General features: G+C 51.5%; 4 protein-coding genes across 6 annotated transcripts; 1 reads left to right on the plus strand and 3 right to left on the minus strand.

Moving 5' to 3' along the window:
• Positions 1 to 32,911: 32,911 nt before the first annotated feature.
• On the plus strand, positions 32,912 to 50,151 carry LOC119102876 (serine/threonine-protein kinase LATS1). The gene is made up of 9 exons (XM_037226326.1): positions 32,912 to 32,939; positions 33,316 to 33,482; positions 41,060 to 41,139; positions 42,744 to 44,460; positions 45,262 to 45,359; positions 45,647 to 45,819; positions 46,362 to 46,537; positions 48,206 to 48,328; positions 49,014 to 50,151. The coding sequence occupies exons 1-9, from the start codon at positions 32,912 to 32,914 to the stop codon at positions 49,437 to 49,439; spliced, it is 2,988 nt and encodes a 995-aa protein (XP_037082221.1). The 3' UTR covers positions 49,440 to 50,151.
• A 1,874-nt stretch (positions 50,152 to 52,025) lies between these two features.
• mora (cysteine and histidine rich domain containing protein) lies at positions 52,026 to 61,679 on the minus strand. Its single transcript, XM_037226953.1, has 8 exons — positions 61,548 to 61,679; positions 59,693 to 59,818; positions 57,952 to 58,058; positions 57,522 to 57,683; positions 55,756 to 55,893; positions 53,724 to 53,888; positions 53,027 to 53,215; positions 52,026 to 52,590 (listed from the first exon to the last, which is right to left on the minus strand). The coding sequence occupies exons 2-8, from the start codon at positions 59,766 to 59,768 to the stop codon at positions 52,387 to 52,389; spliced, it is 1,041 nt and encodes a 346-aa protein (XP_037082848.1). The 5' UTR covers positions 59,769 to 59,818; positions 61,548 to 61,679; the 3' UTR covers positions 52,026 to 52,386.
• Positions 61,680 to 68,926: 7,247 nt separating this feature from the next.
• Positions 68,927 to 101,004, minus strand: LOC119102584 (SCO-spondin). Of its 3 annotated transcripts, XM_037226006.1 has the most exons (15): positions 100,915 to 101,004; positions 91,117 to 91,329; positions 89,883 to 90,089; positions 88,182 to 88,293; positions 85,594 to 85,806; positions 84,181 to 84,291; positions 82,640 to 82,891; positions 78,689 to 78,901; positions 78,274 to 78,384; positions 76,384 to 76,590; positions 76,053 to 76,163; positions 72,082 to 72,132; positions 70,687 to 70,893; positions 69,872 to 69,982; positions 68,927 to 69,368 (listed from the first exon to the last, which is right to left on the minus strand). In XM_037226006.1, exons 5-14 carry the CDS (start codon positions 85,706 to 85,708, stop codon positions 69,882 to 69,884), a joined length of 1,479 nt encoding a protein of 492 aa, XP_037081901.1. In that variant the 5' UTR covers positions 85,709 to 85,806; positions 88,182 to 88,293; positions 89,883 to 90,089; positions 91,117 to 91,329; positions 100,915 to 101,004; the 3' UTR covers positions 68,927 to 69,368; positions 69,872 to 69,881. The 3 variants fall into 3 exon arrangements, with proteins under 3 accessions (XP_037081901.1, XP_037081903.1, XP_037081902.1); XM_037226008.1 differs by lacking the exon at positions 82,640 to 82,891; XM_037226007.1 differs by lacking the exon at positions 72,082 to 72,132.
• Positions 101,005 to 119,151: 18,147 nt separating this feature from the next.
• Positions 119,152 to 142,519, minus strand: LOC119102583 (kielin/chordin-like protein). Its single transcript, XM_037226005.1, has 15 exons — positions 142,408 to 142,519; positions 135,490 to 135,720; positions 134,946 to 135,050; positions 134,477 to 134,686; positions 133,786 to 134,007; positions 132,992 to 133,090; positions 131,118 to 131,321; positions 129,289 to 129,507; positions 128,370 to 128,477; positions 125,086 to 125,304; positions 124,164 to 124,271; positions 120,884 to 121,102; positions 119,990 to 120,097; positions 119,604 to 119,684; positions 119,152 to 119,319 (listed from the first exon to the last, which is right to left on the minus strand). The coding sequence occupies exons 1-14, from the start codon at positions 142,478 to 142,480 to the stop codon at positions 119,662 to 119,664; spliced, it is 2,148 nt and encodes a 715-aa protein (XP_037081900.1). The 5' UTR covers positions 142,481 to 142,519; the 3' UTR covers positions 119,152 to 119,319; positions 119,604 to 119,661.
• Between the last annotated feature and the right edge of the window lie 657 nt (positions 142,520 to 143,176).

The raw sequence follows: 143,176 nt of genomic DNA on the forward strand, positions 1-143,176 counted from the left end.
CTTCAATGCCACAAACTTTTATAGTTTTTTTTGCGAACAAATATGTTCCATTCTTGACGTTCGGAAGGCAAATTTAAGTAGCCGAAATCTGGGGAAATATCAGGTTTTTTGGGGTTGGGTGGGGCAGCATCAGCGGCTGAGACCCTCCGCGACCGATTATAAAAAGGCGCTCTTAAAGCAAATGACAGGCATGCTTCGAATATAGTCCGTCATCGCTAATCAATGCTGAATGGGACTGATAACACTAGCGGACAACGGAGTCCAAAGTAATTGTGCTTTCTTTTCTGTTTTAATTGTGTACTATAAGCGCAAGGTTAACATCATACATACTCCAGCAAACAAGGTAATCAAAGTGAGCAGCGTGTAAATGCCTCCCATCACTAGTGATGTGCCGGATATTTGCCGCACATATTATTCATTAACGTGAGCAGCTACATCAACGGACAACGGAGTCCAAAGTAATTATGCTTTCCTTTCTGTTTTAATTGTGTACTATATGCGCAGTGTTAACATCATATATACTCCAGCAAACAAGGTAATCAAAGTGAGCAGCGTGTTAATCCCTCCCATCACTAGTGATGTGCCGGATATTTGCCACGCATATTATTCATTAACGTGAGCAGCTACATCTTACTAAGAAGGCCCAAGGTCAAACTTGCGCCAGCTTCAAGGCCCCTGATCTTAATCTGGGTCGTTTGTCACGGCGAATGTGACGTGGTTCTCGAAGATAACCGTAAGGGGTGACATTTTCTTCGGAGAGCTCAAACATGTACGGACTGAACTTGGGTCACGCCCAGCCCCGAAGACATTTATTAATACGCGCCTGGGTGGCCTGTTGAATGCGACGCTCTAAGGTGGGAAGGGTCTATTTGAGCCCAGAGCTCTTAGAAATAAGAGAGCTAGAAAAAACAAATTCACAGACCTAGTAGTTCTGTAAATGAACTCGTTTATGTCATATTTTGAAGTATTGAACTCATGTCCCTTACGTAAAATAAGGTTCAACAAGGTAAAGCTTCGTATCGGTGACCAAAGCGTGCTCAGAGCTCCTTTTGCAGTGACCTTTAACTTAGATGCCTGTTCTAAACAACAAAAAAGTGGTGCTCATTTTCGGGCAGTGGCCTTCTTTGACTTCCAGAAGGTCACAGTGATAAAACATCTACGGGATTGATAAAATTGTTTTAGTTGAAATAAGTGTCAAAGTTACGCAAGGTGATGTATTCCTGAAAACGAGATGTGAATCGGGGTCACTTCAGGACAGTGACCTCCTTTGACCTTCAAAAAGTCTAAGTATGATGTCTGTTAACGTTTATGCGATGAAGCTTAAATGAACGCCAAAAACTACCTCATAAATTACATTCTCCAGTAAAAAGCGGTTCGATTTCCACCTCGGTCTGACCCTCATACCTTTCCAAATTTCAATGGTTTTCGTCGTAATCCTAAATCAAATTGTATGATCGTACAAGGAATTATCTCAAATATGTGTGTCCTCGTCCAATACTCCATTGTTACATCAGATGTTACGATTTATTAGGCAATGCCTTTGCTGACAGTTATGGCCTAACTTTGACCTACCATAGGACCAAGGACCCTACACGACGCATCTAATTTGTTAACCCAAAAAGATCAATAACTAAATTTCCTACAGCCGATCGAACCTCGGCATGGCCACGCCTCGTCGTTTGGAGATAATTCTGCAAAACACCTTTGTGGGATTAACTTGATCCCCCGCCTGAGCGCGTGGATACAGGAAGGGTTGTCATGGAAACTTGAATTCCATCCCGGTCGCCATGGCAACTTAATCAGCCCAAAGCTGTGCCAGGGCTTCGATGCATAGAAAATAGCGATGAATTGAGGAAAAACAGTAATACAATTTCGCAAAACTCCGATAGATTCGGTTGCGAACCTTCAACTGCACAGCACTAACGGTCCCATCCCGCGATTGGGAGCTTTTGTAGCTCATTGGTGAAAGGTATTTGAGAGATTTTGAACCATCGTCCTTTTAAATTCATTCATTCCCAAACAACGGCTTAAGCTGAAACAAGTATGAGATCAGGATCGTGTTTTAAGGATCCTCATCATTGCGTGCAGCACCATGACTTCGCTGGCCGTGATAAAGGGTTTCCCTGCTTGTGGAGGAAATGCAATCTCCTCTAATCGGCTCTAAATCTCGGCGATTATCACTGCTTGCGATTGCAGCGTTCTTGTACCATAGCAACTAAAATTAAGGCAGTCACGGTGCTTAATCCGCCGGTTTGACTACAGAAAGCGCGTTCTGACCCTGCCAGATTACAGAGCCTCGGTTTGACTCATCAACGCTGCGTTCAAAAACCGCAGTTCTTTGCGCAGCTTGGACTGTCTCCTCAATGCAAGGCATCGTTACAATGCAGAGGGTTTGAGCGACTGGCAGACCATCTCTTCTTACGTCTCAAAGATGCTCCTAACAGCGGCGAGTGTTTGGAGCCGAACTGGGTACAGCTAGCGCGAGAGGTTCCATTGCACTCCGTTCCCAATGGCGGCGAATAATTACCATCTGCTGTGAGTAATGACACTTGAAGATGTCGCAATGGTTGCGTCTTGTAAACAGCCACTAATGAGATGCTTTCAAAAGGGTGTGGGAACTGGCTGCCAGCGTTGCAGACTCATGCTGGCCACGTCTTTGCGCCGCTCTTTGTATGGCACGTCTCTATGTTCCTTAAAGTAACGGTTTTGGAAAGGGTGGGTTGTGTCGGGACGATTGGTTGGTCGAGCTGAACCTCCGGGCACAGGTCCGCCGACGCAGGGCATCCGCGAATAGAGCTCACAGCAAACAAATGCCGGGGAAGGATGTACTCACTTGTCTCCAAATGAGAATGTCATGGCTTAAACTGCGCATTTGAAGCGCGATAAATGAATGAAAAGCTTTTGTAGTATTGGCCGAAGTCGCCAACATTTTATGTTATGCGAGAGCCACTGTTATAGTAAATGGTATAGGTGCAGATTGATCGAATGAACCAACTCAAAATCTAACCCCCATCCGCTGTTTTAATCGAATTCTAAGTGTGATTTGAATCTGGAGCGACAATAGTTTCTATTATGCTCCGCGTTAGCACATCTGTTATCGGACGACCTGAACCCAAAATGGCGAATGTCAACATGTGTAGGAAGATTTTCTTCTTGCACTGAGTTATGTCGTTTTTGCGTTGGCCTGAGGCTCTTCATTCCGCTTCGGTGCATTCCTTTTGGCCTCGTTATGTGCCAAATCCATTTCTGGTCCGTCTTGTTTGCAAGTTTGCAGGCCCAGCCTAGGCCAAGTGCAGAAACAGTATTAAATAGATACATTGATTAAATCCTTGGGGAGCCTTGCCCACCGCCAATGCCTAGTCGATGCCACAGACCACTGCGCCACTGCCACGAAAGTTGTGCGTAGTCGAGATCGAGGCGCAGTTTGCTTATCTCGCATGTGGTCCTTGAGATGGCGAGCACGCGGCATCCACCGGCCGCCGGGCGGTCGAGACCGGGCGTCGGCGCCTGCTGACGAGCCGCGCTCGGAGGCAGGCCCCATAAAACGTGTTCGGTCGCAGCGGAAGCGGCCCCTCCCGCGACGTCCGAGACGTCACCCGACGGCCCTGAGAGGTCAGAGGGCAGCCGGTGCCGGCGGCGGCGAGTCCAACCGGAGAGAGGGCCGCCTGGCCTCGGATCGACCGGCCGCGGCCGCCCGTCTATGAATACACAGCAGCTAGACGACCTTGGTGGCAATAGCGGCGCAGGGCCCGATTTATTTCCAACGTCGGCGGTACACAGGCGCAGTGGGTCTCGGTGAAAGTTTGCGCCGCCTGCTGCCCATCACTGACCTCGCTAGGGTGGGGCAGGCTGCTGACGGTGGGGACAGTGACACCTAGCGGCCGGAATGAGATACTCAGTTTTAATGATTATGCTAGATGTCGGTAGGAGCGGCTTTGAAGCGTTGGCTGCTGAAAGCCCGTAACATTTAAGATTCTTATCCACTCAGGCGTCTGTGCTCCTATGTTCTGTTTTTTCTTCGTTGAGTGGGATTACAGAAGCAACGCAAACCAAGGGGTTTCTGATAGCCCTTCACGGTTGATGCTTTTCTTACCCAGCGTGCACGGTTTCAGGCAAGAAGTCAAAAGACAAAAGTCAAGAAAAAACAAAAAGGTACAGATTCAAAAGCTCCGCAAAATCCAACCAGCTTGAAGAAAGCAAATCAAAATGCTTAAAGCTACAAAGGCGAAAAGCCGCGAGTGGCAACAGTTAAAAAGATAAAAGTAAAACAAACGCTAATACAAGATACAATCAAGGCAAATGAATAGGATTTAAGAAGATAACAGCAAATTGCAAAATGACCAAAAGAATAACATTCAAATGAATGAATAAAACAGGTTCTCAGTAAATAGGAGCAAACTCCAGGAGAAAGGGTTATTATGTGGGTACCAAATCATAGTTTCTTTGTCGAAGTCGTTGACGAATCAGAAGCCGCTGAGTGTGTCAGGGTCCAAGGCCCTAGAACAGAGTCATGGTCACAACAACTCCTCCGCTAAGGGCGGTGCTTGACTGTGAAGTAAGGGAGCAGGACTTTGCAGGGGCCTGGTAGACAAAATGGGTGTGCTCGCAGGTGTCCCCGGAGCAGGAATTTCAGATGGCCCCTGAATATTGGTCGAGAAGATATATCAGTATTGTTAAGTGTTGTCTTGTTAGATAAACGTTAAAGACCAGTTGATGTCGCGAAATTCAGCAGAGTTGTTGAAAGACGTTTCCGGGTTGTTACTTTTTACTTCAAGTAGCCAGACGTTTGACGACCACAGACAGAGATTGACTGCAAGTTAGTGGCATGTGTATTCATGTGTCCCGAAAGTAGACACATTGCAGCCCTATTCTTTTCTACCTAAGGACCTCGGGATGAACTATCTCATCTACACCGGACTTGTCCCTTGTCCCAAAGAGCCCATTGATGTGCTGGATCATGAGCGTAGAAACGTTTCAAAAAGTGACAGGACCAAGCTCAGGGAGCGCTTCAGGAACTTTTTTTCTGGAAAGCAAGCCCGATGACGGGGGGGGGGGGGGTAGAGATGAAGGTTGTTATCGTTCTGTATTCAAATGTCATTTGCTAGACATGCACCTAGAGCTGTTTCCTCACTGGTGCACAATCTTGGCTGTTCGACTCGTCTATGTCATTCGGCAAATAAGTCTGTCCAACTTCTCAGAATTATTCGTCCATTTCCGCATTGTCTTTCCTGGGGAGGCGAAATTCCACGCGCGGGTAGTTTACATTTTGGGTAATTGAGGAGGCATCTGTCCCCATAGGGCAAATGCCAGAATACGGCCTGAACATAGGTTGGTGAGAATGCTGAAAGCGAATCGATGGCTCACAGTGCGACAAATTTTGTGCGCCTTCATTTTGCTGGCTGATTTTCAAGAGATAAGACTTGTCGCAGCATTTTAGACGGAAACAGCTTCGAAATCTGGGAGCTGTCAAAAGCAGTGTGACAAAAGTCATACAACTGGAAATTCTTATTTAAAAATCAACCCACAGAATGAAGACCCTTCTGTCATATATTCCTTACCTGGGCCCTGCTACCGTCCGCAGTCGGCAGCCACTGCCCTGGGCCGGATGTCTCCCGCATGACTGACCGCGAACTGATGGTATGGGTGCTTTGTTTCATATTTCTGGATAAGCATTCCTACTAATTGGCTTGTAAAACATAAGTAAAACACCTGCAACTGTATCTTCTTCCGAATTATCCTCCCTTACACCACACCATATCCGAAAAACCTCCGGGAAGCTGCTTGTCTTAGGTATCGATTGGCCCAACGGAAATTGTATTGCCCATCATTCACTGAACGCGACTTGATCTGCTTATGTGTGTAGGCAGTGGCGTAGCCAGAGCCTTGCCAAAGAGGAACACGGTGTTGAAAAACGCCATTCTTATGTTAACCTCACCCGTCTAAAAAATCCCCGGATGTAGCAACTTGTTAACAAGGAACACGGTTTTCTTAATATATAATATAATATAAGTCAATAAACAACAAAAATCAGGCGTTGAACGACCGCATGAAATAAATCACCGGCACCTTTAATTTACAATGACTTTGTGGACTCTTTCTGAAGCGATAGAACTCAGAAGCTTTGTCAGAATGTTTTATCTGGGTTCTACAGACATTAAGGACATCGCGAAGGTACATTGTAGATCGAAATGTCTGACCAAAATTTGAATATGAGAATTTTATTGTAGATTGAGCGGTCAGCCATGTGTATTAGCATGACCAAGCCATGTTTGGCTGGAAATATTTAGCATCCAGCCAGAATAGATTAGTGATACAATTTACGTAATGTGTTGCTTTAACATACGCGCTTGCAAATCTTAACAACAAAAACCTCCACTCCAGGCGTTGCAGTTTCCGTAGTCTGCCGAGCGTTAGCCCACTGGTAAATTTTTAGTCGCGGCCCATCGGTGGACGAAAATGACATTTCCGAAATAATTACCTTTAGACACTTGCATCGATCAGTGATGCCAGTTATGTGACATAATTTTGAGCTTGCGCACGAGCAAATCTTAGCAACAAAAACCTCGACGCCAGGCGTTGCAGTCTCTCGAGGCCGCGCAGCGTCGGCCCAGTAGCAAATACTAAGTCGTGGCTCACACGTGTTTGAAAATGGTGACGCTTCTAAAATAAGTATCTTGGAACGTTTCAGGACATCAAATCTTACATTTAGAAGACAGTCTGGGCGCATATTTCCCGTGCACGACTTTAAGACTGATGGTAGGAACGGACTGGCACTTAAAGCACCACAAAGTGATGCTGGAATCTGGCGGGTAAATTGGAAGAGTAAATGTAGAATCTCCATTTTTCGTGTTTCTGTAACTATTAGTCTGTCCAGAAGACAGCTTTCCATAGCGCCCGCCGTCTGGTGACACTTGCAGTGGCCGATGCCGTTCGGTTTTACAGAAGCTGCAACCCAGGCCATTACTGTACTTGCACTCGAGGTTGTAGGCGGGCATGTCCGAACATGTCGATGTAGTTTCTTTTACTAATCCGTCCTGAAAAAATATGAGTTCTCAGGCAAGCATGGGATGGTCTTATTCGTTTTTTTTTCTTTTCAACTCGTTTTTTTAATTCATCTCAATCCACTTTATTCAACAGTAATGAGGCCGCCACTCTACTCAACAATATTGAGACCCCTTATTCCCTTCCAGGCAAGGACCCTTGAGTAGAACACCCGGGACACGTTAATGTTTCAAGGTCAAGGGCTGAAGGACCATTCTGTCCTATCGCAAACCGCCTTCTGGTTGTCATTATGGTGGCACGGGGCGGGGTATCATGATCGAACCGGAGGCCATTAGAATGATATATCATACAAAATTGTTCCCCTCCCTGACACGGTAGGCCTTCTGACGCGCGCAGCTGGCCCGGGATCAGCACAGAAACCCTCACTGACGCAACAATATCCCTGATCGCCGCAGGGGGCCCAATAATTGTCACATAGACCGTGGTTTCATGTTTGTTTGGTGTTCTTCAGGGATATGGATGACTCCCTGGACGTAGATTGTAGATGAAATGGGGGTCTCGTATTTGTATTAGCATAGCTAATCCATGTTCGTCTTGAAATTTTCCAGATTCAGTCAGAATTGATCACTGATAAAACCATGTAACCTAGTTTGAACATGCGCGCTCGCAAATCACAGCAACAAGTCTCGATACCCGGCGTTGCAGTCCCCGCAGGCCGAGCGGCGTTGGCCCTGCAGCTGTAATAGTAAGTGGTAGCCAATGTGCAACCGAAAAAGATGACGCATCTTGCGGAAAATTGCTGGTGAAATGGGTAAATCGGCATGTGTGTTTAATGCAGTGAAAAAGTAAGCCAAACAACCTTAATCTGAAAAGCGGGGGTCAGTTAACACTGCTGGCCCGCCCGCCTTGAAAAGTGGGGGGCCTTACCCCCCCCCCCCCCCTGCCCCCTCCCCCCCCCCGTGTCCCTACGCCCATGTGCTGGATCATGTCCGACTGACGCTCATTACGTAAAACTAAAAAGACAATTAGCGATAAAAGTACGCACGGCTACTACTGACAGAACATACAAGGAAAGGTTATTTAGATAACACTCCCCAGTTTCAACCAAAACGCCTCACTGTTAGCCGGGCAATTATCCTTCCAGGGCTCAAGCCTACGCCTTTACATTTCAAGAACACTGAGAGAAAAACGCTTCCTAGGGAGTTTTCCAGACCGCACATTCTCTAAAAGGCGTCAGAATGATTCTGGAAACAGCATATTTAGGAAGTTTTTCGGTTGTTTTTTATCCTTAATCGGCGTTACCTCTGAAAAGGAAGTCGTGTAATCGCTTTGATTCCGGAGTTCTTGGAGTCACTTTTTGACCGTTAAAATGACGCCTATCGGATTATACTCATGACACCCTTAAAGCTCCTGTGCTTGAGCCCTACGACACCGCACAAGGTTCACAGTGGTGTCATCGAAAACGTGACACTATACAAGAGTCAGCATACCCCTGGCGGCACTTATAGAAGTGTCACTCCGAATCCCCCTTAAAGGGAATGTTCCACATTTCATTTGAAGATGCCCACCCAAGCCTGTCGTATTCAACCGGCCACCTGGGTGCGTGTCCAAAGTCAACGGTGATGTGAATCTAGTGTCTGCAGCTGGCAAGTGGATCCATGCGACTGCAGCACGGTACCGAAGGCTTGCTGAGAAGACGTCAGCCTACATTTTGGCAGCCAATGTGTCCTGTGTCCAAGCCACGAGCGGCTCGGCTGGAGGCCGCCGGCCCTGGCCACAGCCTTGTCGCGCATGGCCTGCGATCCCTATCCATCGCTCACGATCTTAAATTCTTTCGTGAGGTTACGCTCGTCGAACGCGCTCAGCTCGGTTCCACCCCAGAGTACCGAGCGCAACGCCGATTTCCTCACGCCGCCGAGTGCCTTCTACAGCTCTGGGTACAGCATAACTGAGTTTTGGCTGCGCTTACCCAGACCGAAAGACGATACAAAGCAAGGGCGAGGACGGGAGTTTCCATATGCTGCTTCAGTAGATTTTTGGAGAAATGGCGCCTTAAACGCCAAAGAAAGGTAAAAGGTAGTTCTTGACGACCTGACTAACGTGAGATTCCAGGACAGGGCTGGGTCGACGACGACGCCCAGCTGCCGGCCGAACGAAACGGTAACGGAGTCGGGTGAGAAACAGCTAAATAGAATTGTTTGATTCTTGCGATGTTTTGGTCGCTTCCAATGACGATGACGTCCGTCTTCTGGGCGGCTCATATTGAGACACTGATTGAAGCCAGCTCTCCAGTCCAGCCAACGGGTTCTAAATTCGAGAGCGAAGTGCGGCAAGGTCATCTGTTCTCGCTCAGACCGGTAGCTGGCTAAGAAATCGCTCGACGGTTGCTGAAGTGGCACAGTTTTCTGACAGTTTCCTGGTTGCAGTTCAGGTGGTCAAGTACAAATATGCTGTACCCTATTCGGGCAATGGAGTCCATCTTCTTCCTCGATTTTTCGCTGATTTCTCTGGGAGGATTTCAACAGGTTATTGAAATTTGCTACATTCTTTACCATCCTGTGTTATTTATGATGTCATTTATGCCACAATGTTGTTTATTATGTCACAATTTCCAATACATGGCACGCGTGAGGGCGGTGCCAGGGCTCGCTATATTGAAGGGTCTCTAGTAAAACCAGCTTATCATGCCAAGATGGTCAGAATTATCAGATACCCACTCAGTAACAGACGGAAATAATTTATCAGCACCATGCGGCAAGACCGTGCGACCACACCACTAGATTAAAAACCTTATTAAGTAAGCACTTTAAGGTAAGTAACCACGCCCCATAACCTTTTAGAAGAACACTTACTTTATTGGTCTGCAGAGATAAAATCGGGGCACAAATAACAGATCGTGCTTAAAAGCTTAAAATGGCGTACATTCAAAGATTTCAGCGTCAAAGGTCATTGATTGACATCAGGTTGATAAGAATCTCAGAAGTCAGTATCCATGGTGCTAAAATGGGCCGATATTGGACCCAACGATTTCAAGATTAGACCAATATGTGTGATGAAAACCACGATGAAGCAGACCCGAAAGACTATGGACGATACACACACTGAGCAGTTTTCTGGTTGGCTGTTACTGTTTCACGTCAGATCATTGTCAATTTGGTAAAACTTCAGAGTTAGCGGACGTAAAACAAGAAAACGATTAAACCTGAATTAACATTGAAAACTTCGGGTGAAATTTTCATGAAACATTTCAATTTGTCAACAGCATTTTCATACCATTCACAGTTCATGGCCGTATCAGAATTATCAGATGCGTATTGAAAAAGTAACAAAAAACTTTAGTGTTCTGCGATTAGCATAAGTATTTGACGGGATAATCACCATGATGTAATTAACCATGCAGCGCAACATTCTCGCAGCAAATTTAATTGATTGACCTACAGATACAGAAACAGGTCACCGGGGTCAAACCATGCGCACCCCATACTTCTGTCGGAAAAGAGATGGTACAGCGATTTGAACTACAATATTTTAGATTGCATCTGAAATGGTACACATTCAAAGTTTTGAGCGTCAGAAACCACTTAAAGACCTCAGATCAAAATGGATCTTAGAACATGGTGCACATTCTGTAAACACTTGGTGTACCCTATAGTTTCTGTATACCACCTACGAACATGGCGTGATGAAAGTAACAATAAAAAGGCCAACTGACCGCCGGTGATACAAATTCAGCAATTGTCCGGTTGACTGTTACCGGTTAAGTTCGGGTGTCAGATGACCACCGAAATTGGGAAAACAATGAAAAAAGAATCCAAATTAGGACAGGAAGGTTATAAAGCCTTCAAGTTTTGACATTTTGAAGGGGAATAGATTATATATATATATATATATATATATGCGTATACACATATATGCATATATATGCACATTTATGTATACAGGCATATATGCATATATGCATATATATATATATATATATATATATATATGTATATGTATATAAATATGTATATATATATATATATATATATATCAATCCTAACTCAAGGATAATATCTTGAGAAAGACCATACCAATTTTCGTGATGAAAGCAACGAGGAAAGGAACCCGAGCGTTAACGAGCGGGTGGTGCACACTGAACAATTTGGTTGATTATTACTGTTTGGTGTCCGGTTCCTGCTAGGAGCGCAGCCAGTGCCGTGGAAGGGAGGGGCGGGCTGTGGTGTTGACAGAGGGTTCTGATGGTGAAAAATCCCTTCCTGACAAAAAAGATCGCCAGATGTATCGCCCTTGATTTGGAGGGGCAAGATGCAGAGACATTGAGGACCCAGTGAACGTAGATTGCAAGTCGACATGGGTCAAAACATTTGTATTATTATGGCTAACCCATAGTCATCTGAAAATGTTCAATCTTCAGTCATAATCGTGTGGCGAAAAAGAATATGTAACATCATTTCGAACATGAACACTCGCATGTCTTTGCCACAAAATCCCGACGGTCGGCGTTGAAGTCTCCGTGGGCCGAGCGTCGTTTTAATGCCAGGCGGTTGCCGACGGGCGGACGAAATGATGACGTATCTGAAAGAAGTGTCATTGATCGCGCTAGGACTTCAATCCTCACGTTGAGAAGTCAATCGCAGTGTATAATTCAGATTTTTGCGATTGATATTGGAAACGGATTGATATTTACATCACCGTTACCTTGTACTTAAATGTGTTGGTGAAGCTGAACAAGCAATGGTTTCTCTTCGTGTTGCTGGAACTGTTAATGCCTTCCGAGGACATCTTTGAGCTGTAAAGGCGAAATACGCAACCCAGCCTGATCTTTGAACACTATGAATTGGTTTGGAAATATTTTCGGAAGCATTATTTCACGACGGCCGTTATCGCGCGCCCGGCTGACGCCGCCTGGTGTTATGTGTGGCAATGGCTGTTATCCTTTTCTGAAGTTATTCCACGGTCAGTGTTTCATTCTCTTGTTTGGATGGGAACGATGTATGGAATAAATCTTCAAATTCGATCCAGTTCGCCTTCTGAAGTCCCAGCGCCGTGAGCGGGGACCGAGAGCCGCACTATCCGTGCTTTGTATATATGTGGGGAGATGGTCGCTGCCGAAAAGGTCATCTGATACAGACCAAGTGCAGTAAGTGGCCAGCTGTGAACTTGGTAAGGCCAGATCGGTGGCCGATGTTCTCAAGCTGAAGGCACTGTGAGGCTCCCACGGCGCCTTCAGCGTTTGTTGGTTGTTTCGCAACCCCACACCGAGATAAAGGCGTTAGAACTGCTTAAAACCAGCAGAGGCGGAGGGAGCTGTGAAATATTCTGTCTGAGCTCAGACAATATAAGCGCTTCCCTGGAAGAAAATAAAGGAAGCAGATCGTTAAAAGACGACGATCAGACCTCAACTGCGCCGAAGCAGCCTGTAGGTTTCAGCACAAAACGGTCCGCCTGTCGGGTATGCTATGGTGGACCGCTTATAGGACACCACCGTGAGCCACCGTTTCAGCTCAGATATCCTTACGACAACTCTGATTTCCTACTAACAACTTTTGTCCTTCAGACAAACAGGTACAGGACAGTGCCTGCTCACAACCACCAGCAGAATCTGCGTGCCGCTCTTAACACCTCTACAGTTTCATGGAAGTAACTTACGTAGCTCCATCGTAGTTACGCCTCATCGCTCCATGTTAGCTTAAAAGACCTGCGTTGCGCTGGCGATCGGGCTCAGGGTCTCAGTCGTATCTCTCGAATCTGCCACGACTAAAACCTGGCGACCGATCCGGACTTTGGTCGGACCCGCCGGCTACCGCCATCTGTCGGTGATGTCGGCCAGGGCGGGCCGCGCTTCTCCTTGCGTTCCTCTCTCAGCGGGGACGACGCAGGCGATGCTGCGGCCCGGACAGCTCACGGCGGCGGATGGTTCCTTGGGTGGTGCCTACGCAGCCTGGAGGGAGCTGAGGGGGTCTCCACCCGCCTCCTGGGCGGTGAGTGACCTCCCCGCTGGAGCAGGCTGCTGTTCGTCCCGACGTCCGCTCAGCTGCCCACCCTCACCCGCTCCTGCTGCGCCAGGTGCGCTCGGTTCGCATCGCGAGCACGCCTTTCAGACACGAGGCGTTCCATTATGTCTATGGCCTATCCCATGGCACTGCTGAGCGCTTTCGGCGGTGATGGCGCCGATGAAGGCGGCGGAAGAGTGGGCCCCAGAGAGGCCAACCTAGGAAACAGTGCTTCGACACTCGGGCAAGCTTGGGCTCCCGGCCACGACGGACCAGGGTCCACCCTCGTCCTTTTCCGTCACGATGTACGCTCCTCCCAGATTGAGGAAGCCTTCCCAGTTTGAACTGGAGGAGGTTCACCTGGCACAACCGACGCATTCTGCGGTACCTCAGACGCCCCACAGGATACATCCAGACCGGATCGCCATGGCGTTGTAGGCGAGGTAGTGGATGGGACACGCGTCATCAGCCGGCTGACTTAACACAAAGTAGCATATTGTGTCAAGGTAAGCTGGTCTGCCGTGTCCTCTGATTGTCGGGTCCACTGTTGCGTGCGTGTCACTGCGCGTGCGTGTGGTGCCCTCGGGTGAGCCACGCTATACGTGTCTCTCGCTTGGCGGAATGTGACGCTTCGCGTACACTTGGTTGAGGCGATTTCTTTTCCATATGTGAACGATGGGCGTGCGCGATCAAACAGTGGCGTGGGGAACCTGGCCTCTGTCATAGTACACACAGCACGGCGTTCCTGCCTCGCACTGATCGCCTGCGTGTTCCATGGAGGAGCACTTTCCGCACGCTCCCTGGTCTCGGCGCGTGTCTCAGGCGAGCCCGAATCGAATCGAAAACGGAGCTTTGGACTCGCTACAAAAAGACACACCTTGACCATGACGTAGCTCACCTGCCCGCGGTCCACAGTTCTCCCTCAGTTCCTATTTGGTCTTATTCAAACATTTGAGCATTTTTAGCTGTGGCGTTGGCCTGCTTGTTGCGTATATGATAGTGAAATTATGTGGCGCGTTATTTCTTGACCTAGGGATAGGCTGTCAATTTGAAACGACATATAACCCCAATGTGCGTACATATCACCTCAAAGGGCGTTAGCTGTAGGCCATTTTACAACTAGCAGCGTTGCTAGCACTTGGCAGAGTCTTCCTCTGGAGGAGTTATGCGGTGCAAACGTTTTCCATATAGAGCCAGTCTGTTTTTGTTTTCCATATAGAGCCAGTCTGTTTTTGTTTTCCATGCAGAGCCAGTCCTGTCTTTTGTGACCTTGAGTGAAATAGTGAATTTCAGAACTCATTTCGCTGGATGTGCGCCACTTGTGCTCCAATGCAATCATGCTGGCGTTTGGATTTCTGTGTTATCGCCCTAGGGCAGGAGGCTATAGGTTACGCATAATTGACTTCAGAGTCCCATAATGACCCCTGGAAATCAAAAGACCTGATGTACGGTGGATCGTTTCTATGTACTGCGCATCCACGTCATAAGCTCCACGCTGTGCTATTTTTCACCGAATCGAGAGGAGTATAAATGCCTGTTCGAATCCGTACCTGAATGCGTTGCTTGCATTATGGATATACTTCCACTTGCTCTAAGTCAGCAACTTTCGAGGCATAACTAGTTCCTTATGTCAAAGTATCGATTTTCAATCGCTTACAGCCAAAAAAACGTATGCGCGTCTAGCCGTGCCGTTTGGAAGCTATTCTAAAAAAATTAGAGAGTGAGGGGTGTCAAATTGCCCCTCCCACACGAGCGCGTGTTAACTATAGAGTCCGACCGAGCCTGGGCCAGTTCAACCGAGAACGGACCAGGCTGGCCGAGCCCGGTCCAGTCCAACCGAGCACGGACTAGTCTGACCGAGCCCGGTCCAGTCCAAACGAGCACGGACTAGTCTGACCGAGCCCGGTCCAGTCCAACCGAGCACGGACTAGTCTGACCTAGCCCGGTCCAGTCCGAGAGAGCCCGGCCGACTTGTAGCCGATTTTCGCGCGCCGTTGCTGCACAACGCAGTAGAGCCAAGCCAAGGGGCGGTGCAGCGACGCGGCAAGCATGGGGATTGCAGAGTGGGTAAGTTCTTGCAAAACTGCCACGGAAACATCGCACCAAAGGGTACTGCAAAAAAAACTATGCCGCCAAACCATTCTTCTAGCATAGTTATTAGATGATAGCAATCATTGGGGGTCTTCGGAGAAGCCGTGCCATGAGGCCCGAGCAAGACAACCACGCCTGGTAACAGGCACAGGTGCAGCCACGGCTCCGATGTTGGCCGGACAGGTCAGGGTGCGTCACGTGACATTGAGGCTTTATGACGCATTTAGATGCTGAGGTTATATTGCGTCGCTGCCTCTCACCGGAAAGGCGAGAAGGGCGGGAGCTGCAGGGAAACGATCTCAGTACCTGCTGTTTTCTGGACGAGCAGCTTAATCAGCACACTACCAGCACGCTCAGATCGAGGTTGACGATTTGGAATGGAATCAACTGGGGATGACCTGTCCTAAAATCTTAATTGAAAAACGCAAAAAAGTACTTAATCCTATGGGCAAACTTGGAGGGAACAAGGTCACACTTTGTTAAAGTTGCTGGGGACATGGCTCCCCAGCTTTCCCATAATAACATACACCACACTGAAAATCGCAAATGGCTCTCTTCCACGTCGCAAAGGAGGTTACTTCTAGCACGCCCCAGCTGACTTTCCACCGGTGCAAAGGCAAACCCAAAGAGGTCGACGCGTCCACTGGCAAGATACTGCCGGCGCTACGCAACAGTTGCGTTTCAAACCACTCGGCAGCGGTGTGGCGCCGGTGATCTCCGTGTCAGCCTGACCATGAGTCTCGCCCCCCCCCCCCCCCCCCCCTGTATAACTCCCGCTTCAGCAGCTCAGCCGGCGCCCAGCCCGCGGAGTACTCGGCGCCAGCTGATACGAGGGCGCCGCACCCAGCCGCGGATAAGCTCGTCGGCATTAGCCTACTGAGTCACCCGCATTCCGCGTCAATCTCAGTCGCGTCCACCTGGCTGGGCAGCGGGGCCGGGCACTGCCCGGGAGCGCGGGCGCTCGGGGCGCCCGGGCAGCGCCGGCCGCTGGCGTGCGATCGGCGGGTCACCGACAGCTTTAGCGTAGATGAATGGGGTGCTGAGTGCGTCCATCGTCAGCCTTCGTCAGATGTCGCCATGATATTAAATATAGGCAGTCGTAACATTGAGCTTGCAGGTGCAGTTAAGCCTACGTGAAGGGTATCGATTTCTCATCGCTCTAAGTATTAATGATTGAAGAACAAACATCAGCATTCATGACGCAAAGTAGTGAGGTTGCCTTTGTGCAAAAGTGCGATTGTGACACATATGCAGATGTTTATGTATGGAAGGCTACATCATAGTGGTACCAACGTCATAACAGTAATTTAGGCAGGCGCGTATGCACATATTATCGCCGCTACATGTGCCCCTCGCTCATCACATTTATGTCGTGCATTCATGTGCGCGTGACTTAACGTTGGCAGCCAAAAACTCGACCTAGACCTGTAGACATTAGAAAATCGACAGCATGCGGTGTTGTTTGCGAAACGCAAGAGATCGAGAGCCCTACAGCGTCTTTAGTCCAGTTTTTGTTGGCAAATTATTTGGTTGTGCCTCCTCCAGCATGAAATCCTGCGTACGCCCCCCACCCGCACCCACGCTTACCACTCCACCCCACCCTCACTTATAGATACTGAAAGGCATTCCTTACATTGTTGCTTTGACAACCCATCATGCATTCCACGCCGTTAGTGCAATGGCCTCACTTTCTGACCCTGAATCCGCTTCTGCCATGCTTTTATAGTCTTGCAAAAATCCTACCCCTAATGCAACCATATGATTTCTTCCGGAAACATCGTTTTCTCTCACAAACATAAGGCAGTGTGTATAAATCCGGAACGAGTATCATCTTATCACAACTGGCGACTTCCACTGATATAGTCATCCAATACCAATCTCTCAAACCACCCCTATGCATGATATGTTCTCGAAAGTTCTCACGTAATTTATGGAAAATGTGTTTACGAAAAGCCAAACAAATTAATTAACGATCTGTTCCATAACGTTTGGGAGGAACAACATAACGCGAGGAAGACGACGCGGGCGAAGTCCACTCTCAACAGGGAGCTTTAACCCTAGGCAAACGTTCAGGCCGGTGTTTGTGTCCACCTTATTTAGTTGAGCAAACGCTGTTCACGTGTTGGAAACGTTATGCAACAAACACCGCAACTATCATTGATCTTTCTGATTCCAAGAGGCGGGCAATGTATGAGCTCAGCAATGGTTAAACACGGATGCCGAAGGCCTCTTAGGGGTGTGGTGGTGCGGCCAGCTTACGTCCTGGAGAGCCAGAACCGTAATCAGACGTGCATCACAGGCTGCCTCAGTCTTGTTGTGATGGCGAGCTTACAAAGTCCCGGCGTGTATGCCCACACAACGTCAGGGTCATGCATTGCATTTGATTATGAATTACGGCATCGTGTCATCCTAGCTAAACCATTCAGCCGAAATGATGCAAATCAAACATTTCCAACGAATATGGGAAACATGAAAATAGTCTTAGTGCATGGGTATATAAGTAAGACTGTCTAACAACGTAGACGTGCTTCCCGAATTGCGCTTGGGATGCTTGCTTGCCTACGTCCAATCTTGTACGCCTTTGAACACCTCTAAACACAAGGATTTCGGCAGAACGGGGGCCTTAGAGCTCACGCCTGTACACCGAAACACAGCGCTGGCTTGTTCGCTTCCCCACCCAGCGCACACGCACTTAGTACAGTACATGTGTGTGGTATCTCAGTGCAGCGCGTCCACCCTTAATGGGCTACCACATCGCATATTTCGACCTGAGATGTCCTGCAGGCTTCATTAGAAAATTGCTTTGTTATGAAACGTGGCTTGGCAAACATATTATTTTCCTTGAGACATTTCAAGTGCGATGACTAACGGCAAAAAAGTAGTTTTCAAGTGTGCCCTGACAGCAGCCCGTCATAATTTGCATAAAAAACACCGACAGTAGGACGGTTCCTTATTCTCGTAAGGAGCATTTGTACCATTTTGCAGTTCTGAAAGGTCAGTGACCTCGTATGTCTGGTGGCAGGATGCATTCTGGTGAAATGCGATGCTGCTCAGTGTGCCGTGTCGCGTGTGACACGTGCAAATGTGCACCACTGCTTTGATTTGGGTAACACAAAATTCACAAGCTGCCAAAAAGTCGCCGAAACATGAGTCAAAAACCAATGCATAGCTCGGCAACGGTGGGGATGCAACGAAATTGGAAAAAATGGGAAACTTGGAAAAGAATGGGCAACGACCTAAGCCAAAGTGCGACACGATGTGTGCGAATGCCGACAAACACCCGTGCACAAGCAATACATTCGACGATAACATCAAATCTTGCATGATCGATCTCAGATATCGGCGACCCAAGCAGATAACGACGAAAAACGAACTGCATCGCACAGGTGCATGCAACCGCCCACAAACTGCCCGGTCTGTCCAGTTCTGTCAGCACCACAGCGACACCAGCAGTTGAACGGGAAGTCACCGATGTCGTGTATTTCCTGAACTGCTTCAGCCGCAACACGTTAGCGACGAAGCAGAGCAGGTCGAGGCTAGTTGACACTGACTAAGATCCAGTTTACCGAGAACGGAATTGTTGCTCTCGTGACAGTATGTCGACTGCAATCACCAAATACGCCCATCAAAGCGAAACGTGCAAGTGTCCGTCCGTTTATGTCCGAGCAAAGTGCCGCGCTCCCGGGCCGCAGACTAGGCCTTGGCATTGGAATCGGTGGTCTGCACCGGCTGTGAACCGCTGCGCACGGCTACTACAAATTACCGAGCGGCACATTGGTTAAAGCTTGAGCCAGTGCGTCACTGCAGACCATGTGTTAACCGTTCCCGAATGCCAAAGTGCTCTTCGAAAAGAGCCACTGCCGTAAACGCCATTAGGGAGAAATCAAAGCCATGGTATTATGTTTCGCTGAGTTTGCGGGATAAAAGCCTGATATTTGCACATCGTATTCTCTAAAAAGAGCGTGTAAGTTTTCGTAGCAGTTATTACAATGCAAGCATTTTAACAAATTTGTGTGCTGCAAACATTACAGAACACACACGTTCGAAAAAAGCCATGCAAATCAAATGCGCTACTTTCATAGTGCTACATAGCATGGCTTACTCTTCATAGCGTTACATAGCGGGACGCCCAAGGAGATTTCCCACGCAGCAAAAGCTCCTTCAAATAGAAATTTTGAGCACTTCAGAAGGATTTCGAGAAATTCAGTCTCACCGATTAAATCGGACGCGTCTGATCAAAGAAAACGTGACGAGTACAAAAAGGCAGCATACTCCATTTAAGCGCTCAACTGGCTTTCCTCAGCCATCACTCGCAGCCCTGCTCCTGCACCTGATTATACTCGGACACCGACGACACCATGAGCCGACCCATTGCCTTCCCCCCCCCCCCCCCCTCCCGCCTTCCCCCTCCCGCCCCGATGCCCGAATGTCCGTCGGTGGAGGGAGGGGGCGCTTCCTTCCCTGTGACGCACCGCCGCCCGGCGCGACTCTCGTGCTTTTGCGGGACGTGGACAGGGGGACCTTCGGCTCCATGAACCCGTGCGCGATCCGGCGTGAGCTGGACGGTGCGGTCGGGCCGGTGGAGAAGACCAGACCCACGAGGTCGGGGGCGCCGCTCGTGCATGTCCGCGCTGGGCGGCAGGCCAAAGCCCCGCTCGACGCCACACGCTTCCCACACTGCCCAGTGAAAGCGAGGCTGACGAACCAGCTAAACACCGTTCAGACAGCCGCGGAAACGAGGGACCTCGTTGATTCAGAGGATATACTTATAAAACGGTGTTTTCAGAATAATTTCAGATATGAAGCTGAGAACGATGTATTTTCAAGGTATCCGTACTCCTCGGAAAAGTTACGTTTGAATCATTTCCGCTGGATAGGTTTGCCGGCGTGAGTCGTTACAGAGATCATGGCCCTGACGTATGAGCATACGCGCCGAGGCTAAGTACGTTTGCTTATATAATAAGACTGAAGCAGCCTGTGATGTACGTCTGGTTAAGGCTCTGGCTCTCCAGTGTGTAAGCTGGATGCGCTACCACAACCCTGAGAGGTTACTTGCGTTTCTTTCTGCGAGCGCTACATGCAGTGGTATCGGACCACATTAGCCGGGTCAAGGTAAGACAATTTGAACCTCGCTTCTGGGTTGATTTAAATTAATTTTGCTGCTGCAAAGCCAATTCCTCGCTGTGCGCTGGTTAGTAAACCGAGCATTACGTAGGCCGTAGCTGTTTGCCAGACAGTCGGCCATAAATACACCTCCTTCCTAGGGCGTGCCTTCAGCTCCGTTGCGACAAAAAAGCTGAGGGTCGTGGCTAAAGTGTACGAAAGCGATTTGGTTCAGACAACGTCGTGCAAATACAATGCTCACCCATATGCGTTTTTGTGCGTAGCTCGGCACGCGCTGTTGAGTTGGATTGGCTAATTCACAAACTGTGTATCTCACAACTGTACGTTGGGTATTTAGACGGTTAAAGGGACAATTGGCAGGCTGGGACCGCAGCAACATGGGACCGCAGCAACATGGGACCAAATCGCTATGACCGACCAGCGAGCTCACGAGCAGCGCACAAACAGAAGGGTCTTCAAGAGGTGGGATTGGTTTCTGGGCGGTAGGATACACCCTGGTCAACTTAAAGAGCCACTAGGGAGCTCGTGGTCCTCGTGGTCATACCTTGCAGCTCTTACATCGTGCGGCCCTCTGGATGTCATGTCTAGGTTCGTGATTTGTGAGGACGTAGAGGGCTCTGCGGTAAACGACCAAAGTGCCCTTGGGCGGTCAGTGGAGTCCATGAGGGGTTAGAACGCCACCGGCCAGGGGTCCTCAGTGGCCAGAGGGAGCCTTCGGAGGTCAGAAGGACTCTGAGCAGCTAAAACAGCACACGCGCGGCTAGAGAGGCCGTAGGTGCACATAGGAACCTGGGTAGCTGGGCAGAGGGCTGAGTAGTTCCGAGGTTCGTTCAGTGTCCAGGAGAGACTTTAAAGAACCAGAAGGGCCCTAATATAAGGGTCTTTGAGTGTCAATATAGGTCACATAACATTTTCGCTACGCATGATGGCAGGGGATTTTGATGGAGTACACCTGAAGCATGAGAAAAGGGGATGGGGGTTTCGGATAGCTAAGGTTTTGCTTATATGTCGGTGCAAATCATGCTGATTTTTTTTAAAACTTCGACCACTATTGCCAGGGGAAGGAACATGCCGAACTCGAGCAATGAGTACCAATGGAGAGGTGGTTGAAAAATATGAAACCTTACGTTAGCATTATTATTACTTACGTTACGTTGTATTATTACTTACGTTACGTTATATTATCACTTACGTTACGTTATATTATTAATACTTACGTTATACACTAACACCTAAGTTATGGACGGCCCCAAAATATAAGCCAACACCGGTAAAATTTCCTTCGACCAATCAACCCTTTACACATGGGCATGCGCCCATACACATCCGTTATTATTCCGGATTAGTTTGCTATCCTAATCAGGTTCTGATAAAACGCCACCAACCCTTTTCCATCATACACACTTTTTACATGAGTGGTAAGTTATAGAAATATAATATATAAAAATATATTTAGAGTATCAGGAAACTTTACACCCAGAGCCCACTTTTGGTGTTGATAACTACATATGTAACGTGTTGAATGGAGCTGATCATAGTCAAAACAAGGGCAAACAGTTCATCTTTATAGTATTGTGAATAATCTACACGGCATGTTGCAACTATCTAACCACTGGCCGTGCCGTGCCCGTAGTTTTCCTGTACAGAACTGAACGCTGTAGAAATTGCATATGAGTACCTGTACCCATGGTTTTACGTATTTAGAAGCACCATTGGTTTACCTAACTCGTAAATTGACCCTCCCGAACGTTTTTCCAGAACGGCCCGGCGCATGCGCGCCAAATTTTGCCTAGCTGTATACTATTGGATGTTGAATCGTTTGGTATAACAAATTAAGATGTCCTTTGTAAGTTTGTTGACCTACGGCAGGTCAAAACCAGACCATGGATTCTGCGAAGTCAATTTCTAGGAAATCGTTCAGCCTGATACAACAACGGAGTGTTAGACGAGATCACAAATCTCTGAGATGCTTTATCAGGCAACGCAAAAATTTAATGAACAAACTCCATTGATCTAAGGTCAGTTTTGAAGGTCAGACCAAGATCGAAGCCAATCTGTTTTCGTACTCTAGGGCTTGCTGTATCGGGTAGATCTGGTGCTCATTTCGAGTTTATTGGTAACAGGAACCGCATTATACATCTTCGGTGCACTTCTCAAAGATCAGAACAGGTCCCTGACCTAATTTTTTTATTATAATTTATCCCGAATGGTTTGTATGGGTGACTTCGGATTCAGAGTACCTGCTAAGCATAGCTTGTTGCGTGTGCCCCGAACCCACCACCCTAGCATGCCGTCCAGTCCAACAGCTAATTTTGCCTCCGCCCTTTCGCCGGACAGGAATGCGGAGGGTTTTACGTGCCGCACAATGCTGCGACACGGCCGCCTCGGGTCTGGGTTGAGCCTCTTTGGCCAGTTGCCAGCTGGCCTTTCCGTTTCATTCGGGTCAAACAATGCGCCCACTCTGGGACTCGTACCCAGTGCCGCTGGATTACGAGTCCAGCATCTTTCCCCAAGACCACGGAGGCGGCTGATGAAAATGATCAAGGTCAACATTTTGTTTTCAGGACATACTGCCTAGCGTAATCTTTGTCGTTAATTCAAAGGCAAAGCTCAAAGCAGCCTTGTGTGATTTTGGTCGCCAGACCTTCGGATGGTCAAACAAGGTCACTGACCTTAAATGACCATGTGATCTACTTGCTTAGAACAGGTAATTAGGTTCTGGGGGTACTTTGGAGACTAACCTGGATATTGACTTTGTTTGACCTTATTTGACCCGAAGATGATAATCTAGGAACCTCAAACTTTGACCTGTGTGAGTTCAGGTACAAGCCAACATACACTGTGAATTTGGTGTCTCTAGCTCTCTTCGTTCCTGAGATGTCGCTTTCCACGAAATTGGAGCGGGTGATGATAGGTGAGGGTTGCTTTACGGATGTCAACGGATGTTAGCGGCGGGTTGTAGAGTAATTGTGAGAGTTTGTGGTGGAACAGTTTCACACTGTTAGGTGTAGATGCGGCCTTTGAAGGTTTAGTTTTTCAGTTACAGCGTGGTTTGTTTGTTGACACTTGTATAACCTAGTAGATAGCACATATATATTTTTAAGTTACCTTTCTGGTGGAAAATAGTGGGACAATGGGGTGAAATGTGGCGCTCTACTCGGCGCCGATTGTAACACCGCTACAACTGACCCAATGAGCCACATATGTAACATTCGGACTCGTGCTGGTTTGCAGCAAAGCAGGAATAACAGCAGGGGGAATGCATTTTTAGAGTGTTGAGCGGCCTTTCACAGCAAAGAGGGCGGAAGGTGGAGGGGGGCTATCCGAAGGGTGCGACAAAGATACGGAATCTACGATGTTAGTCGGACGCTATTTGTGAGGCAACAGAAAGTGAATACAGATCAACGCAGGCTACCTACATCGATATCTTTTCTGACTGAGGATTAGGGCATCCCTGCTTTACACTCGCAAAAAATTATGAGTTATCGACTTCCGACTCGCTCTTTCAGAGGTCAGAGAGCTGGCTCATCAGTGCGCTGGGGAAAGAAAAACCGAATTCGTGGGTCCAAACAGAAAGGACCTGCGTTGAGTGGTTGAACGCACTCCTGAAGGCCCATCCGTGGCCCTCATCCGGTCTCACTAGCCCACCAGGCTGGCAAGGACGACAAAATCAACAGAGAAAACACTAAGACATCTCGTGACAGACTGGTAGCAGTAAGCGTCATGAATAAGCGCAACTCGGAGGCATGCAGAATTCAGAATCTGGACGAAAGGGATGCACAGCTGTTCAAAAACCACGGGCCGTTAGTGGATGACAAGAGTGTCGAGCAAGTGGGAAGAATGATGTCGGAGGAAGGTGGCCAACTGGTCACGATGTTCGCGACTGTCCGCGGCACCGAGACCATGTTTGAACCCCGATGTTTGTATTTCCACGGGCTAGGTGCCACAAGCCGTTCATTCGGTGCGGACCGATTACCTGCGTCGGCAGCGCGAACAGATCTGGCTGGACGACGGCGTCCGACTTCCCTCTTTTCATTAAACACGTCCGACACGTGAGGGCCAGCACATACTCGCTAGATTTGCTGTTACTTCACGAGCGTTTATCTCAGAGGGTAAAAGCCTGAAAAGCTGTGGAGAGCAGTTGGATCATTATGCTGTCATTCCACACTTACTGTTCTCATTGAACACCCAAGACAAACCGTGCGAATAGCCAGACTCGTGGATGTGGTGCCACTCTGGAAAACTGGCATCTATATGTGGCATTCCAGGAATCGTCCTGGAGGTTTGGCAACAGCTTCGAATCCCAAAAGCGTCCGAGGTGGATTTCCCGCGGCCGGAATCCGCCCCTTCCGCCCAGAGTTGTGCTCGGAGATCCAGACTACGTCCCGAGCTGCGTCACCGGGCGGGCTGCGATCACGATGCTATCGTAAATGTAAATGCATACATCAAGCAAGCGCCAATGGACCTTCCGACAATCGCTCTCTCACCCCTCTCTTCCCAAAATCTGAGCCCAACTCAGTTCGTTACGCACTCTATATGCCCACCCACGGGTTCAACCACTTCGTATAGGTTCTTAACAAGAACACTGATTGCAAATATGCGCTTAGGCTCACATTGGTCTTAAGTCATGTGTTTGGACTTTGAGTGAAATGTTCAGTCGAACTCTCGTATCATGTCTCAGGGATGCAAACATATATAAAGCTACAAGATACAAGTAAGCACCCTGACTCGATAAACGGACACCGCCGGTAGATAGGTAGATGGAAATAAGGAGTGTTTTCCGAGCGTAGTTCTTCATGGCGTAGGTCTCCCGGGCGTTGGTCCCCTGGGCATAGTTATTCACAGCAGTAGGTCTTACGAGCGAAGGTCGTCCGAGCGGAGATCTCCCGGGAGTACGTTGGCCATCCGAGCGTAGGTCTTGCGGGTGTAGGCCCTCCGAGCGTAGGTATTTCATGCAGTAGACCTTCCGGGATGAATGTTTCTGGCTAGATCTCAGTCAGAAGTCTTTAGAGACATTCATGCTCATTTTAGAGGATTTCTACCAACCACATCTGGCAATTACATCTGGCAGCATTGACAGGGCCCTGCGCAGGATAGTGTTTCTGAGCTGAGGTTGGGGTTGACAGTACTGGTGGGGAGCGTTTGGTGGCGAGTATCGTGTGAGTTCGATTGACCTCTGAGTTGGGTGATGCGTACCAGACTACGCAGTGAAGGCAATTGTCTACTTTAAGTAGTCTGCTGGGGATATCGCGCTTGTTTCTGTGGCAGACTTGCTTCCAAGAATATGGCGGACAACAGCAGCAGCTGACTACGTGAGACAAATTCGGAGCGCAAGACAGGTCGAAATCAACAGGTAGGTGCTAGGCATGAAATTTATGCCGTTCATGGAGCATTTCAGTCTTGACTGTTCAGGTATGTTTCTTTTGACATAGCCTTGGCATTTGGTGTATCTCACCCTGTGCCATTTTAAGCATTAAAGTATGTTAAACTTTGAAGGTGCTTGTGTTGGCCTTATATTTGGACCTCCATGATCATTTGATTCTTCTAGCTATTCTGGTAATTTGGGTGTCAGGCAGCAAGGAGTGTCATTGAAGCGCTTATCAGATTAGCCACAGGCTGAGTTAAGTATGTAGGTATTGCATGAAAGCCCTCCATGGGAAAGCTAACAACTAATATTGGCTGATCCTGTGGTGGGTTTTGCTATGAGGAGGGGGTGAGTGGCCAGATGGTTGCCTCTATCTAGTTTGCTGCTATATTTGCTAGACTGCCAGAGTTTTTACTTAATGGAGCCATGAAGTCAGATAGCTTACTGACTCTCCCTGCCCATAATTCATATACTTCAGCAGACATCTTCACCAGATCTCATGGTACTAGCAAGTACCCATAACAGCATTTTGGATTGATGTGGTGTTGGTTTAAATGCCCTTTCCACTTAAGCCCCACCCAATCTCTGCACTTTGTCAGCATGTTCAACTATATTTCAAGGATACCAGAGCAATGCAGACACTTTGTGTATTGCAATTGGGTTAGGAAATACACTTCACTGTTGATGGTACATACAAGAGCAACAGAATTAATTACCTGATAATGTGATCATTTACAACTAGCTTTGAAATATGAGAGACAACCATATCAATATATGACCACATGACAGTAAAAGAGCACCAACTTAACCATGCTAACTGAACTGGTAACAGCCTTTGAACCTGAGGCAGGACAGCCAGGCCATGACAGGCTGAACAATAATAGCTAGTCCATGGGACTTCAGCTAGTAGCTGAGGTTGCAGTTATGGAATCCAGGATGGCAAGAGTCTGAGGGCTTGATGCCAGTGACAGGTGATCAGATTGCTGGAGGAATGTATGGCGTGGCATGCAGGCCTTTGCCATTTCATTTCAGGCCAAGTGAGTCAGGGGAAAGTTGTTTGCTTGCTTGGAGTGGTCTATGTCTCAGTGGCCAAGCTTAATGGCACCTTTCTGGTATTATTGTGGTAAAAAAGCTGCAGATATATGTGGGTTTTTCCTGATGGCAAAAATGTTGCAGATGCTGACTCATGATTGGATTGAAAACATGTAGGTCATGTTTGTTTATGAATGAGACAACTGGCAGCATAGACTTATCCAGAAGTAAAAGTAATCTGATGCTGTCTTCACTAGTTTTCAGTTCAGGGACTGCGGATAAAACCCCCTGAGACTTCCACCCTGTCCCAAAAGCAGCATTCTGAATGGTCCAGGCCTTGGCTGCACCAATGACTGGTACAGCGGTCTTGGCTGCACCAATGACTGGTACAGCATTTCAGATATACTAAGGCATTCTGGCTGGTATGTGGTCATGCCAACTCCATGCCACTGGAGAGCATTAATCAAAAGTGATGCATGAATAGCCTATCAATTAGTAAAAATTTTGAAATGAAGGCCTGGAAGTCACTGCCACTTAGTATTTATTGCACAACTTGCTCACCAGCTGCATGCCAACTGCTGCATCCAAGCACTGCACCAACAACAACACTGCATCCAACTGGCACCTGACCAGCAGTCCCCAGCCGTAGTCTAAAGAGTATATTATTATAAAGCTGTTTGACAGGACTTAAAAGCCTGCTGTTGATCATGTGGTGATGCAAAAGGTAGCTGATTACCAACTACTACATCATATGATTGTTATAACATGACATGTTTTGTTTGTTTTTTTTCTGCTAGCATTTTAGGGATGAGTTTGTTGCTTGATGCAAGCCTTGCCATGCCATTTTTCTTCACCACCCCCAAAACTGCAGGTGTCCATTGCAGTAGAGTATGATTTGCTCATGGTGTTAGTTGATTACTGCTGCTACATTGGATTGCTGGCCATGGATAAGATAACATGATGCAACAGTGATCATACATCTGCTGCACATCTGCCTGGCTTGTACCATACACACATCTGCTGATGCACCTTTGCCACATGTCTGCCTGGCTTATGACCAAGTCTTCATAATGTAGCAGGGGTTCGGCAAGAGCTCATTGGACTAGAAATGCTTCCCCAAACATCCAGTGCTGTGGCTGTGCCCACCATTCTGTCAAGGTCCCCACCACAGTTGGCTGGCTGGCTGATGTGTGAAGCAGTGAGTCCCATGATGTATCCTGAGGTCCAGCTCAGGTGGATCTACTCATATCCCATGTGCCCACAAAATCATGACTACATTCTAGGATCACTTACCATGGCTGAAAATTGACTGGATTGTTTGCTATTCTGCTTTATTCAGCTGAGATGGGCTAAGTATAATGGATAATTTGAGGCACAATGGCTTGAGCAGTTATTAGCTGTTGCCCCTAATATGGAGAACTTGTCTTTGAACCTCATGTGTGGCCAGAGTTCATGAATGCTGATGTGACCACTGGAGTTCTCAATGCTTTGCAAGGCATCAGTGATGGACTGCAGCTACTTGATGCTAGGCTTGGACACCATGCAGCAGAAAACTTGGCCTAGGCTGTACCATTCTTACAATTCCAAGTCACTGTGGCTTCATGGGGCACTAGATAACTAACCCATGCATGGCTGGCAAATGGGTTGATGACTAGTAAGTAGAAATCATGCTTAGATGTCTGGTTTCTGATGGTGGCTTGGTAATTGGGCCAAAACAAATGGGGAATTAATGCTAGGTTTGGACACCATGGAACAGAAAACTTAAATGTAGGATATACCACTCTTGCAATTTCAAGTCAATGCACTGAACAACTTACATAAAATGAAGACTATATTAGGGCCAAAGCCACAAGGCTGATGCTGGGGTGGACAGGTGAAAATGCATGACACAACTACTTCCCTCTTTTTCATCACCTCCAAGTCCAGACCTTCCTCTCCTTGTGAATACCTTGGCACCAACCAAGATGTGCACCAATTAACCCAGTGAATTTCCTGGCCACATAAGAGTTGACCTCTTAAGATCAATTAGTATTTTCACATTCTTAGGTTGTGTTCATATTTGTGGGATGGTGATGGTAAGAACTTTATATCAGATCCTGTTATCAGCAAATGCTCATATGATTTGACTGGTCTTGGATTCAAAACTGGGAAGAAATAATTGCCTTGTCACATTGCCACAAAATGTATAACTTAAACTGACATCAATGTTAAGTTATTTTCCCTTTTTACATGCCAATTAGTATCTGTAGCTATTTTTAGTGGTGCTGACAGCCACTTTAGAGTCAAAGTTGCTCACTAAAAGTGCAGTCAAAGTGTGAGGCATCACTATTGATGTCATTCATAGCTGTAACTTGGTGTTCTTATTCTTAGTGTCCACTCGTTCATGCCGAAGAACCACTACATCAGCAGTTTTGTAAAACTTGCCATAGTTGTCCAGCAACAATGCTTTTTGTCAAATTTATGTGGCATGCTGTGGTTTGCCAGTTATTCCTGGCTTGTGAGCATTAGACCATTGTACATCTTTTGAACAATCCAGAGAGTAAATGTTGTGGCCATTGTTCTGATGTGCAGGTGTGTGTCAGCAGAGTTGTAGTGTCTGGATTGCAGATGGTTTCATTACAGCTGTGGAAGCATCCTCCTCTGTGCATATGAGTGCTCATTTGGAATGAATTTTCCTTCAATGATATGGTCTGTCCTGCATTATGCCCAGCCCTTGACAACACCTCAGTGCCATATAGACATCTTGCCTGGGGTTAATTTTTAAGTCTGTTTTTCATGCCATTCATTGTTCACATAACTTGGTTTTTGAGGTTCATGAATTATGTGTGGTGGGAGCCAAGTTTAATTGTCTATCAAAAACAAGTGTGCAGCAGTGTTGAAATGTAGTATCTAATAAAAGGTAAGCTTGGTGATGGAACCAGTTTTCCCACCAATGCATTGGCAAAATTCCATCAACATTATGCTAGTAACACTTTATTTTCCATGTTATGGAGGAATACATGTAAGGAAGCATAATTTGTTTACACAGTTTTGTGGTAGCTGGGCAAAATGCAATCAGTGATGAGTTTGGTGGGAAATGATGATGACAAACTGTCATGTTTTGTTCCTAGTTTTGGTGCTAGTTGATATTGCTATGTTCAATGAGACTATGGCTTGATGTATCATCTTTGCATGCATTTTTAATATGCTTTTGCACATGTTGCATGTTCAGTTTTCTATGTGCTTGACATCAACAGCAAACAAGGTTCACACTCATTTCAAAATTAGATTCATTTATATGTCATTCATTACTTGCTTCAACAGCCATGCCGTAATGTTTATGGTAACATCATTGGTTGCCTTGGTGAGCCCCCAGACACTTTTTGTTTGTTTTTGGCATGTCCTTCATCCAGACTTTTGTGACATAGATGTTGGTTTTGTTGTCCCACACATTGGTACTGTCTAATCCTGTACCAATCTAATACTGCACATCTGTGTACATATGTAACTGGGGATCTGATGATTACTCTGTCAGAAGTGATGTGCCATATGCATACTCCTTTTACCTGTTCAGCCAATTTCAAGCAGAACCAGGTTCATCCTTTGCAATTAACCACCTGCATTGGTAAAATGTTTGCATCCAATTCTAAGGAGACAGTTGATGCCCATGGAACAGTGTTAAGCATGTGCGAGATGTGCTCAAGATGGCCTTCTTGTATTGCTTGATATCAGAAAGTAAGGCTTTCAGCTTGTGGTGGATTTTCAACATTACAAGTTGAAAGTTTGGTGTCGAGTCAACAGCTTCCAGTATGTCAGGAGGTGCTGGTGGTAAAACGATGTTATAGGGCTAAATGGCCATTCTATTGATGGTAGTGGATATTTGGAGCAGTTTGAGGGTAACGAGGTTTCGAGCACAGCCCGATGAGCACACTGTTGACCGTGAGCAAAACTCGAGATATTGAGTGCCGTTAATATAATCGCTATTTAGCACTACCGCGTCGTTAAACCAGTATCTCCTGGTGTCTTAATGGCCATTAACTCAACATAAGAGCTTTCAGATAATAATGTATTCAATCACATCAGCACCATGCAGACGCATTTGAGACACATTCGAAGCAACTATTTAAAAGTTAAATCACCAATGCTGAACAGGCGTCATTGAGACAGGCTGTGATCGACTTTCTAAACACCGCTTATTTATCATGAATTTGTGTTCGAAAAGCGGGAATGTTGCAACTTTCCTTTGAGCGAATATTTGTGCGTTAAAACGGCCGGGTATTTCAAACCAAGTTTGGTATTAGCTAACCAGTCAATGTTTGCGTCAGTTCGCTGCTGTGGCTCATGTCTACTCTAGCTGCCCTTCGAACTCCTCGATCTGAGAGTTGAAGCAACTCCGTTGAGCCATGACACCGAAATGTTGGCCAGTGTCCTGACCTCGGGCTTTTGTCCTATATATTGTATCCCAACCGTCGGACATGGGCCCGGATCGCCAGCTAAATTAGCCGTACTTCCGCAGGTGTTAATGGAGGGTTCTGCTCATATATATGCACATATATATATATATATATATATATATATATATATATATATATATATATATATATATGTGTGTGTGTGTGTGTGTGTGTGTGTATATGAATAAGGTGTGCGTCGGTGCATGTGTGGCGGATTGGGAGTCCCATGGCACGTCACTGACCGGGTGGGCGGCGGCGCGGTCGCCCGACGCGCGGCTCTGTCGGAGCCGCGGGTGCTGCGCCGCCGGCGGCTGCCTCGGCTGTTTGACCGGCCGCATACCGGCGTCGGCGGCCGGCTGGGCGGCCGACAGCTGCCAAAACAGGGCTGCCGGCGGCTGCCGGCCGGCCGTGCCGACGGCCGGCCGCCGGCCAGCCGTGCGGTCAGCCGTGCGGTCACCGAGCAAGCCGCGCGGGGGGCGACGGCTGGAGTCCCTGGCTGCGTGCTGTCGGAGACGGGGCCGCCGCGAAGCCCTCCGGTGTCCGTCTGCCGGCCGCAGCAGGCCGAGCCCGCACCGTCCGGCGTGATTCGCCGTGCTGTCCGCCACCGGCGCGTTTGGGTAGGGGGCGGGAGGGAGCCGGCCGCCTCCGGCACCGGCGGCGCCGTCCCCGGTAACGCCTCCGAGCTTTCCCGAAGCGCCAGCTGCCGCGCCGTCCCGGAATCGGCGTCCGCCCTCATCAGCTGATCGCCGGCCGGCGCGCTTTGATCTCGCCGACACCGGCACGTGCAGATCCTCCCGCATACCCGGCGCCCACAGGCCGGAGCGCCTGGCGTGTCTGTGTTGCGCGTGCGCCGCTTTCGTCCCGCTCACCGTGTGTTCTGTGTGCGCGCAGGTGGAGCGTCGGCCGCTGCTGACGCCGCGCGGAGGCCGTCTGGACGCGGCCGGCCGGCGATGGCTGGGCGGCGCTAGCATGTGATCCATGTGTGATGTGGCGTCCACATGAGTGGCAAGGACGGTGAGCCGCTGCCGTACCCGGCCCCGCTGCCGCTCGGCGGCGACGCTGGCGCCGACGGTGGCGCCGATCCGCCGCCGCCCCCGCTCCAGGTGAGCGCGCACGCAGCGCCGATGCCCCTGCGCCCGCGCCCGCGCCCGCGGCCGGTGTACCCACCCGCGCTGATCACTGACTGTGCGTCCCAAAGTCACTGGGCTGCCCTCGAGAGGCCTGGAACGTGGGCTCACGGGGCGTCAAGCGGCGCCGATGGGAGGCGGCGTGCGGGGATCGGCGTTGGTGTGGTATTCCCAGGCGAGCGAGCTCTTTCGGGGCTGATGTAAAGTTCGACTCAACATCACGCCACACATTTCATTATTTTTCTGGTCCTATCCGTAAGCCTCAAAGGTGTCACTTTTTCTGGAACGCAGATGGGCGACCGCGTTTTTTTATCCCTGCCGGAGCCGCTTGGCGATGTGCAGTTGGCAAGCCCTATGACTCTGGCATCCCTGCTGGACGTCGTTGCAGTTGATTCCGCTCTGGCCACACATCCACACCGCCCTGATCCCGTTTGTTACGTGCTGGGATGCCCGTTCGAGTGTGGTGGTGGCTGCTGCCGCCGCTGGCGGGAGCGCGGCGGGGCTGCGTGGCCATAGGCGGTCGTCACCCCTGAGTCACAGTCAATCGGCGGCGGTCGTGAATCACGTGGTCGGCATCCCGTGCTTGGACCCGCAGAGGAATTGTCGGGGCTCGTTACAGGAAACGCGTCAGTATCGCGCAGAACACGCGATACGCGCTTTCGAGAGCCTGTGTACATAAGCGGTTTCCGTCCCCTCTGACAACGTTATTCCCAGTTGTGTGCACAATCGCGGACATGTTCCATGAACTGCTTGAGCTGCGACGCGCTTCGTCAGGCATGTGTTAATCTTTTCACCACCGTTGCTTTTGTATTTGCGCTTCGTGTTGTCCTCTTCGTTGTGTGCACAATGTTGTTGAAGAGCTTCATCAAACTAGTTGTGCGCTCTTAAGGCATACTGAGTTCTTGTGCTGTTATGATGGACGCTGTAGCTATAACTTTTGACTGCGCTCCCACGTGGCCGCGTTCTCTTGTGCCGTCGTCACGGCCGGCGCCGCCGCGCGGTCGCGGCGCGGCCATGCGTGGCTCGGCGCCCGCTCTGACACCGTCTGCCGTTGCAGCCCAAGGGCGTGGCTGTGGGCGGGGCCGGCCGGCCGTCCGGGCGGCGGCCGGCGCCCGAGCCCGAGTCGCCGGGCGAGCCGCGGCCGGCGGCGCCGCTGCCGCCCGGCGACCCGCGCTCCAAGCGCTCCAACTACCACCATAAGGCGCTGGTGGAGATCCGGCGCTCGCTGATGCCGTTCGCGTGCGGCAGCGGCGGCGCCGGCCGCAGCCGCCAGGAGCTGCTGCATCAGCTGACGCAGCTGGGCCACGACGAGGTCAGTCTGGACCGGCCGGCCGCTCGGCCTGCTGGGACCGCGGCTCGTGTGGTCGTGTGCGCAACACGCTTTTGTGACGTCATAACCAGCGGCGTATGTGGGGAAGTGTGACTGTGGGGGGGGGAGGGGGGGGGGGGGGTGAAAAACCTTCTCCTGAGCCGTCTCGCAGGCATGTAATATCGTTTGATGGCTTGTTGGCATTTTGTCTTAAATTTGTTCACGGATAACGTTGGATTGTGCTCCTTTCGTTATGACGTGCCCGCTCCTTGAGAAAATCTTATACACGCCGAATGTTCGAGATGACCTGGTCGGCTTTACCAGACGTCGAGCATTCGGGCGCGGCCATTCGGGGTGGCACGTGCCGATCTACCCCGGTTGGGTCTCCCCTGCTGGTGTCCGAGCTGTCACCAGTCCGCAGAAACCAGCGAGGCGTCGCCGTTGGCCGAGACGCCGTTGTCTGGGACATCGGCAGGTGGACGTGCCGGACTCCGTCCTTTCCCGGCCACTGGCGCGTTGGCTGCTGGCCACACCGTGCGTGGGACGCTGGTCACGGAAAGGGATTGGCTGGCGCGGCTGGGATCCCCTGCAATTCTCGTGTCTCGGCCCGTGGTGGGACCGGCGCTGTCGTGTGTAGGTCCGTGAGCTTCGGCCCGTGGTGGGACGGGCGCGGCCATGTGTAGGTCCGTGAGCTTCGGCCTGTGGTGGGACCGATGCGGCCCTGTGTAGGTCCGTGAGCTTTGGCCCGTAGTGGGACCGGCGCGGCCGCGTGTAGGTCCATGAGCTTCGGCCCGTAGTGGGACCGGTGCGGCCCTGTGTAGGGTCGTGAGCTTCGCCCAGTGGGGGACTGGTGCGGCCCTGTGTAGGGCCGTGAGCTTCGGCCCGTAGTGGGACCGGTGCGATCCTGTGTAGGTCCGCGAGCTTCGGCCTGTGGTGGGACCGGTGTGGCTCTGTGTAGGTCCGTGAGCCTCGACCCGTAGTGGGACCGGTGCGGCCCTGTGTAGGGCCTTGAGCTTCGGCCTGTGGTGGGACTGGTGCGGCTGTATTCAGAACTCGGCACCGACCCAGCCGCCCGCCTTGGCGCGGTAGGGGAGCGGAAGATCGGAGGGGCACCGTTCGAGTCAGCCGTTATGAGAGCAATGTGATCTTTGATGTTGACGCGCCCTGAAACATCAAATCATCATCAGATGCGGCTCACGTAGACTCTCAAATCTAGATCGCTAAGGTCGTTGAAGGTCGCTGAGCGCAGGAAGTTGGGCAGAAGAGGCATATTCTTAAGGGAAGCGCGAAACGTCAACATCCGATGCGACCGGACGGACGTCGTCAATCTTCGGATCAATTGTACTTTCTGAACCGTCTTAACTTAGCATGCGCCATCGACCCACAAAGGTTCCATGTTGTCATTTTTTACAAACTACATAAAATGCGTCCAAACGTGAGATGCGCTCCTGTCACTGTCGTTGTTTGCGTGGGGAAATGTTGCCTCGCAGAGGAAATGAAAACCACTGGAAATGCCAAAATTGTGTGTTTGATCCCCAATATGTTGCGCGCTTCCACCTATGTTTGCGTGGGATGGCAGCGCTGCCTCGGCGATACGTGGCCCTATCCGTTATGTGGGCGTCGCGCGGCCCGAGCGCCACTCGGTCGGCCCGCGCCATACTATCAGTAGCGGAGCAGCGACGAGCCGGTGACTCAGTGCCGGCACGGCGGCTATCTGCACGCGCTCATTACCTGGCGGTCGGCCGGGATGGGCCAGAGTCCGGCGGTCGGCCGGCCGGCCGCCCGCCTGCCGTGCGTGAGGGCAGAGCCAAGGCTGCGCCGAGCCGGCCGGCCCGGCTGTAGGCCTGCCGACGCAAACAGAACCATTCGGGCCGCGGCTGATGACGGCTGGGGGAGGGGGCTGGCTGCGTGTCGCCGGGCGCCGCAGCGCCGCCGCCGGCTGGAGATGCGCGGTGGTGAGGGCGGCGGCGGGCGGCAGGACGTGGCCGGTGCGTCGCCTCTGGCCATCGGCCGCTCGCACAGTCGCCGCTACGCCGGCCGCTCGTGCCGGGCGGTGCCGGCGCGTGCAGCGCCTGGCGCTGGTGCCTGCCATCGGGGTGTGGTCAGCGGCAGGAGCGGAGAACTGGAGGACCAGGACCGGGTAGGGTTGCTGCTGCGATGTGCGCAGCCGGGTAGTCGTGTCCTGCCCCGCCCGCCGCCGCTCTGGACCGCCGGCCGCCCGCTGTCGGGCCGCCGACCGAGACCTTGACGTGCCCGGCCGCCCCCACGTCTTCCTGAGCGGTCGCCACTCTCGTGAAACTGAACAGCGCCGCTGACAACTGTAACGGCGTCTGCGGCCGCAAACGACCCGTCTCTGGCGGAACGAGGCCGCCCCCTCCCCTCGCCTGCATACCAGCCGCCGCGCGGGTCACAGTGCTGACCGGGCCGGCACGAGTTGCGTGCGGCTCGGACGCTGTTGAGGCGGCGGCTCGGGTATCGGGCGGTCGGGTCGGCCCGAGAGCTCTGAGTCGGAGTGTGGAGTGGGGCCGTCGCCGGTGACCGTGACCGGGGCGGCCGCGGCGGCGCGGCGGCTCGTGCCGGCCGCCGGCGCGGCGTCAGCGCCCCCTCCGCATTCCTGCGGGGGGAGGGGGCCGGGACGTCAGCTGGGACGCGCGCCGCCAGCTGCCGGTGGGGGACGGCGACTGCTGCGGCGGCTGTTGCGGACGGCTCGGCTCGGCCCGGGCCGTGACCGGCGCGGGGTGCGACTCGCCGCACTGCACCGTCTGTCCGGGTACCGGACGGCCGGGGGGGGGGGGGGGGAAGGGGGGCTCCCGGTGGCTGTTGTGAATCGTCAAGTTTTTGTTGACGCCTGAGGGGGTCTTTGTGAGCGTTTCAACATATGCTTGCTGTCGCGAAAAGGATAGTCTGGCCTATGTCCTGGCGAGGCCGAGGCTGGGTTTGACGATTTCGACTGCGATGCGCTTCCGACCGCGCCAGCCCGCTTGGAGTCTTGCTCAGGTCGCCCACGCTGATACCGCGGAGCCTCTCTCCTCGTCTAAACTGACCAGCCATTATCTTGTCTGGGCGTGATTGGAATTTTTTCTCGAGTGGTTTCATCACATCGGGAGACTATTTATGTTATCATTCCGGGCATGTCGGCCTGTGTGTCAAAGTTATCTTCGACGCAGTTTCTAAACATGCCTGCGCGAACGGCCATGAGCGGACGCATTCCTCGAATGAGGAGCGCGGGGAAGTTCCGACCTCAGGCTTCCAACAATGGCCGCCGAGCCGGCTCATTTGATTGATCAGAATGTGCGGGTGAATACGTTGTGATTCGTGGAAAGGAAGCTCCCTACCTTTCGTTGGAATGTCGCCCAAGAAGGGCAGCTGCCGTAGATTGTTTATCTGCGGGCGCGTGCAGCTGCTAAGGTCATCGCGGTGGCAGGCACTCGGGACTGTTGACACTTGCTGGGACCAGCCATTGATTCAGTGCCTGGAGCTGGCCGTAGTACTTGCCCGTGGCGAGCCCACATGCAAACGGCTCTGTTCTGTCTCTGACCACTGCCACTCTGGTATGAAACCAGTCCTTTGTTGAAGCGAACATTTCTATAGTTCTCTACCTCTCACTCGCTTTCTCTTTTGAGTTGATGCATTTTCATCCTCGGTTTGCTCTGTGCGATATTTCGATCCAAAGAGCGTCAGTGATGTAGAGCGCAGACCCACCAGGGTAACACGCTTTCTCAAACACAGGCTGCATGATATGGGCTTTACCGCTATACTTACCCGCGTTCGCATGCTATGGAGCCTCCGAGCCGCTGCGTCCCCGCACCCCGCCGGTGCCGTCTTCCTACTGCCGGCGGCGGTGGCATCGGTAGCCCCGGCCACGGACATGTGTCCTGCAGCCGCTGCTCTCCAGACGTGTGTGAAAGTGTCGGCGGCGGCTGGGCCGGCGGGCGCCGACCTGACCGCCACGGCGACCAGTGAAAGTGACGCGCAGCGGCGGCCCCCACCCCGGCCCGACGCGGCCGACGCACCGCTGCCTGGCCACCGGCGTACGGGCGCCGCTGGGGGCCCGATCCCGACCCCCACCGGTCAGTGCTCGGCAGCAGCGGCACGCGAAGCCCGGGGGGTCGGCCGCGCCGCCGTGAAATACACGGCCGCCGCGTCCGTCTCCAGCGGGCGGGCGGCCGCTGCACGCCGTAATTGGACCCCCGGCGGCTGCTGGCGGCCTTGTGGCACGTGTGGACCGCCCCCTCCCCTCCCCCCCCCCCGCGCCGCTCCCGCGCGGCGGCCGGCTGGCAGGGCGGACGGCGTCGGAGCACCGCCGCGCTGGGTGCGTGCCGTCGGCAGCCACTCCGGCGCCGCGCCGCCCCGCCCTGCCGCGAGGCTATTTCAGAAGTTGCGTAAAACGTCGCGCCGCATTCCGCGCGCGCCGCGCGCGAGCATTGACACCGTTAGGGCGGCCGGCGGCGGCGGCGGCGGCGGCACGCACGCGCGCGCGCGTACCCGGCGGGGACGCGGCTGGAGGACGGGCGGGGCGGCGAGGCGCGCCGTACACGTAGTCCCAGAGGTACCGCTGAGCGCGGTCAGCATCAGCAGAGGCGCCCGCCACGCGCCGTGCCCACTCGCCGACGAGCCTTTGTTGTCGGCGATGACGGCTGTGACGTCACGCCGCCGCCGCCGCGGGAGCCGCTCGCATTCCTGCGGTGGAATCGGGGACACGACCGTTTTGTGGCGGCGGCCGAGCGCCCGATCACGGCCGGCGCACGCGCGGGCGGCGTCCGCCGGACGGGCGCGCCGCCGGCTGGCCGCCGGAGACGGCCGGCCGACGGACGCCGCCTCGCCGACAGCGTGAGCAGCTTCCGGTCAGGTCACGGGACGGCGGGGCTCGCTGACCGACTCCGCTAGGCCACGGCAGGGTCGGCGCAGCGCGGCCCGGTTGGCGGCGGCCAGGCGGAGACCCGCACTCCCGTCGCGCTCGGTCGTCCGCGCCCGTGGACAGCTGCGCCCGCGCCTGTTGTCCGCGCCCTGCCGACCTGAGGTCGCCCCAGCGCCGGTAGCCAGGCTCACGTCCCCGGCCCCCGCCGCGGCTCCGATGCCGCAAACGGGCATCCTTGGCGGAAGCTCAGGAACGCCGGCCAGACGGAACGCCAATGCCTAATGGACTTCCCAGTACTGTATCATATTGCATGGGCGCGTCACGACGCGCGGCCGGCCGCGCGGACGCGCCGCCGGCGCATCCGCGGTGTGTGCGCGCGCGCGCGGCGGCGGCACGCGGCGCGGCCGCTCCGGACGAGCCCCGCAGCGCGGTTCGCGGTATGCGGGACAGAGCGGAGAGAGAGCGCGCGCGCGTCGCGGCCGCCCTGCACAGGCCCCTGCCGACGGCCGGGCTGCGCGGCGGCGGGCCGTTCGAATGCGCCGTCGAGGCCGCCGCCGCTGGCACGCGTGGAATGTGTTCGTTGGCGGCGACAGCCGTCCGAACAGCTGCGCGGCCACCGCCGCCGGGCGCCGCTTTGTCCCCGCCGCGAGCGGGCGCGCGCGCGCCGTTCGAACAGCATTCCGGCGCGGCGGACGTCCGTTGTGGCGCGGCGCGCGCTTGAACGCACCGCCGGAATTCGGCGGCGCTCAAGGCCGCCATCATCTGGATCGGAACCGAGCGGCCGTCTCCGCCGGGGCGGCCGCGCATCTGGCAATCGACGTGAGCAGCGCGCGTCGCATTCCGCGCCGCGGCGCCGGTCGGCGGCGGAACGCTCTGGCGGCGCTTGGTATGGCGGCGTCATGGGCACCTGAAATGGACGCGCTGCCTCGGGCCGCTCTGTTCGGACCTGGCCGTGCACGGCTGAGATGGTGGGGGCTGCGTCTGACCGGAGATCAGCCGCCGGCTGGCAGGACGAGGACCTCCCCTCTGGTCGACTCCGGACAGCTCCGGCGACGCGGGGCCTCTGGTGCGTCTCGTGCCGTGCGCCTCCACAGGGACGTGCACCGGCCTTGCCTCTGGCTGTTTACGTGCAGCAGCTGTGTGGCTCGGGCCGACGAACACGGCGTTGCCTGTGTTTTGTTGTGGATGGCCTACGAGCAGCGGCATCGATTTGTTCCATCGATTTGCGTGATCGATTCGTGAATTGTTGTTCAGTGCCGAGCTCCAGGCCCGACAGCCTAACCTTTCTCCAAATGCGGTCCTGGAGGGATTAAGCCCGCTGCATTTTGACATCGGCAGTATTTCCATTTTATGTTTGTGGCACTCAAGTGATCCTTTAATTGTAGCATGCCAGTCATCACCTCAAGCCACTCGCAAAGGACATGACTGGAACTAGAACCAGACTTTGTATGGCGCGGAGCGTTTTCCGTAAGTTGGTAATGCTCCTGTAAAAATTTTCCAACATCGGAGCGGAGATCCGCGTGGATGCAAGCCGACGTTGGGATGCGACAGACAGGTCCCCCGCGAAAGAATATAAACTGACGACCCCACATGCGAGCCCTTTATCTGTGAGCGGATGGTCGATTCCCCCCCCTCCCCGGCGGCAAGCCGTGTCGACGAGCGGGCCGACGAGTGAGGCCGGGCGCGGCCGGGCCCAGAGCAGCGATCAAGCGGCCGATCTCGGGCCGCAGAGCCGGTCCGCCGATCGGTTCCGTCCGGGGCGGCCCCGCCCGCGTGCGACGCGCGCCGCCAGCGAGCGGTCGGTCGGCTCGGGCCGCCGCCGTCCCGGCCGCGCCGTTCTCGCCGCGGCCGGTCGACAGCGGCGGCGGCCGTTTTTGTGGCGGCGCTCGGACGCCGTCTTTGTGCCGGCGGCCGCACGTGAACGGCCGGCGGCGGCGCGCCGCCTGCGTTTACGCCTGTTTTACGGCCGGTGTTTTATGTCTCTGCCGGGCGCGTCGGCTGCGGGCCGGTGGAATGCGGCCGGCCGGGCGCGCGGTGCAGGTCCGTCGGGCCCGACGGCCTCCGCCGCCGCCGCCGCCGCGCTGAGGTGGCGCGCTTCCGGACCCCGGCCGGGCCCGATGCGGGTGTTGGCCCGGCCGGCTGCACATGTGCGAGTGTTGCCAGGGCGGCGCGGCCGCGCGCTGGCAGCCGCCGAGGCCGGCGGGCCCGCGCCGTCGGTGTCCGCCCGCCGCGCCCTGTAAGCCGTGTTGCAATGGCCTTCCGCCCGCCGCCGGCGCTGCGAGGGAACGGGCTGTCGTCTGGCTCACCTGCTTCCGAGCTGACGGCGCTGGGTGATATGATCGTTGCCTGCGGCGCCCCTGGCTGGGCCATATTATCCCGGCCTTCGCGTCGACCCTATGGTGGCCCGAACTTGGCCCCTTCCGCGGGTGTAGGTGCGGCCACCATCTTCCCGGGGTGCTATGCTGCAGCGTTATCAGGCCTGTCGCGTCTGTGCCTTGCGACGTCTGGCTGCAACTCGGTGTCTCTGGCTCAGTGTTGTCTCCGTGCAGTGTACGTGTGTTCCGCCGAGTGTGTGTGTATGTGTGTGTACGTGTTGTCGGTCTGTTCGTCGACACGGCTCGCCGCCGGGGGGGGGGAGGGGGAGGGGGTCACGACACACGTACATGTGTCATGTCGAGTGTGCGACGCCGCCGTGTGACGCGCCGCCTCTGCTCTGCCACAGCCGCAGCTGCTGCGGATCACGGGCGCGCGCAACCTGGACGAGCTGATCCGCTCCATCAACGGCGCCGGCCCGCTGTGGCGGCCGCGCGGCGCGCCCAGCCCGCCCGTCAGCACCGGTGAGTGGCCGGAAGTGAGGCGACGGCGGCGGGAGCTGCGGACGTCTCCGGAGCAGCGGAGTGTTGGCAGCCCCGACTGCCTCGTGTGTGTGTGGTGGGGTTGTGCTTCGGAGGGGGAGGGTGGCTCGCTTGCTGGCTTACGACGCGCCTGGACTGCAGTGACTGTGAGTCCAGTGCTCAGTATGGTGGTGCATTGACGCCTGGTTGCTGGGGGTGCCGCCGCCGCCGCGTGTCGCCGACTAAGCGCGCTGGGAGCGCTGGGACGTCCGCTGTCAGCGGACGTCCCGCTCTCAAACGCGCCATATTATGACCGGGAGTCAGCTTCCTGCCCGTTCCGCTGTGGACGGCGCAGAATATACGCCCCCTGAACAGCGTGCCCTCACGTGTCCCTCACGCCGGGACGTTCGAGTCCGGTGTTGTATCCAGTGCAGGCGGCACCGGCCTGTCCTCTCCGGCCCGGCTCGCTCTCGGAGCTGATGCCGCTCTGGGCTCTCCCGGCGGGTCGTACGGACGCGGCGGGCGAGCGTGCGTCGTTGGGCGGACGCCGGCGTGGCATGCGGCGTCGCCGCGCCGCTCGGCCGCCAGCCGTCGGGTCGCGCCGGTGCGTCGCTGGCGGGCCTGGCGGCCGCCCGGCTGTTTTTCGACGTCGCCTGGCCCCCGGTGACCTCGGAGAAATTCCTCGCAGCGCCGACATGCCGGCTGGACGTCTTCCAAATATTTACTCGGAATCCGGCCTATCGCGCGCCGCTGCGCCGCCCGGCCGGTGACGTTTGGTGGGCCGTGCACGCGGCGCGCGCCCGCTTTGTCCGCGCGGCCGGTCGCCAGGCGGGTCGAGCCGGGCGGCGGCGGAGCGGCCGTCGGCCGGGATAGACGCCGCGCCGTCCCCGCGGCCGCTCTGTTTGCATAACGGCGGCGCCCCCCGGACACCGGAGCCGCCCTGTCTGCCGGGTGTAGCGCCCCGTAGCGCGCGCCGTCGGCCGGCCACTCGGCCACGCCAGGAATGTGTATGTTTATCCGTGCCTCGGTTGCGGTAGAGCCCGCCTCTAACGGCTCGCTGCAGATTGTCACTTGTGACGGCGTGCATCGATCAAGCCTCACACGATGGCCGGGCGGGTGTTATCGTGGCCGGGTTGGGCCCGCCGCCCTGACGGCGTATTGTCGTCTGCCTGTCGTCCGTCTGCGGTACAGTGGCATGCCTGTCACTCGACGGCGGGGCCACTGTCGGACGTGTTGCATCTGACGGTTTCCAGGTCGCCGTGCTGTGGCGCGATGCCCTGTGGCCTTGGCCGTGTCGTGTTGTGCCCTCTGCCGCGAACTGTTGTCCGGTTCGGTGGTCTGCGCCGTGCCCTGTCGTGTGCGGATACCGGCGGCGGTCCGCTGCGACACGCGCCTCTGACGTGGGCCGGCTCCGTCTGCCGCAGGGGGCCGCGTGACGCGCAACTCCAGCTTCGAGCGCGGCGACGGCTCGTACAGCCGCGGCAGCCCGGCGCTCGAGAGCAGCAACGGCAGCACGCGCTCGGAGAGTCCGGGCGGCGCGCCGGCGCTGCCGCCGCGGCTGCAGTACGCCAGCGGGTACGCGGCCGAGCCGCCGCCGCCGCCGCCGCCGCCGCGCTCGCTGCCGCCGCCGGCGCCGCCGTCGCCGCAGCTGCCGAGCCGCGTGCAGCAGCAGCTGCGCCGCATGTCGCCCGTGCCGCCGCGCGCCCCGCAGCCCAACTACGTGAACGTGTCGGGCGCCTCGCCGGCGCCGTCGTCGCAGCGCGGCGCCAGCCCGGTGGGCCGGCAGCCGATGGTGGTGCACAACGGGCCGGCGGTGCAGCAGCAGCTGACGCAGCAGATGCAGGCGCTCAGCCTGGAGCCGCCGCCGCCGCCGCCGCCGTACCCGATGGGCGCGACGCCGAGCGGCCCGGCCGGGGGGCGGCTCGCCACACCGCCGCCGCCGCCGCCGCCGCCCAGCTATACGGTCTCCATGCAGACGCGCCAGAGCCCGACGCAGGAGTACCGGCTGGCGGCTATCCAGAGCCCCAGCATCTCGCCCGTGTCGTGCTCGTCGGGCAGCGCGACGCCCGTGTCGGCCGGCGGCCGCGGCTCGGTGCTGCACTCGCTGCCCGCCTTCCAGGCCAAGTCGCACTCGCCCATCATCATGCAATCGGTCAAGTCGACGCACGTGCAGAAGCCGGTGTTGCAGACGGCGGTGGCGCCGGCGCTGCCGTCGTACCCGGTGAGCCCGCCGCCGCTGCAGCCGCCCACGTACTCAGAGTCGGTGCAGCTCAAGCGGCAGCTGGCGGACGGGCCGTTGCCGGCTGGCCAGCCGCCCACCTACCAACAGACGCTGGCCGCCTCCAAGCTGGGCTCGCCGCCGTCCGGTCTGGCTGAGGCGGCCGATGTGACCCTGGTGGGCAGCGGCGGCGGCGGCTGTTGTGAGCTGGACGTTTCGAACACGCCGCTGGCCAGCATCACCAACACCATCATGACGGGCGACCTGCCGTTCCCGCAGCCGCTCGACGCCGACGAGAAGGCGGACGAGAGCCCGCCGCCGCCGCCGCCGCCGCTGCCGCCGCAGCGGCCGCCGGCCGTGCTGCCGCGCAAGCCGGCGGCGGCGCTGCTGGCCGAGCGCTGCGACAGCCCCAGCTCGCAGGAGTCGCACCCGCAGAGCCCGGTCAGCTTCGTCATGTCGGAGGACACGGGGTACAGCTCGGGCGCGCCGAGCAGCCGCGGCCTGCCGCCGCCGCCGCCACCGCCGCCGTTGCCGGCGCCGGCGCCAGAGGCGGCCGGCGACTTCAAGATGACGCACCAGTCGCCGATCCCCGAGCGCAAGCGCATCAGCCGCGAGCGTGAGGAGGAGCGCCGCGACAGCAAGGTCAAGCTTTACTCGCCGCAAGCCTTCAAGTTCTACATGGAACAGCACGTGGAAAACGTGCAGAAGTCGTGCGAGCAGCGGCTGCAGCGGCGCCGGCAGCTGGAGTCGGAAATGTCCAAGAGCAATATGAACGACCAGACGCGCAACCAGATCCGACGCATGCTGTACCAGAAGGAGTCCAACTTCATCCGGCTGAAGCGTGCCAAGATGAACAAGCGCATGTTCAAGAAGGTGAAGGTGATCGGCGTGGGCGCCTTCGGCGAGGTGACGCTCGTCCGAAAGATCGACACCAACCACCTGTACGCCATGAAGACGCTGCGCAAGAACGACGTACTCAAGCGCAACCAGGTGGCGCACGTGAAGGCGGAGCGAGACATCCTGGCCGAGGCGGAGAACGAGTGGGTGGTGCGGCTCTACTACTCGTTCCAGGTGGGTGGCGCCGCCGGCCGTCGTGCCGCGCCGGTGACCTGGCGGTGCGGTCCGCTGTCATCGCTGGGGGCTGCGGGAGGGCGGCGGCGGGGCAGTGTGACCGCGCTGGGTGTTTGTCTCGCTCGCAGCGCGCGTCTCTCGCGTGGTCTGTGGTGGTGTGCGGACCGCTGATCAGCTGCGCCGGCGGGAGGGGGGATGGGACGCACGCTGTGCTGACGCGCCGGCCGTTGCTGGCGGCGTCCAGCCTCACGCCGTGCGAGATTGACACCGGGAGTCAGCTTCCTGCGCGTTCGGTCGCCGACGACACAGAATATACGCCCCCGGACACGGTAGTGCAGTGGCAGGATCTGGGGGGCTGCTGGGCGAGCCGACGGCCGCTGTGATGATGCCTTCCCTTGTACTTAGGGTCAGCGCCGACGGTGTACGCTGCTGGAGTTTGCGCAGCGGCGCGCAGGCCGTCTCTGCGCCGTTGCTGTGCCCCCTGGCGTATATTTCGTGTTGGGTGTCGAGTTATCTTGTTTAGATTGCATTGCCGAGTTATCTTGTGTTCGGTGGCACGCACTTGTTTTCGATTGATACCAAATGGATGAAAAACACATTCCTTACGTGTCTGGGACTCTAGGGGCACGCATTACGGGCGTCTCGTCTTTGTGGTGTTCTTTGTTGGGTGCTCTCGTTGAATTGAAGTGCGGTGCGCCCTATTGGAAGCGTGCTGTCCTCCGCACGTGTGCTGCCCTTCGCCCTCCGCCCCTCACCCACACTTGATTGTTGGTTGTGTGCTAACTGCTGGCCCGGTTCCAGGACAAGGATAGTCTCTACTTTGTGATGGACTACATTCCGGGTGGGGACTTGATGTCGCTGCTGATCAAGTTCGGCATATTCGAGGAGCCGCTGGCCAGGTGAGCGCGCGCCCGCGCCGTCGGCAGCCGGGCACCGACACGCGGCGCCGGTGGGCGCGGCAGGGTCCTGCGAGTAGGCTGGGGCGCGCTGCCACCTGATGCGCACAGTCGCGATTGCGCCGCCGGCGCGCTGCCACAGGTGGCGGGAGTGTGGACGTTGTGAAGTCACGAAGGCTTGCCTGCCGGCTGTGTGCCGCGGCGGCTTCGACCGGGCCGTCCGGCGCGTCCGTCACCGGGGCCAGTCCCTCCCTGTCCGGCGCTGGGTGACGCGGCCGGGTCTGCGGCAGGTTCTACATCACGGAGCTGACGTGCGCGCTGGAGTACGTGCACAAGATGGGCTTCATCCACCGCGACATCAAGCCGGACAACATCCTGATCGACCGCGAGGGCCACATCAAGCTGACCGACTTCGGCCTGTGCACCGGCTTCCGATGGACGCACAATTCAAAATACTACAGCTGTGAGTGCGCCGTCCGGGCGCGGGCTTCTGGGTGCGGCGCGCAGCTGTCCGCGCTGCGCACGGCCGTCCGCTGATGTGTCCAGCCGCGCCAGAGTCTGATACCCTCACCCCCCTCCGCTGTGTAGCAGCCCTGGCGCGTCCTCGCCCTCGTTGTTGTCTAGCCAAGAGCAAAAGGAGTGGACCACCTAGAGCTAGGATGTGTTAGAGCGACGACAGTGGGGACCAGCTCAACGAGTTACCATTGTGTGCTGCTCGCGGCCTGTCCCCATATGGGGTCGGTTTAGCGTAGCCGGTGGTCTCGGGAGCTCTGAGGAGATGAGGCTGTCGTGCGGTACATGACAGTGATCAGGGATCGTGTCGTGCGCGCTGTCGGGTCGGCCGGGCCAGTCAGCGCTCCCCAGCCGGCCGTGCCGTCCGGGCTGGCAGGGGCATCACGGCCCGCCGCGCGGCGGTCTGGCGGGTCCGCGCTGCCCGGCCGCGGGTGGCGGAGCGCCGCGCCGGTCGCTGGAGTCGATTCTGACGCGTGCGCGCCCGCCCCGCAGCCAACGCGCACAACCGGCAGGACAGCATGGACCTGGCCGAGGACTGGAACAACGAGTGTCGCTGCAGCAACCGGCTGCACGCAGGCAACAAGCCGCTGGAGCGGCGCCGGCGGCGCGAGCACCAGCGCTGCGAGGCCCACTCGCTGGTCGGCACGCCCAACTACATCGCGCCGGAGGTGAGGGCGCGGCCAGCGGCGCCGCGGCGGCGGCCGCTCGGGTGGCGTCGGTGGTGGCGGAGCTCGGGCCGCAGCGCTGAGGAACGGAGCCTGCGCGCCTGCGCTCTTTTAGTGTACGTGCGGCCTGTCATAGCATTCTCGCAAGCTCATCAGGTGCTCACGATGTCTTCAAATGGTTCGAGACCGTCCCCGAGAATGACAGATGGTGGCGGTGGTCAAGCGCGGAGAGCAACTGTGCCGCCAAGTCGAATCCTGCCTTGGTCGGGAAGAGGACGGGTGCAGCCGGCAGGTGTTCGGAGGCCAGGGGAAGTAACTCGGTGGTTAACAGTTTGTGCAATTACGTGAGACTGATTGAAACTTCCCCACAGTACCAGCACGATGCGATAGGAAATTGTAGTCTTCAGAATGGAAAAAAATCCCAAGTTTTGAGTACGTAGATGGCTGAATCTGCGGCGTCGAGCCCGTGAAGAAGCCGCAATCTGTCCGGGTTGGAGGGTCCGAGGCCGAAAGGTTGTACTCAGTCGCATGGTCACTTAATCCCTGAAGTGGTTAGCTAATCCCACTCAGAAGTAAGTGGCTCAAAAACAGGTCGTGTTGCCAAGGCAAGGTTGGTCGCGGCTAGCCGTTGTCTGGTCGGTGGCCGGCTGGCCCGGTAACAGCGGCTATTTGGCTTCCAAGTTTGTGACTACGAGCGAGGCTGGTTGCGACTAGCCGGTTCTCGGATCGGCGGCGACCCATCCCGGGTCGGGTCGCCAGCCGGCCAGCCAATCTCGGGATTAGCTGATTGCTAGAATTAACGCCAGGCCCCAAAATGAGTTTTAATTTTGCATGTGGAGTAGAATTTGTGTTGTCCATCCTTGTAAATAATATAAGATCGATTTACATTGATTCCAGGAACCCAAGAACAAAACCAATTTCGAAAGATCTTGGTAAATTTAGCAAGGTCCTCTGGGTCTTCGGAAGTTTCCCCAGGTCTTGCCGAATGGTGCAGTTGCCCTGAAGGAATGCTGGGCGCTACTTTGCTTGCCTTTTAAATGCTGAAATCGTGGAAGGGAGCCATGGGTATCATAGCTATGAATTATCTCTAACATAATTAATTAGTCGTTTTTCCACTTTACTGGTTGTCCAGGACTTCTGACGACTTCTCCGGGACATGTAGCGATCCTCCCATAGCGAAAGGGATCCCGCTTGTTTTCTTTTTTTGTAAATACGTGCAATAACGCAGGCATTATTGTTAAATAAAATGAGTTAGTACATTTAATGCCTGAGTTATTTGTTCCCGTGGCCGTATGGTTCGCAGAGCGTGTTTATGGATCCTCAATCGTTGTTCCAAATTCGTGCGCATGTATTTTGCAGCAGCTTCTCAACCCCCGCGGCCAGTTACCGGGTTTGGTATGTGCGTCTATTTTAATTCAGCACTTTCTTTGTCGTACTATCCATCAAGGCATGGCTCCAATGCGTGCCGTGTGGGTCTGCAGTGTGCCGTCGTTGAGACGCCAGTGCCGTCTATAGCCGGGGCCGGCGTCGGTGCCGCCATCTTCGACCGACCCCTCCCCTGCCGCCGCCAGGTGTGGATGAGAACCCTCCCCGCCCCCGCCAAGTGCTGATGAGAAAGCCCTCCCCGCCGCCGCCAGGTACTGATGAGAACCGCCCCCCTGCCGCCACCAGGTGCTGATGAGGACAGGCTATACGCAGTTGTGTGACTGGTGGAGCGTCGGCGTCATTCTGTACGAGATGCTGGTCGGCCAGCCACCGTTCCTGGCTTCCATGCCGGCCGACACGCAGTACAAGGTGAGCAGGCCGGGCCCCGGGCGGTCGCCGCCGCCGCCGCTGCAGACGCAGACTGGCCGGTGCCGGCGGGATGGCAGCGCAGGGCCCAGCACTCTGGACCGGTCAATCACACCGCAGAGCACTGTGGCTCCCAGCAGAGGTGTAAGCCCCCACCACCACCACCACCACCACCACCACCACCACCACCGCCCCACTGCGCCATTGGAGAAAAGAACAAGGGCCAGACCTTGGATCATGCGAGATAGGTGATGCGAGCGAGCGTGGGATGCCGTTACGGGACGCCGGTTGCCGGTTTTCGATGGCTTGCATGTAGTCTTGACATCATGGTGGGTTCTTCATACGGTGCGCCTCTCCTAAATAGCTGTTACGTTTAGGAGGCCCTCGCTCGCCCCCGAGGCTCATGATCAGTGGATTTGCCGTCCTGGTGCCGGCGACTGAGCCGAGTGTAACGACATCTAGGACCGGCTAGTCATCAGTCAGACCGGCGTCTTGTCAGCCCGGTATCCACCGGCCATGTTACTCCAGCTGGTCGTGCCGTGCCGTGCCGTGCCGTGCCGTGCCGTGCCGTGCCATGCCGTGCCGTGCCGTGCCGTGCCGTGCCGTGCCGTGCCGTGTCGTGTCGTGTCGTGTCGTGCCGTGCCGTGCCGTGCCGTGACGTGACGTGACCGCCTCCCCACCCGCGCAGGTGATCAACTTCGAGACGACGCTCAAGATCCCGAAGCAGGCGCGCATGAGCGGCGAGGCCCGCGAGCTGATCCTCCGCCTGCTGACCGGACCCGAGCGGCGGCTCGGCAAGAACGGCGCCGCCGAGGTCAAGGCGCACCCGTTCTTCGCCAGCATCGACTTCGAGAAGGGCGTGCGTCGGATGCGCGCGCCGTACGTGCCCAAGATCCGCTACCCGACCGACACGAGCAACTTCGACCCGGTCGACAGCGACCGGCAGCGGGACTCGGACTCGGACTCGGACTCCGAGTACGGCTCGCAGGCCAACGCCGGCGCCGGCGACGACTCGGAGCACCCGGGCTTCTTCGAGTTCACCTTCAGACGCTTCTTCGACGGCTACGGGCCGTCGCAGCCGCAGCGCATGGTGGACGACCCGGTGTACGTGTGACGTCGCGCGCCGAGCCGTCAGCTCCTCGCCGCCCGGCCAGCCGCGGCCGCCGACTCGCTGCAATCCGTTGCTGATGTGTTGTTGAGATAATTTATTTGTATTGGGAGAGATCTGAGGCAGGCGCGGCCGCGGCGCCGCTCGTGATGGGCCGGGCGCGCCCCGAGCCCGGCGCGTGCGTCTGGTGTGGCGGCGAGCGGCAGCGGCCGGCGGGGCGGCGGGCGCCGGCAGCCCCACTAGTCAGCCCGGCCGCCCGGCGGGCACTCGGGCTGCCGCGCGGCGCCCGCCCGTCCCGTCCCGCGACGCCCGCTCACAAGCATAGACGCATATGCCTATATCTATATATACAGAGTTCATATTTTGTCATAATGTTAATGCCGTTGGTAGTGTGCGCGCGGCGCCGGGCGCGGGCCGCCGCCGCCGCCGTCTCTGCGCCGCTTCCGTCATGTGCCAACCGTGCCGGCGGCGTCGCACTGCCGGCGCCGCCCCTCCCTCGCCCCTCCGACCCACGCCAGACCGCCGGACGAGCCGGCGCGCGGCCGCGTGCCCGCGCGCCGCGCGCCGCGCGAGGCCGGCGGCAGCGGGCTTCCGTGGACATCTTGTGCCTTCTCTTCGTCTCCCGGTACCTTGCCAACCGCTCCGCAGACTGTTGATCTTGGTGATTTTTACACCCTCTTTTTCACGTCTTTACTTATAAATAAACATTGCCAACTTTGGGTGTGTTGACGGCCACGTGGCCGTTCAGACGGGCGTCGTCGTCGGGGTCGTCGGCTGCCCTGGCGGGGACCGGGCGCTCGCCGATCGGCTGTCTGCGCTCCGCGGGACGCCTACCACAGAGGTTTTGTGTCCATGTCGAGGTTCTTAGACAACCCGTGAGGTGCGTCGATTACATTCAATAGCTTATATTGCCAATAAAATGAGAATAACATTGTGACAGTAATGTTTTGGGTAGGACGCGTCTTGCCCAGCGCAGCCTCAGCGCAGCTGGCCGGGGGCGAGGCTAGCCGTCCAAGCTAGCCGGCGGCCACTCGGGAACAGTGGGCAGGGTGAGGCGGACCGTATCCGTGACGGCATGTATGCAGGGTGCCCGTGACGGCACTCGCCTTGCCGGTGGCACGGGGGCCCACCGGCGCCTCGCAACAAATAGCTCCAGGTCACGCACGCACGGTCAGTACGGAGTCTGCGGAGAGCCGGTCATCTCGCTCCGCTCTGCGAGAGCGGAAAGGCCACAGACCCAGCTGGAGGCATGCTGCCGAGCGCGTCTCCCGCCGCTGCGCTCTTCATGAAGTCCCTGGTCGCCGGGTAGATGATCGGCAGGGGCTGGTAACGAGCGTGTGCGGGACGTTCGCTGTGCTCGCCGTGTCGTCGTCGGCCCACTGGTTGCTCGCGGTGTCAGCGACTGGGTTCAGCTCGAGGTGACCCTCCCCCTCCCCCCAGCGCTCCAGCGGTGTTCGGCGCGTGAATTGAACCCTGCACATAGAGGCGTGATGGACTGAGATTTCCACGCGGAACTACTGGTTGTCTCGTCCGTTAAAATGAGGTGCAAAGCCTCTGCGCTGACGGCGATGAACAAGAACATGATTCATAGCTGGTAACAAGCGTAGGGCCCTACGCGCACGCCGGCAAAGCGACCGGGTGACTGCTCTGTTCACAGCCACCATCTCCGCCGGCGGCTTCAGCTACATCCCCGCACGCGCGTTTGTCGCATGGAGCAGTGCGCCCGTTGTCCGCATATGAACAAGGCCGGCGAGTGACTTGACGTGATTTTTCTGATTCCTTAAATCGAGGTGTTCACCACCAAACGCAGCAGGTGCCACGGATGAATGCACCTTTTCCTCTCCCGTAGCAGTCTGCCTCAGGACACCCGCGTGGCGCTGTGGTCGGCCAAGCCAGCTGGCTGTGCGCACGGTGGGCGTGGCGACGAGGGACGCCGCGTGAAGGCGCTCCCCGCGCGTGTGCCTGCCCGCCGGCAGTGGCCTCTGACGGGATCGTGCTACTGCGTGCCCAGGCGCAGACACCAGCTGGTGACGTGGCGAGCGCATCAGCGATAGAGCGAAGGGCTGTGGTGTGGATGATGTTCAAAGAACGCAGGCCCGACGCGCACGCAACGGAATACAGGGAGCGCAGTCCAGTCGAGAGCGAATGATCACACGGCAAATCTGGCAGCCTGCATCCGCATCTGCGCTGTGCGAGGCGCATGACCGACATTTTGGAGTGTACCTGACCTTAAGGTATTCTTCACATTCGTCGCCGTCACATCACGGCTTTGAAAAGGCAATGATGTGGCGGCGACGAAGCCTTCCACACCAAGTCTCCAGCGCTCCACAGACGCACGACAGCATCGTTAAACGCGGAATGAAATGAAAGTTTTAGTCTCGTTGAACTCCGCAGCCTCGCTGCTCCAGACGTCAGATATGGCAGGTGTCATGTAAATAAGCCATTCGATCAGGCAGTTTCGATGATGGCGGTGCTTGTTCTGTGTTTGGAAGCTGACATTTTAGGATTAGGTACTAACGTATTATTACGTCCCAGCGCCGTCAGTCCGTCGCCCCTCTGCGGACACGCTGCTCCACATAACGAAACGCGATACTTCACATGGTCAGGTGTAATAGTGCTACACAACAGGGGGACAACCAAGCGCATGCGGCAAAGACGCGCCAATAAAATGAAGATTTCCATCGTGAACATGGACGGGGGAGTCGCAGGAGCATGTCTTGCTGAGCAAGGCTGCCAGCTCAGAGGTCAGCAAGGCTTTCGCCGACGCTCGTCCTTGCCAGCCCGACCCGTCATCACCTGGGGCGCACCGCTCCGTCGGCCGGCGCGCCTCCTCAGAGTCTGGCATCGGAGTCCGATCCGTCACCGCCTGGGGCGCACCGCTCCGTCCGCCGGTGCGCCTCCCCAGAGTCCAGCATCGGAGTCCGATCCGTCACCATCTGGCCGGTGGCATCGCCTACAAGCCGCTGAGGTCTACGGCGTCGACGCGTTGCGTCATTGCGTCCGTGCTGGGGTCGGCGTCGGGCCGGGCGGCCGGCGGCGCGGCCGGCTCGGTGCGCGCCACGCTCAGCTGACTCCAGGAGAGCGGCTCGGCCTTCTTCAGCTTGATTTCGACCTTGGAGCCGAGCAGCTGGACCGAGCTCTGGGCTGGGTCGACCAGCTGGCGGGAGGGGGGGGGGGGACAGGACGGGTCAGCTGGTGCTCGGCGCCAACAGGCTCCAGCAGCAGCGGGCATATGTCTCTACAGTACGGCGCGGTAACATGGTAAGCCTTGTAAGGTGGACACGGTACGGCAGTGTTGCTACTGTGGCAAAAGTATCACAATATCCGCATTTGGAAGACTGCAAGAAGAACAAACTGATACTGCACGAGGTGATAAATCTCTCAATATTCAATAAGTAGGTCATGAGCTACATCCCACCTTCGATAGAGACTCGAAATCCAGGCAGGCAAATACATGACACTTACGCGGATGTTCGAAAGAAACCGGAGAAATGACAACAAACATTCGCGTCTTTGACCAGCGTCATCATCTGCAAGTGAACCGCTCCCTTCTGACAGCAACCCGCGCCGAGCGGGCCGGTCGGCCTCCTCACCCCGCGCAGTTCGAGGTCCACCTCGAACTCCTGGTCGTCGCCGAACTCGATGTGCGGCCGCAGCCGGACGGGGCCGGCCAGCACGCGACTCCGCTCCGGCCGGGCCAGCTTGGCGTACACGGCCACGATCACGTGGCTGCCCGTTTGGTGCCAGTCGTAGCGGCAGCTGGTGCGCCGGGCGTCGCCCTCCTGCCGGCCGGAGGCACGCGAGCGCGTGCAGTGCGTCAGGCGGCTGCAGCATGGCGTTCAGGTCGCGGCGCCACAGCTGAATTCAAGGACATGTCGCCGTGGTTTCTTTAGAGCTCATTTTTTGTTTCGCCAGGGTACACGTCTTGGGCCACTGTACACCTTGAATTGAGCAACACATGACCGGGGTCTACACAACATAACAGATCTTGGAAACGGAACACCAGTTTTTCCCTGGGTGCCAAGTGTCATCTTATCATCGGTGACAGTTTAGCGTGACTTTGCGTACCCAATGCAGGATATCAAGTCAAAAACTGCACCTGCAATCTGGCCCGACTCTTTGGGATAACGTCAATGAGAATTGAGACATTGTCATAAACATTTTCGCTGTTGTTTGTTCGGAAATGGGGAAAAGGGGAGGACTGGAGAACTAAAAAAGCAGACCAGTCAGCCTCCGTCAGCCTGACATCCCGAGACACATCCCTGAGGGACCGGTGGGCTGGGCACGCACCTTCTTCTTGATCCAGAGGTGGTCACCGGTGGTGCAACCCTCCTGCGCTAGGAACGCGCTGAAGTCAGACGTCTTGCGCTGGCAGCACGACCAATACTTCATGCCTTCGTGGAAGATCGGCACGCCGCTGTGGAAGCGGCACTCGGCGCTGCAGCTGCCGTACGTCTGGGGAGGAGCGGGTGTTAATCCCTCACACCAGCGGCGCCACAGCTGCCGTACGTCTGTGGAGGAGCAGGCGTCAGTCCCTCACACCAGCGGCGCCACAGCTGCCGTACGTCTGGGGAGGAGCAGGTGTCAGTCCCTCACACCAGCGGCGCCACAGCTGCCGTACGTCTGGGGAGGAGCAGGTGTCTGTCCCTCACACCAGCGGCGCCACATGTGCCGTACGCATCGGGAGGAGCGGGTGTCAGTCCCTCATACCAGCGGCGCCACAGCTGCCGTACGTCTGGGGAGGAGCAGGTGTCTGTCCCTCACACCAGCGGCGCCACATGTGCCGTACGTATCGGGAGGAGCGGGTGTCAGTCCCTCATACCAGCGGCGCCACAGCTGCCGTACGTCTGGGGAGGAGCAGGTGTCTGTCCCTCACACCAGCGGCGCCACAGCTGCCGTACGTCTGGGGAGGAGCGGGTGTCAGTCCCTCACACCAGCGGCGCCACAGCTGCCGTACGTCTGGGGAGGAGCAGGTGTCTGTCCCTCACACCAGCGGCGCCGGGCCAGGGCGTGTCTGTGCCTAACCGGGCGCCCTGGTAGGAGCGGGGTGTCAGTCCCCACACAGCGGCGCAGTGACCGTCAGTCCCTACCCTGCGGTGCCACAGGCCGTAGTATGGGGAGGAGCGGGCGTCAGTCCCTCACACCAGCGGCGACCACAGATGCAGTACGTATGGGAGGAGAAGGAGACAGTCCCTCCACACCCAGCGGCGCCACAGCTGCCGTACGTATGGGGAGGAGCAGACGTTAGTCCCTCACACCAGCGGCGCCATAGCTGCCGTACGTCTGGGGAGGAGCGGATGGCAGTCCCTAACACCAGCGGTGACACAGGTCTGTGGCCGACTCAACACACAAAGCACGCTGGGTTCAGTAAATGAGGACAGGATGATACACCTGTTCACCCCACACATGTAACATACCCGGTCCGATCGCATTAACACATAGTATCCGATGACCGCCGACCTCAAGTTGGTATGCTAAGCCTGCTGATCTGACAGATTTGGTATAATCAACCTGCAGTGACCCGACAAAGACGATAGTGCACGTCTGCAAAACCGACACATCGGCACATGGGGTAGGTCAACCTCACACAGGACTAGCCGTGGCATGCGGTGTACGCTGACCCCACACGCCACAGATGACACGTATGATACCCATGCCGGTCTGCTGGTCTGACACAGATGGCACAACTCGGTATGTTAACCAGGCGCACCGACAACACAGTCTAGTCTGCCGATTTTACAAGGCGCGTCAGCTCTCCTTTAGTTACAAGATAACAACGTTAACAAAGTTACAAGTATTTACGGCAAGTTGGCGGCAACTAATTTACTCCAGCTGGAGCACCAGCTCTCGCATGAGACCGACACCGAGCACCAGTCCGCGCTGGAGACCGACACCGAGCACCAGCTTGCTGAGGAGACCGGCGTCGGGCACCAGCCCACTCCGGGGACCGGCGCCCAGCACCAGTCCAGTCAGGAGACCGACGCCTAGCATCAGTCCGCTCAGGAGAGCGACGCCGAGCACCAGCTTGCTGAGGAGACCGGCGCCCAGCACCAGCCCGCTCAGGAGACCGATGCCGAGCAGTAGCTTGCTGAGGAGACCGGCGCCGGGCACCAGCCTGCTCAGGAGACCGGTACTCAGCACAGTCCGCTCGGGAGACCGGCGCCCAGTACCAGCCCGCTCAGGAGACCGATACTCAGCACAGCCCGCTAAGGAGACCGGCGCCCAGCACCAGCCCGCTAAGGAGACCGGCGCCCAGCACCAGCCCGCGTGCGAGGCCGGCCCGCACCGACATTCTCCCGTCCAGTGTTTGCCGCTGGCTCACCTCCTTGCAGCCGCCGTTCTTGCAGCTGGTGCCGGGCTGCAGCTGGCCGGCGTCGGCAGCTTCCGGCCGAGCCGGGTCCGTCGCACGCTGCTTCAGCGCCTGGCTCAGAGATGGCGCCACGGTGCACGGCAGCTCGGTCTGCGGGGCGCACAATCGTCATCAGCGTCCGGCCTTCAGGCGACTCAAGGGGGAAGATTCTGCACATTTGAGAGCACGTGACGATGCAGCTTTGTGCTATGTCAGGGTAGCTTTTATTTTTAGTGAGCGGAGGGTCTCCAGCATGATTGTGGAGATCGTAATAAAAACACGTATCGTCAACTGCATCCCAATGACTACTGTCATAAATATAAAAAACAAACCGAAATGAACAAGGAGCTTTCGGCCTAAAGCCACCAATGGGTTGTAAGCCTTTTCCTTTTCTCAAGCACGTTTTCAAACGCGCGCAAATTTACAATAGCCTCAATATTGCTTGTCACTGCCATTCACGAGAAAACGTCACAACAAAGCTCTTTCCAGCATGCATACCGTAAGACGTCCTATACGCTGGAACCAGTGCGCCTGTTGATGAATGGAATGGCAAAGTCCTAACACCCAATTCTAGCTAACAGACATTATAACATTATGTTGCGATGGTGACACCACCACATACAGTCTGTACCCAACGAATGCCACCACAGGTCAGGAACCAGCTATGTTGTTTCGGGTTGGCTTCAATTTTTTATGAAGATTGATTCAATAATTTTGGTCTCGTTGTAATCACGGTTTGTTCAAAGAAGCTCGATCCGAAAAAGCAGTGTTAAATTCGGGACTTGGGGCGCTGGCATGCCAACGGAAGGCAGGATAACTCAAGTCTTGTACGCCGGCGTCTCCAATATGTTCATTGAACCGATGACTAACGGTCTTTCGCATACGTAAAACTCGACTGGCCCTTTCGTTTCACCGAGCGTGCGTGTGAGAGTACGATGAAACGATGAAACAATAGTTGGGTAGGTAAACGGAAAAATCAGGAGAGCTAAAGCACCATCAGGGCGACCCCGAAACGAAACCCTGCGCGACCAGCCTTACCAAAGCCTTACAAAAGCCGTCCCGCCTATCGGGCCGCCAACGCTGCCATGGCTGTGACTGTCGTGTATCTGGTAAACGTCTGCCAACAAACGTAGTGTACAAAATCACTTTGTGTGAAAACTGCCAATTTAGTGAATGATTCGGGATGAACTTTGAATTCAACCCTTAACGCCAGTTCTAGTGTTTAAACCATTAGTTGCTGGCCGCGTTATTGGTTGGGTACACTATATGCGGTTCTGTCATCATCACAGTATTATCTTGTACATTCTGTTTCTCAGCGTTTAGACTGGTTCCAGTGTACAGGGCGTCTTTTGATTTATGTTCGAAGCATTTGATGACAGGTTATCTCACGAACGACAGTGACAAGCAATACCGAGGCAAGCGTAAATTTGCGCGCATTTGAAAATGTGCTTGGAGGGAAGGGAAAAACCTTTTCAGCCTGCAGATGACTGGAGGCCAAATCTCGTTGAACATTCCGTTTGTCATGTTTAACATATGGTCATTGACATGTAGCTGATCATATGTGTTCTTATAACAAAGAAGCGGAGGTGATGTCCGCTGTTCAGCACAGCACCGGACACCACAAAAAACAATGGCACTCATTGCCATAAACAGCCACCCATAAGAACAAAAAGGGGCAGAAGGCGCAGCCTGTCATCAGCGTGCTGCGGAGGCGCACGGCACCGCCTCCTGACACGCACCATGGGCGAGTCGAAGGGCGGGCGCGGCGCCGGCGGCTCCAGCTTCCTGTTGGGCGTCTGCGGCGAGAAGATCTGCTGCTCGCGGGAGGGCGGCGACGCCTCCTTCTGGGGCTTCTCCGGCTCCACCGGCTTGACGTCGCTGTGAAAGCCTTTCGTGCAGCCCTGCCAAAGATCCGGCGGCGTTTCATTGCGGGAGACACGGCGGCAGCGGCGGGGGCCAGCACCGAGCCCAGACTCGGCTCCGGCCGATCGCTGACCTCATCGGGCGGTGCCTGATCCGTGTGCTGACTGACCACGGCTGACAGAACACTTTCCATGGAGAGTCTCCGCCACAGGAGAGCCGCAGGAAGGAACTCTGCGCGCCCACGACGTGGTTCATTATCAATAACACCCACAACGGTGAAGGTGTGAAACCGGGCTCGTCTCGTACCTTGGTGTTCAGGAACTCTGTGAAATCAACCGTCTTCTTTTTACAGCATGACCAGCCCTTGTAGGCGTCGTGAAAGAACGGCGCACCAGGATGGTATGTGCACGAGTCTGCAAACACAACATTCAATTATGAACGCCCATCACTCATATCACACTGCATCTTCAAGACTAAATCCGTCATCAAACATCTGATGTACATGTGCGGGTTACATGCATATATGGATATTTCTTGCTTCCCCAAATTTCGATTCAAAAGTGTTGTTGTTCCACTGTTCTAGCTTTACAATCATGTTCACATCTTCCTAAGGCTTTCCCAACGTGGTGCATGATGGGGTCTCACGTATTTCCTCCCAATAATTAATCTGGCCTCCATGAACATGAGTTTGGACTCTCAGTTCATCGCACTGACCCTCATTCCCCCTGGTGCCGAATCCTGGCGAACGCCTCCGCCTCAAAGCCCAGTCGAATTTGGCTGCACTACACAAAGCAATCGGCACCTGAACACTTAACAGACAGACTGCAATATACAATGGTTTAGCGTGACGACGTTCCTCGTGTTAAGTTTGGGCAGCAACAATGAGTTTTCTCGCACACGTCGCGCCAATAATGAGGCCGCGATGCAAATTACGCAAGACGCGCGTGACGACGTTCACCGGTGGGCGAAAATAAAGATGTGCGAATGTCGTGACGAAAGAGATGGTAAGGTTGCGCCCGTGGCACGCGTTCTAAGCTTGGTTCAGGCATGCAGGTTTGACATGGGAGGCGAAAAACGGCGGCTTGCGTGAAATCGGCGACAGATATCCGGAAATCGACGCAAAATCTCGAAACTACTGAAGGGCCAACCCCCCCAATTGGCATATTTCATTACGGAACCGCAAAAAGAAACACACGAAATCGCGGGTGCGCAAGTGTGACGTGCTTACACGCGTTGAATACGCAGTTGCATGTTTCAGATGACTGAACAAGCCAGTCATGCCTAATGCTTCATGAAAGGAAGGCTTGAGTTCAATAACACAACACACAGTCATGTTTTGCTATTGGGCTGCATGGTGAGCCTGGCTTTAAATGACTCACGATTGTACCCCAAACTGGCAAGAAGACTATCAATATATTTAATTGTGACCTATTTTCACAACTGTCTCATTGCTAATCACACAATGACAAACTCTGATATTGAACAACAGGCAACTTTTTTGGGTTTGCACATCTGTATCCTTCACTTCACCACTTTTTTTAATTTTTGCAATGAAGAGAGATGGGTCAGGGTCATTTGCAATCAATATCACTGCATCAACTTCATTTCTTACAAGCACTGACATTCCATTCAGTGCACATCTGCCAGGCTTTGGGCTACCAATGGCCACTAACTGCTGCTATTGTTGATATATTTGTGACAGTGGTGATTTCACATACTGGCTGGGCCACAGTCAACCATAATAAAAAACATTCAGTCCATTGAGGAAGGCAATGAACATTAAAAGGGACCACAGCATAACTGCTCAATGTCAGAACCAGCATGCTGGTCAAAGGCTTAGGGGTCTATGTTTGCCATAAGTGACTCACCATTTTCACTGACAGCACAGAGCTCTCCATGCCAAAAGGACAACATTGGATCAGTTCATTTCCCCACTCAAGCTTTTTGGGATGGGTTTGACACTCTTATCAAGATCTAGTCTGGAGACACTAAACAAACACACATCAGCCCCAAATGATGGCAGTCATTTGACAGCACATACACATACCTTGCTTGTTCTCATCAGGGTTGTATTTGCTGCCACAACCCCGGTTGTAGCACTGTAATTCCTTGACAGCTGACATTGTTGCTCCTTTCTCTTGGCCTTCAATCACTCAGAGTACAAAAACTGTCTCTGCCAAACAGACAATAGATGGAAACATTGCATGTGAGACAGCAAGGATACATCTCTGCACTAATGCCCATGTAGCAAATGAGTGATACAGCCAGATATGTGGCTAGGGCCTGCTAAAAGTTCTCAAAATCCCAGGAACATGGAACCAGATTGGATCCTGGATCTGCCCATGGGATCAATGCTCATTGCTGGATACAGTGCTTCAAACATCCAGCATCATGCATGGATTGTAGCAAAAAGGGGGATAGCTTCCAATTCAGATAGAGGGAGGCAGGGCAGCTTTGAAGAGGAAGCAGGGCAATCTGGGAAGGTTTTAGTTGGCTCATGGTGGGACAGGCATTGTCACTTTTCACCATTAAGCACCCCTTACTTTACAAAACCATGCCACTAAATTACTGTCATAAAACAAGTAAGTTTGCATTATCTTCATTCTTGCTTATCTGATGCCCAGTCAGACAATGCTGCCAGTTTGCAACATTTCCCTTTATATCTGGTTGGAAATGTCACTCATTCATTACCAAATATCATGAAGACTACTGAACTGCTGTGTTGACAATGCAAGCATATTTCCTTTCCTTTACAAACATGGTCAATCAGTTATTTTCAATGTTGAGCTGGTGAGTAGAAACATAAACCCATCTGATATTCCTGTTTGAGTTAGTAAAAAGCTGTTTTGAAACCAGACCAGTTATCTTTCCTTTTCATTATTGTAAAATCATTTGCATACCTTTTACTGGTTATATTATCACCATTTAAGTTCATAAAATTATATATATGATGTATTACTGGCATATGCATGTGACCATGCAATCTGCATTCTGCAGTTTCATGATTAAGGAAAAAGGTGCAAGGGTTGGTTCACCTGAATTAGTATGCACGCATGTGCAATCTGTAAATGTTTACCTACTGTTGCGCGCTATCTGAAATTTGATACCTATTGAGGGAATGTACCCAATACCTCTAATGAAATTATTGTCAACCAGGTACCCTCCAATCAGGGAACATCCACACTCATGTGCCATGTCATTGGGGCTTTATGACGCACTCAGCTGCTGAGGCTATATGGCGTCACCTGCCTCTCACCCTGGCAGGAAGGGCGGGCGCCACAGGGAATCAAACCCCATACCTCTGGTTACCCAGACACGCAGTGATTAAAGCAGATGCGTTAACCATTACACTACTGGTGCCCACAACATCCACACTCAACATCACACACAGAAAGGATGGGGAGGCTTGACACAGTATAAATAAAGCATAAATGGGGGCTTGGACAATCTGTCTTTATAAACAGACATGTTTGCAACTGAGTTTATCAATCTTTTAGCATGATAAAGCCTAACACTGCAAACTGATGGATTCCTCTCATGGCAGGCACTGTCTCCATCTTGTTTCATATCACCCTATCCCAGTAAGTGACCAAACATTACCTTTTCAGCACAGTACACTTCACTGAGCTACCCGAGGCCTGAAGGCAGAGGATTTTCACCCAGCTTGACCATTACGTTACAAAGGGGACAGGGGGTTGAAAAGGCCAAAACTGAGCAGCATAATCCATACATCATCCTTTATGGCATGGCCTACTTCAGCTCATTCAAACCTCGGCGATGACCAGTTACCCACAGCTCCACGGTTGCGTCCTAGCAGGATTAATCGTGATTATTACAAATGTCAGCATCGCCATCGCTAGCACAATTTCATGACTAGACGTCAAACACCGCTTATCACGTACCTATACATACACAGGGCTTGAAGCTCAAATACAACACGGACTACAACAATTGCCAACCACGGGTGTTGCAACCAAAAATCTGACTGCTCGGCTTCTTTCAGCAAGGCCAAGAGCGCTCACGGCGTTGTGCGCACACCCGTCTCTAGCGTGTCAGTGTTGTAAAACTTTGAAGCTGCCAACTTTCTAGAGTGTTCGGGGTTTTTCGCCCAGGGGAAGGGTGGTTAAAATAAGGCCGTTAAATCAGAAGCGCTGTGTAATCCGCGACGACGGAGCGAAAAAAGTCCAATTCACATCCTTATGTTTGTGTAGAATATGAGACTGGGTTGATGGGCTAGTTTTAGGCCATACAGACATATTTCTAGACTTCTTCGAGCAGCGGTCACCGAGTTAGGCATAACTTCGGTCACTTTCGAGGGGTCACACTGCAGGACTACCTTTGGGGGTCCATCTACCTGGGAAGGGCTCATCTCTGGTCTGGAGTGGGCCCATCGTAGGCTCAGAAAGCTAGTGGCGGTGAATCCGCGAGGCAAATCTTATCCATGTATGAAGAAAGGGCTAAAGCCACCTTCCCCCCCCCCCCCCTATTTCAGGTGGTCCAAATGGGCCCCTGGCGGATTTGTGAAAAAGGTTCACCTTTTGTGCACCATCCAAGTAAGTGTAGAGAGCTCATCTCAGGTCCCGAAACGATCAGTTTCAAGGCAGGAGATCCCCATAACAGTTTCAGACACGGGAAGGAAAATCAACAGAAAAAAACATTTCCAAACACGGTCTGAAAGGGCCCATAGTAGACTCAAAAGGGCCCGTCTCTGATCAGGACAGGCCCATCGCAAACTCAGAAGGGGTCCGTCTCAAGTCTGGGTGGGGCCCATCGTGAGCGCGGAAAGAGGTCTGGAAAGGGCCTATCGTAGACACAAGAAGGGCCCTTCTTAAAAAATTAAATGGCACGTTTTAGACCGAGAAAGTGGACATCTCATGTACGGAAAGGGCGCATCTAAACGCTTAAGCCCAAGAACAGCCTATTTTAGGTCCCGCCAGCGCTATCTTATACCAAGGGAGAGGCCAAAGTTTTGGTAAGAAGGGTTGGGGCGGCGCACAGCAGGACAAAGGGCTGCTTGTGAAAAGGCACCCCGAAAATCACAAGATTTTGTCCATTTTATTACGAGGGGCCCGAGCTTTCTTCAGTTGCTGTCAGCATGCCGACAAGTGGGTTCGTTGAGGGACCCAGTGGATTTAACACTAAGGAGACCCTTCATATTTCGCTGGCAGGGAGCCGTAAGTAGAACACTAGGGGGCCCCATTGCTTTTCCCGTTCAGGGGTCGAAGGCGACTTCCGCTCCAGCCTGCCACCCGGGGCGCTTGTGGGCGTCTTTTCTGGAGATACGGTGGCTGGGGCCCGCTGGTCGATCAGGAGGTGTGCAGAGGGATGCATCATGCATCGGTCCCCTCCCTGGCGCGGAAGGCCCTCGGGACGGAGTAGTTGATCCCGGATCGACGCAGTGGGCCTCATTGATGCCAAAGGATGGCTTACCGACGCAGGGGGTCCAATAATTGGCAGATGACTTCAGTTCGGTTCATCCGGTCACTGACCGAAATGAAGTGGAGGCTCGATGCCACGTGCGTTCTTGGGCCCGTGGGCCTTGGACGGAAAGCCCTTTAATTGTCTCATTATGGACCGTTCCATCTGCATTTATCCTATCTCCTTTCATCATCAGCGGACACGGTCAACTTAAGAGGTTCCCTGACATTCGGGATCCCGTTTCAGTCCCTATTCAGAAAACGGAGCCATTGCCGACTCGAGGCCCTTGCCGACATAAGGTTCCCTGTTAGGCGTACCATGGCCCCCCTGACAAACACAGCGATCCCCCATTGCCTCATGAACCCCGACCAATGTAAAGGGTCCACCGACTAGCAATCGCGGGCTCCAGCATGGTCCCGGCTTTGGAAATGGGCCCCAGGCCGCAACGGGGCAGATTCCTTACAATTCGTGGTCGAGGATCGACTGGCGGACCCTCATTGCCCCAGGGGCCTCAATCGGTACAAGAGGCCCTCTGATGGACCCTTACGGGCTAGGATTCCTTGATACAGCCTCTGGCCAACTCTTCGGCCTCACTAGTCGGACCCTTGATCGTCGGTCCTGAAGAGCCCTAAGGGCCCGTCTGGACCAAAGGGGAGACATGTGTGCCCTCGCTGCCCCCCCCCCCCTTCCACTTCCTCCCCCCCCCAAACCTCCGGCCTACGCACCGCCTCCAAGCTATGATGGGGCTAGTCACAGGGCTGAAAAACCCCATTTCCAGGTAACAAAAGTCCATGTGAATTTAGGCCTGGAAATGGCCCATCTCCAGTCAGAAAAGACCCATCTTGGACTCGGCAAGGCCCGTTTTTTATTTGGAGGGGGCTCATGGTAGATTCAGAAAGGGCCCTCAGGATCTGGAAATGGCCATAAAAGACTCAAGAGGGTCCTTATTAATGAGGGGACATGTATTTTAGGCTGATAAAGTAAGCATCTCATGTGCCGAAAAGGCAGCTCTCATCTTTTAGGCCCGGGGTGGGCTCACGTCTGGTTAAACTCAGAAAAGGCCTAGGTTTGGTCTGGGAAGTGTCATTTTTTGATACTCAGGAAAGGCACAGGTCAAGCCCGGAATGGACGCAATTTTTCTCTTAGACCTGAGAATATTCCCTCCCAGGCCTGCAAAGACCTGAGAGGGGATTACCCCACCTTAGGCCCATAATGAGCTATCACCAATCGGGAGAGGACCCATATTGGTACACCCAGCTGCAGAAAGCATCGGTAGCCTGGCCGGAGCTTTTTCTGCCATCAATATTTTGATGATTTTTGGTATTTGGAAGCTCTAGAAGCGGTTTTTGTTCCTGCTCCTGAAACAGTAGCTCAGGCAGAGGGGAGGTACAGGGGCGTGTGCCCGCCCAGGTTCTGAGGGGCCCGAAGGATCCCTCGCGACCTAGCATTAAGGGCTCGATTTCAGAGGCCGAAGGGCCCATTCCGCTACCACGGACAAAGCTATAGCCAGCGATTTACATTGGTGGGGCCCTACAGCGCCTAACGGGGACCATGTGCTGACAAAGGGCTCCAAATCGGCCAGAAGCAGTGTTCGAGGAGGCCCGAAGAGCCTGGAGGACCCACCGGGTCCGACGATCAAGAGCTCGAGTGGAAGGGTCTAAGAGCACGACGGGCTGGTCGGTGTCTTAATCAGGGGCCCGGCTTACAGAGACTGGCTCTCAAATAGCATCCAGAGCGCCCCTGGCACTGATCATCCTGAGTCATCCAGGGACATCCTCAGTGGATATGGGTCTATATGTCAGTCAGGCACCACCAGTGCCGCTCAGTCCGCTCCGTAAATGTATGGGTCTGAGGGTCGCTTCCCAATCATCAACAAAGCTGGGGCCAGTGATTTACATTGGTCGGTGCCCCTGTATCTGTCAGGGGCCCACAGGACCTAACAGAGCGTCCTGTGCTTGTGAGGGGTCAGAGCACGACCAAGGGCAATATTCGATGAGGTCCGAGGAGCGCCCGGGCAGCCCAACGGAACAGGCTAGCAAAGGCCCAGTTGGATGGCATAGCGGCCGAAGCATTGGCTGTAGGTCACATTAAGAATTGTTGTCCGTAGGGTAGTGACCTGAAATATCAGTCAGAGGTCCCTTTGTACCGTTTGAGGACCCCCTGAGACAATGCAGGTATCTTACCCGGGCAGAGACCACGAACACCGAACTGTTGGCTCCCGGTCAGTCTGAACCCTGGGGAGCCATTTTCCAAGCGGGAGCAAGACCGGGGTCATGTTTACATTGGTCTGGGTCACTGAAGCAGTGGTTGGGCCCCTTTGTCGGTCAGGGGCCCCAGTGCATAACAGGAGGTCATGTTTCGGCTAGTGGTCCCTAGTCGACCACGGACTTAGTTTGAGGAATCCCAAAGAGGGGCTGGAGAACCCCTCGGGACCAAAAATCAACAGCCCGTTTGGACTCGGACCTGGCCCTCACCCGTAATGCCGCGACCTAAAATGTCATGTCAGAAGGCTTCTATTAGGTTTCTCCCATTAGGGTTCTCTATCCCTGTCATATAGAACCTCGACACCAAGACACCACCTCGACACGAGCCAAACAGTCGGCTCCATGTCCGTCTGCATCCTTGAGACCTATTTTCCAAGCAGAAGCGCTCGCGATTTGCAATGTTCAGGGTCCCTGGCACAATGAGGGGTACCTGTGTCGGTTAGGGGCCACAGTGCCTAACAGGGGTCGTGTGGCGGCAGGTGGCTCCAGTCGGTCAGGGGCGGCGTTTGGGGGATACGAAAAGGGGCCGAAGGGTCACTTAAGACCAAAGATCAAGGGCCCGATCGGAGGGCTAAAGGCTGGCTGTAGGTCGCATTAAGGACCCCCGCCATAGGGCCGTGATCTCAAATGTCAGTTAGAGAGCCTTATGCACCGATCGGAGACCACTGAGAGAACATTCCTCTTTTCGGCCAGAGATCACCAACACCGAACAGTCGGCTCCGTGCTGGCCTGGGCTCTGGGGGCCCATTTCCGAAGCAGGGGCACGACCCAACCTTTTAAAACACCTAATTTTTTTTAGGTGACGATTTGAAAACGAATTCAGCACTGTAACGCAGCATTGCTTAATATGCATACTGTCCGAGAGGCTCCGGCATGGATATAAAACATCAGCTTCCGAGATAAAACACAAACAACAACCACATGGCCCATGACGTCATATCCGAACTGACGTTAGACGGTCCTCACAAATTTTGTGTTTTGACAGTTTGTGGGAAGCTTTAACACCGTTTGGGGGAGTCAAGTTGCTACCCTATCCTGAAGGTTTTTTCGGGAATGACTACGAAGCTTTACGTTGCTGTAGCCAATGCTATGCCAATATGTTGGTATAATCGCTTATATCTCGATATATTAGATAGATAGATAGATAGATAGATAGATAGATAGATAAATAGATATGCATATGTATGTATATATATATATATATATATATATATATATATATATATATATATATATATATATATATATATATATATCAACATTCTTATTTTTTGACCCTATGAAGGTCAGTGGACTTGACTCACCTGACATGGCCGCAATCACGCCTTTGCTTTGAACAATATGCCGTCTAAGGTAAGTTCTGACGCCGATTGTAAATTTAAATGTCGAACTAATTTTACAGGTTTTTGTTCATTTCAAACATAATGCACACATAAGGTCAATGACCTGACAAGTGATCTTTTATCTTAAAATGCAGTTGGGCGAGAACGTCTGAGGGCACTTCGAAATTTGGTTGGTGTTTGACCTTGTTTGACCTTATTAGACCTAAAGGTGACAACCTAGGGGCCTCAAAACTTGTCAGGAATGCGTTCACATACGTTTCGAGTTCTCTTGCTTCCTGATGTTTCGGTGCGTGGTCAAATTGCTCCTCCGATTAACAGTATTTGCATCACGAACTTTGTACTCCACGCAACTTATTCCTATGCAGTTTTAGTGTACCACCTTTATCCTGTGAGCAACTCCCATACGCACCTTTTGTGCAGTTTTATCCCAAACCCTAGCATGAGTGGCATGTTCAACAGCATGCAAAGCAAACATCAGCATGTTTGCCCATCAGCCGCCGTCATGGCGTGCTGCACGGCTCTTACACTGCAGAGTATCCATAACACAATTTGGCTTGCAGCCTCGGATGGACGAGCTACGCACTGACCTGGTTTGGGTAACTTTATAGGTATACTAGGGTCCTTGAAGCATTTTTGAAGGACTTGATCACATCAGATTTTAACCAATATAGCGCCTGAAGACGTGAAATCAGCTGCCAAGTGCAGTCAAATCTACCAGCTACATGTCACCGGCACATCTCAATAACTCTTCCACGCACAGGTACACCAGCAAGTGCCCGCACAGCGGTCATTGTCGCATTTTCCGGAGTCGATCCAGAATACAAGACGCCGCACCCCAAGCCGGGATACATTAGGCCGCGACAACATGTCGTTATTGTGACTGATATACACCCAAATAATGTGAGCATTTCGCCGCCTTCGATCACAAGTGTCGGATGTTAATACCGTGATTTTGTAGGGTTGAGTTAATCAACGCCAGCTGCTGCCTTGTTCCGCAAGTTGGCCCCGGCTTGACCGCAGCAGGCCTCTGATTGGTTGGAACCCAACTCTCACGCGAATGCGTGCAGAGTGATGTTACTTGGAGCCGGGTGAGCTCAGCGCGGCGTGACCTGTGGCGAGGTCGGCCCGCGCGAGGGACTGGGTCGGGGAGTGTGTCAGGTCATTAGACGGGTGTGTGGCTCTTGGGTTATAGCGTGGCATGTGAGCTTTGAGTATGTGTAAACCCAGCGTGCGATATTTGTTGAAACTCGCGAGACAAGTTCCAATACCAGCAACCGCAAAATCGGAAGCTTCGTCGATTGAAGTTGTCGACACATGCCGGCCTAACAGCCGGGCAAAGTTGCAAACATTTTTTTTAAAATGTACGGTTGCATTCAGATCACCAGCACTTCAGCCTGCTAAATTTATGAAAGCATGTTGTTACAGTGCATGTGTAGCCTATAGCCGTGTGGATGCTTGAAGGCGATGGGCTCCATATCCCTAGTTTTTGGTCATCTTTACGATAATTATGATCCAGATGGCAATCTGTCACGAATGTAATAATGTTGCTCATTCCACGCTACAAAAGATGTCTGAGTGGTGTTGGAAGGCCTGATGATGGGACGACTAAACGTGTGTCTACTCTGTATCACCAGATACGACATGAACGAGGAAATATTGGCCCCTTTTAGCACTGCCTCCTGAACCACGGCCGCGTTTAATGTCAGTAACCAGCAAGCTGCAGATGGGTTCAGCTAGAATTCTGGCGATGGGGTTCTTCATGCTCAATGCCAACATATTGATCGGTTAGACTGATATTGCTGTGCCAGGTAAGACAAAGCAGCGGACTTTTCCACAGTGGAATGATAACACCACGATGAGTAAGGTCATTTTGCTGTTTTTGATAATTTAGTAAAAATCTGAACGCCAAAGGCGGCAGAAAGATGCTACTTTGGAGCGCCTCATGTTCCACAGCGTGATATTAGCTCTTTAAGCTCACTAAGCCATGGGAAATTTATTTTTGATAAATGACCATTTTTGAAAGTTTTTTGCGTTGATGTCCACCCGTACGTGTTTGAGGACAGTTGCATTGGTGTCTTCAGTCGGCGCATGGTGAGTTGACGGCGTGTGTTGGAAACGCATGTCCAGCATTGTACATGTGGTATAATCTCCATCGATCCAATGCGCCACCTGACACGGAAGTCGATCAGGCAGGCCTTCGGCATTGGAGTAACATACGATTTTTGCAGCTTTGAGGCATGAAACGGATGCTTTTTTCGAGAAAATATATTGTCGAAGCTGATCGTCATCGCCTAATTTAAATATGCAGAATCTTGCACAAAACAAGAAAATGGCTCGTCAGAAGCGGAGAAGCCAAAGCGGTAAGAAGCAAATTTATGAAAAGCTTACTCAAACTGAGTCGGACATCATGAGTACTTTACAAAAGCCTTAAACAAGCTACCTACTTAGCACCGACGGGCAATGGACAATGTACTGCAACCGCACTAGGTTCATGAGAAAAGGTGCTTGTTTCAAACCCATCTGCTACACCACCCATGAGTAAACTTATGGCCAGAAATCAATTAACACACTGTAAACGTCTACAGTAAAAATTAGAGTACAGTATGACACCTATCGGGCGCGTGTTGACGGCTGTCGTTTGGACCTCCAACAGACTTGCTGCTGCTCCGTTTCTGGCCTTCTCCGACCAGTCTGAATGCTGAAACCAGAAAAACAAAGGACCGCGTCAGTTCTAACGAACTTGCAACGGCTAAATCGAAATGAAACAGCACCGCCTACCCGTGAGCAGTGCGGAACTGAAAGAACGTGATTGTGATGTTCGTTAGGCATTCATTTGCTTAGTCCCAATTGTGCACTGAATTGAAATATCTGGACAGTGACGACATGCATGCAACATCGGTGAGCTGAGCCGGCTGGATCAAGAGCAAACACTGTTTATTTTCTGTCCCACTCCCTGTGAGATAAAATAATGTGTCAAAGGGGAGGAGCTCAGCATGCTGTAAATAAATGCAGTTGAAAAGAGATCTGTTAAGCTTAAAGAGTGACTTATGCCGTACCTTACCTGTGTACCGTTTGACGAAGAACACGCTTGCATTTTTCGTGCGCATTTGCGTTCAGTATAAGACACAATTCTTGTACAGGGTGCCTTCCTCGCAATGCGTACGAGCATAATTTTCAACTCAAGATTGTAACAGCACCTACCTTTTCCTTATTAAATGCAGAGTTTCAAAGTACAGCCAGCTACTCCCGTGTCGCTGCAAACACAGCTGTTGCATTCATTCTTAAATGCAGCGCCGGGAAGACATTTTGCATCTGAAAATTAAGAACGAATGATACCTTAATCGGCACGTGGTCAAACCGGGAGACCTGTGGCTTTTTATATGGTAGTGGACGAATCAGGGAATTGCATCACATCTTATTTAAGCACCTGTTTATCGGAGAACATGCTGAGACCATCAGAAGCAACCATATGTTTGCATATTCTGCAAGATCCCTGCGGATCTCGTGCTTTGTGCCATGTGAAGCGACGTTTTCATTGACGCTAACAACTCCAGATGAATCATTCATTGCATGCCACGTGGTATCATCCAACCAACCAACGCATCGTACTATTTTGCTGACGTTCGAAGCCAAGCAGTTTATCTGCTAGGTATATACATATGTAAAGCGGTACAATGCATCTGGTCATGCGCGTAGATCTGCCGTCTGTGACATTGTATGGATATTGGGCGTTGGTGGCGTATTGCACTGATGTGCTGTGATTCTTTGACATGCACATCACCCTCATTCATAACATGTATGAGCCTGAGCATTCTCACGCTTGTGGTACCGAACATACCTGGAGCTCTCGGTCTATTTGGAGGTGTTCTGGGCCCCAAACGTGTTCTTTGCGCCCAACATAGATCATCAAAGAAGTTATTTAAGTACCGGCAGCGCAAAATCTGGCCATCTTGCGGAGTTTGGACTATGCTGTGCCCGGCATTTTGAAACTTTTGCATTGGGACAAGCTACCTCACCTGTGTCCTGCACTTTGACAATGTTCTCGTGACAGAAGACACGCCGCCGGCTTCTATTGGGAAGACCGTCCGACCCCTTGCAGGACATTGGCTTCTGGCTCATCTGTCCCTCCCTGCAGGCCTTGAAAGTGCAGCCGTAGAACTTGTTGTCCACGCAGCGGCAGTCGTTGCCACACTCGTCGATGAACTCTGGGCCGTGCGCGCAGCCTGGGGATGGACTTCAGTTAGTTCAGCTGCGGTTTGAAGCGGTCCGCGTCCAGCGAAACTCGCTTGGCTGCGGCCAGCCGAGCGAGGTGGCCGTATGTCAAATGAGTGAATTTTATCAACATCTGCTTACACACGTTCACTCTAAGACGGTTCTTGAATCGAGCGGCGGGTTTATATCGGGGTCAGAAAAATACATAACGTCGAAAGGTCGTGCAGGGATTTCAAACCAAGCACAAGGCCGTCCAAAAAGGAAGCATGTTGCGGGCATAACTCGTGGTCATTCGCAACAGCCGCCCGCATTGCAGAGCTCTGCAGATGTTGGGTTCCAGCATTAATTTATGAATCTCAACATCGAGGCGTGTTATGTTATGGTACGAAACACAGTTCACGTTGTTAATTCGAATCCTTGTCTTCGTGCAAGTTTGGCATTTGTGTGCGGCCGCAGCGATCAGGTACGTAGACATTTAAATCAAACGCAACGCCCGTGCGTAAAGTTCTAAAATATATGCTGTTTTCATCCTCGTATTATGTGGACGCATCTCCAATACCATGTGTGTAGCTTCCAAAACTTAACAGTATCTCCCTTTCGATGTCACTTTCAAAACGTCTTCCTCCTTCTATGGAGCAAAGCACATGGCATGCACAGCTATTGAGCACGTGCCGACCCATCGCCGCTGGATTGCCGGCGCTCCTTCTGCGATCGTTTTCTTCCGCTCAGAAGGCTTTCGTTCGGCTTGTTTGCTTTTGTAGACACGTTCCTTCAACATTCCAACACGCATGGAATGCGCGCTGTGGTCTGGAGATGGGAGGATGCGTTCTGGCCCAAAGGCCCGTCAACCACCTTTTCTCCGAATCGTGTTGCAAGCAATTCTTGCGTCTGTTTGACTGTGAGATCTTAACTTGCCATGACCCCACTCGTGCCTCACTCAGTGGTGGCGAAGATTGTTTCAGCATCTCAATGTAGTTAAGGCGTAGGAGTTCCTTATCATATAGGCTCACCCACAACACCTCAGTGATCTGTCTGTATGTACATGGGATGTACGAACTATATCCTAAGAGTCGTTCCGTAGCGTCACGTTTCGTCGACCTCCACATTCAGTGAATAACAACAAGCCCACACCGGCGTCTTCGTGGTAACTGCAATAAACAGGAGCCCGGATATCTTCGCCTGCATCGGGAGTTACCTACCTGGCGGGCAAGGTTCCGTGCTTCTCTTGAGCCTCTTCAGAGTACAGTCGGCTAGAATATATGTTTGCATGAGCATGTGCTGCGATCGTTCTGAAGGGTTTCAACACGAGTGTCCTTGAATTTTAACTATGAAGTCATCATGAAGACAGACAAACACAGCTCTTGGATTTCGAATTGCCAAATGTATGGCTTACGAATTTATCGAACTTTCTGCTCATAGCAGGGCAGCGATCAGTTCCAGGGCATACAAGACACGCGATCTGCATCTAACCAGCCCTAACGCGCGCTCGAGTGGGGATCAATTTCCCCCCTTCCCTCCCGCAAATATTTTTTCTCAGAACAACCTCCACACAGCACGCCGAAGTCACACATTATGCCTGAAGCTGTGATGATTTAATTGCTGATGTTCTTGTGCACAAAATTGCATGTACCGTGTAAGGTCACTGAGTTATGACAGGCCAAAGCCAAACCATGGCTGCCTGCGGACGCGATTCCTTGGAAATCGTTCACCCTGATTCGACGGCGAAGTCTTAGACGAAACCCTAATATTTGGGGTGGTTTGTGATACAATTAGACAACTGAGTTTATGAATGCGATCAATTCCATTGACATTTGGACAGGTATAAGGGTTAAGCTGAGATCAAAATCAAACTGCCTTTTACTGGCGAAGTGGCTCTATAGAGTAGCCTTTGACGCTCCTTTCGAATTCATTGATCATAGAGCCGTCATCAGACGTCTTATTTTGACATCGTAAAGGTTAGAGGAAGGTCACTGACTTCCTCAAAAGTCCTCAAAGTGCAAGGTAAATCGGAAAAATTTTAAGTCAGTGGTCTCTCCTTACTCTCATTAATTCGAAATAAGATGCATGTTGGCGTCGATGTGGTCAAGGAATTCAAAACATGCGCCAGAAACTGCCCCACAAAGCACGTTTTCAGTAACCAAGCGGTTGGATTCACCCTTGATCCCACCTTTACGCCCGATACAAGGTCTACGGAATAATTTATATGCCCCAGTTAGAGTGTTTAATGGTCTAAAAACCTATATCAAATGTGTTTAGCTTCGTGTACCACTCTGTGGCTGCATCACACTGAACAACTACCTAGAAATTGTCGTCCCAAACAGTCATGGTTTCATTTTGACCTGCCGTAGGTCTGCTTAGCTGCACAGTCCTGACGATGTTCGTGAAAAGCCTTTTGGGGAGGGTTCCCCACTGTCCCCCCCCCCCCCCCCCCCAGCTCGATTCCACTTTGCAGAGGAGGACGCTGAATATCATCAAACCTGTAAACCAAACCTGCGCGTAAAAAAGGGAACCATAGATTTCATCGCTGGATCCCTTCTTATCTTGAGTCCTTGATTCCAGGTCAGCCGTTGTTACCGATCCGTTTCAAGATTGCCTACGATACTTTTTGTGGACTTGGATCTGTTCCTATGTACGTTGAAGCATCTTCTAGGACCACGAATCCTGTTGAATGTTTTCAAAAGATGCTTCAGGATTCCTAGCATCCTTCCAATATATTCAAATATCCTTCAAAAATGATATCCTTCGAACTTTGTCTCCGTATTGTCCAGGAACCATTGGTAAGCATTTGCATCTTTGACATAACCTATCCCAACTTGAAGAGCTTGCCAGGTTGATCAGCTTCAATTCCCAAACTTGTAAAGCCTAATGTCGTCTATTAGCCGTTGTCAACATTGTGATAGTTACGTCATATCTCTACAACAGCATGACGCCTACTGAGGCTGCCTACCACCAGACTTATGCCCGAGTTGGCTTCATCGAAACAGATTCTGGTTTGGACTCACTGTCCATGGGGTGGATCCGCACTCTTGACTCCGAGCAGTACGAAACGATTCGGAGCCGATTCCGATCTCGCTCAATCGAGACATGACTCAATTCCAGACCGAATCCAATGTAGTTGGCTCCAGTCACAGCCGCTTAGGGGATCAGCTGTTCTGTGAGCTATACAAGAACCTGCATGGAACGTACTGTAAGTCATTTACGCATTGAAACTGCATGAAACGTATTTATCATAAGTTAGCGACATCCTAGGTGTTGCAATTCATCCACATATAAGAACCATCAGAACAAAAGTTGCTCTTGCACTTCCACTAAAGTTAACTAATTGATGATTCCGGGCAGTATGGTCTATTTGCCTCTAACTTAGACGCAAGAGTTTTGAAATGAATCGATGTGTCTCGATATAACACAAATCACTGCAATGCCAGAGACAACTCCGAATCAAGCGTTGTTACGCACATGTCTGCCAGGAGCCGAATGTCAGTGGCCGATCTTCAAAAACCGCTTCACACGAGTGAAACATTTTTAGCTGCCCTGCTTGGGACAAAATGTCGTCTGAACCATGGGTATTTTCAACTTTCCCAAATGGATCATAAGTGTCTGTGCCGAAAATAGTTTTCCAGCTTCATTGAAACATTTTCTAGGGTCCTGGGTCGGTTTTACGATTTCCGAAACACATTCTGGTCCCCGGCATGGCTCCACGCAGTTTGCCTTAGAACTTTCGCGTACCCATCATCCTTGTGGGGATTGGCCAGGGATGTGCTGAGATCCGAAATCTCCAAAATGTTTTTTCCAAGACCCAGCCTTTATTTCTGGATTTGTCTGAAGATTCTGAGTTATAGAATCTGGTGTTGGGATACATGTACATATGCGCTGCGCAATACTTTTGGGAGTGACTTTGATAGCGAAGTGAAAAGGAGGCGCGAAAATGGAAGCGGTCATTTTGCTGAACTTTGCATTTCGGAGCAAACGTATGGTGCTTCAACGCATCGTCGCTGTTTTGCAATGCCCAAAATATTTTAGCCATCGCTTATGGTCTAAAAATGGTCAAAACTGTCCTGATAATAGGACGTTTTGCGTGCGTAGAACACACGCCAAAAAACCGGCAACACCATGAGAACAATTGTGATGCATATTCATTCCCGAGGGTGCTAACAACGTGACGAAGGATGGCTTACACGACGCGATGTATCTCATATCGAATGCCTGAATCTACGTGTAAGTGATCTGCAATAGCTTGTGTACATATTCAGCCCGTAAACCACTACCAAGCATCCACAAACATGATAACGACGAGTTGAGTGCAGACATTTAAATATGCATTCAGAAGCCAGAGTGGCGATGTTACCTAAACGAGTGTACAGCGCGATCGGACGAGGGACGGAAGAACGCCAACTACGTGTACAGCGGCGATCACTGCCGGAATGTATGACGCATTCAGCAAAACTGTGACGTAGCCAGATGGGCGGTGCATGGTCTGTGGCTATTGCATATGTGTATCCGACGCGCGTGAAAAAGGTCAGTGCGAGCAGGCCACACGAGGACCACGGAGGAATCGTGTTTCGGTGTTATAATGCAGCTCTGAAAACTGCAGCTCGGAATAGGGAAAACCGAAAATATATGTAGATATCCCGTAATAATGCTCTAAAACCTTGCGGCAAACGCAGATTCTAAGTTACTTGCATACCTCACAATGTATATATGTATCCTTGCAATAAAATAAAACGGATGTCTATAGATCCTTTCGTGGGGTTATGATTAATTTACTGTTTGTATCTACAGCCAGTAGAGACCAGTAGAGTAAACAGATGACTGTCAAGATAACGTAAATTCGACGGCACACATCTCACCACTCATTTACCCTAATATATGCGTCTTTGAACATTTCATCACTTTGCGTATATTGCCGCATAGCGGCTCGCTGCTCCCACGCACAACTGCCTTTTAGGAAGTTCTTCATTTGGGAAGATGTTGATTCGAAAGACGCACGTTAGACACGGGCATGAAATCATGTGACGCGAAACAAAAGGAAGCGGTACGTTGGAAAATGATTCGCATATTTAGCCCAAATTTACGTTCAGTGAACACCCCAGCTGTCTGCCTTACCCTTCATCGCATTGCAGATAAACCGCGCGGTTTGCCGACCTTCACCACCATTTATGGCTGTACCTACCCTTTTGTTCCGGAAGGCAAAGCTTCAGAGTGCAGCCTGCGACTCCGTTATCGCTGCAGACACAGTTGTTGCACTCCATCTTGAACAGAGCACCGGGAAGACATTTTGCGTCTGGAAGTCCACATACCCACATCAAGACCATGCCCATGAGCACTACCTGAGCTTTTAAGTCGTGCTAAGGAGAACGCTGCAGGTGCACAGCTTATGATCCGTCGGTGACGAGATGAGCAGTGCGCTGGAAAATGCATGTTGTGATTCGCATCGGTGTTACAGCATGCATAGTACATGGAATATTTCCGATTGTGTATCCTAAATGTACCGGTCATCTAACCTTCGTTTTGCACTTTTACGATCTTGTCGTGACAGAAGACGCGTCGCTTGCTTCTTTCGGGAAGATTGTCCGTTCCGTTGCAGGACATTGGCTTCTGGCTCGTCTGCCCCGCCTTGCAGGCCTTCCTTGTACAGCCGTAGAACTTGTTGTCCACGCAGTTGCAGTCGTTGCCACACTCGTCGATGAATTCTTTCCCGTGAGGACAGCCTGGGGATGGAGTGCATTTTAGAAATAGTCCGTTTCAAAGCAAAAGCAATTACTTGTTTCAGTGCTGGTGTGGAGGACATAATTATAATTAAGCTTTTTATGGGCATCTTTGACCGCGATTTATCGGAAGGTCAGAAAGGGAAGATCTACGTTAGGTAAAACGGTATGTTTCGACCACTGGTCTTGCTCAAACTTAAGAAAATGTATGACAGCAGACAGTGCAGGACAATGAGTTTGTTGTTTGCAAACAAAGTTATTTCCCTGAACGGTTAGCGGCAATAGTTTGTTATATGTTTGAGGAAAAGCAGTGGTCAATTTGTAACACTTGATCTAGCACAGATATTTCCCTTTCCCACATAGAGAAGATATTTCATTTTTCCACCAGGAATCTGCGGTCAAATGATTATCAAAAGCCTGAAAAAATGAACTAGGCTCATTGAACTTGTTCTGAGGTCTGAAATTTTCTTTCAAAACAAATGAGAAAGGTTTAATCTAAGAAGTTTTTAGCCCAACCATTAAAGAATATTAATCTAGCATATCCATAAATGTCGTGGGGCATCCGAACTACTGCGCCCGGGGCGGGAATTCAATTTCAATACTCGATGCTGAAGCTGCCACCGCACTGTACGGATGCGCTGCCTTCCTGCGGAACAATGTCCCAGCAAACGTCCGTTAAACAGAAATATTGCTGTGTAAACAAGGGGCATCTGGCATAGTCATTTGAATGAAATTAACGTGCATTTTGTGCCCATCTGTTTCCGATGACTTTGAAGGCATACTTCTAAAGAATTGGGTAGTTCTAAGAGGTTTGGATTTCACTCGCAGTTGTGTCTGATTACGACAAACGGAAGCATTCTCCATTGCTTTTCATTCTCGAAATTGGTCTTAGTTACTCTTTTGGACCTTCGAGTTTGTGAGTTCAACTCCCGCATTACAACAGCCATATTAATACCACCGCAAGAAACAGACAACAAATTTTTGTTTTGAGAAGCATGTTATAACAACGGTATGCATACAAATGTATGTTTAATGCGATTCTGAAGTTCTGGTCTGGCTTAAAGTCATTAAGTTAAGTCAAATGAAAACGATACAAGCACTTGATTTCGGCTATTGCCTGCTTGGCGGACAGGCGCTGGGCATTAGTACACAATTCCAGCAGCAGATGGCGGGCGGAAATAAGTCGCAATGTCCCAATATGGCGCTCAGAAATTTCCCTTTACCTGTCTTCCTCAACCAAACCGCGCACACGCTGTTCGCTGTGCTGTAGGCATGTCTGGAAACAATAGACGACGGTCTTGTCGGTGTGTTACCGAGTGCGGTCAGTATCTTTTTACCATTGATAGGGGATAGATATGCATATGCATCATTGCTTTTGCCACGCACAGATATAGTGTGGTCAGATACATGTGATCATGCAACATGGTCATTCCTCATAATTTATGCATATCAATTCTAAGTATTGGTATGTGGTGGCTAGAACATGGGGTTTTAATAGGAAACGCGACTACCACCTGGGTGTTAATTGGTCAAAGATAGGATGAACACACTGCTGCACCCATCACGCAGCTTCTTCGATGAAGAACTGGTGAGGTACAGAAGGCTTACAATGCCTTTATCTCATTTCACTCCAGTTTTTACACAGAAGAACACCAGAAAGGGTGACACACACTCCTACATACACACCTGACTCGTCCTTTGAACAAAGCTTAAGGGTGCATCCGGCCACGCCGTTGTCTCCACAGACGCAGGTGTTGCAGTCGGCCTTGTACACAGAACCGGGAAGGCAAGGTGCATCTGCAACACATCGCCGCTCTTTAGATTATCAGGCCGATGAAAATATCCTTGCACAGGACTTGATTAGGTCAGGCATCTGCTCATCATGCAGTCGTTGCAAACAGTTGTGTACGTTATTCGAGGCCACGGTGATTCTGGAGCCACTACGTTTTCATGACGCATCTCTCCAATATGCATTTTGCGAGATGATATGTGCTCTTCGAAGCATCCAGTGATAAGGCGTATCGACACGGCATCCGATGAAGAGTGAAATAAATGGTGAAAAACATGGAAGACGGATGAATGACATGCAGCGGCTTGGTACCTAGGCTCTGCGTTTTGATGATGCCCTTGTGACAGAAGACACGTCTGCCGGTTCTTTTGGGCAGATTGTCATCAACACCACAGGACCTAGGCTTCTCAGGCTGCTCGCCAGGCTTGCACGCCTTCTTGGTGCAGCTGTAGACCTTGCCATTTACGCAGTTGCAGTCGTTGTTGCACTCATCAATGAAAGCGGGGCCATGTGGACAGCCAGCGACTGGAAAACGACATGCTCTTAAGCCACCGCAACAAATTGATAGGATTATCATCAATGAGGCTCTGAAAGAAACCTGCCGAACATGCATAACTACAGTGTAAGATTTGATGTCAGAACGACAAATTTAGAAAACGAAATCTGGTTATCTTTGTTCGGGAAGTTTACTCTGTTGGCATCGATATTAACATTGATATGGTAGAAAACACGGAAACTCAATACCAAACAGTACACAGGTAGGATACAGATGAAAGACAGGTCTTCCAAAGTTTATCTGGCAACTTGGTCATGACATCACCACGGGGTTCTTGGCAAACCACAGCATTGTAAGCCCATAGGAAAGAGTCTTTTACAGAGGCAATCTTTGGGCAGATTAAGAAGGCACTGACGGCTGAAACGTTTTTAAGATCAGTCAAATCGTGTGTTCTCCCTGTGATTTTGGAGTTCAGTACCTAAGTGTTGGATTGCAAGTCATTTTGCACGAGCCTTGCAACGTTGAACTAGGTAGCGGTACTGGTACTAGCACCTGGTTTATAGACAACGCTGGTGTTTTTCATGGATCTCTGACACTCACCGAAATTTCTTAACCATTTACCTCTTGCCTCCCAAAACGTTCTGCGCGTTTGAATGCAAACTGCGCTCACTAGGATTGAAATATTTTAGCATATCGCACGTATATGCCTATCCTTTATTTTGTTTTGTTCTCAAAACATATTATGAACCCGATTGCTTGTCATTCTAGTCTAAATGCCACAGAACGTTCTGCCACTGTATTATTCACCTACATGAATGCACATGCTATGTTTGACCTCGTTTTTAAAGTTTGACAATTTTGGCGCATGATAGACGCTTTTAACTCCACCAAATTTCCCCAATGTTGAACACGTGACGTCGGCATTTGGCATTTCTAGCTCATCATTGGCATAAGGTGAGCAGATAGGTGGAAGAATAACTCCAGCCCCAAGGACGACGACACCACCCGTATATGTATATGAAGGCCATGTGTAAAAAGCTATAATCCTGAGAAAACTAATAATTATGGTGCGTGTGTTGCAATGTAACGAGCGTAACGCATCTGCGAATTCAGACAAACATAATCAAGATAAAGAACAAAATACCAGGCCGCAATGTGTTTACAAAATGCGAGAGGCGCAGAAAGCAGAAATAGCACCCAAGAGGTCGATAGGACATGGGCATGCATCTGCCTGGATATTCAGCTCCCGGTTCAGCGCCTAAGTTGCCCCAGATTGCTGGCGTCGCCACTGGAATCGCTTCCTTTTGTGTTGTTCGCGTCGGGCTTGCGCGCCAGGATTGAATCAGAGTCCCTTAGCGGGATGGAGCAGTTCAGACTTCCAATCATCTTCAGAACCATTCTGCAATAAAATGGTTCGAACAGACCCTGGCTTTTAAAATCTTGAACAAGCGTTTTATGTCGGCAGGCACAAAAACATGCCGAACTGTGCCTTGTCTGACTGCATTGAAACAAATAATGATAAGGGGATGCTGGGCGTCGTATTCTCGTTGCATGGTGCATTGCGGCACGATACTGCGCAGGTAATTTTTACAAAGACTGGAGTCATGCTATAATTATGTGGAGGCTTGTTACCCTGAGAGCGCCAACAACAATGTATTTTTTCAAGATGTCAAATTTAGCACTACTGAAATGCTTGGCATAGAACAGTAATATGCATTGCGTTACACCAGTCTACCTTTGTCAAATTTCTAAAAACCAAAAGTCAGTCCAGAGCTTACTGAAGAAACTACGTTCTTGGATTTTATGACATTATATTTTATAAGAACTCATATTGAGGAAAGCTGCACTGGCCCAGCCATCTAGCCGATGAAACACCGTATCCAGTAGGAAATCTAGTCCCCCGTAAGTACGTCACTGGTTGCCAGGCTTATAACCTACACATGAGGTAACATGTGATGAAAGTCACGTTCCCTGTGGACTTTCATGTGCTCAGTACGTCTATGGTCTTCGGCTTTGAAGCAGCCTCGCACTTTTGATTACATTTTTAATGAAAGTGATCAATGCAGAGTATCTTAAAATTGTAGTTTTGAGTGGAAATAGAAATATTGTCTACCTGTTGTGTGCATAAGTCTTTCACTGGTGCAGACCCCGGTGAATATAATTTCTTTACAACGCATTGCCCAGGCTGGGCCTGGCCACTGAGCAATGTGAAGGAAATGCTGCACCGAGCTCAGATCGATGTGAGTTTCATTCGTACCTCCAGATTTTAAAAAAGGTTTGGTAATTCTCGATAATACACCATACTCGGACATCATTGTATGTCTCTGTCGGGGGTCAGGCAAGTAAGTGAACAACATCGATTACTTTTGAAACACAGCAGCACAGGTTGCTGCACGGGTATCGATTTATATTCTTTTGTGAGGGCCCTGCCAACCCCCCCCTCCCCCTCCCAATGTCCAGTTGGACCCCCCAATGTTGGCTTGGCCCCCAATGTTTTTGGCTTAAATACTACAAAAAACGTGGGTAAAAGATGATCATAACACAAAGACTATCTCTTCATTGATCTTTCTGCGTAGTGGCGTCTTTTATCACTGTCATAACAAAAAGTCATGTCTGTTTTTGCCCCAAGATACAAATCGTAACAGCCGAGCGGTTAAACGATGCAACAAACTTCACATATCTAGCGCCATAAGACGCGCAATAATCTGTGAGGATAACGTGAAAAGCTCTGGAATATGGGGATGACCTAAGTCCTTCACGGCCAACCCCCTCCCCGTCCCACAACCAAAAGGCGTGCCGTCTCCCATGACCGCCATAGAAGAGCGCCATCGGGGCTCTGAGGTGGCCTCTAAAGGGGCGTCTTCACGTGCCGATCAGAAGACCCGCGTGCGTCCAGTGCCTGCTCCCTGGATTCAACCCTGCACGACTTCTATACTGCTATGATTAAAGACTTTATTAACTATACAAAGATTAAAAACATATAGCGTGCTTAACAAACAAAAAGTGGGTTAAATCCGGTGAGAAAAATGGGGGGTTAGGTTGTCGAGCCTTCGGTTCGGCCCACCAATAATTTACAAAAATTGACACCACTGGATTGTTGCATCAGGGATATCTTGCTAAAAACGAAGGTGATATCTATGAATTACTGACCTAAGGAAAGGCAATTTCCCATACATGCCAGAATGGCAAAATAAAATAAGCCAATGGCTATTCGAATGTAAATCATCGTCTTGCGTGGACGTGCCAGTTCCGAAGCCCGAACGATGCGATTCTGACGCAAGAAGTTTATTGTCAGAAGATTAAAAGATATGGAGGAAAACTTCCGCGCTTAAGTTTTTTATGATCTGTACCGGCGAAAAACCGAAGTCACGTCCAAATACCTGATGCGGGATTAAACTTGGTATTAGTGATTGCTGCTAAAGCATCACGCAACCACGTTTCCTTCAAGTATGCTCTGTTTTTAAGACTAATTGCTGGGCGCCAGCGGGAAGGTAACGCCACTGATGGCCGTGCTTAGCAACAAGCTGCATGCGTAGGCTGTGGCCAAAAATCTAGTGACTCTCTGACATACTCTAGGTTTATCAAAACCCTTGTTTCGGCACGATCATGCTGTGCTAGCTCGCAGTTCTGCACGTTCGAAACTGACAAAGCACCCCGGACAGCCTGCGTCTGGTGTGGGGAGGAGCGGGCCCCCAGGACGCACATCAGGGAGCGAGACGTGCGTGGATGGCCTCCACGCGGTGCGGAGGGGGGTGCAGAGTCTGTACCTGGTCCAGAATTCAGCGCAAAGCTGACGGCTGTCGGCGAGGGTCCGCACACCTTCGTGAAAGCCTGGAAGCGGATCGCCGTGAGGCCGGCGGGGCACTGCTCGTCAATGCCGACCACCTGCTCGCCGGGCGCCAGCGGGCCGGAGCCGCACTGGCAGTAGAGGCAGCGCGCGTCCCTGCCGGCCTCGCCGCAGTCGGCAGGACACTCCGTCTGGCCCTCACACAGCGCCGTGTCGCCCTTGTCCACGGCGCCTGGCGGCACCAGCAGCAACGTCACCGGCTCCAGCCGCTCGCTGGCCGCTGCGGCCGGCCGCGCCCTTTGGAAGCGTGGCAGAGCAGAAGCTGTGTGCACTCGGGCATCTTCACGAGGTGCAAAGCCAAGAGCAGAAGCAGGGTGCTCCGACTGGATAGGGCTGACGTCAAAGCGTAGTTCAGCAGCAAGAGTTGCAGATATTTCAGCAAGCAAATGAGGGAAAGCCCAAGAAAAACAAGAAAAGTCCGAGGTGACTTTCAAGCCTTTGAAATTTATTGGAGGTCACTCATTTTGTAGGGGTTTCAACTACAGCCGCGGTCATCTTACTCAGGTAGTTAAGCTGTGAAAGCACCGAGTCTCTAATACAGGAGATGTAAATAAGCGTTTGAAATGTTCTGCGCTGTATAGATATCAAGCTATATATGGCAAGGGAGGCATTTTTAGGCATATCTATACATGTGTATATTGACATGCATGTTCAGTTGAAAACGACCGCTCATTTTGCATTAATATGCTTTGTCTGCATTGCTCGAGGTTTTGGTCTGTTGTCTTCGCATTATCTCCTAGGTTAGCAATTGTTCGCACAGTCGCTCATCTATTGGTGGGTATCTTGGGATTCAACGTTTCAAGATAATTGATCATGGTCGGAAGAGTAGAGCGGGCGCAACTGATATGGACAGAGTTGTGTAACTGTAGCGTTTCCTTAGCACGGAGAAGGTGAATAATCTTAGGTTAGAAGTTCAAATAGTTGTGATTCTACTCAATAAATGTGTATGCAGTCAATCAGTAATAAAGTATCTGTGCAAAGAACCACCACTAGCCTTTGCTACAGTTTTTGCGGTGTGTTTAATAGCAGATACCTTTATGCACATTTCGGACATAGTTGTACAACCGTAGGGATATTTACTTTTGTTCAAGGAACGTTCGCCTTCTCCATGCTAAAGGCTACGACAGTGATTTAGTGAGTTTGTGCAAGACAAATACTTAACACAAGCAATACTGCCAGGATTAAATCCGGGATACTCGCGCAAGGCACAAAATACTGGTCACTGCGGAATCAGCGGTCATATTCAGACACGTACGGTACAACAAAAAATTCTGCTTAGTTATACGGTATATATATATATGTATATATTCCAAACATATTTTTACAGGTTTTTAAATAGCACATAGTTCAATTTCGTTAAAAAAATATTGTAAAACTATGCGCGGAAGTATCAGAGGGACGGCGAGGCTGGTATCTCCTCAAAATAAAGAAATGACAGTGTTCCATCACGCATGTACGCACCTGGCTGTTCCGCCGAACACCCTTTCAGAGTACAAAACTCTTCGCCGGCATTTCCGCAAACGCAACGATTGCAGTCGTTGTTAAACTCGGCGCCCGGGAGACACGGCATATCTGCAGAACATGGGCTGGGTAACATTCCGCACAGCACACAGCGGAGCTGCTAGTGGGGAGCTGGACAGAGTCACCAGAGCATGGGCTGGATAACATCCTGCGCAGCAGTGAGCGAAGCTTCTAATGGGAGCTGGACAGAGTCACCAGGACATGGGCTGGATAACATCCTACGTAGCTCAGAGCGGAGGTACTAGTGAGGAGCTGGACAGAGTCACCAGAACATGGGCTGGATAACATCCTACGTAGCGCAGAGCGGAGCCACTAGTGGGGAGCTGGACAGAGTCACGTGTGTGCAGTACTCACTAACTGCATCTCCCCAATCTTCTCTCACACCAGTGTCTTTTTGGGGAGGGATGCGGGGAAGGAGAACCCATGGAGAATGCGTGACTGGATCTGGCAGGGCCGCTGCCCCTGGTCGTGGGCCAAGTTAGTCAGGTGTACACCGCGAGCGCCTAACGCGACTCGAACCCACCTGGCCACGGGTGTGCGAATCGGAAGGCACGCGCTCTATTCAGCTAAGCTTTTGAAAGTGGCTTTCGTAAAATATATTAGCCATTCTATTTATGTTCATTTTTTCGTAACTATATCAATAGGCGTGCCATGTAGCCTAAGTCTAGAGGTTATTTCAGCTCTGTCTTTGTGCCTGCTGTGGTGTTAACGTTTTATCGCGAACAGGTTTATAACCATGAACCAGCCAAGTTAAGTTTGTTATGGATATTAGAGGACCGTGAATTCCAAGACGTGGGGCAATTCCTTTTCACCAGCTTGAAGTCTAAAAGACATCGTTCCAGCATCAACAGATACAAAACAACGTCAGTGCTGCCACATCTGGAGCGTCTCAGGTTTTTATGATATTGTCTCAGCCCTGTTCTTGAATGATGCTTTATTCGAAGGCATCTGTCTCTCCTACAAAGGCTGAGTTGAAGCCAAAACTTAACAAATTATCAGAGCGTAGAGTGACGACCTGCCAAAAGGAAAGGTGCTAAATGGATAAGGAGACACTGCAATTTTCTTCGAGCTGACTGAAAATGCAACGTTTACGTGGGTCTTATCCTTTCAACATAATGGCTGTGTGCTATGCGTGAACGATTGGATCAGCAACGTCTAGACAGAACCAAACTCCTGCAACGGTAAAGGATGCTCACATTGGTGCGAGTCACGTCATTCAATTTCATGCAGCTTTTTAACCAGCATTGCTTGCAATTGCCTCTATTTTGGCTACTTTTTAACGATACATTCGTTCATTTTCCGACATGCGTGAGCTTCTCATTTAGTCGCTCACCAATACTTCCAAAACCTCACCTGCGCTTTGCAGTTTGATGATGCCCTCGTGACAAGAGACCCGTGAACCGCTTCTTTTAGGCAGATCCTCCCCGGACTTGCATTCCACAGGCGCCTCGGGCCTCTGTCCAGGCATGCATACTTTCCTTGTGCAGCCGTAGAACTTGTCGTCCACGCAGTTGCAGTCGTTCCCGCACTCGTCGATGAAACCAGGGCCATACTGACAGGCTGACTCTGTAACATGACACGCGGAGGTGATGTTCTTTTGGTCTCCAAACTTGCCATGAGGCGAGGGTTTTATTTGCTGCATTTTAACAGCAGTATTTTTAGATATTATTTGTAGGACTTACCATCGGCCCATATCGGGCGCAGTTCGCACACAACCTGCCGTTGTTGACCGCAATCTGTCCCAGGTCACGTGACCGTGTCATCGGTTTATTTCCAAAACACTAGTGTCCATAGTCCAGCCATACGCACCATACGGCTTCCTGGTATCGGAATAATTGTGTTGGCTAGTTTGTCCACAGATAGGAATGTTGCCGATAAAGCCCGCCTGTATGCCATTCTTACTTCGTGATCTGCTTTAGTCACGGTAATGATAAAAAGCATATGCACGAGTACTGAGACTGTCCGGGGCCACGTATTGTTTAATGATGACTGTGAGCTGGACGAAACCTTTTCAGAGGTTGTTGCTTAAATGGCAAACAGAACATGTCAGAGGCTTACACTACACGCGCCTTAACACCAAAAGCGTTCGGTATGAACTTCCATTTTTCCCCCATGGGAGAGTAGAAGTTGTATTATACGGTCTGTATTATCGCGCAGTGAAAACTGGTGCTTGTAACTGCGAAAAGCTCCCGTAGACTCCCGTAAACTATTGCTTTGCGTCAGCACTTGCGCATTCGCCAATGTACATTTGGATCGTCCAATACTCACAGAAATACGGCTACAACTTTGAACAGTTCCAGCTGTTCTCACCGGTCCATGTCGGGCACAGATCATGCACACGCACACGCGCACACGCACACGCACACAAACACACACACACACACACACACAACACACACCACACACACACACACACACACACACACAACACACACACAACACACACAACACACACACACACACACACACACACACACACACACACACACAACACACACACACACACACACACACACACACACACACCCACACATAACATAACATATATATATATATATATATAATATTATATATAGTATATTATAATTATATATATATATATATATACATATATAATATATATATATCTATGCATAATATCAGCAAAAAGTGGGAAGTGGTATGTCTCTGAGCGAAAAAGCAAGGTGGACATTGAAACCTGATGAAGTCATCATGGCCTCTGAGGGAGCTGTTGTCCTCGGTTTTGCTTGCGGCGAGAGTTATGCCTCATCAGGCTGCCGTGCCCATCATACGCCGTCAAAGGCATGCCACTGTCGTCGAGGCCTCACATATCATTCGTAACTTGGCCAGGTGCTGGATGATAGGTTCAAAAAGCAAATTGAGAAACCCAAATGTACACAAAACAAACTGAATTTCATTTGATAGCCGAATGTAGCTGTGTCGTGTGTAGGTAGCTTGCGTGTCATATATGTCCGCTCCTTTATCCTATCCAAGGTGTAGATTAGGTCTAAGTTTAGAAACTGGTGACTGGAATATTTGCCACTGTCGCCGGGCCACATGTGAGCTTTGTATAGTTGATCACCACACCACGTGTGGGTTTATTTGAGGCTATCTGAAAGGTATTTTCAGAATGGAGTTCAGTTAACTAATGGCAGAGATCATGCGTGTCAAATATGGGGCATGGTCGGTCAAAAGTCCTTGAAGACCTCTAATCTTCTATCTCTCCTCCTCTAACCTCCTGTTCTTCAACTCTAATCGACGAATCGTAGTCATTGACTAGCTTTGGCATGTCATGGAAAAAAGTCGAATGAAAGCTACAGAGGCCATGGGCCCCGGGACAATAATTAATAACAAATACCTGATAGGAAAATTTAGCATTGACACCAAGCGGTTTTCACCTTTGGCCTACCTGAGGCCTCTGAAAGATCTGTAAATTAAGCAGGCCATACCCACGGGGAAAACAGCATTGCAAAGCTCTCATCAAACTGTATCAGAAAAGTGTGTCTGAAGAATGGAAAATGTGACCTTCAGAAAAAGGATCAGGTCGTGGCGGTGGAGTTAGGCTTTAGTGACCCTCCTGTTATATGAAGCCTTTAAGGGAGAATTTCACATTTGTATGGGGTTTTGAACTGAAATAGCCTTCTCGAAGATCATTCGGTACAATTGAGAGTCATGTTCTTCTTAACACTTGGCCGGGTGCCGGATGACAGGTTCAAAAAGTAAATTAAGAAACCCAAATACACACAAAATCAAATTGAATTTCATTGGAAAGCCGACATTGCGACTATCCACGGCAACCTAGATCGAACCACATGTACAGCAGGACGTGCTTGGCCGGGTCCTAAGGCATAGAAAGAAACGCACGCGAAAGTAAGACACGTACGTACGTAAGAAACGTGCGTATTTCCGCTCTAGGTCTGGCTTGCACCACAGGTACCTACGTTTCTGATCCGGCAGGCAAAACTTCAGAGTGCAGCCGGCTTGTCCGTTATCGCCGCACGTACAGACGTTGCATTCGTTCTTGAATGCAGCACCAGGAAGACAGTCGTCAGTCTGAAAAGTCAAACAACACATGCGTCTGACTCATATCCAAGCGATGTTTCAAGCAGCTTCTTTGGCAGGGCGTAAGCATCACTTTATCTCAACTCACCTCATGGTCCATTTATTCCAAGGTCTGTGTGATCTGATTCGTTTGAGTTACTACATCATGCTTGCTGGACATCTGTGTTACCTTTCACCAACGGAATATGGCTGCACCATGATACAAAAGGTCTGAATCAAGAGCGGAACGGCTGGCTTCTGGCAAAACTGAGAAAAGGCCAGAACCAGAAACCAGTAAAAGGAAAAGAAAAAGTACTTTTTTGCCACAACCACTGTCGCATTAGTTATTTTACTTGTCGGCGTCTCTTATGGTTGTCAGTCGAGTTGAGTCAAACGGATTTAACACATTTTTCCTTGGCCGTACCTAGCTTTGCGTATGTGCACCGAGCAACGTCGATGCAAATTAAGACGCATCATTTTCACTGGAGGACAATGTGAAGGTGCACGAGGCTAGCTTATGACTTTCTATGGCATTGACCTTTGAGTCCTTGCACCGAACGTCCTTCAATACGGCGACGATGTTGGTGCATTGTAGCAAGTGCATTCCTTGGAGGGTTTGAACACTTAACTGATACAACGTTAACCTGGAATCCCCCTTACGTTATCACTGACCCCTCACGATCGCATTGATTCACAATATGACGTAGTTTAGGGCTACTTTGACAGTGTTTTTCTGTATTTCGATTGACATTATTTTGGCATAGCACCACCTAATGGTTCCTTTTCAATCGCACAAGATAAAATGGGCCTCAGTAGCACACCGGACAGGTCTACACTCTGCGGAGCGTGGTTGGCTTTGACAGAAAACTGTCTTCCGCAACAAGCGCATGTTTCTCAACCTGCGTGATATTCGTAGTGCTTGTGGTTCGATAAGCCTGTTTGTGGTTTGATAAAGGCTTTGGCCTAGAAAGGTATATGCTGCAATTTAAAAAATGCACAGTTATTGCATTTCATCCACAGTGTGGAGCAGCCCAATGCAAAAGTCGTTCCGGACTGAATTAGTACAGATACATCTGAGCTTAATAACTAACTAGCGCTCATTGATCATTAAAAAACCTTCATAAAGTGGGATATACTCGTTTTGGGCAGTTATTCAGGCAGCCTTATGGGGAGCAGTTACCATGAAAAACTTGCTGTGGCCGTGCTTGTGGCGATGAATGGTATCAGGTGGGAAATTTTCAATTCCACCACATCTTTGCTCATCCGCGAAAAATCAAACACAAGCGTATTCGGTGAAATTGAGTTTATAGTGTCTTTTTATGACGCGACCACCAAACTAAGATCCATAGACATTTTGCGTCTGTGGAGATGTGCAATGCATCGGACGTAATAAGGCCAACAGCTGCTGAAAATAAAACGCAAAGAAAACTAAAACGACGCATAGCATGGAATTGTCGGGGATGACACTGCGTTGCTTCACTTTGGAATGCCTGCGCTGCCAGTTAATGTAACACATGCAGTTGTCTCCTTCGATGCGCACACATCGGACGCGCCGGGCGCTATCTGTCCTTCCCGGATGTTTCATGTACCAAACACCTCACCTGTGTCCTGCACTTTGACAATGTTCTCGTGACAGAAAACACGTCGCCGGTTTCTTTCGGGAAGATTCTCCGTTCCGTTGCAGGGCATTGGCTTCTCACTCCTTTGTCCCTCCATGCAGCCCTTGAAAGTGCAGCCGTAGAACTTGTCGTCTATGCAGCGGCAGTCGTTGCCACACTCGTCGATGAATTCTTCACCGTGAGGACAGCCTGGGGATGGAATGCACTTAACCTAAAGTCCTCACGAAATGAAACATTTTAACTTAATGGTTTCGAGAGAGGCTGGTGGCTTCTTGGTGTTTTTCATAACAAACGCTTTAAGACTTAGAGCTTTAAGACCTTAGGCCACAACCGGGCGCCATCACAACAATGTCCTATACAGTAAACATTTTGATTGATTTGCTGATGAACAAATGAGCATGACAGTGGTAAAGTGTACCTGACTCCAACCAAAGTATGGGATAAGGCAATCACTAAATATTAATTTATTAACTTAAAAGACCGGTCAAGCATGCGGCCAGCGATACAGAACGGTATTGACTTATTGTGATGGGACGAGGGGGGGGGGACTTCGAAGTCATCAGCTTCGAACGTGGTTTCGTGTGCGTCAGTCTCCAATCATGAGACGGGTGCTTAAACCGGTCAAGCCCAAGGCCTCGGCCCGCCGCAATGATGAAATTGGAATGATACCCTCTGGGCGAGATCATGGAATTAATACACGCGCCCGAAGTCCCACTTTAAGCCTTAGCCCAAACCGTCGTATCCAAATGATTTGAAGAACGTTACTTAACCCAACCTTAACCTGACCCCCGTCCCATTTTCGCCCCACACATCCACGAGTGCACGCGTTATGTATGTGCACAACATGCTGTCCTGCCGTCACCTGCCTAATTACGGCCGTCTCAAGTCAACCCCGAGTCGCCGGAGTGTCCGACACTCGACCTGTGCACTAAACCGAGCTGGAAGCCGAGCTGGGGCCCCATGTACGCAGTAGTTATGGCCGTCCTAGGTCGACCCCGAGCCGCCGCAGGGTCCAACACTCGACCTGCGCACTAAACCGAGCTGGGATCCCATGAACGCAGTAAACCACCCGCACATCTCCACCGACCCAAGCAAAGCATGACGAGTCACACGGCCGCGCCCACGCCGTACGTGACGCCTGGCTCGGCCCGAGCGGTCGATTACGGCGCTGCGGGCCCGGGCGTCGGGGAGCGGCGCGCCCGCACGCCCCACTGACCTGACGGCGCCGGCACGCATGTCTTGGTGAGGCCTAGCTGCTGGCCGAGCGCGGTGCCGGGCGGGCAGGGCTCGTTCGACGCCACCACCACCTCGCCGGGCTTCAGCTGGCCAGGCCCGCACTTGCAGAACACGCACTTCTCATTGCGCGACACGAACCCGCAGTCGGGCGGACACTCCGTCTGGCCGGCGCAGAACTCGGTGTCGCTCTCCACTGGGGGTCAGGTCAGGTCGAATCAGCCCCAAAGACACCAAAAGTCGGCAACATTCACCACGGCGGGGGAGGGGTCAGGAAGGGTTGGGTGGGGTCGGGTCAGGGGACGGAGCGCGGGCAGAAATTAGTGTCGTTGCCAAGAGGGGTGGACGGGTTAGGTGAGATCAATTCATGTCATGTTAGGTCACGTCATGCCACGTTAAGTCAGGGGAACGACGGTTTTGCACAAAATATAGTCTTGCTCTTTACTGGGATGGAGTGGGCCAGGTCGGAATGACTAGGCTTGAGGCGAAACTAGGCGCAGCTGCTCATTTGCGTATCTGACATCAATTCAGGCCAGGCAGGATCAATGTGAACCTGTTTGGCAAATAATTGGACGTTATCATCAGATATATCACTTAAGATAAATAAGTAGAGGAAGAGAGAGGGTGGCAATATAAATATATATATATATATATATATATATATATATATACATATCTAGATATCTGGCTTTGTTTTCCTGATATGGGGAGCCTGTTGTAACGCTTGAAAACAGGTAAGGTTTTCACCTTTTTGTGAACGACTGATGTTGCTGTTGAAATGACCAGGCTAAGAAATAAGTACACATGCTGTTCTACGGGTAACTAAGCCTTTCAATATAAAGATTCCACCGGTATGGTTTCTTAGACTCATTTGGACCACTATTTAGCAGGCCACTGTAAGCCTTATGTCATAAGGAAATGTTCGTGCAATGTGTTGTTTGTAGTAAAATGACCATCACGATGTTTCGAACGAGAGCGGAGTCTTTCGGACGAGAACGATTAAGCAGCCCGTCGGTGCTCTTTGTTCGCCATCACTGATGTGATTAGCAACGTTTATTGGATTCATCGGTCGATCTCGTGCGTATTCTGTGGTATCGTATTTCACATAATCGTATTTCATAGCACCGTATTTTTTAAATCACATTTAATAGAATCGTTTTCCATAGTGTAGGATTTCAAAGTATTATACTTTATGGTGTATTTAGTAATATTGTAGTTTATGGGGTGCTTCTTAGCATCGTCTTTAATATTTGTCTGCATTGTGTTGCAACTAGTGCCTGAGTGTCAACGAACCGAACCTAGCAATTTTTGTAACGAGCCGAAGACATGAGAAGCCACCTCATGGACGGACTTCGAGTGAACAAATACAAATACAAATACATGTGCATTGCCTAAGGAACAGTCACGATAGATGAGCCAAACACGGTAGGCGGCGCCCTCTGCAAACCTCTGACGAGAAGGCGTTGCGACACACAACTCAAACACACCCAGAATTGCGCAAGCGCCTGCAAAGACAAAGATTGACAAACACCAAACGAGGCCTTGAAAGCAGCAAAACAAGACAGTTTTGGTTGGGTGCGTGGTCAAACAATGAGAACAATACGCTGAAGCGAGATGTTCAGATCTCAATCTCCCCTCATTAGCGACCACAACTGGATATAGATGGGACCGAGCCGGCCACCAACACCAGCGCCTCCCTAGCCACCCGGCCAAGCCGACTAGCAATGGCGCCGGCTACCAGTGCCAGCGCCTACTCAGCCACCCGGCCCGGCCCACCAGTGCCAGCGTCTCCCCAGCCACCCGGCCCGGCCCACCAGTGCCAGCGCCTTCCCAGCCACCCGGCCCGGTCGGTCAGCGATGGAGCTGGCCACCAGCACTAGCGCTTCCCCAGCCACCCGACCCGGCCGACCAGCGGCGGCGCCGGCCACCAGTAACAGCGTCTCCCCAGCCACCCGGCCCGGCCGGTCAGCGATGGAGCCGGCCACCAGCGCCAGCGCTTGCCCAGCCACCTGGCCCGGTCGGCCAGTGATGGAGCCGGCTACCAGCGCCAGCGCCTCCCCAGCCAGCCGATCTGGCCGACCAGGGTCATTATGTTGACTACCGCTCGGCACACACAGCGAGCCGTCTTGGCTCGCAGCCGGCAGCGTCGGCGGCGCGAAACAAATGTGACGGCGCTGGGCGGCCATCGCCGACAGTCAGCGGACGGACGGGGGGGGAGGGGGGGGGGGGCACTCAGCGGCGTTTACCCCGGGCGTCACGTGCACCGAGCAAAGTTCCTGTCGTGTGTGCTGTGTTTGCGTTTGACGAAATGGCTGTTGGCCTCGAGTTTGAGGAAAACGGAAAAGGCCAAATCACCATACCACTGTTTGAGCCCGGCAGGAATACGTGCTACGCATCACAAGTTCTTTATGTTGCTAAGGGTTCGGCATTCGGACAGGTTTTTATTTTTGAATATTTGGTTGAATGAATTGCTTATTCAAGTAACGTTGAGGGATCCTTGCTAAAAAAGTAGTAGCAAGGCATGTAGGATACACATGCATCTTCCCACCTACGTGGACCGAGCTATGGAATACTGTCAATTGTTTAGGTTTGTGCAAATACACATACGCAGGAGCACAACACAGCTAACCCCACTGCAGGTGAAATTTACAAACTATCACAAGTGTCTCACATCTCAGCTAATGCAATCGCCCGATCTAAATTAGTGACGAATGTTTGATATCGAGAAGAATGGCTTTGAGCAAGAAAGGTCCAGTGACAGATATGCCATCAATGTCTGCACATGAATAAATGCAGCCACTAACGGGATCCTATGAGCTGAATACATTCCCTAGGCGTGCGTCAATGTGTCGTAAGATCTCATGAACCATGTTTTCGTGACTGCCACGCCTAGAGATAAACCAGAAGCGTGTATTGCATCGTGTACCGCGTGGAACGCGCGCGCCAATGTGGAGTGAAGGGATCGCGAATGCAGGTTTTCACCCTGTCGTGCCGATTGTGCTGTCGCAACCGACCCTTCTCAGTAGATCTGGGTTTTTCCAATAATTTGGACTAATCAGATGACTGCGAATGGTCAAATTGTGTGTTCCGATGGTAGATGGCTTAATGGCAGTAGAGCAAGATTCATCTGGATGACGATGTTAACATGAGATAACCGGAACTGAGGATACAACGCACGGCACTACATAAACACAAGCATGTGCATTATGCCACGGACTATGGTAACATGAAATGGCATTGCCTGATGTTTGACGTTCATTTTACAGGAAAGGAGCCAAGCCGTTTGCTGACGTAAGGCATGGGTTATGGATGAACATCACGACATCAGAGCCATTCCCGCGCCAGTGATACTCCTGCAACTGGTATCATATACAATAATGGCATCAGCGTCACTTTTACACCACTGATGCTCCTGTCGTTGGTGTCATATATAATAACGGCATCAGAGCCACTCCTACACCACTGATGCTCCTGTCACTCGTGCCACATACGATAATGGCATCAGCGTCATTTTTACACCACCGATGCTACTGTCCTTGGTGTCACATATAACCCTGGCTAACCATGGCATCAGAGTCCCTTCTACACCACTTATACTCCTGTCATTGGCGTCAGATATATTGCGACTCCATGGAAAATTTAAGCTGCCCCATCTTTATCCGACCTGCCCCACCCGAGAACATCGGTGCCCCCATTCACACATGGCACGTGCAATTTGGAACGCGCCGCCAAGAAGTATGATTGGTGGTAGTGAGTGCATGATCAAGGGATCCGGCATGTTGCGGATGAACGTAGATTATCGGCGCTGCAAAATGTGGTGCCTGAACCAGTGGGGTAGTGTTGCAATGCATGGCCGAGGCATTTCGCTGCTCTGAAAATATCCTTTTGCAGCCCGCAACCCTACGTGGCTAGGTAGGGCGGAGGTGAGAATACAATTATCACCACGGTGTCGTTGTTGTTGGGTTGTCTCTTCGCGCGGCATGCTTGCTGTGTTGTGCATCTTGAAACTCATCACAACGTTTGGCAGAACCTACCAGTGGCAAATAGAGATAGTGTCCACGCACCTATTTCGAGCCAACGTACCACACCCCGCTTCCTCATTTGCCAACGGCGCAGTTTTGTGTCTGGCTGTTCGTTTTCCATGACAGCGCGGTACCAATTTGCCGGCAAATGCGATGACTTGCGCGGCGTTCCATCTGAGTGAGCGCATGGCAAAACCTGCGCGAGAGTTAGTCACGGGTAGCACCTGCGTCGGGGCGTGCCGAACAGGGAGCGCATGACATTACCGGCGCCATCGCTTGCTACACTTTGTTAGCGCCTGCGTCGTGGCCCAAAGCCCCCTGCGTCATCGGAAGCTTCTATTCCGCAGCTCCAATGCGATTTACTCGCATAATAATGCGCATCGGTGGCTGCAAAACATGCTTTGTGTGTAGGGTCGTTTAATGAGGGTGTTTTTGGCGGGATGATTCCTGTTCCAGCGTTGGTGGTTTAATGATGTTTTGACCATCGCGGGCGCTTGTTTACGCACGCAAGGCCAATTTCGTCTGATGCAGGTACGTTCAAGGTTGCACTAAATAATGTATCGTAACGTATACATTTGCATAAAAGCACCGGGAAGTGTAAACGGTCCAAAGAAGCACAGAATAGGAAACACATTTGCAACATCATGAGGTAGCGTCTATTACTGGCAGCATCGGCAGGAGAAAACATGCCCTGTTTCATACGATGCAAAAATTTCGGAGACCAACTGAAGGCAACATCTCACAGGTTGCGTTTTCTAAAGATGGTTGCAATGCATTTTCTTGGTCAATAGGTATGTTTTAAGACACTTCCGCGTGCAATTTTCATTTAAGATGGGCGGTAAAACCTTAATAAATGCAGGGGCCCATCATCACTGCTTGAGAACATTTGCGGGCGCCTCATTAACGCTGCGCGATGACGTCATTAAGTCGCATGGGCCCGCGCGGCAGGCGTTGCATGGCAACGTCGACTGCGTCGTTAGGAGGCATTAGTCACGCAGAAATGTCGTGGTCTATCCTATGATGATGGCTATCTGGTTAGGGCCAGTGTCGTGCCCAATATGAAACTACGCCTGCTATCACGTGCAGCTCCTTCGATGCAACTGAACATCGCCGGCACACCTAAGTGCCTATGGATGTACTAAAAAGCAAACTTTTCGTCCGCTTTATTCAATAATACTTTTGAGCCCAATTCACTGTCACTGGCACATGCAGAATCTGTGCCGCTCTGTGCAGTTTGAATGCTACCATTCAGGATTTAAACGACATTCTTCAACCATAATCTTGTTTACAAAGTGGACCTGACTTCCGCACAGGCAGCAGAGGTTTCCATGATGTACTGACGGGGGAGGGGGGGGGGGGGGGGGTTCAGGGGCGAAGCCAGAATTTGCGACGGTGGTGGGAGGAGCTACCATGATTTGCGACAGGAGGGGAGCGATTTTTAAGATGGTACCGAATGGTACCGAATGTGTCAATAGGCTATCGATGGTGGTTTGTCCTGGCACATTAAACAGTTCTTTCAGCTGCGAACTGCACATGTTCAGTCGGCTATACGCGAGCCTCGTTAAATAATAATCGCTGTTGGGCTCTTCATGCTGCTGCCCATGGTAGTGTCTAAGGATTCTAAACCAAATTAGCTTTCTTGATCAGCAAAGTCCAGAATTGCATGCAATGATGCCACGGTAAAAACTGCGACTGCTGTGCCTAAAAACTAGGACTTGAACCTGACGCGCAGGGGGGGGAGGGGGGGGGGGGGAATACGGACTTGATGAGCCTTGGGGGCCGTGCCACTGCTATCGCGTATTCTTCCGTCGGGAAGCAGCGGCGGCGGCGCCAGCTCCCTGGGGTAGCCCATGCACTGAAATGGGACCATGAAACGGGGCCATCCAGACAGATCCGTGATGATGGACAGGAGTGCAGCGAAGAGCGAGGGGGAGGGGCTCAGTCCAGGCCGGCTGCTTTTCGTCCTGTTGCCACAGAGCGCTCCTCTCAGCATGTTGAAGTCGGTATGATTCCGTCCCACCAAGGCCCCTTTCCTCTTAAAGGTCCTCTCCTCGCACATCCGTGCTCCTGGCGTCACCCACACGGCACCTGACGCATTGGAGGTGCAGTAGAGGATGTGAGTGCTGTTGATGGCATCACCTCTGATGGTGTTTGCCAACAAGCAAGGCCGCGCCGTTCGACTGGAGTCTGGCACAGCCTTCCCCAGCACAGACCAGCGTCTGGGCCAGCCAGACAGTCTGCCAACGAAAACCTGCAGTGCCTCCAGATCCAGGCACTGTCACGGCCCGTAGCCTGGATGTATTGCCGTTTGTTTTCCGATAATGATAAAGATGGTGACGAATTCCAGCAATATTGTCACAAAGAAAGGATGCTCACTGCGCAAGGCGCAGAGTTTGTTGCAACCCTGGGTGGACACCCATAAAATATTTGGGTATGATTGCTTGTGTTCCTTACCCAAATGGCCCGGTTTGATCAGCCCATGTATGATTCATGTCACACAAAAGGTAAGTGGAAGACATCGGTAAGATGCACGCAGCACAGTACTCGTAGGCCGTTGACCGTTCCTTTCACCGGTCAGGGTTATGTCACGCTGGACTACAAAAGTGTAGATGCGTATAAAAACAAGGGTGTGCGTGCCTAAGTCCAAGACGTTTTGCCTGTCGCAAGGACAGACAAGACTGCTGACATGTGTTACGGGTCTGATTGATGCGTCTGTTAGTTAAGTCAAAATGACTGTTCGTTGTGTCACGGATCCGAGATCCAGCTGTGGTGGGATCGGCAGTGCGTGCGGACGACGCGGAGACCGCCTTTTAGCAAGCAGCAGCGATGCCTACAGTGCCCGCTCTGGACGAAGTCGACCAGGACGGCGGGGTTCACGAGCTGGACGAGGACAAACTGCGTGGCGATGATGGCGAGAGGAACCAAAATGACCTCCGCTGTGGCGACAAGGTGGACGGGGTTAGCGGGAATAGTCCACATTCAATGTGTTAAAGCAAGCATCAGATATGATGAAATCAGCTTACTTACAGCTATTGGTGTACTTTAAAGTGGAAAAGGCTGCTCTAGACGACAAAATTTCTCTATTTAGTAGGCATGTTCCTCCATACGTCATTGCGTGATTGCGTCATCATGCCTTTCAAAACATTGATCGGGAGCCAACTGGCGTCCGTTATATTTCGAAATTGTGCATAGCAACCCGGATATGAACGACTCGACAATTATGTTTTCACTGGCCTTGATCGCCTCATAACCAATGTAATGACAGTGCTTGAATGACGCTATTATGGCGTCATGGATGTTAGGGTGAAAATGCACCGGATGATCTTCAGGATGGCTGTTTTAGTTCAAAACCCCATGCAAATGTGGAACACTCCCTTTAGCATCGAGCTCGAGGCCTTCGTAGCCTTCGTAGCCGGGTTCATGGTGGCCAAGTGCAAACACCCCGACCCAAGCATGGCACTGTTGACCTGGGAGGCGCCATTCAGCTGTGTGCCAAACAGTTGGATATGCACGTTCAGTAGGGCTGGTCTGATGGCACGGCCGCCGGTCTGCGTCAGCGTTATTGATGTTTTCGAGGTCGCGATCCAGCTGGTGACGGGCCAGGTCTTGGGATGAGACATCGATGTCGTCGGCCGCCTCACGAAGCTACTGCTGTGAAAAATCTTCCCCCCTGAACGAGCGGATCGCACGGAAGCTGGAAACGACGTGCATCCATTTGCACCTTAGATGGTTTTATCAGGCTAGGGCTGAGCGGATTGCTATCAGGTGCGCAGCTGAACAGGTGCGACTGTACATACGCTGTGCAAAGTGAATATCGTTGTAATATTCTTTTTTGGTTTGCATGCATATGTGTCTGACTGGGGCATAGACCGCTCCTTCGCAGAGAAACGTTTTGGCTTCTTAAGACCGGCTCTTTATGTCTCATAACTATAAATTAAAGCTTAAAATATATAGTTATGTTCCCCGCGTCCCCCTCTCCACTCACCCCTGTGTGTTCTGCGTCCTTGCCAAATGTGTGTAATGAAGTATGTGCTGTGCACAAGAGTCGTTTTTAGTCAAATGAGGTGAATCATGAATCATAGGTGTGTTCGATGAATTGGCAGTGTGGCGTGACGGATATGGTATTGATTAACGTCATGCGTCAAGACCTTCGGAGGCTCCGTGGCATGGTTGACGCAATACAAAATACTGCAATGTCCACGATGCTCTATTCCCTACCGGGCATGAGAAAGCACACCACCTTGGTCCTCTCAAACCATCTCAGTCGCACACCAGTGCGACCCGGTGCGTCACTATGCGCAGTACGGAGGTGCAGCGCGGCAATCCAGATGATGACCCTGGTGTCGCTCAGCTCCTCCTTTGGCAGCGGCCCAACCTTGGGCAGGTTCGCCAGGTTGGTTCTGAGCAATTGCAGGCCGGTCAACTTCAGTGGATCTCCATAAACCCAATTTTTGCCATTCTCAGAAAGTGGGGGTGCCATGGCACACGGGCTCTCGGTTCCCACGCCCATGTTCGCTGTTTACACCCAGCGTAGCAAAAAATCCCCTTTCCATGGTCCCTCAGAAGACTCCCTTAAGTGTCATATGGCGAGCACCAGATGCGAATGTTCATGTGTACCGGTGCGGCGGACGCGACGGTAATGCAGGCGGTGCCGCGATGCCAAGCTGCAATTTTGTGACGCTACAGTAATAGTGACGGGCAAAATCCCCGAGTGGGCATACCTCATTGCACGGCGTCGGATAAATGACGACCAACAGCTATATAGAACGCTCTACATTTTGGTGACACATGTAACTTCTCTCGTTGCACCACCACTTCCACTGCAAAGCGCAGACAGACGGTGTCAGGATGAGACGCATCAGTTGAAAGAGGTTGGTCGAACACCGGCGGTTAGGTTATTCGCGGGATATTCAGATGCTCAGGCCATTGGCAAAGCGCCCCCGGTCACATCGATGGCAACTGGCAGTATGAAACAGCATCAATCCGAGGACCACGGAATCAGATTTTTTCAGTTAGCCGGATTGGATCTTGAGGATCCTAATTGAGATTGGATTTGGAGATGGATTTTCATTGCTCGTTTCGGTGAGGACATGTTTTTCCATTGTGGTTTTCTTAATTTTGGCTTATTTATATTTGGCTGCGTGGATTTAAATTGGAGCAACCTTAGAGAACAAACCCCGATCTGGGCTGGATCTAAATTCTACCCGGCAGGATGGGGATATATATGACCTGGGGCAGTCATCCGTTCGGCACTCAGTAAGCTGGGGATACGCTAATACGCCCGCCATAAGCAATATGATCCGTGGCTTGGCTTGCTTGGATTCGAACCTCCTTCGGCCGTGATTGATAGTTGCAGAGCAAATGAATTAACTGCGGAGAGAGGTGGAGGATGGAAAGTGACCACCGTCAGTTATCAATGCCACCGAGCCTGATCCTTCACCAGGCCCCCAACGGCGGGGCGGTTTGTCGTTCTCGGCACCTATCGCAAACACCTATTGAGGGCTGCAGTGAGACCGACTCATGGCTGACGACCGCGGCGGGATCCTTGTGATACAGCGCGTAATACGATGACCCACGTAAGTTGTTGAATCGCGAGACAAAAAAAGTCGAGAGGTGATTAATCCAGACTTGAGCCGACGATAACAAAGCTTGGATAGGCAACTGTACTACCAGATGAGACCTCGAGGTCGCCTGACCGGGTGGGGTACCGGGTCAGCCGTCACCTCCGCCCCCGCCGCCTCACCGGGCGACCAACTAACCTGGGACGGCCCGAGCGGCCACAGCCAGCACGCACAACGTCAGTAGCACCCGCATCATCGTGCGACACTGCCCCGGCCCGACGTCCGGACGCGCTATATAGCCGCGGTCCCCGCCGCTCCAGCTGCTCTGCCCCAGGCGCGGCGGCGCGCGGCGGGCGCGTTCCGCCCCGCGCGCAGCGGCGGAACGCGCCCGCCGGTACCCGCGAGCTTCAGCGGGCGCAGTCCGTGGAGGCCCCCGCGCGGAGGGCTGGGACACCACACCGGCCGAGTGGTCCTTGGCATGAGAAGATTTGAGAAGATTGCAAGACGGCAAGTGCGGGTTTTCGCCATGGCATAGTACAATACGCAGAACGTTGCGCCGTCCTCTCTTGAGCCATGCGCCTTTTTGTGTTGGACTTTATCTCTATCTCTGTGCGTTGCAATTATTGTGTGAAGCTTTGGCTCTACGTCGGTTCTTTCGGACGTAACCAAAGAACCCCCTGTACTTTACCGGTTAGCCCAATTGGTAGAACATTGGTCTCGTAATCAGGGGACCCTGGTTCAATTCCGCGGTTCCGAGGAGAGAAGTCGGTTCATGGCACGTAAAGGTTCAAAGCGAACCATTGCCCAGTCCTAAGGGCTTACCTGACGACGGCCGAAGAGTTAAGTGGCCGAAATGTGATATACATACTAACAAGCCAGACGAGGACGAAAGTTCGCACAATTGTTCCGTCCGTTATAATAATGTTTTGCGTCAGTCCTTCCATTAACCTGTAAATAGGTACATGGTGTATACAGGTGTATCTGCAAACAGGTGTAAATAGGTGAAAATAGATGTGTGGTGGAATGGCTGAATGAGCTGACGGTACTAGCTGACGACAATCCAGCTTTGAGACCTTACCCTGGCCGCACCAAACAATTTTCGGGATTTGTTCTGGCACTACTGGACTTCCGTCGTCATTTTGGGCACGTCCAGCTTAGCAGTTATCATGAAACAAACTAAGTCTAAAAACTAAGGCTGCACATGAACCGAGCCGAAAGCAAATCAAACCTACAACTTCTTATCTTGTAGTGTTTCCGAGTGCAGATAGTCCTGGAAGATCTAGCTCGGAATATGTGCAGGGATCCGGCAAAAACCAAGCCTCCGTCTGAAGTTATGCTGAGAGATCGGACAAGAACAGTAAGTCATGCCGATAATTTAGCGAAAACCGGTATCCAGTATAAGGTCGAGAGAATCAGCTAGAACCATGATACAGGTACCAGATCTCGGGAACCGGCAGGAACATTGAATCCTTGTCAGGCACCAGTGCGTATGTGCGTGGTGCACTCATGCCGCGTATATCGCGCAGGCAACTGTTGGAGAGAGTTTGCAGCATATCTTGTTTCGGATGTCATGCCTTTAATGGAAGGTAATTTTCGCATTGTAATTCGAGCTGGTGTTAACAATTGAGCCAATAAGGAGCAGGCATGGGCAGATGGCGCTTTATGAGTAAATCAATGTGAACCAGAAACCAGAGGTTGGTGTTTGTAAGGAACCGGTGAGAACCGAAAACCGGGCTCTAGTCTTTGTAAAGGAGCCAGTGGGAATAAGGATCCTGGATCTGGTGTTGATGATAGAACCAGTATGAACAAGAAATCTGCTTCTGGTGTTGATGCGAAACAATGGCGAGCCAAAATCCGAGGTCTGGTGTTTGACCCACGACACCAACAGGAACCAGGACACTCCATGTTGTGCTTTGGAAAGTCAGTGGGAACCAGGACCCAGGTTCCGGTGTGCACAAAACAACCAATAGGATCCAGAAACCAGAGCTGGTATTAGTGAAAACCCGCTCGGAACCATGTAACGGTCTTAATTGCACGAGGACAGTGGGAACTAGGAGTCAACGTTGGGAGCCACACACATGTCTGGTAAAGAAATGGTGAAGGAGATATTAGGTTTTCAGATTCATCATGGTTCTCAGTCATCGTCGTCAAACACCATGGTTACTCTAGCGGAAGACGAGACACAAAGAGAGCCTGCGATTTTTCAACCTAGTGCTCGTGATAATCATGACTCAGCAGAGTCAAGTCCAAATGCATATGCAGCACACGTCGCCACTTTGCTAATTCCCAATCATGGTCCAAATAGCTCCTTATTATTTATAACTTAATGACTGAGATTCCAACTGTTAATTTCCCTGGCGTCATTCCGCAATCAATTCTAATTTCGTCGACCCGGTGACAGTAATTAGCTGGAAACCTGAAAAATGGCACATCATCCTGAAACGCTACGCTTAGTTTAAACTACAGCTTACTATTCGAAGTTCATAGTTATCAAACGAAGGTAGTTGCTGGGTATGTCATTGCATATGAATCGGTATCAGAATGGAGTACATAGTTTGTTATGCCCCAATGTGATACGCAAGCAAGAGGTAGATGATTACAATCGGTACTGACTTAAGAGTAAAACACATTTACCATGCTGGATCTCACTCAAGGGGGAAAATTTAAATGTCTAAATCGAGGCTGAGTGCGAGCTGTTTGACTGTTTTGTGGCATGCTTGGATCAGCATCACCACTCATCATGTGCTGCGGTACCTTCTACCGAATTTTCTAGCTTTCGGAGAGCTGAGGTATGAGTTGGTCCATCGAGCATTCACCCGTTGCTTACCCATTACAACCGATTTAATCCACTGTTGGCTTAGAGCAAGGCGACAGCCCTTTCTTGAACAAGTTGCGTATATCTGTCTTATGGGTCTGTCGCGCAGCCTAGCATGCTAGACAAAAATCGGCGTCTTGTGCAATTTTGGCGTTTCATGTCACCTTCACCTAACCTGTCACCTAAATGTCACCTTAAATGTCCATGCCGTCACCTGACTGAACATTCAAGTCGTTATTTGAATTGCCTTCGATGTTGCGATTTCTGTAATCTCCATTATTGCTCTGTTTGCCATAACAGAAACATATTTTTAGGCATGGGACGGAACAAGGGCATTGGGTGTTTCAAGTAAAAGCTCACAGAGCCGAATATGGAATGTTTTGTATAGCCGTTTCATGTTCAAATGAATCAATGAATTAGTTTCATGTAACGTGAATGATCAACCATGTTCTTTGAGCTTTCGTCTCATAGGATAGAACTGATTTCACCAACTCCTCAGCAGTCGACTGTGGGGTCCTCAGCCGTTTCCAGTTCGTGATTCGTGACTCCAGCATTGGGATATACATTAAGAGATTTATTCATACCCGTGCCGGCTCCTACAGCCGTGCCTGGGCGGTTCAGATGCTCGTTCGCAACTAAACGTGGCTAGACACAAGCACCTTCGACTAAGAAGGATGCTTTTCTCAGCTAAAACCAAAACTGAAACACAACCACCACTCAAAGACCATAATTGAAGGATAGCAGGCTTCTTCTGAAGCGCGTTAGTTGGTTACCAACAAACCCCGCCATGTATCTCAGTCTCCTTGTTGGCATGGTGCGGAGCCGGGACGCTCAGACGATCCCATTGCACGTGTGGCGCGGCACTTGCAGCGCACGGTGCTGCACTGCTTTATCCCTGTTCCAAACATCCATCTGATGAAAACGCGCCTCCCTGAAACTGGAACGAATGCTTCCCGTAAACTCATAGCTTTTTATCGCGGCTATTGGCCACGCGGGCTGTCGCCACATGCTCGGACGTGCTGACAATCTGGTATATAACCTGGTATATAACGAAGTGTGAGCTCAAAACCGCTACATGGTCGGCGCATGAAGAGTTGGTGAATTGAATTACGTCCTTTGAGGCGAAAGCGCAATGAACAGCATTAGCTGATTAGTCCATCAAACATCAAGCGTAAAATGGTCGCACTATCCGCGATAGTGTTGCTAGCTAAAAAAAAAAGTGTTTACGATGCTTGGCAGTCTGCAAAGCAAGCAGTTTTGTACTGACTGCACACGAGTGCGAGGTACAGCGAGCAGAGTTCCGGTGCGGGTCGATCGAGGTGTCACAAGCAAGAGAAGGCAGCTGGGCAAGATTTCAAAATCCAGTTTGCCTTGGAAGATGTTTAGCACGTTTGCACGTTCGCAGCCATCACTCGTTTGCAAATTACGCAGCTATCACTGCTCTTCAGTTGAATTTCGTTCTCCTGGTACCGACTTGGGGGACCGAATAAAGCGACCAGGTGCTCGATCGCCCCTACTCACTTGTCAGAGACATGTGAAGCGAAGGTTAGTTTGGTATCCAGCGTCACGCCAAGGTCCCTAATTTTGGACACACGTTCAAGCTTATTTCTATCAATAGCATAATCTGTCTGGACGGAAGCCCGCCCGAAGGTCATCGTGAACGTACGGGTTTTTACAGTTTACAGGGTTGAAGGTCAGCCCCACTTGACCGACCACGCCACCAGATGTTCGAGATTTTTCTGCAAGAGCAGGTCGTCAGCTGGGGGCGTAATTTTGGGGAAGATTTTTACTTTTTCGGCACACAAAAGTCAGCCAGATTTAATGACGCACGAAAAATCGCTAATGAACAGCAAAAAAAAAAATTAGAGGAGCCAGGTGATCCGGGTGCCCGAGGACGCCAGCTTCCAACTGGAAGCTTTTCCGTTGACGACAATCCACTGACGTTTGTCGGAACTATGTCAGGCAAACCACTGTAGTACATATTCGCTCAAATGGTATCAGCATTTAGCTTGAGGATTAGGAGCTCATGATTAACGCTGAAAAACAGCCGAGTAATCAGTGTGAATCGCATCCGTCTGGTATCCGTCTGACATAGCCTTCCAAGCCGACTGAAGGTAAGCACATAAGCTCGTGCTGCACAAGCGCCTAGGAATAAAACCATGCTGACGAGGGTACAACACAGGCGAGACGTAGCGGGAAGTAGCTCATCATACGCAACCCTCATCATCATCATCCTAGGATCCTCCCGAAGAGAAGAAGTAGTGATGTGCTTCTGCAATCTGACGGCTCCTTTGTCGCCTTTCTTGGAAATGGGTGCGATGTTCGCTTGCTTCCACCTCTCCGGGAAGACACCAGAGGTTATACAACAGCGAGAGGTTAATTTTCAAAGAGAGGTTGCAACTCTTGGTAAGAGGAGCAATTAAGTCGTCTGCGCACTCGGTGATTATGCGGACACTAATATTGTCAGTTCCACAGGCCTTGTTGAGACCGGCCATAGTTACCTGCGGATCGCACGGCTACCTCAGAGACTCTCAGTTGGCTTGGTGATGCGACTGGGTAGCACGGTGTATCTGGGGGTTGCACACGAAGATTAGCAAATCGCGTAGAAAAGGCGTCATTCAACACGGTGGCGCGAACCAAGCCATCCGACACTAGAGTCCGTTCAGAGTTATACGAGAGTGGCGATGTGCATGGCTCTTTTGTGACACACTTTTAAAAACGACCAGTACCGCTTGGGGCTAGTCTTGAAGTCGTTGGTGAGTCCATGCAGATATTGAGAGTACCTGGATTTGGACGCGGACTTAAAATTACGTCTTCTGTACGCAAACGCAGCCGTGGACTGTTGATGCAGTCCACGTCATCCGCTGGTACAGCTTACCTCGGGTACGGAACAGTCTTCGCCATCCGCTGGTACAGCTTGCGTCGGGTATGAATTAGCCTTCGCCATCGCCTGGTACAGCTTGCCTCGGGTGCGGAACAGTTTTCGCCGTCCGCTGGTACAGCTTGTCCCGGGTACGGAAAAGTCTTCGCCGTCCGCTGGTACAGCTTGCCCCGGGTACGGAACAGTCTTCGCCATCCGCTGGTACAGCTTGTCTCGGGTAAGAAACAGTCTTCGCCATCCGCTGTTACAGCTAGCCCCGGGTATGGAGCAGGCTACGCCGTTCTCTCGTGCATCTTGCCGCGGGCACGGAACAGTCTGCAGCTTCTGACAGCATTTTTGACAGCGCGTTATGGATATGCATGCATTCGTTTTCCCAAGTTTCAACTGCTCACTCGTAATGCACCACTTTTTCCTGCGTGCACGAGGCTATGCGTATAATCACGGGGAGATTCCCATCTTGACAAGACCGCCGAATTTCAAGAGGAGTCACCCTTGGAATCACCCACCGGGCCTTGGAATCGCCCGCTGCAAGGCCTGCGCCCAAAATTATGACAAGGCGTTCAAAAGGTTGATAGTTTTTTTAATTCAAATATTTAATCCTCAACATTTTCGGACCAACCAGGAAAGTCCCGATGGGTTAGAGGCCCCCACCATCCCCCGCCCCAAAGAAGTTTAAGAACATATTAACATCAGGGACGGTGGAAACGAGAACTTTTACCCGTACCCTTGTGCCAATTCAACGGTGCCGCTGTGACGCTGCATGACAAGTCACGTTCAGATCACGTTCTCCTGATCTCATTACGCAGAGCTTTTGCCGTGCCTTGCTTTTGCCATGCACGCGGTCCCAGGCATCACCAAAAGTGAAAAGAAAGAAAAGAATGGGAAGGGGTATAGCTAGCCTATGTGCACACATACCGGCATAGGTAAGTACCAGGGTGTAGTTTCACACTATGTTGCTGGATTCCAACCGCTAACTGTGAGAAGTAAAGAGGGTCAAATGGTAGACAAACCTATTATGTAATGTCTTGGGAGTATGTTTAGACAATTGTCATGCTCAGACCCCTCCCCCTCCCTTTCTTATTTTATTGAAGTACATCCCCGACGCATGCATGCAAACAACCAAATTAGGGCATTATCTTCCCACATGCGGCCCATGTATGGGAAAGACAGCATACAAATAGCTTGTCAAGTTGTGACGCGAGCCAAGTTTGTCTTTGTCGTGGCCTAAAAATGGAAACACCAAACAGACTCGGTCAAGTGACATAACGTAAACGATATTTTGCCACGCCAAGAAACGAGGCTGGGATGGACTGCTTCGCTCCAGGAATGTTTGTTCGTCAGCAACAGAAGCCTGATGTTTCCCACGAAGAGAACACCTCCGCAGAATGCTCTTAATCATCCACTCTCCAGAATTGCCGTCGGCGCCTACCACAGCGGGGGCCCCAGACTGCGTCACGGCCAGCCCGGCGGAAGTCTCCGTTCGCAACTGAGAGCGCCGCCCGCCTGTATCAGCAGCGCCATTTTCTTTCCAGGAGGTCCTCTACTGAGTCCACCTCGCGGACACACAACGGCAGCGCGGCTGAATGCTAAACGCCGTCGATGGATCTAACCGGTCCCGACTCACCCGCCGTCCGTGGGTCCGATCCATCTGCCGTGTGCGGTGCTGACTCACCTGCCGTCCGTGGGTCCGGCCCGTCTGTCGTGTGCGGTGCTGACCCACCTGCCGTTCGTGGGTCTGACCCATCTGCCGTGTGCGGTGCTGACCCACCTGCCGTTCGTGGGTCTGACCCATCTGCCGTGTGCGGTGCTGACTCACCTGCCGCTCGTGGGTCTGACCCACCTGCCGGTCCGGTCGCGGCCCAACGCACTGCTGACTGCGCGCCTGAACCACCTGCCGCCCGTCGGTCTAACCCACCTGCCAGTCCTCAGTTGCATCCTCTCGCAGTCGGTGGGTTTGGCCCGCCTCCCGCCCGCGGGTCTGACCTGCCCGCTGGCCGGCGGGCCCTATCGACGGGCGGGCGCCGCCAGAGTGCCGCGTCACCGGCGCGAGGTCAGGCGGCGTGCGTCCCGCCACCTGCTCCCGCCGAGCTCGCCCGTCGCCACGCCATGGAAAAACCGGCCGGCGACTGCGGTATCGAGATCGGCCGGCGACGGTGGCGTGCCTCGCCCGGCGGACGAGCGCCGACTATTAAGTGAGGGGAATGGACGCGGCGTGACAAACAGCTGACAGCGGCTCCCAGCTCGGCTCGGAGTGCTGAGCGCACAGTCATCTTGTGGGCCAATTTACTCTGCTGCGCCTCGGGGGATGACAATTTGTCAGCTGATGCGGTGCCATTGAAGACCAAGTGAACCTCTCAGTGCAATCGCGATGTCACTGTAAGACAACGCAGATGATGTTCTGCTGGTCTGTTATTGCTTGGTGCAGATACTGAAGCCTCGCCTACACCTACACAGATAACATTCGCTGTCCTTTATTCTCTCATTCTCTATCTGTTACTGGTTCTTCAAGTAGCGCAGACTAATGACAGCCCTGATGCCACGTATTGCGCTCATTTGTTGCCTTCGTGCCTGCTCTCTTTGTATTGACCCCCGCCCCAATTAGGCAACTGCGCCCAAATTATCGCTGACCTATGGAGCATCCACTGCGCCTGTACTGACGTCAACAAATGTTCTTAGCATTTATGTTACGAGGCGGCGGCGGCTTTCGAGGAACACTGCACGGCGATCTATGGCCGGCGCGGGCGTCGGGTGGCGATTTTGGGGTGATTCCGCTGAACGCCCGAGATGGGCCAACATTGTTCATTGCCATACGTCATAAATATATTATTAAAACACATAATGACACAACCAATGTGATCAGAATTGAACGACGAAGATGCGTTTTTACGTTTCGTGTCACGAGGATGTATGGTCTCGTACATGTGAGTATGCAAATCTGAAAGTTCGATGTTCCGCAAAAAAAACATCTTTGATCGGGCATAATGGGTTAATCATTGACCTAGTACCATAACCTTACTACAAATTGCGAGGTCTCAATGCAACCAATCTTCTGGTGCTCCCCGCCAAGCTTAGTCTTTTACACTGGAAATGGGCCCGCTTTGACGTCACAATTTTTAAAATTCAGAAATATGTCTCACTGCTTAATTGCACCATTGACCTTTTTATGGCGTCACAGCTGCATAATTTTGCGCTACACCAATGGGAAGGGGTATCACCGGCAGAGATCTCGCACCTTTTAAAACAAGCTAAATAAAGTTGTCCCAGTGCGCAGGTCATACAATACTGGCATCATTAAACATTGGTAACTTAGTCAAATTGGTGCCGGACATTTATGAATGCATCTAGTGTCGTGCTTCAACTCCCTCGGCCATGCCGTCACAATAAATGCCTTTTTGTTCTGAAGAAGTTCTCTAAATGCTTGCTATTGGATCCTTTGATCGTTGTTCTTTCTCTGAGTTTCTCCTGGTAGTAACTTTCCTTTATATACGGTGTACAATCCGCACATAGATATGCACAGGCTTGACCCTCGTTCTGGTGGGAGGAGGTCGATACGGCCTCTCCCTCCGTGAAGTTGTCCTCCTCGGTATGTGGTATGTCGTTCAATGATGATCAAAATAGAATCCACAATGTTTTCCGTTAGCACTCCAGCCAACACACTAAACCTTACGAAAATCTCGGAGTGAACGAACACATGAGAACACTTGAACGGGTGAAAATAGGCTGGAAGTGTCCACTCTGTGGTGTCGATATACTATTGTTGCTGCAAATGTCGCAATCGACAGATCTGCGACGTTAATAGTACTCTGCGTTTTTGTTCTAGTTAAAAACGGCTTTGCATTCCCATTGCGCTCCAAAACAAGTTTGGGGCCAAGGAGGGCAAAATGGCCAAGCTTTCTCCAAATTTCATGAAACACGACGGTTTCCCCCAGTGGGACACATTTCTCTATTACAGATGAGGGGTGAATCAAGTCTCGGACTGAATACCAAACGACACCCCTGACATGGGGTTTGCTGAAACGGGACATAATATTTCTGCTGCAGTGACTTATATAAGGCTGTAGTGCTCCACGACAAAGCTAATACTTTAAAACGTTATACCTGCCATCGAGATTTTGCTACTAAAACTACTGCTCGTGCTCATACGCCAAGTACCACAGATCCACAAAATAACTTTAAAAAATGAATACAAAATTAGTATCGGCCACGAGCGTTCAATTGCAGTATTAACCGGTTGGGGTTCCGTCTCAACCTACGCATTTTTCTTACACTCCTGCAAGGTGTGCACGCATTTTACACTCCTGCAGTATAGGGCGGAGACGGGCTCTGGACTTCAAGCTTTGTCTTGTAACATGCATGTCGCGTCCAGGTGTATGCCTGGGAAAGGATATCGTGCATGAGGTATGACTGCAAATGTTTTTGCAGTAAAAGTAGTGACGGGTATGAGTTTTTGAAACATAAATTTTGTCATATTTGTGTCATAAGTTTGTTAATGTTGCGTGTAAGTTTTGCAATGCAATTGATGTAGTGTAAAGGCAATGACCGTACAAGTTTTCCATTGCAGTTGATGCCGTGTAAAAGTAAGGAACGCATAAGTTTTTAAATGCATTAATCCCGCGCAAAAGTAATGACAGTATAAGTTTTTCAGTGGAAGTAATGGCAGGTATAAAGTTTTTCAGAATGAGTTTGTAGCATAACAATAATGCCGTGTGTAAGTATTGGCAGTAGAAGTAGTGTTGTAGCGTTCCTGTCGGTAGAAGTTTTTGTTGTAGCACAAATGTCCTGGAAAAGAATGCAGCTTTACGGAAGGGTTAAGACGAAGTATGAGTCTCAGGAATAAAAAAACCGAAGGTTTGAGACGAAGCATTAGTATCAGGAATAAAAGAAATGTTTCGGTGTATCGGCCTCGTTTGACTTTGCAGCCTCAGTCTCACGACTAAGTCACCAGGACATCGTAGCTTCCATAGCATAAACTGCAATGCAAATGGGGATATTATGAATATATATATATATATATATATATATATATATATATATATATATATATATATATACGCGCCTGTACCTTAATCGTGTGCATATATATATATATATATATATATATATATATATATATATATATATATATATATATATATATATATATATATGTGTGTGTGTGTGTGTGTGTGTGTGTGTGTGTGTGTGTGTGTGTGTGTGTGTGTGTGTGTGTGTGTGTGTGTGTGTGTGTGTGTGTGTGTGTGTGTGCCGGCCGGCTATAGAGCGACGGACTGCTGCTCCTACTCCCGGCGCGCCTGTACCTTAATCGTGTGCACGTGTGCTGTCGGTACTACCTGCCCTTGCCGATGCCATAACTATACTGACCTTGTTGGGACGCCGGAAGCTGTTGTTTCTCCCTCCACTCGCTTCATGTGGGCGATTGGATTATCACAAGTTTCTTCTCCGGGGGACCTTGAACACGCGCTCGGGTGGGTGTCAATTTGACCCCGAAGGTTTTCCAGAACGATTTTCGAGCGGCGCGGCTACTAGAAAATTGAATGGCGAATCATTTGGTATAAAAATAGATGCACCTTTTAAGATATCTAACGCACAAAGATCCAAGTCAGACCGCGGCTGTCAGCAGAAGCCATTTTATGGAATCGTTCAATATGCTGCAACAACGGAGTGCTAGACGAATCGCCCCATCTCGCAGATAGTTTTTTAGACAATAAAGCAATTGAATTTATAGCTCAAGCAAATTTCATTGACCTAGGTTCGTTTGTGGAAGTTAGGGGCAAGGTCAAAACTAAACGACTTTTTTTACTCAAGAGCTTGCTCTATGGGGTAGTTACTGGTGTTATTTTGAATTTATTAATAGCACATGTCAACAACAGGTATGCCCCATGGACATCTGAAGGATCACAACAATTCATTAACTTAAAATGGCGCAGGTCAGCATTTTGCTTTTAGGAATATACCGTCATTAGCGTAAGCCTTGACGCTTATTCGAATTGCGAGATGCAAGCAATATCTTACGTTTTGGGTCACTTTGACCCCCTTGAGGTTAAAAAGTTCACTAACCTCAAATGAAAACCAGTGATCTTTGGCTTAGAAAAAAATATATAGATTCAGGGAGGTTGTATGAGGAGCTCGGGGTACTTTAGACAAAACCTGGAAGTGGACCTTGCTTGACCTTATTTGACCCGTAGGTCATGACCAAGTAATCTCAAACTTTAACCTAAGTGATTTCACGTACATGTCAACACACGCTGTCAGTTTGGTGTCCCTAGCCCTCTTAGTTCTTGAGATCTCAGAAGGGGTTCGCTCGAGCCCCCTACTCGAGCGAAGGATACTCAACTGGTCATCCGGATGTGTGCTAAACCGACACCAACGTCGACCATCGGTAACACTTCACCAGTCAGTGCCAGGGGTAGGAAAATGGCTGGACGTAGCCTGTATGACCTCTTACATGCCCAAAAGCATTGCCAACGGATTACTTGGGCGACGAGCCTCCATACGCCACCGGTATCGGCTTTGTTTCACGTCTCTCACACACACACACACCAAGGATATTGAATATTTAGTCATGGCCTCATTGTTGACCTCAAAGACTCGGCAGAGTCGAAGTGTAAGGAGAATAACATTTCACAATCCAGGTATTTAACTGGATACCATTCAGTAGAAACAATGTTTTGAAAAAAGAGCAAATTTGAAAGGTCACGGAGGTCAGAAAAGGTCATATATGTAAGAAAATATCACGAGATCGTGAGGTCAGCCAAATTATCCGTAGAGGTCAGTTCTAATTTCGGCGGATCCAGTAGATCACCTTTTTAAGAATGATTGCCAGGCTTCATGGGATCTAAGGGCCTAAGGATTAGGAAATCTACTGCGTGCAAACCCTTTATTTCTGGTCCAGCTTTCGAGATGGCCTCGAAAATTAAAAATGGCATGGGCGTAGCATGGAGCACACAAAATCATGAGTACCGAATTTGCTCCAAATAGGAGAAGTTATGGTGGACAGGTCTAGGCCCACCATGATGATTTACTTTGGTAATACCCATTTTATATTTACTGTTTTTATACTTTTAACCCACTAAAAATATATCCTCGTGTTGCGGACAAATCAACAGGTGATATTGTTGTCATCATATATATATATATATATATATATATATATATATATACAACAGGTGACAAGTGTTATTTTTTCATTTCATGCTCGAGCAAAAATAGGTTTGCTCCTCATGCTAAGCAAATAGGTCTGTAGGTACCCACTCTTCTCTCTCTTGCATAGACTTTAGCAGCATATTGTTTCTGATCTTCACTCGGAACTTTTCACATGCTACCTTGATGACGTTTCCGGGAGATGTACAAAGGGGGAGGACAAGTTCCCGCAGCTCCAACACCGCGTCAGCTCACTGACCCTATCCGTCAACTTCACTACGACACAGGAAGATGGCAACGGCTTCATTTGGTGTCTGGGCATCCTTTCAATTCGCCATATCAACAACACATACAGAACATAGCCGTATATAACAAACACACGCCGACGTATCACTACACTTTCAGCCCGCCCACCGCAGCCTCACAGAAATAAAATGGCAGAAGTGAGCCCAGCTATTCCGCTCTCGTCCACACTGCTAGCGGTCACTCCGCGCCAGCCGCAACATACAGCACGTTATGCAACAGCGGCAACGCATCAAAACTCATCTTCAACACACTTCAGCAAACCAGGAGACAGAACACCGGGGGATAGTGCACTGAGGGACAAAACACACACTCAGGGACACTGACAACGTTGACACAACACTCAGGGACAACGAACACTCAGGGACAACATTGACGGAACATCCAGAAGCAAGGAATCTGGAAAGAGAAGTGAAGTGATTCATGAAGAGCAGCGGCCTAACCCGCAAGTTGCATGCCCATGTCAGCGGCCAATAACGCATAATCTCGTTCACATTGATATGTGGGGCCATCCGGCGACACCCAGCCGTCACGTGTGTATTCCCCGTAAGTCTGGTCTCGATAAAACCTGCGCGACCAACAACGCACGTCAGTTATACCTTATGCCCTCTTGCCTTCACCTACGGTTGGAAATGCATACATCCTGTGAGTGAGCGATTCCGTCGCCCCGCCTTCAAGAAGCACCACAATCTCGTTTGAGCCTCACTTCTTCACTCACGACGGCCTATTTGTCCGTTAAAATGACAGTTTTGAACATTTGATGGATGCGTCATGGCCACGTCGCATAAAAACAACGTTTACTCAAGACATTAAACCTGTCATGTACAAAACCGTAGCTTCCAATGACATGACTCTCTTTTTATTGTTTCATGGTGTCCGCGTAATCTTCTGTACTGTTTGCGGTCTTTTAATCACCTGTTAGTACTGCAGGTCACAACATCAAAGCCGACACAAAAAAATTATAGCAGGTGATTATAGTTCAGGTCTTATCGCGAGATGACGGTGTGGTTGTCACTATTCGAGAGCTTGTGTTGTATGTTATTCATATCTATCTCTTTCATGGGCTTCTTGGTCTCCTCCACAGGCAGTACGCCACATTTTTTGGCATTTTCACTTATTGATAGATCAGACACCTTTGATTTGGTCCGTAATATCAGCTTTTTTCGAAATCTGTCTTAATAGCTCAGAATTTTGATTTGAAGTAACGGCTTCTGCGGGAGAAATCTTATCGGGCTCCCCGTTCATCGCTATGAAAGCAATGCATTTAGTTTGCATTGCATTCTCCAGCCTGTGCATTTTTTGTTTGAACTACGCTAATTTGTCGACATGCTTGTGAATAAACTTAACAAAAGCTGGAAAAGTTTTTTTAGAGAAAAAAGCATCTGTAATATTACGCTTTTATCCCAGGAATTCTGCGGAGCGTTATACTACGGCTTTGATTTCTTCCTTGCGTGTTGAGCACAGTGGCTCTTTCCGAAACGCACTTTGGCTTCGCGAAATGGGGCATCATACAGTACACTGTGACGTATGTAGGTGTACGGGTTCAAACCTCAACCAATGAGTTTCTCGATAACTGGCCCTTACCGCCTGCTGTGCCAAGCATAAACGTTCATTTGTACTGACGTTATCCATACCAGTAAAGGTACCATTTTTAATCCCAAAGGCCCGCAACGTGCAGGTTAAAACAGGTCAAAAGTGGTACCTCTAACTCATGACAGCTGACAACGGCCCCCAGAAGATTCTGCCGTCCCCTTAACAACAGCGGTCGTCATGACGACGACGATCGCGACCACCTCAGCTGTCGCGGACATGAGATACACTGGGCCAATGCCCTAACAGCCCTTGGGCCCTAACGACGTCCCCTGTCTGGGGCTACCAAGAATGGGGGGTTGCGTTGCTCCAAAGGGCGTTGACAGCAGAAGTTGGACTCGAAAATAGTTAATGATGTATCGTGTTATAACGTCTTGGTGGTGTTGTAGCTTCACTACCGAGTGTAATTATTTGACTGACGGTGCGAAGGTTTCAACAGGGTATTTTTTGAAATTTTCCCTTAAGATGGGGAAATCTCTTCAAAAGCAGCGGCATCTAGCCGCCTGGTTTCACCACGCAGTTACCCATTTCGTGACATGCGCAGATTAAGGATTGGATCTGAGACGCGGAGTAGAACAGTCTCATTCTCAGGATCTTCACGTCCGTGCTGCCATGGTTAGTAGTTGCATGCTTCAGTCTGTCTTTGAAACATTACGGACGACATTACGACGTTAATTGCTCAAACAGCTGATAATAGTGTGGCTACTGATATAACGTTACCACGCAAACAGCACATTACCGATAAGTAATCCTTCCATCGGGTGTCTCGAAGCTGGCGGAGCTGACACTCATACGGATCGTAAACCGTGGGGTCATGTATCTGGTAGACCACGCAGCTTAGTACTGTCTGGTGTTGTCGAGAACGGCGTTTAAGTTTTGGTCTTCTGTGGTTTTCATTGTCAGGGACGACGTCATGCACACGCAATGATAGGAGCAGGCGGCGAGTAAGCCAGGAGGTGCTGGTAAGCAGACGATTTTCTCAGAGGACAAAAAAAGGATTCAGCCACAGTACTGAACAGTAAAAATTTTGCTATTTTGTGCATTGTATATGGCCTTGGGGTCTGTACACCGCTTTCTATTAATTTTACCACTAATACCACGCACTCGCATCTCATGAGGTCGATAATGAACCTAAAACGTGACAGAATGGAGTAGTGGCTCAAGGAAACCTTTAATATTTTGTCATGTTACTTGGTCACTTCTGGCCTTTGTATTACAAGCCAAATGTCATACCTACAATTGCAGAGCAAATTGCTCCAATCGGTCCGCGAAATGTGCGTTTAACACATTTGAGAGAAAGACGGTGTTCTGGGATGTCTGACCTGCCGTTCCGAAGCGGCTTGAGACCAGGTGTTGAAACTGTTTTTTTACCTCAAAGATGCTTGCACAAATGTAACAATCCTGTGACAAAATTGACGCTCTAGTAGATCAAAACGCCAGGTGCTAACGCCACCGGGTCACCGGGTCACACCGTCCCGCCTTCAAGCTGTCCTTAAGACTCCTCAGTCATCTTCCGGCGGGCCGGCGGCCTGTGCGGACGCCGAGGGGCTAGCGTGGGATGACACTGAACGCGAGGTGACTTGGTAAGGGGACGGTGTCAGGGCCTTTCTCTCACGCGTGCCACTTAATCCTTGTGCTCATCATATTTTGCAGATGGCGGGACTGCTGAACTGGCGACCCCGCTCATGTGTATGCCCAAGAGATCGTTGGCTTTGCCCTCTCCCCTCACCCGTTGGTGGCAGTCACTTGTTCATACAACCAAGCTGTAAGAAAGGCTTCGAGCCTATGTGCGAGCCCATCTGCGTGGTGTGGGGCTTGCCTAGGCTGCTACCGTTTGCATGCTGTCGCACCACTGATGTCTGTCAAAAAGACAAGCTTTCAGCTCCTGCTCATTATTTTAAGGAATAAAGCACCCTCTTCCAAGCACGTCATTTTACCGTTGCATGAATTAAGAGCTGGTGATGCTGACATATAATTGTTAGCTTAACCAAGCATGTGAATCGTAGAGAACGAGGGCGCCACACCCACAGCTTCTGTTATGAACCTCCCCATATCTGTCCTGAAGGTGAGAGAGCGCATGACAGAATGACAGCCGTTTGTATTGCTACTGTTGAAAATCTGAGGGCAAGGTATAAGGCTGAGGGTCTGATGGTGTGCTGTTGGCAGCTGTCATACCTCGTGCTTTTGCAAACCTCTGTCCGGTTGATCGTGAACTAGTAAAGTAGGTCAACTCTGAGACTACCGTGACTGGCGCCTTCAATTTCTTGACCAATACATGGAACCCGCCGCTTGATAAGTAATCATGTATGCATACAGTTGCTGCGTCGTCTGGATTGCATTCTTGGTACCCAGGCTGACGCTTTGTTCTTTGAGTCGCCACAGTTAGGATCCCAAGCACAAACTGACTTGCCTTTGAGTTCCAGTGATTTGTGTCTCAGTCGCCTGAGGAGATATAGTTAAGAGTGACGCATTGCTGGCGGACGAAATAATATTCAGGAGCTTCTGATTGTACACTGCTGGGTGCCGCGAAGGGTAGCTTGGTGACAATGGACGCGTCTCTGGATAGGGGTATCTGTGACTTTGCCTGGGCGGTTGCTGCTGCTACCCGGGACGTACCTTCGCCCCGTGATCCCAGATGTGTAAACAGGTTTAGCACTGGGTGTGACACTATTTGTGAGGGCGATGCTCTCGTCGTCCCTGCGAATGGCAAAGCGAGACATTGCTGCACTGGCCACGAGGCGCCTCACCTGATGAAACAGTACCCATTCCGGCACTGTGCTGAGGGCGGAGAGAAGGATCATGATACGGGCGTCTGTCAGGTGCCGCAAAAGGTGAACCACGTCACTGCGGATTCCGCGGATCAGATTACCGCGGATCAGAAAACCACGCTTCACGTAACAGCGTGTATTTCTCCTGCCACCTCGGCGCTCGCTATCTGCCCTTGACTTGGACGGCCTGCGGCAGGTGCCAGCGGCTGTGCGAATCGTCAGGTGACGTCAGGGGGTAGATCGGATCTCCCGGGAATTACATCGCATACAGTTTTTGTCCAAAAATTCCGCCATTGACTTGGAATTCACGGTTCGACGGCGCGGTCAGAGCTCACACGAGTGCTGTTTGGTGTGGCCTGTTATCACAGAAATCAATCCAATCAAAAGGTTAGAACTAAACCTTTAGAACTATTGCCTGGTAGTAAGTTTACAAAGAAATTTCGTCGGGCATAAACCAACCGCGTGGCATCTCAGGGTTGCTGACATTCGACGTTGCTCCAAAGAACGGAGCAAGGCATGGTGGGAGGACAAGTGAATCATTCATTGAACCTAAATTTGTTAAGACTGGTTGGGTGAGATGCAGGCGCGTAGCCAAAAGTTTGCCCACGTGGCCCACATGTCAAAAGTTCCAAAAATTGTCTCTGAAATCCTGCGAATGTTTATGAAATTCATGCAGAATCACCCGATGTCTGGTGCCGACCTCTTGGCTCAGGGGAAGGGGTATGGTCTCCGTGCGCCTCATATCCGCCTACGCCTCTGTTGAGCTGGGAAATATGCGCAATTGACCACATCACCCATGCACTTGATTGCCACGGAATACGCGGGATATCGCAAAGACCACCACCGTATCATACCCACCGTGTGTTATATCGCTTTCGTTCATTGACGTTCTTTCGCCAGGTACGGAGAGCACTGAGCGAAACTGCAACAAACAGATGTGCAATGCCTTCTTTTAAAGTGTATTGATACATGAATTGCATATCAATATGTGTCGCTTGTATTGTAGCCCAGAGTAGAATATCCCGCGATGTAGGAACCTCTTAACACAGGTTCAAAGCCAAGTTCATCAGCATTTTCGTCCAGATCAGGAGCGGAAGCCATAATGCCTGCGAAGATGGCGTAAGTCAGCTCCTTTCCTCTTCACGGTATTCGACCCGTAACAAAAATGGTAACAGGTGACTTATAGAGGATGCAATCAGTCTAAAGACGCACACTTTGATCCTTTCACTTGCGTTGTTTTTCTATTTTTTATTTTGACGTCCAGGGGCGGAATCCCAATTTTCCAAATAAATCTCGAATCACATTCAGAATGTACTACTAAGCATATGGTGCGAATACGCTGGAGACAGCCGTGATTCGATGCGTCCAGCGTCGGCAGCTAGATGCTCACCCCAGGATGGTTTGTGTGCAGCCCCCAGCGAGAGCAGGGCAGCGAGCTCAGCGGCGCGCTAGTAGCCCCGGCCGGAAGGCCCTGCAGTAGAGGACAGGCCGCTGTCAGACGACAAGGTCTCAGGTACCGACCTCGCGAGATGCCGACATGCGGCTCGGGGGGGGGGGGGGGGAGGGGGAACAGACCGCACCAGATCGGACGCAGGATCGTCAAGGCGTAGTAAGACCCAATGCCTTGCTGCTAATGGAATGTGTATGCTTGGAAGGAGCCAGCACCTACTCTGTTCAGATGGCAGCAACTGTAAGATGGGAGGGTTTTAGCTAGCGGTGAGTGTGACATCCGCACCAGGCCATTTTTCTCACACAGGCAGACGTTTCCCCACGTACTTGTGCGACAGGCCATCTGGGTGCAGGTCGCTATACCCCCGTCAATGCAATAGCATGTGTTGCAGTACTCCTCGTCGAGGAACTCCGAATCAGGAACACACGGCGCATCTGCAACAAAGTCGAAGTTTGTGGTAAGGCGGTGGGTATCAGGCACGCAGAGATTTAAGCGCAGGCTTTGCACATTGTTTTATACTTTGCGTGCTACTTGTCGTTGCATGGATGACTGTATTGACGGATGCCCCCTACACACATGACTTTGCATCTAGCTTGTTTCCGCCTATACTTACTCCCACCCAAGGGGACCAGAAAGCTGGGGTACAACCAAAGAAGGGACCTAAGGGGCCGGGACTGCGCCTTAGACTGGCAGTTTCGTTTTTCACCATGCAGGGCTACCGACAGAAAGTTGGAAATTGGCGTGATGCGTATTCCCCGAGCTTTCGGCCTCCTTTTAAGAAAATCCTGACTGCGCCCCTGCCTGGGGTATATCATTACATGCGACAGCGTTCACAAATTCAGGGTGGCGTCCAGTCAAGTTTGGCAACACCTAGGACAGCGCTGGATTTTTATCGGGAGGCATGGCCTTTGTTCAGCCACATGTATTTGGGAGCAAAATGAGCCTGTCCCATTCAACTGCTTCATGGGTTGAAGTAATGTGTGTGTGTTTTGATTGTTCTGGGCTGTCAATCGACTTCACAGCTGCTAACCCAGTGGCATCTGCAGTTTTCTGGAAACCTCGGCAAGCGAAGGCTACTGAGGCGAAGCTGTGCAGGAAGTGAGCCCAGATATTTCGAGCACAAGCCCGACACTTGCAGCCACGACTCCTCCTAAGTCTGCTCCCCAGCCAATTTAGTCCGATGGTGACCTCATCTCTCACGACGGACGGTAGGACCTTACCCAACGGCTGGACCTTGACGATGCCCTGGTGGCAGAAGACGCGCACGCCGGGCAGCCGCGGCAGTGTCGACTGGCCGTTGCAGGTCAAGGGTTGTTGAGTCGTCTGGCCGGGCCGACACGCCTTCCTCGTGCAGCTGTAGCCGCCGCCCGTGCATTTGCACAGGTTGGAGCACTCGTCGATGTACGACGGACCGTACTGGCAGTGTGCTGCTGGGGGTACTGCGAGCCGGATGTCAGAGTTGATGTCAGAGGTCGAGCAGATGGGCGGAGTGAAAGACAAATTGTGATCCGACTTTTGGAGGGATCGCTGTCCAGTCAAGGCGTTTCAAATACATAGAAATTGTTTTATTCATCAGTACTACGACCAGGCTTGGTCAAATCGCATGCTACCATAATACTAGGATAACGTGCTGTTCCTGACAATTTCTAGCATATTAACCAGACGGTGATGTGCAGCACTCTGCTGTAGAGATAATTCTCCTAGAAACCAGCTATCCTTGTGTGAGTTACTGACACCTTTTGGCACACTCGATTTTTAGGTATATTCATCAGTTTCCCATTTATTGTCTGATAGTGCTGCGACCTTGCAACGTTTCAGTCCTGAACGCCGTTATCAACGTAAGGTTATGTGTGCCGTGGGGGAAGCATTCCCGGTCACCTGTTTGTGGGTGATGGGTAGATCTGAGAACAAATACGCTTCAAAGTAGAATAAGTTGCCATCGAGTGAGCAAAGGAAAAGATGTGTTCTGTTGCAAATGGCGTAGCGGTTATTTTCATTCTAGATTTGTATCTGCTGACGGTTCTCGCATTCTAAAAATGTGGTTTGTTTTAAAGATGGATAAGGTGGCTGGCGGATCTTTATTCTGTGTTCATTGCGCAGTGCTACCGCCCTTCTTTGCGACTGCATCGTACTAGTACTGTACCCTTTCTGAACTACGGATTTGTGTGCTCACATAACAGTGTGATGCTGTGCCATCTGTAAACAGTGATTTTAGTTTGCGGTGGCATCAGTATCAATAGGCTCTGGATTTGCCAACAGACATTGATAGCATGCAATGGTCACTGCAGAAAGCTGTGAGCGTTTATATTTATGCGCTTACTTGTGCTTGAATGTATACAGGCGTTGTGTTGTAGCCCAGTGAAACCTATGCAGCGGCATATTATTGCAGTCTGTAATGGCAACGGACTACGCTGGCTTTTGAATGCTGACTTACTGCTTATACGCCGACTGATGTTCTATCTTGGCAAGCTGAACACGCACCAGATAGGTCGGAACGCATCTGTTTATCTATTGTGAACCGCATTTGCATAGTGTTGCTGGCAGCAAAACTGATTTCTAAAGGCGTCGCGGTTGTCTTGGCTTCATCTCCTGTGATTCATCGAGGCATCATGACAGCATGCCTTGAACGCGAAAATGGCAGGATATACGCATTATAGTGTCAGCGGTTGATGTGCAGCCAAGTGACAATGTCAAATCACAAATGCAAATGCAAGCGGTGACAAGAGTTTTCAACGCAACAGCCGCCATCTAAGACTATGAGTTTACCATGGACCCCACGCCTTCCAGAGCGGGATCGCCTTATGCATGCAGATATCCCCCGGTTGGTGCGTACGCAAGTGTTGTAGTTCATTTCGGCCTCCTCTCTGGGTGAACAATTTTCGCCTGACACACTGGGTGGGTCAAGCAGGGCGAATCTGCATACATACCCGGGGTGGGGGGGGGGGCATTTTCGTACCACCGGAAGTCATAGACTGCTTCACACATGACACGCACTGATCTGAACCGCTAAAGCAAGATATCGAACATCATATCCTCATGCATTTTAACACACGATGCGGTCATTCATTGCTGTGGTATTACATCACAACGAAGTGGATCCCAAAATGACAAGAGGATAGACTAAATGTGGTGATTTCATTTGCAATTCCCTTCAGTGACAACTGTTGGTCGAGAATATGCACGCGCCAAAAAAGCGCGTGTTTACGCGATAAGACAAGGACGGTGCGTGAAGGCACACGGCATCCATATCGGTAATTGGTAGATGCGACTGCACCGGTGACCGGTAGGTTTCGGGCAGTGATAGCGCGGTCTTCACAAGCTGAAAAACGGCCCAGGTGGTGTTGTTGACAGCTGTTATGCATGGCACATTGGAACGCATCATGCCTTCCTCGAGGGCAGTCTTCGAGCTGTGGCATTCGTGACCAGTTTGTGTCCTGCCTCACAGCGCACTGAAAACCCTTGCAGGGTCCGTCGTCACTGGGGCGATGTGATGGGCACGCGTAGGATTTTGAACGCGCGGATCGCACACTTTCACTGGACGGCATCCAAGTGATCTAAGCTAAGTGAGGTCACATCAGTGGCTTTATCGGACTCCTGCTTGTTGTGATCAGTGTGGTCGTCCCCAGAGGGGGACGAGGATAGCGATAGGACATCGGTTATCCTCTTGGCGGCCATGTTATACTTTGGGCGGTGCTGCGATGGAAAAGGGGTTCAAACAAAGACATGGATAACATTTTACTCCACAACGCCAAAGTGAATTGTGCCAGCGAAGTGGTTCTTTAACAAACGTGACTAGATCGAAGTACAAGTACGTCATAACTCATAAAGCCAGATCTACATGCATCATGTTGTAATATTAACATCTGTCCGGATTGTCCAACTGCCATACCCGTCCGCAGTAGATCCCTGTCAAGCCTTCCAGCAAGCAAAAAGCTGTGAACAATGCCCTGACGCGTACCAAACCGCAAATGCTGTGAGATGAAGCTGGTATGTGTGTGTCAAGATTATGCATAAGAAAGAGACAACATTTTGCTTGAGTGGAGGGATTGTTTGTATGATTGCGTAACGCGTATTTTTTCATGGCTGCGCGACTAATATAGCCCTTCAGTAGGCACATGCTGTAAAGAGGCCCAAAACTCGAAAGCTAGACGCATTTGGGTCACAAGGCTGTTTTAGTTGCGCACGATTTTCGAGAACGCTGCAGCGTGCCAATTAGCCGCGATGTGGTATTAAGGTATTACATTCACTGAACGACGATTTTTCTGTTTTTGCCGATATTACGCAAGTCATTATATCATCTTATCACATCTTTGCAGCTGTCGTCTTTTTGCTTCTGCGGACCAACCCATGTGTTATTAGCATTCATTTAGAAAAAGAATAGACCACTGGCGCGATTAGGTCCTCCGCATCGAAGTAGACAAACCCGCCGTCGCATTTCTATCCTCAAACAAGGTGAGGCGGAACCTCAGGCCTCACACATGCAGACGTTTTCCCACGTACCTGTGACGCAAGCCTTCAGGGTGCAGGCGGCTATACCCGTCTCCGAGCAATGGCATGTGTTACAGTACTCATTGTCCAGGAACCACGAATTGGGAATACACGGCGCATCTGCAACAAAGTCAATGCTCGTGGTTAGACGATGGGTATCGGCTGAGCAGGATTAAAGCAATGCTTTTGCACATCGTTTTGTAGTTTGTATGCTATTTGTCGTTGGATGAATGACTGTGGAGCCCAATTCCCCCCCCCCCCCTCCCCCCTAGACACATGACTTCGTATTTAGGTTGTTTCCACCTGTACTTTTTCTACCGAAGGGGACCAGAAAGCTGGGGTACAGCCAGTGAAGGGACCCAGGGGACCAAGGTCTCTCCTTAGACTCGCAATTTTCGTTTTTCACCATGCACGGCTACTGATAGAAATTTGAAAATCGGCATGATGCGTATTCTCCGAGCCCCGCCCTCCCCCCACCCACACGCTTTAATAAAATCCTGATTGTGCCCTTGCGAGGGGGCATATCATTACATATGACAGCGTTCACAAATTCAGGGTGGCGTCCAGTCAAGTTTGGCAACACCTAGGACAGCGCTGGGCTATTATCGGGAGGCATGGCCTTTGTTTAGCCACATGTGTTTGGGGGCGGAATGAGCCTGTCCCATTCAACTACTTCATGGGTTGAGGTAATGTGTGTGTGTGTTTAATAGTTCTGGGCTGTCAATCGACTTCACAGCTGCTAAAGCATTGGCATCTGCAGTTTTCTGGAAACCTCGGCAAGGGAGGGCTACTGAGGCGAAGCTGTGCAGGAAGTGAGCCCAGATATTTCGAGCACAAGCCCGACACTTGCAACCACGACTCCTCCTAAGTCTGCTCCCCAGCCAATTGAGTCAGATGGTGACCTCATCTCTCACGACGGACGGTAGGACTTTACCCAACGGCTGGACCTTGACGATGCCCTGGTGGCAGAAGACGCGCACGCCGGGCAGCCGCGGCAGTGTCGACTGGCCGTTGCAGGTCAAGGGTTGTTGAGTCGTCTGGCCGGGCCGACACGCCTTCCTCGTGCAGCTGTAGCCGCCGCCCGTGCATTTGCACAGGTTGGAGCACTCGTCGATGTACGACGGACCGTACTGGCAGTGTGCTGCTGGGGGTACTGCGAGCCGGATGTCAGAGTTGATGTCAGAGGTCGAGCAGATGGGCGGAGTGAAAGACAAATTGTGATCCGACTTTTGGAGGGATCGCTGTCCAGTCAAGGCGTTTCAAATACATAGAAATTGTTTTATTCATCAGTACTACGACCAGGCTTGGTCAAATCGCATGCTACCATAATACTAGGATAACGTGCTGTTCCTGACAATTTCTAGCATATTAACCAGACGGTGATGTGCAGCACTCTGCTGTAGAGATAATTCTCCTAGAAACCAGCTATCCTTGTGTGAGTTACTGACACCTTTTGGCGCACTCGATTTTTAGGTATATTCATCAGTTTCCCATTTATTGTCTGATAGTGCTGCGGCCTTGCAACGTTTCAGTCCTGAACGCCGTTATCAACGTAAGGCTATGTGTGCCGTGGGGGAAGCATTCCCGGTCACCTGTTTGTGGGTGATGGGTAGATCTGAGAACAAATACGCTTCAATGTAGAATAAGTTGCCATCGAGTGAGCAAAGGAAAAGATGTGTTCTGTTGCAAATGGCGTAGCGGTTATTTTCATTCTAGATTTGTATCTGCTGACGGTTCTCGCATTCTAAAAATGTGGTTTGTTTTAAAGATGGATAAGGTGGCTGGCGGATCTTTATTCTGTGTTCATTGCGCAGTGCTACCGCCCTTCTTTGCGATTTCATCGTACTAGTACTATACCCTTTCTGAACTGCGGATTTGTGTGCTCACATAACAGTGTGATGCTGTGCCATCTGTAAACAGTGATTTTAGTTTGCGGTGGCATCAGTATCAATAGGCTCTGGATTTGCCAACAGACATTGATAGCATGCAATGGTCACTGCAGAAAGCTGTGAGCGTTTATATTTATGCGCTTACTTGTGCTTGAATGTATACAGGCGTTGTGTTGTAGCCCAGTGAAACCTATGCAGCGGCATATTATTGCAGTCTGTAATGGCAACGGACTACGCTGGCTTTTGAATGCTGACTTACTGCTTATACGCCGACTGATGTTCTATCTTGGCAAGCTGAACACGCACCAGATAGGTCGGAACGCATCTGTTTATCTATTGTGAACCGCATTTGCATAGTGTTGCTGGCAGCAAAACTGATTTCTAAAGGCGTCGCGGTTGTCTTGGCTTCATCTCCTGTGATTCATCGAGGCATCATGACAGCATGCCTTGAACGCGAAAATGGCAGGATATACGCATTATAGTGTCAGCGGTTGATGTGCAGCCAAGTGACAATGTCAAATCACAAATGCAAATGCAAGCGGTGACAAGAGTTTTCAACGCAACAGCCGCCATCTAAGACTATGAGTTTACCATGGACCCCACGCCTTCCAGAGCGGGATCGCCTTATGCATGCAGATATCCCCCGGTTGGTGCGTACGCAAGTGTTGTAGTTCATTTCGGCCTCCTCTCTGGGTGAACAATTTTCGCCTGACACACTGGTTGGGTCAAGCAGGGCGAATCTGCACACATACCCGGGGTGGGGGGGGGGGGGGGCATTTTCGTACCACCGGAAGTCATAGACTGCTTCACACATGACACGCACTGATCTGAACCGCTAAAGCAAGATATCGAACATCATATCCTCATGCATTTTAACACACGATGCGGTCATTCATTGCTGTGGTATTACATCACAACGAAGTGGATCCCAAAATGACAAGAGGATAGACTAAATGTGGTGATTTCATTTGCAATTCCCTTCAGTGACAACTGTTGGTCGAGAATATGCACGCGCCAAAAAAGCGCGTGTTTACGCGATAAGACAAGGACGGTGCGTGAAGGCACACGGCATCCATATCGGTAATTGGTAGATGCGACTGCACCGGTGACCGGTAGGTTTCGGGCAGTGATAGCGCGGTCTTCACAAGCTGAAAAACGGCCCAGGTGGTGTTGTTGACAGCTGTTATGCATGGCACATTGGAACGCATCATGCCTTCCTCGAGGGCAGTCTTCGAGCTGTGGCATTCGTGACCAGTTTGTGTCCTGCCTCACAGCGCACTGAAAACCCTTGCAGGGTCCGTCGTCACTGGGGCGATGTGATGGGCACGCGTAGGATTTTGAACGCGCGGATCGCACACTTTCACTGGACGGCATCCAAGTGATCTAAGCTAAGTGAGGTCACATCAGTGGCTTTATCGGACTCCTGCTTGTTGTGATCAGTGTGGTCGTCCCCAGAGGGGGACGAGGATAGCGATAGGACATCGGTTATCCTCTTGGCGGCCATGTTATACTTTGGGCGGTGCTGCGATGGAAAAGGGGTTCAAACAAAGACATGGATAACATTTTACTCCACAACGCCAAAGTGAATTGTGCCAGCGAAGTGGTTCTTTAACAAACGTGACTAGATCGAAGTACAAGTACGTCATAACTCATAAAGCCAGATCTACATGCATCATGTTGTAATATTAACATCTGTCCGGATTGTCCAACTGCCATACCCGTCCGCAGTAGATCCCTGTCAAGCCTTCCAGCAAGCAAAAAGCTGTGAACAATGCCCTGACGCGTACCAAACCGCAAATGCTGTGAGATGAAGCTGGTATGTGTGTGTCAAGATTATGCATAAGAAAGAGACAACATTTTGCTTGAGTGGAGGGATTGTTTGTATGATTGCGTAACGCGTATTTTTTCATGGCTGCGCGACTAATATAGCCCTTCAGTAGGCACATGCTGTAAAGAGGCCCAAAACTCGAAAGCTAGACGCATTTGGGTCACAAGGCTGTTTTAGTTGCGCACGATTTTCGAGAACGCTGCAGCGTGCCAATTAGCCGCGATGTGGTATTAAGGTATTACATTCACTGAACGACGATTTTTCTGTTTTTGCCGATATTACGCAAGTCATTATATCATCTTATCACATCTTTGCAGCTGTCGTCTTTTTGCTTCTGCGGACCAACCCATGTGTTATTAGCATTCATTTAGAAAAAGAATAGACCACTGGCGCGATTAGGTCCTCCGCATCGAAGTAGACAAACCCGCCGTCGCATTTCTATCCTCAAACAAGGTGAGGCGGAACCTCAGGCCTCACACATGCAGACGTTTTCCCACGTACCTGTGACGCAAGCCTTCAGGGTGCAGGCGGCTATACCCGTCTCCGAGCAATGGCATGTGTTACAGTACTCATTGTCCAGGAACCACGAATTGGGAATACACGGCGCATCTGCAACAAAGTCAATGCTCGTGGTTAGACGATGGGTATCGGCTGAGCAGGATTAAAGCAATGCTTTTGCACATCGTTTTGTAGTTTGTATGCTATTTGTCGTTGGATGAATGACTGTGGAGCCCAATGCCCCCCCCCCTCCCCCCTAGACACATGACTTCGTATTTAGGTTGTTTCCACCTATACTTTTTCTACCGAAGGGGACCAGAAAGCTGGGGTACAGCCAGTGAAGGGACCCAGGGGACCAAGGTCTCTCCTTAGACTCGCAATTTTCGTTTTTCACCATGCACGGCTACTGATAGAAATTTGAAAATCGGCATGGTGCGTATTCTCCGAGCCCCGCCCTCCCCCCACCCACACGCTTTAATAAAATCCTGATTGTGCCCTTGCGAGGGGGCATATCATTACATATGACAGCGTTCACAAATTCAGGGTGGCGTCCAGTCAAGTTTGGCAACACCTAGGACAGCGCTGGGCTATTATCGGGAGGCATGGCCTTTGTTTAGCCACATGTGTTTGGGGGCGGAATGAGCCTGTCCCATTCAACTACTTCATGGGTTGAGGTAATGTGTGTGTGTGTTTAATAGTTCTGGGCTGTCAATCGACTTCACAGCTGCTAAGCCATTGGCATCTGCAGTTTTCTGGAAACGTCGGCAAGCGAGGGCTACTGAGGCGAAGCTGTGCGGGAAGTGAACCCAGATATTTCGAGCACAAGCCCGACACTTGCAACCACGACTCCTCCTAAGTCTGCTCCCCAGCCAATTGAGTCAGATGGTGACCTCATCTCTCACGACGGACGGTAGGACTTTACCCAACGGCTGGACCTTGACGATGCCCTGGTGGCAGAAGACGCGCACGCCGGGCAGCCGCGGCAGTGTCGACTGGCCGTTGCAGGTCAAGGGTTGTTGAGTCGTCTGGCCGGGCCGACACGCCTTCCTCGTGCAGCTGTAGCCGCCGCCAGTGCATTTGCACAGGTTGGAGCACTCGTCGATGTACGACGGACCGTACTGGCAGTGTGCTGCTGGGGGTACTGCGAGCCGGATGTCAGAGTTGATGTCAGAGGTCGAGCAGGTGGGCGGAGTGAACGACAAATTGCAGACCTGACATTTGGAGGGATCGCTTTCCAGCCAAAGCGTTTTAAAATGAACTGAAATTGCTTTGCTCATTGGTACTACGACCACGTTTGCTGGGAATAATATGCTACCAATATATGAGCCATTTAAACGCGAAGTGGAAGAGCTGAGTCGCGATAATGGGCACGAGACGCGGGAGCAAGAGTTGTTGCTCGTTCATAAACCGTCGAAGGTTAAGATCAAGTGGATGACTTCGGTGGTGAATAATCGATTGGATCGATTTTCGCGTTACTTTCGACGGTTCAGTCCTGCCGACACGCAACCTGGTGGCCTTCATCCCTGCCGCCAGACACGTGGTCGTCGGTTTGCGATAAACTATAAATGGCTTTCGTCGCCCCGTAACCGCACCTTCCGGCAGACTTGAACCCCGTCGCTAGCCGCCGCGGGCCCGGGCCACCTGGGCACGGCCAGCATGCGCTGTGGTGTATGTCAAGCCATAACTCAAACAGTGTCACAGATAATTGCCGACAACGTTATACAGGCATTCTTCATAGCTATATCTAGGGCACCCTTTTCATGTTTTCATATTCTATAAGGCCTGAGACCAAAAAGTGTTGAGTGTACTTTTCATAGATATTTGTGCTTTATGACATGCCAATTTTCAAGGCGCAATATTAAAACAGCATAACAACGAGGCGCATAAATGGAGAGCTAATTGGCCAACTGTTCCCGTTAAAAGAAGTGAAATATGCTTTCATCGTTCGGCTTCCGTGTTAATTTGTCTGCGGCTACGTGCTTTTGTCAAAACATCTGCAAACGTGACGTCACTCTGACATCACTCACGTTTGATCTATCTTAGTCTCATAATTGCCATTTTGATGCAAAACGTAGTATTTATCAAGTAAAAACTACTAAATTTCGCAGCGATATCTCAATGTATTTTTGGCGTATCACGAATATGGGACATGGAAAGATTTGACCCCGGCCAATGTCAGGTGAAGCCTGCCGGCGAGTTAAGAACAGTGAACGATGTCCTGACGCGGCTGGACTGCGGATGCTGTGGGGTGAACCTTGTGTGTGCCACGATTATGCATGTGCAAGACATATGATTTTGAACACGTGTATGGATTGCTTGCATGATTGTTGAGTGGGTATTAATGAAAAGTTATGTGAATAAAAAAGTCCTCCAGTGAGCACAGGCTGTTGAGAAGGCAACAATTTGAAAGCTGGAAGCGTTTGGTTCGCAAGGCTGTTTTATATAAGAGTATGATTTTCGAGAACGCTGCAGCGGGCCCATCGGCCGTAATTTGATGTTGTTGGATGAGACGCACTGAAGGGGATTTTCGTGTTCTGCGATGTCATGCTAGTCATCGCGTAATCTCTTCCCATATTCGCAGTTGTCGTCCCTTTGCTCCCGCGTTCCGACATTTTCTATCCACGTGTTACTGGCATTCGTCCAGACGAAGGATCGGTCACTGGCGCGCTGCGATCTCCTGCATCGAAGCAGACAAACCCGTCTTCGCTTTGCCAACCCTCAACAAGGCGAGGCGGAGCCTCGACCCTTTACCTGGCGTGCACGTCTTGCTGGCCAGGAGGGTCGTCTTGAGCGTGAAGCCAGGCGGACAGTCCCGGTCGAAGGAGATGGCGATCTCACCCTCTTCGAGCCGCGGGCCGCACTGGCAGTAGGTGCAGTAGCTGTCCGAACCGGCCAGGCCACAGTCGGCTGGACACTGGCGGTATCCGCTCCTGCACTCCTGATGGTCACCGTACTCTGCAAGGGGAGCGGGTGCACTGTATCACACTATCAAGCCCGCTGGCTGCCGCTCAGGGGTACCGCTCAGGGCCATCTGTTCTTAGCAAAAATGTGGAAATGTTGCAGGTGTTTGCAGATGTTGTGAAGCTGGATCACGAACAATACCATTGAATGCGGTAGCCTCAACGGGAGCATGCATCCATTTGTAGAAACATCATAAAATGTAATCGCTTTGTAGAAAACCGGAAGTTTCACCTGGTAAATACTCATGTGGTTATTGTCCTTGGCAAATGATCGTAAACGTGACGCGTCACAGTCAAACCTCCGACCCATTCCACATCAAACCTATGCCTTCGCTCTGACCGTACACTCCCCAAGTTTTTCATGCGTTGGCCGGTAGACCAGCGCGTTAACCTGCGTTCGGCCGGGGGCCTGGGGCTACCGCGCCCAGCTGTGAAGGAAGTAGACTTCCCCCTGGGATCTCCAACTTACGGAATCTTTGCCGTTCTCGTAAGAGAATGACAACGATACCGTTATGAAGGTCCCTCCAAAAAAATGGAGAATGCACACCAAATTTTTAACCTTAGCTCAAATGTGAGGCTGCCAGAGCTCAAGGAAGGAGGAAACGGTAGTTCTGCTAGATGCAGTTAAAACATATCAATACGTCAAGACGAATATTGACGGCGCAGCACTAAACGTTGAGACTGGGGGGGGGGGGATCATTCAAGCCGGTTTTGTTCCCCCACAAGGGCTGGGTCAAGTCAGGTCATGTCACCGTTTAGTATGTCTACTAGTAACTTATAAAAACGGTGCTTTTTTCTGCCACAATGTGTTTCCAGTAAGTTTATTATGTTAGGCGCGGCTATGGGACAAGAGTATCCCACACACACAAAAATACCATTTTTGGCAGCCTAGAGGTCAGCTGAGGTAAATTTACGTCAAATTTTGCGCCGCAATCGCTCATCTAGCCTCCCCTCCTCCGCTACTGATAATATATTTCATTGACCTTGGATAACCTCATAAGGTATTGTGTGTCCTCCCGTGGTCTATTGTGACCCCACTATGCATTAGAATGATATCAGAACGTGTTTCCAGACAAGTGTTTGAGCTATGGCCCAAACTTACATAATAGCGCAGCCTATTTTGAGCTCAACATGTGTTTTGTAGAAGGCACACATGGAGGTAGCCCGTAGACTAGGTAAATGTTATATGCGCTGTGGTCATATGATGGTCGCACTTATGAGTTTATACTCTTTTCCCCACACGTTAACACCAAAACTATGCAGAAATACAAATACAAATGTGCACTTTCAACGGAAAATGGTAGAAATTGGCTTTGACAGGTCACTGTCCTCACCAGTTTCGAGAAAGAGCTGAAATGAAAATACTCTAGGTACTTCCATCTTCTATTACATGGCATGTTTGAGCAATGGCAAACAATGCACAAAAAACGTTGTGCGTGGTCAAAGCTTCCTAGAGCTTTATCTCTTTTGATCTAACCTAGGTCACTGACCTTGAAAGATCAAAGCTTTAAGTTTAGACAAGCGGTGTCAAATGGCTAGTTGAGCAGGCATTGAAAGTGTGGTGTTGCTGGAAGCGTCCGTTCTTCAGTTCTGTTCGAGAAACCTCGCTGGGAAGCCAGCTTCGCCCCGGCCGGGCGCAGCTTGGATAGACGGAGCACTACTTACTGGGTTCGCTGCAGTTGCGTTTGGTGCAGGCAGGAACACCGTCGGCCTGGCATAGGCAGATGTCGCACTGCACGTTGTAGACGGTACCCGGCAAACACTCTGAAACGAGGCATGCTCGCGTTGACGCAGGGCTCCGTTTCACGCCGCGCCGCGCCGTGTGAAGTCAGGCTGGGTCAGCAACAGTGCAGCGTTTGTGATCACTGATCACCGATCACCGATCACCGATCACTGATCACTGATCACGAGTTTTGAATCTAATGGCTTGGATCCTGAGAGCTCGTTGCGATACGTGTGAAACGGCCAGAGCCTCCAAACATGGGGAGGAGTGAAAGGCATCGTCAGCGAGTAGATCCTGACCACCATATACTCCTTAAATGTTGGGTAGAATCAACCCCTCCTCCAGCCCCACCTCACCCCCAATGGCCACAGGCTGGCTAGAGCTTGCATACGCCAATGATCAGCGGGGCTCGAGAAGGCAGTGTCTGGCATGTGCTATAGCAAGTGACAGCATCATATGACCGGGCATCGGCCGAAGTACACTGGCCGTGCCTATGAAACAGCCGGAGACCACTCACCCCGCCTGGTGGCCTCTCGAGAACCACTCACCCTGCCCGGTGGCCGCTCGAAGACCACTTACCCTCCCCCCCCCCCCCCCCCCGGGTAGCCGCTCGGGGACTATTCACCTCGCCTGGTGGCCGCCCGGGAACCACTCCCCCTCCCCCCTCCCGCCACCGCCCCAGGTAGCCGCCCGGGGACCACTCACCCCGCCTGGCGGCTGCTCGGGGTCCACTCACCCTTCTTGGTGGGCGCTTTGCACACTCTGGTGGTCAGCTGGGTGGGTCCGGGCAGTAGCGGTGATCTGCACTGCTCGTAAATCGGTATGACCTCGTCGCCCTGCGCTAGCACTGGTCCACATTGGCAGTAGACGCAGCCTTCAGCCTCGGAAGAGCGCACCAGGTCACACTTGGGCGGGCAGCGAGGCCGCGGACCCTCGCAGATCTTTGTGTCCCCTTTTGCTGCCGACAGGACAGTGAGGACCCCTGTCAGCGCCACGCTCCTGTGATGCGATCGATTCGCCAATGGAAGAAGGCTGCTGATTGGTCGCTCCACATCATTCATGCATGATTTCTTCTCGATCGCGCGCGTCGAATGTCAGAGAAGTGTCACAGCCAGGTGGCAAACACGCGGCTGCCATGGCATACCGACTGTGAACGCGGACGTGTCAATTTTGTTAAAGTCAAGCGTAGCTACGACTTGCTCCCTGCCTTTGTGACCATAATCACGCCCTTCTCTTCTAGCGCTAGCTGGCAGAGAACAATTTTTTGCACGTTTAAACCAGCGAGCATTCTGAACTCTGGATGTTTCAATACGCATCCAACTCGTATTGCATTTGTGATGTTAAATCCCCGAGAGTGTAACGCGTCTCGCTGCTGTGATGGTGCTGGCTGTGCGGTGCGCATCCTCGCCACCTGTCTCCATGCTCACGCAGCGAGTCGATCGGGCCGCAGGCCTTGAAGAAGGCTCCCGACTCCCTGAAGTCTGTCCCCGGAGGGCACGGCTCGCCGAAGGGGACGCTGACGTCGCCGGGCTCGCCGACGACGCATTTACAGTCGAGGCAGTTCTTCTCTTCGTTGAAAGCGCTGCCGCAGTCTTGTGGACATCTGGGATGGCCGCCCTCGCAAGTCACCGGCGCCTCTAGGGGCGGCAGGGCCGTCGAGTCACCACCTACACAGCGCTGCCGGCGGCACACACGTGGTGCCTGCGCGGTATGTGAAGAAACGGCCCAGTCTGCTCCTCCAATCCTAACGCGTTGGTTGACATTGATCGCATCGCATCAGTCTATGGATTCCTTCCCACCAGCCAGCTGCCTCAAACAGACAACGCGGTTGTTCTCATCAGTTTCTCGCCGGAGGTGGGAGAGCGTCCGGGACGGATTGCACGTTGCTGTTCTCACCGGGAATCGGTCTCCTGCAGGGAGTGCAGGCGGGCTCGCCATCATTGGTGCACACGCACGAGCTGCAGTCGTCGTTGACCTTCCACCTGGCGCCAGGAGTACATCCTGCGGGCAAGCGGCCCCTCAGTCGCGATGGCCCCGCGCAAACGGATCCAATCGCCCGTGATAACCTGGCTGTAGTGCACCACCAAACACAACAGCATCGCACGGAAATGTGAGAACTGAAGTGGCTTCGCGTCTTGTATCACTAGATGCGGACTCAACAGCATGGATAACATGCGGAGTGACCGTTTGAAACAGTCGTTTGTCGCGCAATGCAGATTGTGGGGCCGATTCTGACCGCTCAGGGAGCACTGAAGTGGAAAAGTGATAACCGGAACAACAATTTACTCACGATTGCTGCTGTTGTGATGTTAGAGTGGTGCTTCTGCCGCACCGTTCACCGCACGGCCTTGGAGACGCGCTTGTCAGCATTCTTTTTCATAAAGTCATAGCTCACAAACGCCTGCACGGTGAAATAACGGTCGCCGAACCTGTGGCTCACCTTGCCCCCTGCAGATCTTGAGGCCGAAGAAGCTAGGTGCCTCTTGGAGACCTCTGGGGCACGGCTCCGAGCCCGGCACCGCCAGGTCGCCGAAGTCCAGCTTGGGACTGCATTGGCAGAGGAGGCACTGGCGGCTCTCGTCCAGCGACTCGACACAGTCAGGCGGACACGGGTTACCGCAGTAGCGGCTGGTCCCGCCGCCCCCGCTGGCGCCGCCGCCGGCCGGGATCGCTGTGGGTGTTGGCGACCAGTGACAGTCTGGGAGTCACAGAGGGCCGGCGCATGCACCGGAGGAGCCACAGTTGTGGCATTAGTCGCCCACCGGATCTTTCGCGTGGGCGGGTAGCAAGGGAACCTTTATCAATGGTGGCGATCACATTTTGACTTCGTTTTTTCCTTCACTCAGATTGCTTTTATTCGGCATTCACATTAATCTCTTTATTCTTACATATGACGCACATACATTAGAAACATTACAGACGATAACACATTACATAACCACAACACTTTGCAAACGACATGTGGTTACACTTCATACGATACAACTGACTATTTTGCTTTCCGTTTTTCCACATCCAGACGTTCATGCCATGAACGACTTGGCGTGCGCGTGACGACGTGCCATACTCCCGAATAAGAGTGTTTACTGGCCGTTTACTGGCCTGTTAGTGGGCCGTGCGGTTGCCCGCGTGCGCCACCCAGAATGCTGTGTCTCGCCGTACAGCTCATAAACCCATTATCCCGATATGGTAGAGTACGGCGACAGGTCCAGCCCACTGGCGGAGAAGTTCACTGTGGTCTTGAGCTTGTGCCTGTTCTGATCCAGCTGCAGTAAGAACCATTTGAGGCGTACTGCAAGCGTGTGTGGGTGCCTCTGGATCTTGATGTTCTGGGAGTAGTTTTGACGTTTAGTGCACGTGGAGCACGTGTGATTTTCTTCTCCGCCAAGCATCTTCTCCCTGGTAAAAGGGTTAAAGCAGCGCGCCTGACTCGTCATGAATGGGATTGGCATGCTCAGATCCCAGAAAGGTCCAAACCTCACGAACGCGTGGACACATACCGCGCACCGCAGCGTAGGCTTGAGCTATTCGACAAGCGGGTCGACGAACGTCGAGTTCTTCAGGAAGAGGAAATGCTCCCAGGCCTCAGGCGGTTTCCAACTGGCTAGCACTGAGGCTGTCATCAATGTGGGTGACTTTCGGCTGGGTTCTGGATGGATCTCGGCTTGGTTGTCGACACGGTTCTCGTGCGGGGCCCTCGTGGCCCTCGAGGCCCTCGTGCGGGGCCTCCAGCAGCGATCTGAGGAACTCTTGTGCGTTCTGCTGCTGGTAGTCCATGAATTGTGCCATAAAATGTTGGAATAGTGCCTTTAATGAGGAGGTGGTCAGCGCCTGGGCAGCCTCATCTGGGCTCTTCTATATGTATCGCACCAGCGTGGCAAATGCTCTGATGAGAGCACGCTTCATGGCGGAGGTGGTCGTGCTGATGCCTCTGAGGTACTCGTCTCGCAGGAGGTAGTCATGGCGAGCGCGTGAGTTGCTCAGGCATTGCAGCACCGTGTTCGTGAAGCACGTACCATTGATGTTCCAGAATCCCGAGAGGCCGAGCGGCCGTGCCGCGGGCGAGCCCTGCCGTCATCCTCGCTCGAGCTAATGATACCCGGGCAGCTCAACCTGGAGGCGGCCGGGCCTGGGCAGATGGCCGGGCAGAGCTGCTCCCGGTCCCACTGCTTAGTGCGCGCCCATTCGGCCTTCTGCTCCCCCTGCCACTCCTTCCTGGTGATCTCCAGAGTTAATCAGAGACATTTCGGCTTTACCTGAGTTTCGTTCATATATACTCCAAGCCCGTGGTGCCGGACTTACGGTTCTGGATAACGCCACAGGCAGCCTCGGTGCAGACAATCCGCCCATCGCGGGAGCAGGAGCAGGCGTTGCACGCGTCTTTCCAGGATGCACCAGGAGTGCACGTGTTTGGGCGGTTAGCTGCACCAGATGAAGGCACAGTTACGAAAAATATTGCCCAAGATATGCTGACAGCTTGAAAAGGCGGACAAAAACAAGTCCATTAAACACATACGAGCCATCGCATTTAACCCTCTAGTCCCTGGTGAAATGGTCGACGTGTCATTGGAACATGAAATTAAGCTTGTTTGGTTATTTTCTGTGATCATTAGGTTATTAAGCCACATTGAGATGGTGGATGCTCCGTGGAGTCTGGCAGATGAGGCTCAGATTTATGTCGGGTATTTTTTGCAGTATGCGGCTGGAAGGATCCCTGGCAAAAGCTGAGCTTACATCAACATGAACCGACAAGGAAACATTAAGACCTAATTTCTGTTCAAAGGACGCCACTCACTTGCCGCAAACCGGACGAATGTGCCGTGGCAGAAGTACCGGATAAGATTCTGTATGCGAATCTCCCCCTCCCTTTCGCAGCGCATGGGTTTTTTTGCGATGCTTCCGGGGTGGCACGCCTTGCGCGTGCACCGGTAGCTTCCGTCAGGAATGCAGTTGCATCTGTTCTCGCACTGGTCCAAATAGGATTGGCCGTATCGGCAAGAGACTGGAAGCAAGCACTGGGTGTCAATAGCAATGCTGTACTTTCAAAAATGACCTTAGCGAGTAGACTCGCTTTGACTGAACTTGGAAAGGGAACGGAAGCTGCATGGTGAACTCTGACCAATGTGTCTTCAACAATGTTGACACCCCTCTCCGCTAACATCCAACAATAACGAGAATATCCCCAGGCTCCAGGGGCCGATGAGATGGTGAAAGCGTTCAGCAGTTTGAGCCCCCCGGGTTCCATTGCTGCTCTTGCTATCAAGAGCCATCGGTGCGGTTGGGGATGCTCATATTGCCCGTTTCAGGGAACGGTGAGAAGCAGGCTTCTTAGCAGTCAATATGCTTGGAGTCGCCAGAATAGTCAGAATCCAGAGAGAATAGGAAGATACCTGGGACGAGTCAGGGGAGCTTCGCAACAGTTCAGTGCAAAGACATGGGCACACTGAACATTCACGCATATTGCAACGGAGATATCAGCAAACCATTGAGCAGGCTACCGCTCAACGTAGAACTGGGAGTTTTGGCGTACATTGTTTATGAATGCGTCGCTGTACCATCATTTGAAAACTGGACTGATGAGCGCCGGCGGGACGCCACGTTGCCCAGGTTGTTGCTCAAGCTCCTTTTTTAGAAAGCACATGTTCAATGTCACATGAAAAGTGGTACCACGAAAATGTGCAAGCCAGCCGCCGTAATCCGCCCAGATTAGACACTAAGCCACGGGCGGCGCCTGGATGCTGTGCAGCGTTAGCGCAGCCAGTCACGCCATCCACGGTGCTCGGGACAGGGCGAGCCGTAAACACTGGCCGCCCGGCCAAGCGTGTGCCCCCAGCCACTGCCAAGCACGCTGGCGAGGGGCGACCCGGCAACCCGCCGGTCCCGCTGATACAGAGCTGCCTGCTCCTCGGCGCTGACAAAACACAGAATGCACCAGACTGATGTGTATATAAGATGGCCATAAATCTAAACATGTGACAAATTGAAATCACCCTTCCAGCAGCTCATCAATGTCGCGGAGCGGCACATGCTAGCCGATTTCACGACGACGTAAGTTTTGTACCTTGCATAACTGCAATGTCACGGAACTGAATTTAGTACGGGAATGTTCATCACTTTTACTTGGTGGGATCATGGGTGCGCATCAGTCGTTCGAATTTAACGGGAAAAGTGGAGGTTTTTATGATGGGGGACAGCAGCACATGCGGCTGACGTCACAAAAAAGCATGTGGATACCGACTAATGTTATGAAAGGCCCGTGCATTACTGCACCGGCAACTTAGCCACCGAGCATACTTTTCCCCGATAGTGATTTGGTGCAATTAATCACATTTGACCAAAAGTTGGCAATATTTGAATGAAGAGCGTCACAGGCAAAAGCCTGTAATCTGAGTTCGACGTCACCCGCCATAGACAAAGAATTCGGAGAGGGACGTATTGGAATGCAGGGCGATACCAACCAATCATTTAACCGGGGAAACTCTTACCCAGCGTGATTATGTGACTTATGCATTCCGTGATGATTCTGCGGCAGCTCCACGCCGCACGGCAGCAACCATATCACATAGCAGCCACCGATGGTGGCTAGCCTCTGCCAGCAAGTCTTCGCCTGGCTCTGTACGAATCCCTTCGCCGCCCCAAAAGTCTCCACGGACTGTGTATCCACAGATCCTGACGTCGCTTTGCCAGGAGACATGTGAAAAATGCGCTCCGCTACTGCCGCCGTCGCCGTACTCGAACACGGAGGCCCAGCTCATCCGCGTGCAGCTGACGAACAAGTGGAAGTTTTGATCGCTGTTGGGACATTTCAAGTCGCCTTAAAACTTGTCTATACATGCCCGTATTTGCCGATGCATTATCGTAGCCCAGTGCATCGATGCGTGCGATGCATTCATCACAACGTAATGATCAGTTCTTTGACGTGGTCCTTCGCCTTACGTCCTTGTGGAGTGTAGCTTGGCATGTTCTGACTCTGACTTCCCCAGCACCACTTCTGGCCTTGACGCTCTTGTTAAGGCCTGCAATGGATTTTGAATTTTTTCTTCCATCCAATTGCAGTTTGATTGATAACTTTTTCTTAATTGCTTCAATGGCGTGCGTGCGGTCCCACGTCAAGTATCATGCCTGCACGTCTGGTGACCTCTTGTCGTGCTGCGTGCCCAGCTCTTCATATTCCCTCGGAATCGGTGACAAAGCGTTTGCCATCTTTCGAAACACACCCGGTGTCCACCTGGACTTCATTACAGATGGTGGTGACTAGTACACTGGATGTGCCGACAATGGGGGGAACCGTTTGAAGGAATATTCCAAATTTGACGATATTGAAGCACGCATAATGTATGGTGAAGTAAGCTTACTTAAGCTATTGATATACTTAGAAGTGGAAAAGGCTGCTCTAGAAAACAAGATTTCCCCATTTAGCAAAAAAGAACTCTTTAGAACGAGTTGTTTGACTGCGTCTTAGAGCGTTTCTATAACGTTGAGGTGCTGCCAAACTGGTCGTGCGAAATTGACACCTTAGCACCCACTCGTAGTACTTCAAAATGGCGAGAGATGCCAGAAGAGGTGCAGGAAGTGTTCGCTGAGCGAAATATCGTTATGTGTTCGTGTTTGGGTTCCTTCTCGTGGTGTTGCATACTCATCCGCCATTTTAAGATGCTTACTTGTATTCACTTACTCAATAATGGTGCTATTCTTAAGTTATGCAATTGCGAGTTCCATTTTCGTAATAACCGGCAAGTGAAGCGACCATGTCCAGCTTCTTATACTATATAGCACAAAATATGATTCATGACTGAAGCTCACACAGCCTGCTCCGCGTTGACTGAAAGCCAGTAGACGTCAACTCTATTCGTGCTCGCGGACGCCACATCTGAACGGCTTGGACGATAATATTCTTCCTGGTCTCAAACATAGCATGGGTTATGGAGCAGCAGGATTTGAATGACGCTGTCATGGTGACACACCTGCCTGAATGGCCTTGAAATAGTCTGCAAGATATATTTTACACATATCTGCGAGCGTATGGTTCAGAAATTAGAGTGCTACAATGCCGAAAAACGGGAAATAAAGGCCTTGCTTGCTTGCATCAAGTAAAATATTTCTTATTAACTGTGTCCAAATGAGTTGTACACTGATAAGCGCATGAACGGCTCCATGGCCCGGTGTAAGACGGGGAAATTAAGAAAGAGAAATATGGTGATCAGTGCCACGATGGTGGATTATCTCTGGGATGAAAGGCTCCCCGCTCTCACAGGAGAATCTGGTATTTCCGGTCAATAAAACGGAATGCAGCATGAGTATGGCTATCGCGCTATGGCAAAGAAGCACAGCGGACGGGGGTTCCAGGCTCAAAAATAAGAGCTTTCAGAAAGTGCGAAACACCTTGCAGGTCACCAATGAAGGGTATTTTTTCATATCAGGATGAAGAGATATGCACTTAGTCCAAATATACGCATTCGATTGACGTGTACAGTGTCAAAGAAGCGTTAGTCGGTTTTGGTTTTCAGGTGCAGGTTTTCAGGGTGCGGACGAACATTACCTCAAAATTATGCAAGCACCACAGCGGCTCTCAATGGAAAGCGTACGAAAATACATGCACTTGTTAAACCGGGTGAAGCGAAAGAAACATGTCGTACACGAGCACCTCCAATGGGATCAAGGAGGGCCCATGTCACCCGGAGCGTGACAGCTGTTACGAGACCACAAGCTGAGACGTTACGCTTACACACTTTTGTATGTTTGCGCATTTCACCCTTCATTTTTGCGCAGTCAACAGCATCTCAAGCGAACGTGCCGCGGCGGGTCCAGGAATGACAAAGTACCGGCGAAGGGGCCCTGTATTACACTGAGACCGTGGCCGCTAACAGCGGAGTGTCAGGTGACGGTACGGCGGTGGGCTTCATTTCGGCAACGTGTCTCTACTTTCCCTCTTTTTGAAAATCAGATACACTTAGGGGACGCGTACACATATGCTATATAGACAGCATGCTTGAGCGCAGGCAGCCTTGTGGCCGACAACAGCGCTCACTATGGGGCCTGGCCTCCCCTTTTCGTCACTCCAATATGAGCACTGGCTCCACCTGGGCCAAACTAAGACTTAAACCTACTTTGCTCAGAAAAGAAACGAAGCATCGTTCTATTTTTCTCCATGCACTAAATCAAAAACCCGTTTCGACAATGCCGTTTGTCAATCCCTCCGGCATTACCTGTAAAAACACGTGAATTCTAAGTACTGAAAGAGTGTGCAAGAGACTCGAGCTCAGATCGAGACATCAGGGCTTCGAATTGGCTGCAGCTTCTGAGTACTCACACAAAGGCCGTCACAACGCTTTAAGAAGGGAGCCAGCACAACACTTACTCTGCCGGTACGGCTCACTCGTGGCGAAGGCGGCAGCCACCAGGCCAGTCAGCAACAGCAGGATCGGCGCCATCCTGGACAGAGCTGAGATCTGCTCCGGGATGCAGCCGGCCCGGGCTGCTGCTTTATACACCTCCTGCAGGCCCTCAAATCTGGGGAGGGGATGGGGGCCCGGTGGGCTGCACCACGCGCCGCCAGGGTGCAGGACCACCCGCCCAGCGTTGGGGCTCCGGCGACGGTCGCGCTCCGGAGCCCTGCAAAGGACGCACTTTTGCGGTGATCTGCACGGGAACGCGGTGCCAAAAGCTGGCGTGACGGCGGATCGACTGTTGATGTTTTAACGAGCTCGGTTACACGCACACTAGGAACCGTACAGCGCGGGGTGCCTGACAGGCCACAGTGCCTGGCGGCTGCAGGTCATGTCAACTTGTGAACTCGGTTTATCTGGGCTACCCGGGCTCGCAGTCGGACTGGGGTTATGACATATCGCTGGTCCGGGCGGAACCGTGTAGCCTGAAGCCACCATGGAGGTGTTCATCCAGGTACTTGGCGGCATAACGGGAGCTTAAGGCGATTCATGTGAGCATTTGTATTCCACAAAGCGGAGCGGGTTTGCTGCTTGGTTTCTGCAGTTTCTGACAAAGTTGATGACGCGAGCTTTGATTGGGCTGAGTGATGGTCAGGCACTGCAAAGAGTCCGCATCATGGTCGTTGATGGTGGCCGATGGATGTTTTCATCATGCGTTTGCATCATGGCTGCTGATGTGAC

The sequence above is a fragment of the Pollicipes pollicipes genome, unplaced genomic scaffold, assembly GCF_011947565.3.
Source record: "Pollicipes pollicipes isolate AB1234 unplaced genomic scaffold, Ppol_2.1 Scaffold_5724;HRSCAF=6776_pilon_pilon_pilon, whole genome shotgun sequence".
NCBI lineage: Eukaryota > Metazoa > Arthropoda > Thecostraca > Pollicipedomorpha > Pollicipedidae > Pollicipes > Pollicipes pollicipes.

Bases quoted from the DNA above. Each gene is read 5' to 3' on its own strand.
- LOC119102584 (XM_037226006.1), bottom strand. From the start codon at position 85,708: ATGCCTGGACAGAGGCCCGAGGCGCCTGTGGAATGCAAGTCCGGGGAG. The intron at 72,133-76,052 runs GTAGGTACAGCC...CATATATTCTAG, and splicing joins TTGCCTTCCGGAACAAAAGG to CCGACTGTACTCTGAAGAGG. The intron at 70,894-72,081 runs GTAGGTAACTCC...GTCCATCCCCAG, and splicing joins CACGGAACCTTGCCCGCCAG to GCTGCGCGCACGGCCCAGAG.
- LOC119102583 (XM_037226005.1), bottom strand. From the start codon at position 142,480: ATGGCGCCGATCCTGCTGTTGCTGACTGGCCTGGTGGCTGCCGCCTTC. The intron at 134,687-134,945 runs GTGAGAACAGCA...TGCCGCCCCTAG, and splicing joins CTGCAGGAGACCGATTCCCG to AGGCGCCGGTGACTTGCGAG. The intron at 120,098-120,883 runs GTAAGGTCCTAC...ACTTTGTTGCAG, and splicing joins CGTCAAGGTCCAGCCGTTGG to ATGCGCCGTGTGTTCCTGAT.
- mora (XM_037226953.1), bottom strand. From the start codon at position 59,768: ATGTCAGCTGTCAAGGAATTACAGTGCTACAACCGGGGTTGTGGCAGC. The intron at 53,889-55,755 runs GTGAGCCAGCGG...GCTCCTCCCCAG, and splicing joins AGAACGGCGGCTGCAAGGAG to ACGTACGGCAGCTGCAGCGC. The intron at 53,216-53,723 runs GTGCGTGCCCAG...TCCGGCCGGCAG, and splicing joins ACCTCTGGATCAAGAAGAAG to GAGGGCGACGCCCGGCGCAC.
- LOC119102876 (XM_037226326.1), top strand. From the start codon at position 32,912: ATGAACTGCTTGAGCTGCGACGCGCTTC. The intron at 33,483-41,059 runs GTCAGTCTGGAC...GCTCTGCCACAG, and splicing joins CGCAGCTGGGCCACGACGAG to CCGCAGCTGCTGCGGATCAC. The intron at 45,360-45,646 runs GTGAGCGCGCGC...GGTCTGCGGCAG, and splicing joins TTCGAGGAGCCGCTGGCCAG to GTTCTACATCACGGAGCTGA.